Raw genomic sequence first — 144,179 nt, 5'->3', positions numbered from 1 at the left:
GAGGCACAGAGCAGTTTAGTAACTTGCCCTGGTCATATAGCTAGTGAGCCGCAGAGCTGGGTATTCAGCCACAGGCTGTGTGATGCCGAACGCCTGCTCTCAGTGCTCCACTATGTTACTCGCTCCCCACCACCAGCTGAATTTAGTATTGCAGGGACAGAAGAAAGACATGGATGATTTCTTTAATGTAGTACAATTACAGAGATGCAAACTGGATAATAGATGGAGCAGACTTCAACTGGAGATTGCAATAAACTCCCCTTGCTGAATTGCTGTGAGTTCAGGGGAAACTGAGATTTTAAAGATTTGAAATTCTGTCTGGTGGGGGGGGGGGATTACAATTTTAGAAGAGATTCAGAGATGACCTTTCATTGTACTTTGATTTTCCATATGCTTTGAAGTGTGTGTCTGAATCAAAGATATCTTATCAGTGTGGCTCAGTTCTCAGAGTGGCTGATTAAGATGCAGGCTAATAACTGAGCCCAGTGGGTATCCCTGACATTCTAGAGACCAAGACATGAATTGTAGAATTAGCTTATAATTCCTGGCCATGTAGCCAAAAGAGGCAATATTTGGGTTCAGTTGGTTTGTAAAAGTACTGTATATTTCCTTATAAAGCTGTTGAAAGAGAAGCCAGTGCTGGAGCCAAAACTCGCCGTATAAGCCTTTGCCTTTCATTAAGTAAGTAAGAGTCCATTTTTTAAGTAATAGTATTCTTGGTAGCATTATTTAAAAAAATAGATCATTGACTATTGTAACTCTGTATGTTACTCTTGCAAAAATAATGCTGATTAGATTATTTTGGGGCTGCTTTCATATCGATGCTTTAAAAATTCAATACGTTTGAAAAGGTAAGTTTCCCGTTATTATCCATGAAGATACTCTTCTGGTGAATATCCATATATACATATGGATTTCTGTTTTACTTGCCATTATTTAAACATGCTCTTGGAAGAGATAGCTTCTAATTTTTTTTTTTTATTCATTTTTAGAGAGGAGAGAGAGAGGGAGAGAGAGAGACAGAGAGAAAGAAGGGGGAGGAGCTGGAAGCATCAACTCCCATATGTGCCTTGACCAGGCAAGCCCAGGGTTTTGAACCGGCGACCTCAGCATTTCCAGGTCGACGCTTTATCCACTACGCCACTACAGGTCAGGCTTAATTTTTTTTAGTGCTAAAATTCTTTGATTCTATCTTGTCCTTGTTACTGAATTGAAGTCAGCATAAGGCTAAGAGAAAAGATTAATTTAAGTGGGTTTTCAGCAGATGCTAAGTTTTTTCTAACACACACACACACACACACACACACACGTACTATTATGAACCTGTACACAGAAGATAATGTGTATTTTTTAAATTGATTTCTGAAATACCCCCAAACATTAACCCATGTGTCTGGTGGCCTGTGCCTTACAAGAGGGTTCATTGAAATACATGGGAGTTGGATTGCAGCTTTGGCCTCAAAGCATATTGGCAAATTTGCATTTATGTGACATTAATTTGCCTCAAGTATGTCATTGGTGAGTTCTTTGTTTTAGTGAGTGCCAGATGTATTCTTCTTCTGAATATATTTGGTGACACTCTGTTCTCGAATGCCAAATAGACATGAGAAAACTTTCAGTCATCTGGAGCTTGTAAATTGTTCTGAAATTTTTGGAATTTTATTGAAGGCTGATTTCATCATAGAACAGAGAATACCTTGGATGAATAAAAAGCAAATCAATCAGAAATGATTGGAACCAGTAATTAGAGTTTCCTTGGAGAGATAAAATGTATGATGTAAATCTATTGTCTTGCAAAAAGGATTGCTTTCTAATAAGTTATCAGATCTTACAGAGCAACTTCAGATGCAGACACAGATGTGAAGGTTTATTTTGTTTTTAGCTACAAGTTCCTCTCTCCTTTCACATTTAGCTTTTCTGGACCTTTATTTGGCTAAACAAGGCTGAGGCTGATGGGTTTTAAAATGATTATCTTTATTGAGCATAAGATTAGAAGTAATACTCTGAAAATAGTAATTTTATTTCAATATGTAATTTAAAGAAATGGATTATCACTCTCCCACTTTTGCTAGTTTGGAATCTTTTTATTTTTTGTTGATCTTTAGAATTTTTGGTGTTCTAATTTCCAACTTTATTTCACCTTACTTAAATTATTTTTCCCTTCACTTTGTGGATTATTATTAAAATAGAGAATCCTCCTCATTTTTTGTGAATACTTAATCTTGTACCTTGGTACTGATTACAGAGACCAAAACTAATTTTTAAATGTCTTCAAAAATATTTAAATTAATTTTTAAGGAGCAATGGTTCAAACAAAATCAAAGACTTTATGAATGTTGAAATCTAGAATTTTAAAAAGTATGTAATAGCAATAGTAATACTGAATAATTTTTTTTCTTAGTATGTCATATCCTATAGCAATAGAATTAACTGCCTTAGACCAAAGCCTAAAACAGAATGGAAGCTATTTTCTTTCTGCTTTTAGAGGAATTTTAAGGCATAAAATTAGCATTAACTTCCTTCTCACTGTAGAAGATAAAAAGGCAAAACAACAACAACAAAACCCTTTCTACTTAGAATTATAGTATACTGTTAATGGAAAAAATACAAGAAATGACATATCTGACTTTTTTTGTTGATTAAATAGGGCAAATGTGGAAACTCTATTCAAGATAAGAGGTTAAAAGTTTACACATACAAAGGGAGATATTGCAAGGATATTTAGATTTAAATGTTTTGTATTTTCAAACAACTCAGTTCAAGCAGATACTTCAATTGTAGTTAATTTTTAAAAGGGTCAAGAGTTATAAAACACTTGAATTTGTTCAGTTTAGTTGAAAAAAATGGCAGGATCAGAAAGCACTTTTCAATCTGACTTAAGATAAACAAATTCATTTTATGGTAAAAAGGAGAAATAAGAAAAAGGGCAACCATCTGCTCCCACTCCCCATTGTGAAACTTGGAGCTTCGATGACTTGTCCAAGTTAACCCTAGTTTGGTAGAGCCAAGGACTAGAACCAGGTTTCTTGACATCGCATCTTTGAAGCATTCCACTTCCCTGCCTTATCTCTTTATCTACAGTTTCTTTTGTGTATTTGACGTAATCTTCATTATCATCATTCATTCACATAACATGAATTGAGCATTTGACCGGGGCCTGTTTCCAGGCTTTGGGAGCTGTTGCTGGAACTGACATGTACATGTGAAGAATTAAATGGGTGGCATCTCTCTTTTCTACTAAGCTGTGGTCTTATTGAAGTCCCTTATTAAGAGACTGTGTTTGTCCACCTCTCTTCCAGCCCACATTGCAGAATGTCCTCTATGAATCTTTATGCAGAATGCACTCTGCCTCAGAAAATTTCTCCACCTGTCCTTTCCTGAGAATCCTTTTGTCTGTTTTGATTTTTGTCCTGTTGCATCTTTCCAGGAGTCTTCCTCCCAGCCTACACCATCTTTGGACTGACAATTCACCTGATCAGCCTGACTTTGATTTTGGTATCTTTTGTAGAAGTTACCTTTCATATTATTTCTGCTTACCACTATGCTATGCAAACCTTGGGCAAGCGACCCTTATATTTGCCCTTGCTTTAAGCTTCCAGATCACTGCCCTGAGACTATACTAATGCCCAGGTTTCACCTGTCTGGCAGATGAAATTGATCATGATAATTTTATCTTTGTGTTGCTGAGGAGACAATGATAGTCTGGCACTTTAGATACTCACCAGTTTTGTGATGAGCACCAAAAATACTTCGACTGCCATCTTTGTTCTAACACTTTTCATCTTTTTTTGGAGAGATGATGTTAAGCTCCATGTATAATATAAAATGACTCATGGTTCAATTGATCCCACTTTGATACATAAATAAAACTTACTTTTAGTCTTTTTTTTTTAATTTTTGGTTTATTGTATTAACATAGTTTAACTTACTCTTAGTCTTGACCCTCTGGATAGCTGCTTTAAATATCTTGCAAATTCTGTGAATAACTGGTGACTTTTCTCACTCTCTGTGTAATATAAAAACTTAGCTCAAATATAAGTTTTTGCTTTATTAATGGTAATTTTCTCTTCTACAGAACTATCTATTCATTGAAGAAAATTGGATTGTGGTGTATACACATGCTAAATTTTTATCACGTAGTCTTCTTTGAAATTCTCTCAGATATTCTGGGCTGAACCTAACTAATAATATCAACTTAAAAATAATGAATGAATCAGCTATATTTTAGACAAAATGGTACTTATTAGAAGTATAATAAAAGAACATAACAATATTTTAAAAGTGACACTTGATTAGCAGCTTTTTTCCAGTGATCTAGTATCATTTAAAAATGAGTTTACTATTTTTCTAAACATTCTGTAGTTTCCTTTTTCCTAATAACTCTTTTGAACAATAGTATTTGTATTTTTCTAATTAAAAATAATGTATGCTTAATGTAGACATTTAACAATATATAGGAAAAAACAAAGATGTAAATTAGAGTCATCCATTATGAAAATGACTTAAGTAATATCACCCTAAGAGACAACCACTGTAAACATTTGGTTGTACTTCTTTCTAGATTTGTCTATATGTTCATTCATTCTCTCTTGATTTTTCTGTTTCTACTCATATTTATTTTAAATATAACATATATGCAAATATCAACAATGTTATTTTGGAGCATATACATTTATACATATGTACAAGATTTTTCATAATATTTTTTGTTTTTTGACATTATATTTTAAACATTTCCTCATTTGTGTAATGTTTTATAAAGCTTATCTTTGATTTTCTTTATGAGTAAACTTTAGACCTATGTTCTGGTCATTACTGAATTGGATGGACAACCATAATTTCCTGGGTAATAATCATGCTCCATTTTAGTTGATTAAAAATCTGGTTGTTTTTTTTTTAAATAATTTTATTTTTTTAATGGGGCGACATCAATAAATCAGGATACATATATTCAAAGATAACAAGTCCAGGTTATCTTGTCGTTCAATTATGTTGCATACCCATCACCCAAAATCAGATTGTCCTCTGTCACCTTCTATCTAGTTTTCTTTGTGCCCCTCCCCCTCCCCCTTTCCCTCTCCCTTCCCCCCTCCCCCCCCCGTAACTACCACACTCTTATTAATGTCTCTTAGTTTCACTTTTATGTCCCACCTACGTATGGAATAATGCAGTTCCTGGTTTTTTCTGATTTACTTATTTCGCTTCGAATCATGTTATCAAGATCCCACCATTTTGCTGTAAATGATCTGATGTCATCATTTCTTATGGCCGAGTAGTATTCCATAGTGTATATGTGCCACATCTTCTTTATCCAGTCATCTATTGACGGGCTTTTTGGTTGTTTCCATGTCCTGGCCACTGTGAACAATGCTGCAACAAACATGGGGCTGCATGTGTCTTTACGTATCAATGTTTCTGAGTTTTTGGGGTATATACCCAGTAGAGGGATTGCTGGGACATAAGGTAGTTCTAGTTTCAGTTTTTTGAGGAACCACCATACTTTCTTCCATAATGATTGTACTACTTTACATTCCCACCAACAGTGTATGAGGGTTCCTTTTTCTCCATAGCCTCTCCAACATTTGCTATTACCTGTCTTGCTAATAATAGCTAATCGAACAGGTGTGAGGTGGTATCTCATTGCAGTTTTGATTTGCATAAAAATCTGGTTTTAATAGGAAAATTATCACTTCCATTTTATGACACTTAGAGACTGGGTTAAATTCTTGTCTACATTATGACAACAACACTGGTATTCCTGTTTACATTACATTAACCTACGGTCTCTGATCCTCGTGTGTATGTGCGTCTGTATGTCTCTCTCCCTCATAGGATCAAAAGCTCCTTGAGAGCCAGGTCATATTAACCTCAATATCCTCAATTCTCAGCTGAGTGGCTCTAGTTCGTGCTTCATATGTGTTTATTTTTAAAAATGAAGAAGTGGAGGCCCACAGACATTAAGTTGTTCCAGAGAGTAGGATTTGTCTCGGTCTCTTCCCTGGAGGGCAGGGCTGATCTTCTGGTTTCTCTGTTATTAAAGTTACTCCAGGCCACAGCACACCTACAGTGATGATAATAACAACAACAACAATAATAATCTGTTCTCTGGTTTTTGTCTATTGTTGTACTGTAGGACCTTAAGTCCCAGATTTTCTCCTTCGAGGCAGAGCAGGCTGAGATGGAGTAAGGGGTGGTCAGGTGTTATGTGGGCTCATGAACGCATCCTTCTCACTACTACTGACAGCTGAGATACTGAACCTGCAAAATGGTATAGCTCTTTTGGAGGTGAAGTCTGAAGTATTTCATTGGGCAATGTAGCTCCCACAGTTGGGCCACAGCCCTCAAGCTCCCAAAATGAACTGTTTTTTGGACTCTCTGATGCTCTGAATCTGCCCTGGACCCATGCAGAAGTGAGGAAAATGTCTCTTGCTCCCACTTGAGCTATATTTTGTCACATGAGCATCAAAGTGGCATTGCATTGGACATCAATATTTACATAGTCAATAGCAGAAACAATTTTTTCTCATCGGCACTTTTCTGTAGCGATCAGTGTGTGAGGCTTTGGTCAACAGGATAAATCTGAGTCGCTACCCTATCTCAGGACATGCTGCTACCCTCCAATCTTCCTCCCCAACTACTGTGTCTTTGTTATTAAGTCAAGCTTGGGTTATTTCTAGGAGGCTTCTCATTTTCTCAATTCAAATTACCTTCCAACCCTGTTCATCCAACAAAGTTATATGTCTGAATTTCAATAGAAAACATGGTATATGTATCTCTATGTCAAATTATATGTTAGTCAGCAAGGAAGACCTGTTGGTTGGTAATGAAGATAGAAAAGATTTGAGCTTTCACCACAGAGTCAAGAGTCTTTGAACAATTGCTATTTTTGCCACGTACTGGCTTTTATTGGCATGCTAATCACTATCACTTTTCTTCTCTTCCCCATAGTATCTACTATGTGTCTTTTCTTCCTATCATCATTTAGCCTCTCATTCATTTTTCTTCTAGCTGCTGAGGAAAGCCAGATTTCTTAAACCAACATCATTGATTTACACAGGATAGGTAACAACAGAAAATAAGGGTACTCTTGTCCCTTTCATTCTTACTCATTTTTTTTCTATAAAGAACCTTGAAACTAGAGTTGAACAAGTTAAGAATTAGTTCAAATGAAGTAAAACATTTTAGAGTCATATAAAAAGGACTGGATTCCTGTGTACTATATTTTAACCTGAGGATCATTTTTCAGACTTGTTTCATCTCCATATTCTCATATATATCAAAGGTCCCAAAACATTAAACAGGCCCTAGATCTTTAATTCTTTGACCTTCTGTGCCATTCATGTTCTTTTCATGATTATTCTTTAGAGCTAGAGTTTTAATCCCACTCCTTTTTATACAGATGAAGAAATTTACTTGAAAACAGATACATATATATTTAATAGCAGAACTGGGTCTGGAATCTTCTCTTCTTGATAATATACAGTATTTATTCTTATATAATTTTATATATAATATTTATCTCTTAGTTTCTTTTTGAGTGGCTGCTATGCTCCAGTCCCTGGGTCAGGTGTTGAGGATACAAAGAAGAAAGCCCAGTCTCTTGCCCAATCTAATTTTGAGTGGGCGACAGATAATACTTACACCTTTCTGAAGGAATTATAGCTATTTTTTGAGACACGTGCTGCACATATTTGAAAGATGGCTATTCAAGTCTTAGAAGTGGTTTATAAGAACAGAATAAAGTTGTAAAATCATATTATTTGTATAAGTGTTTAGAGATGCAGACTTCTTTTTCCCACTAATAAGCTGCTGTCAAACATTCATTACATCTGCATTAAGCTCCACCTTGGCAGGGGTTGCGTTCTGCCTTTCCACTTAGTGACCATGCTTGCCATGGAATAGGTTCTTAAAAGCATGTGTTGGATGAATTATTGAATAAATAGTGTTTTCTTGGAAGCTATAGTTTAGTTGAAGAATCTCACAGAACACCCTGATTATAGTGTGAAGAATATGGCTCCTTTCCTTCCATCCTCTGGTCAAGAGTGATTGTCTTCAACAAATGCTTATCAGCTACCTTTTGTGATTCTGTTTTGCTACTGTTTTCTTTGGAATATTGAAAACCTGAAGAAACTTCTTGCTTCATGGACCTTGGAAATATAATAAAATTAATTTGTGTATGTTTTCATCTTTCCAACTAGGATGCCATTGGAAATGTGGTTCTTGTACAATGATGCTGTTTTGTGTTCAGCGTGGTGATGAATGAAGTGAGCAATGTGGTTTTTTGAGAGAAAAGAATTTTCAAAGATCTGCATTTGGAGAAGCTTAAGCTTTTGTAGTAAGATTTATTTGGGGTTGAAATGGAAGGTTGTTCACAGGCATTCAATGTGTCATTTCTGTGTCTCACCAAGGATAAAGTCCAGTTTTGTCTTCACTAAGCTTAGTATAAAGACCAAAGTCCAGATAGTCTATGTCAGGGGTCCCCAAACTTTTTACATAGGGGGCCAGTTCACTATCCCTCAGACTGTTGGAGGGCCGGACTATAAAAAAAACTATGGGCCCTGGCCGGTTAGCTCAGTGGTGGAGCATCGGCCTGGCATGTAGGAGTTCTGGGTTCGATTCCCGGCCAGGGCATGCAGGGGAAGCACCCATCTGCTTCTCCACCCCTCCCCCTCTCCTTCCTCTCTGTCTCTCTCTTCCCCTCCTGCAGCCAAGGCTCCATTGTAACAAAGTTTGCCCGGGCGCTGAGGATGGCTCTGTGGCATCTGCCTCAGGCGCTAGAATGGCTCTGGTTGCAGTGGAGCATCACCTCCTGGTGGGCATGCCGGGTGGATCCCGGTCGGGCGCATGCAGGAGTCTGTCTGACTGCCTCCCCGTTTCCAACTTAAGAAAAATACAAAAAAAAAAACCCCCACAAAAAACAAACAACAACAACAACAAAAAAAAACTATGAACAAATCCCTATGCACAGTGCACATATCTTATTTTAAAGTAAAAAAACAAAACGGGAACAAATACAATATTTAAAATAAAGAACAAGTAAATTTAAATCAACAAACTGACCAGTATTTCAATGGAAACTATGGGCCTGCTTTTGGCTAATGAGATGGTCAATGTCCGGTTCCATATTTGTCACTGCTAGCCATAACAAGTGATATGACGCGCTTCCGGAGCCATGATGCGTGCGTCCTGCCTCACTGGAAATAGTACTGTACATGAGCGACGCTGTGCTTTGTGGCCACATACAGTGCTCCTCTTACTGACCACCAATGAAAGAGATGCCCCCTTCCGGAAGTGTGGCAGGGGCCAGATAAATGGCCTCAGGGGGCCGCATGTGGCCCGTGGGCTGTAATTTGGGGACCCCTGGTCTATGTCATGGTTCAGCCCATATAAAAATTTAGTTCAGTCCATATGCAGCTCAAATCTTGTACTTGGGAGAGTGTCTGGCCTCCTATCCATGCAGCATGTGAGCAAATAGGGCTAGTGTGTGTCTCCAAGGAGGAAGGCAGAGAAAAAGGAAAAACTGCTGGCACTCTGTTAAGCCTATGTTTTTATTTGGGGGCTGGCTTGTGTTGGTTTTTTCCATTAACCAATCAGATTCTTTTTCTAAGCTAGACTGACAGATCTTTATGGCTGCCATTCATACTTCCATTGTGCATGCCTTAAAATGGAAAAATTTCCCTCTTGTTCCCCACCCACCACCCACGCTGGACCAGCAAGGTCTTGGGGAAGCTCCTCTCAAAACGGAATCCGGAGGGCTAAAGGCACAATGGACTCTGAGGCCCAATGGGTTTCTGGAATGTGCAAATGAGTCCATGAATGCTATAACCTTCTAGCAAATTAAGTAAATGGTATGCTGAAACTTCTTATTGAATCAAGCTTTCCAGTTTTATAAAATATAATGCCTGCCTGACCAGGCAGTTGCACAGTGGATAGAGTGTTGGACTGGGATGCGGAGGACCCAGGTTCGAGACCCCAAGGACGCCAGCTGGAGCGCAGGCTCATCTGATTTGAGCAAAAGCTCACCAGCTTGGACCCAAGGTCACTGGCTTGAGCAAGGGTTACTCGATCTGCTGTAGCCCATGATCAAGGCACATATGAGAAAGCAATGAATGAACAACTAAGGTGTCGCAACGAAAAACTAATGATTGATGCTTCTCATCTCTCTCTGTTCTTGTCTGTCTGTCTCTATCTTTCTCTCTCTGACTCTCTCTCTGTCTCTGTAAAAAAATAAAAAAAATATAATGCCCAACTCCTTTTGCTCTCTTTCCTTATCAATATCTAGCTACTTACTATGTTAATAACTAGAGTTCCTAAGTGCAAATTTATAAAAACAAGGGTTTGTGTCTTATTTTTTTGATTCACTCTTTCATTTGGACAATGGTGAAATTTAAAACACAATGTTTCTTCCTGATCGATGGTTGCACAGTGGATAGAGTGTTGACCTGGGATGCTGAAGTTCTTGGTTTGAGACCCTGTGGTCACTGGCTTGAGCATGGGCTCATCTAGCTAGAGTGCAAGCTTGCCAGTTTGAGCACTGGATTATTAACATAATCCCAAGGTTGCTGGCTTGAACGCAAAGGTTGCTGGCTTGGGCAAGGGGTCACTGGTTCTGCTGGAGCCTCCCACCCTTAGCAAGGCATGTATAAAAGCAATCAATGAACAACAAAAGTGATGTAACTGCCAACTGATGCTCTCATCTCTCTCTCTTCCCTCTCTCTTTTCCTTCCTGTCTGTCTCTAAAAACAAAAACAAAAAACCACTCAATGTTCCCCTTTTTCTGAGGAATCACCATGGTGGCTGGGACCCTCTGTACATATCCTGAAAACTGGAGGATGTTCAAGGCCCTCATTGCCAACCAGTACCATGGGGCTCAGGTCCCTACACTACTCCACTTTCACTTTGGCAAACCAAGCACACCCTGAATTTCTTCACAACTTTTCTGCTGGCAAGGTCCCTGCATTTGAAGGTGATGATGGATTCTGTATGTTCGAGAGTAGTGCCATTGCCTACTATGTGAGCAGTGAGGAGCTGCAGGGAGGTAGTCCAGACGCTGGGCCTAGGTGGTACAGTGGGTGTACTTCGTGCTGATAGTGACATAGTGTTCCTGGCCAGTACTTGGGTGTTCCCCACCTTGGGCACCACAATAGGCAGGCCACAGAGAATGCAAAGGAGGAGGTGAGGCAAATTCTGGGGCTGCTTGATGCTCACTTGAAGACAAGGACTTTTCCGGTGGGAAAACGTGTGACACTGGCTGACATCACAGTTTTCTGCACCCTGTTGTAGCTCTATAAACAGCTCCTGGTGCCTTCCATCTGCCAGGCCATCCCCAATACCAACCACTGGCTCCTTACTTGCATTACCCAGCCCCAGTCTGCACTGTCTTGGGGGAGGTGAAAGACTGGGAGAAGATGGCCCAGTTTGGTGCTAAAAAGTTTGCAGAAAGCCAGTCTAAAAAGGAAACCCCAAAGAAGAAGAAAGAGTCTTGGGAAAAAAAGCAGAAACCTCAGACTGAGTGGAAGGAGGAGAAAAAAGCAGCTGTTCCTGATGAGGAGTTGGACAAATGTAAGCATGAGCAAGCTCTGGCTGTTGAGCCTAAGGTCAAGAGTACATTTTTTTTTTTAACTGAGAGAGAGAGAGAGAGAGAGAGAGAGAGAGAGAGAGAGAGAGAGAGAGAGAGATGGACAGATAGACATGAAGGGAGAGAGACAAGAAGCATCAACTCATAGTTGCGGCACCTTAGTTGTTCACTGATTGCTTTCTCACATGTGCTTTGACTAGGAGGCTCCAGCCAAGCTACTGACCCTTTGCTTAAGCCAGTAACATTGAGCTCAAGCCAGCAACCTTGGGTTTCAAGCCAGTGACCATGAGGTCATGTCTATATGATCCCACGCTCAAGCTGGCGACCCTGCACTCCAGCTGCTGACCTTGGGGTTTCAAACCTGGGTCCTCAGTGTCCCAGGTTGATGTTCTATCCACTGCACCCTGCCTAGTCAGGGAAGTATACCTCTGTGTTGATGACTTTAAGCACAAGTACTCCTATGAGGACACACTCTCAATGGCACTGTTGTGTTTTGGGGAGCACTTTGATAATGATGGCTGGTCTCTGTGCTACTCAGAGTACCACTTGCCCAACGAGCTCCCTCAGATCTTCATGACTTGCAAACTCATCACTGGAATGTTCCAGTAATTGGACAAGCCTTTATCAATGTCATCCTCTTTGGAACGAACAATAGCAGCTTCACTTCAGGAGACTGGGTTTTCCAAGGTCAGCCTTTCTGCTGAGCCCAGATTAGATGGTGGACCATGAGGCATATACATGGTGGAAATTGGATCCTGGCAGTGAGGAGACCAAGATGCTGGTTCAGGAGTACTTTTCGCTGGGAGGGGGCCTTCCAGCATGTAGGCAAAGTCTTTAATCAGGGCAAAATTTTTACGTGTACATCTCCTGTCATTGCCTAGCTGCCTGCATCAGTTTCTACTATTTTTCTATAGTAGAAAAATAAAACACAAAATGTTTAAGTTACAACCAAACTCAAAAGTCCTCAGCAACTGAAATGAACATGTCTTTCTACTATTTGTAAGTGGTAATGCATTAAGTCTAACTATTGTGGAAATGACATTTATATGAAGAAGCTCTTTTTCATATATTTGAAAGTGATATATAGACTGTTCTTAAACTATAAAGTCACTGTAAAACCAGTGACTATGTGCTCTTCAAGTAGCCTGCTAAGTCAGTAAATTCTATGAAAAATAAACCAAATAGCCAAGCCATTTATAAGCAGTAATGTAGGCTAAATTGTTGGTTTTATTGCCATGCAGAGATAAAAGTGTTTCATTTGGTGATTAGTTTTAATTAGGTGATTATCTGCTGATTAACTGGTAATACATTTTATTTGAAATTATTAAATACATTTTGTTGCTATAATTGAATTTTATGAATAGAAAGCAAAACTTAGCCAACTGTCTGTGTAAAATCATCTGCATGGTTTGTGTGTGTGTGGATGTGAGCTATTTACTTATTTAAAAAATTGTTCGTTTTTAAAATATATTGGTTCCTGAGTTTTTCTACAAATGTTTTAGAACATAATCATATGCTATGTACTCAGCATTGGGTTTACTGCCACGCCTTTATGGACAATACAGTCTGGAAGGGTGTCAAACATGTAAACAGGAAATTATAACACCATGGATAGAGCAGCACAGAGAGCACAAGGAAGAGGCAATTAACCCCACCTTGGGAGTCAAGGAAGGCGTGCTTCCCAAAATGAAGGATGTCTAAGACAAGTTCTTAGATGTCAAGTTAGCCTGTCAAGGGAGGAATTGACCTTTCATAAAAGGCTCCAAGAGCTTCCAGGGGAGCTGTAAGCAGTTCAGTGTGAATGGAGTAGAGAGGGCAAGGGCAGTGGGGAAAAGGGAGTTGAGGCTGGAGAGATAAGCTGGGGTTGGGTCATGAAGCTCTTGTTTGCCCTAGTAGGCAATCAGGGCTGCCTGGTGCTAGATAAATGGGTTTCAAGTATATTTGCCTCAAATTGAACATGTTTACTGAATTTAGAAACAGAGGTCATATTTAACCTTGAAGAGAGCAGTTTAATGGGAGGAGTGAGAGTGGATACCAGGCTGTAGAAGATTGAAGAGTGAATGAAAATGATGGAACAGAGATAGTGGTTGTTGTCAAGAAGTGATTCAATTTATGAAACATTTAAAGTTTGTATGTCATTAAACATATAAGATAAGTTTAGAATTAAAGGTTGGCTACAATAACAGATGGTAGGCTTACCATAATATACATCTCTTGATGTATGTTAATTTTATTTTCCAAGAGTATTGTGAAGAAAATAATGTTAGGTGATAATCATGTTTCCTCCAAAAAGAAGTGTCTTTTTGTGATCAAGGCGAGCTTAAAAATTATGGTGTATTTGACTGAGATCTGATAAGTTCCTACAAAGTTTTGTCTCAAAATGACTAATGAGAAAACTTAATAGTTATCATTACTGCTATAAAGAAAGCAAGTCACCAGAATCTAATTTTTGACAATACCTTTATTCATTTTATTTTTTTATTTATTTATTCATTTTTAGAGAGGACAGAGAGAGGGAGAGAGAGAGACAGAGAGAGAGAGAGAAGGGGGGAAGAGCTGGAAGCATCAACTCCCATATGTGCCTTGACCAGGCAAGCCCAGGGTTTCGAACCGGCGACCTCAGCATTTCCAGGTCGACGTTTTATGGGGTGGCCCACAGGTCAGGCCCTTTATTCATTTTATATAAGAATTCATGACATAAAATACACTAGCTCTTTTCTTTGGCTCTTTTATACATGTAAAATTATTTGATTATCAAAAATTCTGCTTTTATAATATACTAAGCATCCCACCTATACTGTAAGTACCATGATGCCTACCTTTCAGTGAAAATTAGTTTTTTTTTCAGGCTGTAAGTATTAAAAATAAAAAATGATCCCTGGCTGTGTATCTCAGTTGGTTATAGCATCATTAGGATACACCAAGGTTGTGGGTTCAATCCCTGGTCATGGCACATACAAGAATCAACCATGTGCCATGGTTATGTGTATACACATAATAAGTGGGACAACAAATAGATGTTTCTCCCCCCCTTGCTTTCTATCTAGAAAATCAGTTTAAAAAATAAAAATAATAGATGATACTTCTGATGTTAAAGCTGCTCTAACGGGTGGATTTACCATGAAGTTTATAAAAATTTGGAGCCCCCTCACTTCTACAGCATTCTACTTAATTTTATATTTCTAATTTTCAAGGCTTTGTACCTAATTTTGTATTTATAATGTCATATTCTTTTTCTTGAAGAGGGCCTTCAAAGTGTATGTTTCAAACCAACAGAAATCTGAGTCTGCCCTGATTTCTCTGTAATAGATACTCCCTAGATTAAGATTCTCATGGTAAGGAGTTAAGCTTCTACTTGGAACTCTATCAAGAGAATTGGGGAAGTAAACTACCAGAGGGAAAAGCACATACACTTAAATTTTAAACAGGCAGTAATGAATAAAGACTATTCCTGAAAACCAACACAATGAAATAATTTTATTTTATCTGTGTGTGGCTTCGTGCTCTATAAGAAGCCTAAATTTTTGAGGCTTGCTGTGAGCTGCACTTAAGTTAATCTTCACAACACTGCCAGGAGGTATTATAGTCTGCACTGTACAGAGGAGGAAACGAAGGCCTCAACTGCGGGGACTGATCTGGGCCTACTGGCTAAGGATGTGTATATCTTTGCAGTGTATAGTTTTGAGGGTCAATACACATTGTTCAAGCAGTCAGGCTTGATACCTAAACAAAATTAACTCCTCTTAGAGAAATATATCTAAAGGCAAAGGCCCTTGGTCATAAGGGGACCATTAGGAACCATGGCTGGCTCAGTGCACATCCATGACCACACAAGAAAAGGGACCCCCAAGCACTTCAAGTGTAAGTCTGCTAGTGCATAATTAGCACATATATGAATGATGGTTTTTATTTTATCATATTTTAGATAGCTGTCTAAGGCAGGGGTCAGGAACCAATGGCTCACGAGCCAGATGTGGCTCTTTAGATGGCTGCATCTGGCTCGCAGACAAATCTTTAATAAAAACAATAATAATGTTAAAAATATAAAACATTCTTATGTATTACAATCCATTCATTTCCTACAGCTCATGTTCATGGTTGCGGGTGGCTGGAGCCAATCACAGCTGTCCTCTGAGACAACACCAAATTTTTATTGGATAATGCCTAATGTACACAGGGTTGTTGTGAGGTAAGGAAGTAAACTTCTCTCCTTTTAATCAAGTAGTCAGCTAGCTAACTGTAGAAACCCTTTCAATGAAGAAGATGGCTAAAAGAAAAAAAGATGAGGAGTATCGTACTTTTCAGCAGGAATGGACAGAGGAATTTGCCTTTGTGGAGAGCAGGTCCTGCAGTGTGTCTGATATGCAATGATAAAATTGCATCGATGAAACGGTCAAATATAAAGCGGAACTTTGACACATGCCATACTACATTTGCATCGAAATATACAGCAGGGGACAGCAGGAAGAAAGCATGTCAAGAGCTACTATGCAGAGTGCAAGCTAGTCAGCAGCAACTCTGTGTTTGGACCCACCAAGGTAACTGGAATTCGGTTAGTTTTGCTGGTGCTTTAGCAATTGTGAGAAATGGAAAGCCATTCACAGATGGGGAGTATGCCAAAACATTCATGCTTGATGTTGCCAATGAACTTTTTGACGACTTTTCGGATAAAGACAAGATAATCAAATGAATAAAAGACATGCCTCTGTTGGCAAGAACTGTTCACGATCGTACAATCATGATGGCAAACTGAGGCAACACAAGTGAAGGACATAAATGCAGCACCATTCTTTTCTCTCACTTTAGATGAGTCAACAGACATAAGCCATTTATCCCAGTTCAGCGTGATTGCAAGGTATGCTGTCGGTGACACACTACGTGAGTAAAGTCTTGCTGTTTTGCCTATGAATGAGACAATAAGAGGGGAGGATTTATTCAAGTCTTTCACTGAGTTCTCTAAAGAAAAAAATCTACCAGTGGATAAACTTATTTTGGTGTGTACTGATGGTGCTCCATGCATGGTGGGGAAAAACAGAGGATTCGTAGCACTTCTTCGTGAACATGAAAAGAGACCCATCCTAAGTTTTCACTGCATCCTACATCAGGAGGTGCTTTGTGCTCAGATGTGTGGCGAGCAGCTTGGTGAGGTGATGTCACTGGTCATTCAGGTGGTCAACTTTATTGTTGCCCAAGCTTCAAATGATCACCAGTTTAAAACACTGCTGGATGAAGTTGGGAATAATTATCCTGGTCTGCTTCTGCACAGCAATGTGCGTTGATTGTCAAGAGGGAAAGTGCTCAGCCGTTTCGCGCCTTGTCTGAGTGAAATCCGAACTTTTCTTAAAATGAAAAACTTCGAGCATCCTGAGTTAGCTAACACTGAGTGGCTTCTGAAGTTCTACTATCTCGTGGACATGACTGAACATCTGAACCAACTCAATGTGAAAATGCAAGGCGTTGGAAATACAGTCTTATCCCTTCAACAAGCAGTGTTTGCATTTGAAAACAAGCTGGAACTCTTCATCGCAGACATTGAAACAGGTCGTTTACTACACTTTGAAAAACTGGGAGAGTTTAAAGATGAATGCACAGCAAGTGACCCTGCTCAACATTTTGATCTCCAGCAGCTAGCGGGCTTCATATCTAATCTCCTGCAATCATTCAAAGCGCGCTTTGGAGAATTTCATGAGTGCACTCATCTTTTTAAGTTATCACCCATCCACATGAGTTTGCAGTGAACAGCGCCAACCTGAGTTACATCCCCAGTGTCTCTGTCAGAGATTTTGAGCTACAGGCTGCTCACCTGAAGGCCTCAGACATGTTGGTGAATAAGTTCAAGTCACTGAATGAAGATTTGGAAAGACTTACACGACAGCAGCAGAGTTGGTGAGCAAACACAAGTGGGGAGAAATGAAAAAACTTCAACCTGCGGACCAGCTGATTGTCAAAACTTGGAACGCGCTTCCCATCACATACCACACACTGCAGCGTGTGAGTATTGCTGTACTAACAATGTTTGGCTCTACCTATGCATGCGAGCAGTCTTTCTCACATCTAAAGAACGTTAAGACCAACCTATGATCATGTTTAACGGATGGAAGTCTCAACACATGCATGACGCTTAACCTCACCACGTATCAACCAGACTACAAAGCCATCAGCAAAACCATGCAGCACCAGAAGTTGCATTAATGGTAAGAAGTACTTTACTCATCATTGGTTAGCAACAGCATAACAACGTTATTACAAAAAATTCAGAGACTTATTGTACTTTAAAAGTGTTGGTCTTATGTAAAATGCACACATTTACTTGTATTTAGTGTTAAACATATTGTATGGCTCTCACAGAATTACATTTTAAAATATGTGGTGTTCATGGCTCTCTCAGCCAGAAAGGTTCCTGACCCCTGAGCTAAGGCATTTTACTGATTTTCTACCCCAGGAGAACATTAAATCCCTCAGAAATCCACTGATTGTTCATAATCAGTATCTTGTTAGAACATTTGAATGGCTAATCAGGAAAATGGTTTTTTAAGAAAAGAGAGGTAATTCTATAAAACCTTCTGACAAAATAAAAGAGATGGATTAAATTAATTATGGCTATGGGAAAAAGAAAACATTCAATAAAAATTGCCTTGAATAGTTTCTTTTATGACCCAGATACCTGTTGTTATTCAAACAGCCTAAGATTTATTTTGTTACCCAGATACCTAGTGTGTGCAGGGCTTATGGTAGATGTTACCAGAGTCAGGATCTCATCTATTCTAAAGTTCATGAGTAGCTAAAGAACAGATCATCCCATTTTTTAAACTAGCTGTCAAAACATTTGTTACCCAAATGGAGTCATGCTATTCCATAGAATCAAGAGTATGTTTAATTGAATCATCCTGTGGTGATTGTGTTTTCAGACTGGTCCCTGGTTTTAAGAATTCTTTCGCCCTGGCCGGTTGGCTCAGTGGTAGAGCGTCGGCCTGGCGTGCAAGGGGTCCCGGGTTCGATTCCCGGCCAGGGCACACAGGAGAAGCGCCCATCTGCTTCTCCACCCCTCCCCCTCTCCTTCCTCTCTGTCTCTCTCTTCCCCTCCCGCAGCCGAGGCTCCATTGGAGCAAAGATGGCCCGGGCGGTGGGGATGGCTCCATGGCCTCTGCCCCAGGTGCTAGAGTGGCTCTGGTCGCAACAGAGCGACCCCCCGGAAGGGCAGAGCGTCGCCCCCTAGTGGGCATGCCGGGTGGGTCCCGGTCTGGCGCATGCGGGAGTCTGACTGTCTCTCCCCATTTCCAGCTTCGGAAAAATACAAAAAAAAAAAAAAGAATTCTTTCTAGAAGCCTAGAAAAGGTTTAGTTGTTTGGTTCAGGCTTTTCCCAGACTCTTAAGGCCTCCTCTACTTTCCTACTACTTTAGCAATATATTGATATGTATTTTAAAGAGTGCCTAGTATGCAAAACATAGTTTATTTTCATGTTTCAAATCTGAAATCTGACTTTTCAAAAAAATAAAAAGCCAACATCTGGGATAAGGCAGAATCTACTTAGTAAACTTTCCTTTTAAGTGGCTTTAGTTGATTTTGACTTTTTTCTTATTGTTTTTCTGATTATAAAATTTTCTTCAGAAGTTTGATAGGAAAGGGGGTTGAAATAAGTGAATTTTTGAAAGCTCTTATAACTCTCTCATGTTACTGTATAATGCTTTTTAATGTTTCTGCATTTGGTAAATTGCAAAAAAAAAATCTGTTAGAAATTTACCAAATCATTATATAGTTGAACGAGTTGCTTCTGAATGTTATGTTTAACCTAAATAGCTGATTTATTCTTCCAATAACCACCCACCCCTACCCCTCTAACCCCCTACCTACTAATTTTGTCTTATTTAGTCATAAATAAATAACATTTATGATTATAGTTTGTGATGGCCCTTGGGAACTGTGAGATGCTCTCAACTGGAATTTAAATTTCTACAAGCACTAATCCAATTTGTCAGATTTTGGGATCTTAGCCATGTGTACTTAGCATTATTCAATCACCAGAGTCATATCTCTAGGAAAGAACAGGTCTCGCCACATAAATTCATTCTCTGAATTAAAGCCAGCATGAGTCAAACAGACACAACTAATTGGGTCTACGCTGTAAAGAACTGTAAAGAACATTTGTTAGCAAGTTGTGGCACAATTGATCACTATCTGATTTCTATCTCTTAACTCTATTGGAAAAATGTTTTACTATGAAGCTATAAAACATATGAGTTGGGGGTACTTATTGGGAGGATTGAATTATGCTTTAAATGTAATAGAAATTTTGGACTTTTGATACTAGGGCATCAAATGTGAAGTGAAATTTAAAACATTTTGGACTGATCAAGTTTGTCTTCTGATTACAGAAAGATTAATGTGTTTAATGCTAACTACTAGCACTTGTGTGAAAGTTAGAGCCAGATGATTTTTACTTGGAATTTAAGCCACCAGTATCCGTGAAATTTTCACTCTCTCATATCCTCTTTTTTTATACATGCATACTTATTTAGAGAAAGGATAAAAATCAGGATTGATCTTTAATTTCTACAGCATTTGAAGGATCCTAGTAGAAGTGCCACCTTGGTAGGTGGCTCTTTGGATTGAATTCTTTTTCTCCAGCCAAGGGGGACCGTGTAACCACTGGGAATGAAGTATAGGCTATAATTCTTAGTCATTTGTTGATATAGGCTAAGTTCCAAATAATGATCTAGTGGTGAAAGTCCCTACGTCCTATTACTAATCCCCATGGTCTCTTAGGTTCCTTTTGTTTTTCTTATTATTACATTATTAACTGTATAATGTCAAGGGATGTATCAAACTCCCATAATGGAAGCACAATGTATAAACAATTTATAACTTAAAGATTTCTCATCCTATATGTAGGGTTCTCATATTTAGTATATACCATTATTGAACTCTAGATAACTTTTTAAAAATATAGATTTCTGCAGATTTTCTTCTTTGTTCTCTGACATCGGATTTTAATCTTTATGTCTTCCTTACTCTGTTATTTAAATTGTGGCCACAATAAGGCATTTAAAAATTATTTCACTTGTGACTTCCATTTTGTTCTGTCATGGGTAGTTTTGCATTGGATTCCACAGTCCTTCTTCTTGAGCCTCAGCATCTTCCCTTTGGAAAATGCCAGATACACCATAAAGAGAAATGTGAAGTTTAAAAAATTCCTAATGATGATATCTCTGGTGCTATTTACATACAATATTATTTTTCTAAGTACTACATTTAAAATGTTTTTTTTTTTTTTAATTATTCATTAGCCCTGGCACCTGTTGTCTCAGTCGTAGAGCATTGGCCTGGTGTGTGGAGGGTTCGATTCCCAGTCAGGTCACACAGGCTGCTTCTCCCTGCCCTTCTCCTCCTGCAACCATGGCTCAGTTGATTCAAGCAAGTCAGCCCTGGGAGCTGAAGGTGGCTCTTTGGAGCCTTGTCTCAGTTGCTAAAAATAGTTTGGTTGTGAGCATCAGCCCCAGATGGGCAGAGCACTGGTCCCAGACAGGGATTGCTGGGTTGGCCTGATTTGGACACATGCAGGAGTCTGTCTATCTTCCCTCCTCTCACTTAAAAAAATATTATTCATTATAGATGATTATTATAGAAAATAAAATTATGACAAAAAAAGGCAGATTCAAATCACCTCAAATCTTACCATACACATTTTCATTTTGATGTCTGTCATTTAAATCTTACCATACACATTTTCATTTTGATGTCTGTCATTTAAAATCTGTTTATACACACACATATTAGTGTATATATAATGATATCATACTATGTCCACTTATATGGCAACTGTTTTCCTCATTTAATATTATTATTAACACATTTTCTTGTTCACAATTTAGACATCTTTCCTATCATCTAATGGTTGCCAATGTGATGTTGTATAGATTGCTATAATTTTTTGTTTCTAAGTGAAAGTAAGGGAGCGAGACAGTGGGACAGACTCCTTCATGAGCCCCAACCAGGATCCACCCAGCAACCCCCATCTGGGGTCGATCCTGGAATCAATTAGCCACTGGCTGCTAGAGGGGAAGAGAGAGAAAGAGGAATGGAAGGGGAAGAGAAACAGATGGTAGCTTCTGTTGTGTGCCTTGACAGGGGATCAAATCTGGGATGTTCATAGCAGGGCCAGCGCTCTATTCACTTAGTGAACTGGCCAGGGCCTATAATTTATTTAGTCAATTCTTAATCATTGGATATTCACATTGTTTCCAAGTTTGTATTGTTATAAAAGTTTTCAAATCAGTGTCTTTATACATAAATCTTTCCATTTAATTATTTATTTCCATTGGATGAATTTCTAGAAGCATAATTCCTAGGTGAAATAGTAAGCACACATTAAGGCTTATATATTTGTTCCCAAATTGTTCATCAGTATCATATATCAATACAGAGTTCCTACTATTGAATGAGTAATTTTTTTTTATCACATACTATCCTTTTCTTTTAATCTTTTGCATTCTAACAGTTGAAAATGGCATTGCTTGTTTTCTTTAATTTTTGTTTCATCATTAGAAATGTTTAATGCTTTTTTATGTATTGACTTGCAAATCTTTAATTTTTAAAATGGATTGTCTGTCTCAGTGTTTAACCTATCTTTGATTAGATATATTTGTAGGATTTAGGCCATGGCTGGTTAACTCAGTTGGTTAGAGCATCTTCCCAAAACACCAAGGTTGCAGGTTTGATCCCCGGTCAGGGCACATACGGGAAGTGACCAGTGAATGCACTACTAAGTGAAACAACAAATAAATGCTTCTCTCTCTCTCTCTCCCTCTCTCTGTTTCTCTAAAATCAATCAGTAAAAAAAATTTTAAGTGGTAACTCTTTGTCTAATCAATTTTCTAAATGATTTATTTTTACTTTGTCACTTGCCTTTTAATGTTTGTGATATTTTTGATATATAGTTTAAACCTTTAGCTTTTATTAAAAAATTAAATATATCATTTGTATAATTGAACATATAAATGCCATATATATACTGTTTGAATAATAATAATCGTTGAGCAAATAACCCTGTATTCACATCTCAGTTGAAGAATAGTACATTTCTGAAATTTTTGAAGCTTATATGAGCTCTTATCAAATCACATTTCCTCTTCTTTCTAGAGGTAACCAGTTGCCTTAATTTTGTTCTTATTATTTTTTATGTTTTTTTGTCACATACAGTACAGATAATTCTTTTTTTTTTTTTTTTTTTTTACAGAGACAGAGAGAGAGACAGACAGACAGGAAGGGAGAGAGATGAAAAGCATCAATTCTTCATTATGGCTCCTTAGTTGTTCATTGATTCCTTTCTCATATGTGCCTTGACTGGGGTGGGGGCTCCAGCAAAGTGAGTGACCCCTTGCTCAAGCCAGCGACCTTGGGCTCAAGCCAGCAACCATGTGGTCATGTCTATGACCCCATGCTCAAGCCAGTGACCCCGCGCTCAAGCTGGTGAGTCCTAGTTCAAGCTGGACGAGCCCACGCTCAAGCCGGCAATCTCAGGGTTTCGAACCTGGGTCCTCTGCATCCCAGTCCAACGCTCTATCCAGTGTGCCACCACCTGGTTAGGCCATACAGACAATTCTTAAGCAACATATTATTTAATTTTGTATATTGTTGAACTATATATAATTAGAATTATACTAAATGAATTCTTTTAATTCTTTTATTTTTTTAAACTAAACATCATCCATTGAGAATCATCAATGTTAACTAAACTAATACTTTTTAATACATGTATAATCTATTATATGGACATATCACAATTAATTTGTTCATTCTTCTGTTGTTTCCAGTCTTTTGCTATTACAAAAAGAAATGTTACCTTCAACCTTCTTGTACATATCTCCTGGTGCTTATGTGTAAAAAGATTCTTAGTATTGCAATTGCTGGATGATATGTAGGGTAGGCATATTTTCTATTAAAAAAAAAAGCCAAATTGTTTTTCAAACTCCTACCAGCAGTGTTTCAGAGATTCTATTCTACATTATTGTAATATTGTAACATTTAATATTATAAGACTTTAAAATCACTGGTGTCTATAAAATGGTATCTCATTGTGGTTTTATTTTGCAGATCACTGATTACTGATGAGGTGAGAATCTTTTTCATAAGTTTATTGGTCATTTGTGAATGCTTCTCTGAGGAATGCCTTTTCATGTCTTTTGTGTGTTTTCCTATTGGGTTGTCTTTCTTTCATTCTTTTTCCTTCCTTCCTTCCTTCCTTCCTTCCTTCCTTCCTTCCTTCCTTCCTTCCTTCCTTCCTTCCTTCCCTCCCTCCCTCCCTCCCTCCCTCCTTCCCTCCCTCCCTCCTTTCCTTCCTTCCTTCCTTCCTTCCTTCCTTCCTTCCTTCCTTCCTTCCTTCCTTCCTTCCTTCCTTCCTTCCTTCCCTCCCTCCCTCCTTCCCTCCCTCCCTCCTTTCCTTCCTTCCTTCCTTCCTTCCTTCCTTCCTTCCTTCCTTCCTTCCTTCCTTCCTTCCTTCCTTCCTTCTTTCCTTCCTTCCTTCCCTCCCTCCCCTCCCTCCCTCCCCTCCCTCCCTCCCTCCCTCCCTCCTTCCCTCCCTCCCTCCTTTCCTTCCTTCCTTCCTTCCTTCCTTCCTTCCTTCCTTCCTTCCTTCCTTCCTTCCTTCCTTCCTTCCTTCCTTCCTTCCTTCCCTCCCTCCCCTCCCTCCCTTCCCTCCCTCCCCTCCCTCCCTTCCCTCCCTTCTCTCCCTCCCTTCCCTCCCTCCCTTCCTTCCTTCCTTCCTTCCTTCCTTCCTTCCTTCCTTCCTTCCTTCCTTCCTTCTTTCCTTCCTTCCTCCTTCCTTCCCTCCCAGCCTTTCTCATTGAAGTTTCCAAACTGCCAAAAATCAGCAATATTAGCAAATGCCCATCTTTTAAGTCATTTTTGCTGTTGAAAAATTCCTTTATTTTCTTGTCATCTAAACTATGTTTCTAAACATTTTTTAAAAAATATTTTATTCAGAATTTTTTTATTATTCTGTATAGAAACTTTACTTGCTATACACCATATTTATAGAATTTTAAATCTATAAATTTAAATTTTTATATAGTCAAATCTATCAATATTCCTTTGTGTGGGCTTTGCTTTTGGTGTTAAAGTTAGGCAGTTCTGCTTCACTTGAAGAGTATGCAAATATTCATATATATTTTTTATTTTGTGATATTTAAATATATAATATATTTAGAATTTGTCTTGATGAAACAGGGACAGTAGAAATTTAATTTTTTTCTTAGTTAATTTGTAATCTCTGTTGGTTTTCATAATAGAAAACCAATTATAAAAATAAAAAATAATTTTGAGTTTTTTAAAGTATCATTACTTTCTAGGTACCCTTGAAATGAGAAAGGACTTTTAATTCCTTGGTTTTATTTGCCACTGTCTACTTTGGAGGATATCCCTTTTCTTGAAAATTCTCAGGATACTCTAAAATAGGGCAATAAAACAGGAAACCCTGGGGAGCTACAAAAATTTGCTGACCTATGTATATTCTTTCTGTTTTTCTATATTCAAAATTCCCCACTGTGACACAATTATTGGTGGTCTAGTAGAGAATTAGAAGCAGATACATGTTAATTTGGTAGGAAAAAACAAACCTTTATTTCCCTAGGGATGTGGACTGTGAGGGTGGAGAGAGGGGTGTATGTATAATCTCAATAGAATAGTATTAAGCTCTTCTTTATAGGTTAAACTGTGGTTTCAAATCAAGATTCCCTATATCTGTACAATCATTTCCATGCAAACAAGAAATTCACTAAGAAGTAAATTTACAACTCATAGTTCACATGTCCACAGACCTGTGTGAGAATAACAAGGGGTTTGCATTATGGACACAATCTCAATCATTAAGCAATTATTTGTTGACCCTTCAAGATCCCATACTGAGTCTTGCATAGGATAAAATGAAATTTCAACTCTCATTTATTTATAATGTGGAATAATAAGTTATTTTTATTAATAAGACATATAAATTATTAGTTACTTTAAAAATGTCAAATAATATAATACATTCTCAAAACAAAGTATTTGGAAGAGAATTGACTCTCTTTGGAACTTCCATATTTTATAGTGTTTTACTTTTACTGTTAGAGTATTTACTGAGGTATAGGTGAACAAGGCAGTAAGATTTGAATCACAATTATCTTCTTGATATGTTGGAAGTTGCTTTATAGACTAAATTTCTGAAAGCTTGGTACTTGTTATTCTTTCCTCATAAAAAAAAGTCACACAATTCTAAAACAGTTTTGATATCTTTCATATGCCTATGGCAAATGAAACACAGTGTTAGGAACATAATAGACATTCAATGAACACCTTTAAATTAACTGAAAAGAGAGCATAGGAAAATATTGTTCTGTTTATTTTAAATTTTAGGTTGGTTGCATTCTAGATAAATGACAGTTTATTGTAGGGAGAAAAACAGGACCTGATGGAATCTAGGAAATATGTGAAAAAGGAAGGCTGTTCAGCAGGTTTGGAAATTTGAACCTGTTGTCAAGAGTTCTAAATGTTTTTCCTGTTCAACAGTATGAAGTGCTTACCCATCGTTAATTTCAGTTAGTTTTTATGTGAACTTAAACTTTGGGTGATTTCTTGACTAGTGCTTTTTTAATTTAACATCAGGTTTTTGTTATTTTAAAAAATGATTTGCATTTTGTTTCACAAGAGTTGCCCAAAATATCCTTGAAAAAAGAGGGCTGTGTTCACCTTTAATACTTAAAAATCACTTGGAGGAAGTTCAATTGAACATGAGTATGTGTTTGCAAGAAAGTAAAACATAACCAGAATGAGTAACCTCTGTTCTCTGAGGCTTATTAAGCATATCATTTATGCTTGAAAAAACAAAGTGAATTTATTTGTTTTAATGTCCCAAAACTTTGACCTCAGAGTTAAAAGGAGCTAGCTGACCAGTACAGTAAAAATAGCAGCAAACTTACCTTTTAACTGGGATGATATTTAACCTTCCATCTCTTCACCACTGAACATGTTGAAAACAATTTGAAATAATTTTCTAGTGTTAGAAGCACATTTAAAATGTCTACTCTGAAAACATGAGGTGGTGTAGGCCTGCCAAATTATTGAATAACCAAGTCCCAAAACTCAATCTGGAGATAAAGGAGAGTTATTTTTTTAAATTTAAATTATCCGAATAGTTTATCTTTATAATCCCATGACACTCAGTAATTGTTCAACCTTCATTGGATCCCTGCTGCCTCATAGGCATAATTATATTCATAAAATGAAAGGACTTAAGGAAATAGTTTCAGGAGTCAGCAGGAAAAGGTTATTTTACTTTAAAAATGTTGTTTTAAAATTAGAGGTGATACAGGATGATTTAGTTTAACCTGAAGAAATTCTGATTAATCTTCTCCAATATTTATATTTTGTTGATAAATTCTGGGAGATTTTGCTCTGTTGTTTTCTATTATCTCCAATAGAATGCTTCAGTCTTAGCTTAATTTGATGCCCCACCCCCAACCCCTAGGCCACTAATAAAGGCTGGCCTCTTTTCCAAATGACTTTTTATATTATCTTTCTAGAAATGCGCTGATGACAATACCTTTTTGATTACCCGTTATACTAAACCTCTTAATGCTTTCTCAGTGGAATATGGTAGTAGTCAATTATTTAATATTTAATAAATAATTTGGGGTGAAACAAGGGCTTTTTCCCTCCTGCCAGGCATTTTGAAGCTGTAAGTGTATCCTCAAAAGTACAACAGAGAATGTGAAACTCACATACTTTGTTATTTCTTTTAGACTCTGAATTTGATTATAGAGAAAGTGATATAGATAAAATAGCTTTTTAATAATTAAATCCTTTTGTTCTATCCTTGGTACTGTGCCATATACATTGTGGGGCATAAAAACTTAAGATGTGATGACTGTGACCAACTTACTTTTGGTCTGGATGAGGTAATCATACTTATATCTGAACATTCGGCAATTAAATAGCAATGTAAGACAGGTATTTATATATGACTAAATGTCAAAACAAGCAGTATAAATAGCAAGTAGTATGAGAGCTTCTAATAGGGGTTAAGTATCAGTAGGAGGTATTTGATTTAACCAGTGGAGTCACCTCTTACTTGAGGGCTAGATGCTTAAAGTTAATTATTACATAATATAAAAACTATTTAAATCCATATCTTGAAAATGCCTTAAATTGCCCATAAATTTCAGTAAAAATATGTGCCACATTGGATACTGACACATACACTTTCTTTCTGAGCAAATTCTGTACAGGTAGTGTTTTCTGTGTACAAACAGATCACTGAAGAGTCTGGCTTGAGATTATTATTCAGATGCAAAAATCAGCCTCAGCATCATGAGCTGCTTATACTATGAGAGGTACATGGGAGTGGGTCTGACATAGTATCCTTTGCTCCTTTAATAAAATAGTTGGCAGAATTGTCCACGCTTTACAGTACCCTTTCTCTCACCCTCTGCTTTCTAATAAGCCTGTAGAGGTGACTTTATATAAGTTAAATGTGTATATGATGTGTTCCACTATATATATTTTTTGATTTTTAAAAAATATTTATTCTTTTGTTATCTCATAAATGTCTTTGAAGCACTATAATATCCATTCTATTTACAGGGTATAAAAATATATAAAGAAAAAAAATTTTTCATTATTTACTTATTTATTTTTTATTTTTTTCAATTACAGTTTACATTCAATATTTTTTTTATTAATTTCAGGGGTACAGCATAGTGGTTAGACAATTATATACTTTACAAAATGTTCCCCTGATATTTCCAGGGAAACCCACTTGGCACCATTCATAGTTATTGCAATGTTATTGAAATGTTTCCTATGCTGTACTTTATATACCACTGAAGAAAGAAATTGAAGAAGATACAAATAAATGGAAGCAGGTACTATGCTCATGAATAGGAAGGATTAACATTGTTAAAATGTCCATACTACCCAAAGCAATCTACAAATTCGATCCAATTCCTATCAAAATATCAATGGCATATTTTACAGAACTAGAACAAATAATGAAAACATTTATATGGAACCACAAAGTAACTTGAATACAGCAATTTTGGCAAAGATGAGCAAAGTTGAAGGAATCATACTACTTGATATCAAACTATATAACAAAGCCATAGTAACCAAAACAGCATGGTATTGACATAAAGACAGACATATAGATCAATGGAACAGAATAGAAATCCCAGAAATAAACTCAGATGTACATGGTTAATTAATATTTGCTAAAGAAGGCAAGGTTATACAATGGGTTAACATCAGTCTATTCAATAAATGGTGTTGGGGTAATTGGACAGTTACATACGATAAAAGAGAAAGAAACTAGACCAACTTCTTACATCATTTGAACTTTACTTTGAGGGCAGGTAGGGACTTGTCAAGCCATAGAAGTGAGAAAGGCACATTAGATGATAGAAGGCACTCCTCCGAGCCATGGATCTGCAAAGAGCAAGAAGTGACTGAGGACTGGGGCTGAGAGGGTATTGGCACATGGGGAGGCAGATTATGAAATGCCTTTTATGACTAGGGGAGTACTTGCTTTTTACCTTGTAGGAAAAAGGAAGTCAAAAGAGAGTTAGTTGTAAGCCACAGCATAACAGTGTCAAATTTGGTTTCTAATAAGAAAATTCATTAACCCAGGTGGCAGAGAAACTGCAGCTGAAACTGAAAACTACATAAGGGCAAGGTTGTGTTTAATCTTTTTCAATATGCCCAGCACCATCACATGGTAGATGCTCTATAATATTTAACTGAATTGAACCTTTCTGTTGCCTGAGTAGTCTAAGGAAAGGTTGAGAGCTCAGACTAGCCTTAGCAGTAGAGGTGGAAAGAAGAGGTCAAACTTGAGTGAGGTTTGTGAGATGGAACCCATAGGTCTATTGCAGGGGTTCCCAAACTTTTTACACAGGGGGCCAGTTCACTGCCCCTCAGACCGTTGGAGGGCCGGACTATAAAAAAAACACACATGAACAAATCCCTATGCACACTGCACATATCTTATTTTAAAGTAAAAAAAAACCAAAATGAGAACAAATACAATATTTAAAATAAAGAACAAGTAAATTTAAATCAACAAACTGACCAGTATATCAATGGGAACTATGCTCCTCTCACTGACCACCAATGAAAGACGTGCCCCTTCTGGAAGTGCGGCGGGGGCCGCATGTGGCCCGTGGGCCATAGTTTGGGGACCCCTGGTCTATTGTCTGATCAAATGTGAGGGAACATGATTAGGAAGAAAAGAAAGTTGAGGATAATGCCAAGGTATTTCACTTGGGAGACAAGATAGATTTACCGTGAACTAAAATAGAAACACCAGCAAGCAGTATGGCTTCTCTTTTTGAGGTGGACATGTTTTGCTTAACGGGCCTGTGGATTTCTTGTTCAACTATGTCCAGCAGAGAACAGGAAATAAGGGTTTGTAGAATGGAGTTAAGACTGAGTCCAGGGATATGGATTCCAGAGTTATAAGCAGAGAGTAAATGGATTGAGAGGTAGATGGCACCATCCTAGAATGGCTACTCTCCAAAGAAAGGATGAGGATTGTACTGGTTTGAATAATCTTCCCCCCTACCCCAAAATTCATGTCAACCTGGAACCTCAGAATGTAACCTTATTCATAAATAGGGTCTTTGCAGAAATAATTAGTTAACTTAAGATGAATTCACACTGGATTAGGGTGGGCCCAGGTGTCCTTTTAAAGAGAGAATACAGAAACACAGACAGTAGAGAAGGCCATGTGAAGACAGAGGCAGAGACTGGAATGCCAAAGATTGGCAGGAACTACCAGAAGCTAGGAAAACGTAAGGACAAACTTCCTCTAGAGCCTTCGTAGTTAGCATGACCCTGACATCATGATTTCAAACTTCTAGTTTACGGAATTTTAAAAGAATATACTTATGTTGTTTTGGATTAGCCAATTTGTGTCACTTTGTTTTTACAGTCCTAGGAGACTAATACAAGGACCATGGATGGACCCTGGCTTAACTGTAGCAGAGGAGGACCCATGAGAGAAGTGGAGAAAGAACAGCCCCAGAGTGAGGGAAGAGCCATGTGGGCACATGTGAGTGAGTAGTGCAGGCATGGTTTGATTAGAAGACAATTTGTGTAGACAGATGGTTTAGAGATAGGGTCCCAAAGGTACTTCAGAATGGTTTGAGGTGCTGATATGTGGTTAGCCTCTGTGGTGGGGAGTAGGCAGGGGGCAGGATGGTTCCGGGCTATTTCTATATCCTGAATCTTTTACCTATCAAGGTTGGCCTTTCTCCCTCTTGCCTCCAACCTCACATTGGTCTTCCCTATATTGTAAAGGACAAGACAAGTGACCCCAGGTTTAACCTGCTGCCCGTGTCACCTCCCTTTGTTCCCACAGCCTCCATTACCTACACTCACCCTCTGGGATTTGATTTTTCTCCTTAGTTTCCCAATTAGCCTTTAACTTGTTAAATCCAGGGCCTTTTCCTTCTCTTTGTTTAACGTGACCTCACTTCATCACTGCAGCATTAACATTTCTGATCCTCTCTCCCTTGTTGAAAGTTTCTCTTCCTGTGAATTCTCTGCTGCTATATTATTCCAGTTCTTAAATTACATCTGTCTCTCCAGGGTTCATTCTTCCTGTGACTGCATAATGTAGTCACATTCTCTTGGTTCAACTCTGACTTGCATGATTCCCTTTCTTTCTCTCACAGTCCATTTTTATAACTATTCATCAAATGAATTAACTATGAATTAATTCAATACATATTAATGACACCAAAATCCCTTCCTCACATCTGACATCCTTCAGGCCTAATCTAATTTTAGTCAGAGATATTGAGCATCAATTCTAATCTATGATCTTAGAATTTCTTCTGTTTTATTTAAAATATTTCCTACTAAAGTGGAACAACAAATGAGTACTTCCCCCACCCCATCCTTCCTCTTTCAGTCTCTCTAAAATCAATCAACCAGTCAATCACATGTTTCCTATGGAGCTCTTTGGAGTAAATTTGGAATATAGAAAATGTGAAAAGAATTACCCAATATTTCCTTTTATATTTTTACATGTAGAGATTTATTGTTTATTTTTATAAGCATCATTAAAAGCAAATGTTATATATGTGTATATCTATAATATACATGTTTGTCTTCTGTTTTTTAACTTAACATTATAATATAAGCATTTTCATGTTATTACCAAAGTTCATAAATATTTCTCATGCCTGCATAGTATTCTGTTGAGAGTGATATTTTTTCTTAACTATTTTTCTGTGTTCAATATGTCTTTTGTTTTAAAAAATAATGCTGCAATTAATATCTTTGTGCACAAGGCTTTATGTTAGTCTAGATTTTTAAAAATAAACTCTCCAAGTGGACCTTTTTTGGTTCCAGGGTATAAACATTTAGAACTTTAATATATATTGTCAACTTGCTTGTAACAGAATCCTACCAATGTGCATATTAGCAATCTATAAGCGTATCTATTTACTTAAATTTTCCACTCTTTAAATATTTGACTTTTTTTCCTCTAAAAACACTGATGGTGTGTCTTAGTGAATAGACCTACAATTCAGATATTTTTCTGATACATGCATTAAAGGAATGGTAGTAGAAAGTAAGTTGATGACAAAGGGTTTGATTTTCACTAGCAAAAGCATGTTTTCTTGGAAGGCAGACTCTCAGTAAAGGAAAGACCTGAAAAGAAAATTTGATATGGTTTTAAAGGCAGTCTCTTTGAATCTGTGGGTCAGTTTTGGCTTGAATTTTTCTGTAATTCCTCTGCAGAAAGGAAAGTATTCTTAATTTCTTAATTTTAAGCAGAAAAACAATTCCAGCAGAGAGGGAATAACTTTCTCTCTGCAGATATAAGAGTCACATGCCCTTACAGAGAATGTCTTCCTAGACGCATGTACAGATGAACATATTCTCATATGCTTGTTATATGCTCTCCAAATGAAGCGGTTTGTATATTTAGCAAAGCTTATCATGAGAGAAGCATGCATTACCCTAATGTAGGTATGTGCAGCTTATGGTGTGTAGGGTCTGCTCAAAACATTGATTAAATTCTTCCTGCTAGTTTACACAGAATTCACTGTCAACTTATAAAAGAGATATCTTTGTGTTCATAGAATCTGAGATCTATGTCGTTTCAAAGAATCTGAGATCTGATAATTACAGAAAATAATCCATGTCTTACCAAGTTTGATTTCTGACATCCCTTTCTTATAACTTCCTGGGTTTCCAGTTAGAGACCCTTGAATAAAAGAGAAAAATGTAGGTGCTTGATAACACATAACTGGTTTGCTTTGTATTCCCAACTTTTGGAAAAATCGGACCACTATTAATATGCTGAAAGCTAAATTTTGTAGAATGTTAAACGCTCATGAAAGGAACGATGAAAGAAAGGGCAGCTTCCCTGCCAGCACTGCGGTCAGCAGCAGTCCTCTGGCCTGATTACTTAAGCCAATGTTTTCCCTAAATCAGTCATGAATCAGTAATCATCAAGTTTTGCAATACTAGGAGATTCTCTTGAGACTAGCAAATGATTTGTAATGTTTAGTTGATAGCTTTTTTTTAAAAAAAAGAAATAAATTGACTCCCCTTGATGGGTTTCCCTGGGCAGTAGACAGAAATATTGATTTAATGCGGCTTTGTCTCGTGGAGCTTTGTAGCTTGAGTTTTCTTACATGATCAAATAGAGCACATCTTTGCCTTCTTTTCCCACAAAAACAAGAAAGCTGCTGGTGTGTGGTATATTGGTTTCACTTTCATTCATTTGACTTGACTATTTAAGTCACAATTTAGTTTGAAAAAAAGATAAAAGGAAAGAAAAGTCAAGATGAAAATGCAGGAATCAAGGCTTTTGCTTTATTTAGTTTCTTCTAGCATGTTTTGGGATGACCTGTCTGATAACTGTTTTCTCCTACTTGAAGATGTTTTCCTTTGTGCGTTGGAATTATGGATATCAGAATGGGAAGGGACTTGATAAACATTTTCTAATTCTGTCTGCTACTCTCTGAAGCTCATAGGAATAAACCGTTTCAGTTGTAGAGCCCAGAATTGGTTAAATAGACATCCAACTGTGGGCTCTTTCTCTTACTTGGCAGTCTGTTAGCCAACACTTCTGCATCAATGCAGCAACTTTGTTTCTAATACCAGAAGCCTGGAGCTCAATGAATTACATCCTCTGCACTCTGTTCTGATGGACTGTGTGATGCCAGGATTTTGAACAGCTTGTTCCTTAGTTGTCCAGGACCTTTATACTGTTGCCTCTCTTTGACAGTCACCATCCTGTGACTACATATTTTAGTTAGGATTCCTAGATAACTAACTCTGCTTTGTCTACACCTTGTTTGTTTCACTTTGGAGATGCTGTCTTATTGGGCACATTTTTGAAAACAATTTTGCTTGGATGTTCTCAAGAATTTTAATGTTATAATGTCCAGGAAGGCTCCTCAGAGTGAAGACCCTGAGAGTCAGCATCAGATGGGTCTTTCAAAATACTCTAGAATCCTAATATCTCTTCTTCAAGGGGCTACAGTTTTAGTTTTTTAGTCTTTGTCTTGGGGAACTGTTTGTCTAATAGCTACTATCCCCTTCGAGTACTAATGAATTTTGGCATTATGGGGCTTTCCAGGACACTCTGACCCAAGGAGTTTGGTCAAGTTCTTGGTAGAAGTTATATCTTCCTGTTCTCTCTGTTTACTCACCACCATTCAGATTGGGCTCTGGTATGCTGAATGAGCCTAACTCATGGCTAATCTTCACCATATGAGACAGTTCTGCAATGTGGATTCCCAGATTCATCTATTGTGCTATCAAGGGGGAACTGCAGAAGTTCACACAATCACAGGCTTGGAAAGGAGCCTACTGGTCATTGAATGCTTGAGTCACCCCTACAAAATCACTGCCAAATAATTATCTAGCCTGACGGGAAGCTTATTACCTCCCAAGGCGGTTCTTTCTAATTTGGACAGCTCTGACTGGTGGGAAATACTCTCTCATACCTATTCTGTGTTCATGTGTTTCCCGTATTGAGTAAAACAAAATTCCTATTAATTAGGCTCCCCAGAGTGTGTCTAGAGTTGACTTACCTAATACTTTTTGAGAGAAAAATTTATTTGTATTTACAGAACATGGTGAATGTTGTCCTATGAAATTCAGAATGCAGCGTTATATCATTAACAGACCTGTAGTTGGCATTTCATATAAAACACTTGTGGAACTAAATTGAATTATTCTCTGAAGAAAGCAGCAATAGAGGAGTGTAGTACTTACAGCATGTGTCATTCTTTTGGAAGCTACTGCCTTAGGCTGTTAGTTCTATATATGCATGAGTCTTGTCTATACACCTAGTTGTTAAGCTCCTCGGGTGTGGACCTGTCTAGTGTGTATGGTCCTTAACAAGCCTTATTCATGACCTTGCACTCACAGGATCAGCTAGTGTTTTGCAAGAAATCAAAAGTGCAAGAATTGCTCCTTCTGTCACTGCACTGCTTTTCTTCTTTGCCCCAAATCATGAATGACGGTAGTGGTGGTGCATTAATGTTGGGGCAAATTCTGTTTTTTTGAAGGTTTTAGAAGTAATCTCCTAACAGAAACAAGTTTTCCCAGGTTAGCCTACAGAAACCCACTCCCTTTCTGTCTCTGACAGTATTGCAGCATTGGCAGAGCTACTCTGCAGGGGTTAAATTGACGCTTGGGTGTTGGTTTGGCAGCTTGACAATCACATACCAGGAACACCCTTCTCCACTCATCTGCCTAGTGTACACTTCCTCATTCTTCAGGCCTCAGCAGGAATGTCTCCTTGTGAAACCTTCCTGACCTTCCCAGGCGAGGAATCATTTCTTCTTTCTTGTCATTTCTGTACTGTGGACAGTCCTCTATTTTTATACATGCCGCCTTGCATACATATTATTTACTTCCACCACTGTCTCCTTTGTTATCCTGTAAATGTCTAGAGGACAGAGACTGAGTCTCATTTCTCTTTGTTTCCCCTGTGCCAAGATCAGTGACTAGTATAAAGTAAGGGTGATAACTCGATGGATATTTTTGAAGGAATGACTATTGAAATAGATAAGTTGTGTGTGATGGCTCGGGAAATGCATTCCCAAGTGCTAGAGAACCTACTTACAAATGAACTTTTGGAACATATCACTTTTTGAAGTTGGGGATCACTGATGTTGTTTTGTATGCTCTCAAGGCTCTGCCCATGATAGGCATGACTGCGAAGCATCCTTTCAATTAACTGCAGTAGGGTCGTGTGGTCTGGGATAAGCCATGAGCTACAATGGCAACAAAGTGAAGCAGATCCTGAGGATACAGACCTGCTGCAGATGTCCTAGGGCAGTTCAGAGTAGCAAGTAGGACATGGTCACCACTGGGTATGGCAACCAAGAACAGATCAGGAAGCAGTTGGCTTTACACAGTCTAATGGAATAAGTGAAAAGTCCTAAAAGTGACTGAATATAATGGTAGGAACTGAGGAAGAGGTGGTCCTCAGAAGTGTAGACTGCTAATTGGTCAGCCTGCATTCAGGAATCTGTCAGGAGGTGAGAGGTTTGATGTGAAGGGAGTACTAGCAGAGCTCCAATCCTAGGGGGACTCTGGCATAATGCTTTTATCATTCATTTGTTCAGCAAATATTCATTGAATAGTGCTATAGACTGAATATTTTTGTCGCTCCACTTAACATTTGGTTGAAAAATATTAGGTTGAAATCTAATCCCCAGTGTGGCAGTACTTGGAGGTGGAGCCTTTGGGAGGTGCTTAGGTCGTGAGGTTTCATAAATGGGATTAGTGTCCTTATAAAAGAGACCCCATGTTGAAGACACAGAGAAAAGACAGCCAGCTATGAACCCGGAATTGGCCTCTTACTGGATACTGAATTTGCCACACTTTTATCTTGGACTTTATAGCCTCCAGAACTATGAAAATAAATTTTCCTTTTTTCTAAGCCACCCAGTCTAAATGAGTGGCTTAGAAATAGCCTGAACAGACTAACACAAATACCTATTGTGAAAATGCTTTCAAGAGGAGGTGAATTCTTAGTCTGCTTTTTAGTAGGAAAAGAGAGAAGATGCCTAGTTATTAGCATTGATGCATATGATCAGGGCTAGACTAACTACTGTGACATGATGTAAACTCCTTGTTATGAGGCTAGAGCTCTCATAAATGCCTCCTGTTTTCAACTAGATTTGTCCTGGAGACAGGATGGGGCAGACGGTTCAGAGTCAGACAAACCCAGCTGTGATGAGAAGGCCTGGCGGCTTGGTTTTAAGAAGGGACTTCACTGATAGTACAGTATGCAGCCTATAACTGTCTATTAAGCCATTAAATATAGTTGACTGACCATACGAAATGGTGGCATGACATAGCACAGAACAAGAAACATTGATTTTTAATAACATCTTGCACTTGAAAAATACTCCATACTTACCAAAATACTTTCATATTTTACTATTTCACGGACTTGAAAATTTTTTTAACAATTGTTTTTATTTTCTCATCCTTTAAAAAAATTTTTAAATTGATTTTTGAGAGAGAGAAGGAGAGAGAAACACTGATTTGTTAATCCACTAATTTACACATTCATTGGTTGATTCTTATATGTGCCCTGACTGGGGATTGAATCAGCAACCTTGGCATATTAGGACAGTGTTCTAACCAACTGAGCTACCTGGTAAGGGCCTAAAATTTTTTTAAATTAAACTTATTGGGGTGACATTGGTCCATAAGATCATATGGGTTTCAAGTGTACATTTCTATGATGCATGATCTCATATTACATTGTATGGCCACCACCCAAAGTCAAATCATCATTTGTCACTATATATTTGGCCCTCTTGACTGCCCCCACCCATATCCCTCTGGTAACCACCATACTGTTTCTATGTCTATGAGTTTCAGTTTTATATCCTACATATGAGAGAAATTATATGGTTCTTAGCTTTTTCTGAGTTATTTCACTTAGCAAAATAGTCTCAAAGCCCATTCATTTTGTTGTAAATGGCAATATTTTGTCTTTTCTTATGGCTGAGTAGTATATCATAGTGTGTGTGTGTGTGTGTGTGTGTGTGTGTGTGTGTGTGTGTGTATATACATACACACACATCACATTTTATTTAACCAGTCCTCCATCAAAGGATGCTTTGGCTGTCTCCATGTCTTGGCCACCATGAATATTGTTGTAGTGTACATAGGCATGCATATATCTTTGCAAATAAAAGTTTTTTAATTTTTTGTGTAGATACCCAGAATAAGGATTACTGGATCATAAGTTAACTCTATTCTTAACTTTTTGAGGGACTTCCATACTGTTTTTATAGTGATTGTAACAGTTTACATTCCCACCAGCAGTGAATAAGGGTTTTTTTTTGTTCACAACTTCTCCAACACTTATTATTACCTATCTTGTTGGTAATAGCCACTCTCACAGGTGTAAAGTGGCATTTCATTGTAGATTTGATTTACATTTCCCTATTAGCTAGTGAAGTTGAACATCTTTTGGTGTATCTGTTGGCCATATATGTCTTCTTGGGAGAGGTATCTGTTTAAGTCCTCTGCCCATTTTTTTTTTTTTTTTTTGTATTTTTTCTGAAACTGGAAACGGGGAGAGACAGTCAGACTCCCGCTTGCGCCCGACCGGGATCCACCCGGCACGCCCACCAGGGGCGAGGCTCTGCCCACCAGGGGGCAATGCTCTGCCCCTCTGGGGCATCGCTCTGTCGCGACCAGAGCCACTCTAGCGCCTGGGGCAGAGGCCAAGGAGCCATCCCCAGCACCCGGGCCATCCTTGCTCCAATGGAGCTTCGGCTGCGGGAGGGGAAGAGAGAGACAGAGAGGAAGGGGGGGGTGGAGAAGCAAATGGGCGCCTCTCCTATGTGCCCTGGCCGGGAATCGAACCCGGGTCCCCTGCACGCCAGGCCGACGCTCTACCGCTGAGCCAACCGGCCAGGGCCCTCTGCCCATTTTTTAATTGGATTGTTTGTTTGGTGTTGAGTTGTATGAGTTCTTTATATATTTTTTATATTAACCCCTTGTTGGAGCTGTTGTTTGCAAATATCATCTCCCATTTGGTTGGTTGACATTTTGTTTTGTTGTCAGTTTCTATTGCTGTGCAGAAGCTTTTTAGTTTGATATAATTGAATAATAAGTAAAGGCATTTATTTTTGCCTTTACTTCCCTTGCCTTTGCGGGTCAAATTTATAACATGTTCTCTAAAACCAAGGTCCATAAGTTAAGTCCCTACGTTTTCTTCTATGTAATTTATTGTTTCAGATTTTATATTTAGGTCTTTGATCCATTTTAAATTAATTTTTGTACAGGGAGACAATCTCATTTCATTCTTTTGCATGTGGCTTTACAATTTTCCCAGCACCATTTATTAAAGTAGAATTCTTTGATATAGGCAGGGGTGGTGTTACACCCATTTTGTTTTATGAGTACATCAGGCACTAACAGTTTAAGTGAATTGTCTAACTCCTGGTTAATTAGTGGCAGAGGCAGAACTAGAACTTTGATCTTATTGCTAAGTCTCTGTTTTTTCCCATATGCCACTGCTTTGCTTTTAGAAGACCATGTTCACTGAGAATTTAGTTCAGGTTTGACTGACTTCTGAAAAACACAACTGGCTGCATCTGACCACCCAAAAGGATACTCTCAGCAACAATCATGACCCAAGACTTGTTTCTGATACTTGCTTTAAGAAATATGCTTCAATTCTGATTAAGTCGGTTATTTTCTATTGTAAGGAGGTTTCTATAAATGTACTAAAATAAATTAGCAATACTATAGATTTTAAAATATTAGTTTCCAGTAAAAATTATCCAATTTTTGTGATTTCACTATGTTTATTTGAGTTCCTACAATGTGCTAAGTACTATTCTAAGCTCTGAGAACATTGCAATAAGTAAAACAGACAAAATTCTCTTTGTCATAGGGCTTTTGTTCTGGTTGGGAGGGGTATTTGTGGATGAAACTAACAGGAACTAAATAAAATATAAAGTGTGTCAGATGCTGATAAATGCTACAGAGGAAAATGCAGCAGGCAGTTGGGACAGGATATATGGGGGTGAAGAGGGGTTGCAATTTTAAATAGGATACTTAGGGGAAAGCCCATGAAAAACTTGAAGAAAATATGTACATCTATAAACCAACAAGAAAATTAGAAAACATTCAAACTAGCTATCAATTATTAGTAGTGAGTACACACACACACACACACACACACACACACACACACGACCTCACGTTTACTTTTAAAATTAACTCCCAACTCTACTTTCTGAAAAAAAAAAGAAATAAATTTGATTTTATGTTTTTGAAGAGCTGTAAGGATATGGAATTTAACTATCATTAATCTCTGCTTTTCTTTTCTTCTTCTTATTTTTTTTGCTTTCAGACCTCCCACAGTTTATATCAGTGATAAAGCAGTACAATAAATTTTAACTTGAAAAATTTCAGGATATCACAAAAATGAGAAAGATGAATGAAGGCTATGAAATGAGGCAAATATTTGGCAAATTCTATAAAGCACTTAGAGCAAGCTTTATTAAGTGTGGCAGAATTAGATGATCATTACTGTATTTATTTTTATCTGGGGTCAAACATAATTAAAAGAAAACATTTTCTGTGGGTTTCCAAATTAACCTAACAATATATTGGCCTCAAAATACCTTTGTTCATGGTAATCTTGGCTAGATTTCTAAAAGATTTGGAAAGATGTTAGAAAAGAATTTGTTTAGTAACTAAGCAAAAAAAGTAACAAGAAACACCACGAGAGAATGTTTTGTGATATATTGAAGATTTAGTTGAAAGGTGCTAATAGTGATTTTTATGGCAGGCTGAGTCCTGAAATGCAGTTTGTCATGAGTTACAACTGCAAAATCAAGGAGGAAATGTAGCTGCCCTCTTGTGGCCAAATTAGGGTTTTTTCCCCTCATTCTCTGAATACTTGCAGGAAAAATGTTATTTTTCCCCACCTGGAGCTATTCATCCAATAATGTAAGAGTAATAAAACATTTCATGTTTTCAGATGAGCTAAAAGACCTTCCCCCAAAGCAAGGACCTTGTAGGTTTGTCAATACATACTTTTCAGGTGAGCAAAACTCCTGGCTATTGGATTATATTAAAATTGTGGCTCCTTCCACCATAGCCCAAGAGAAGTCACCAGAGATTTCTGGGAAGATTTTAAGAATAAAATCCTCAAGTCCCCAAATAATTTTGGGGATAAGAGGAGGTAATTCACTGCAGGAACATATATAGAAAATAAAGAGGAAGGACTTATGTAAATCTCCTTCAACAATCAAAGCTAAATCACCTCACCTGTGAGGTTAGACTTCGTATTCCTCATATTTAAGATGAGAGAGTTCAAAGGCAACTTTCAGGATCCCTTTAGCTCTAAAACTATAAAAATGTGAGTTGATGGACAGGAAAAACTGCTTTCTTGTCTCTGGGATACCTTCTCTTTCTGGTTATGGGGCTTTATGACTATTGAACTAAAAGAGCCAGTAGGGGAATTGTGTGATGAATGAAACCTTTGAAAATTGCAGGGCCATGGGAAGATTTATAGACTTGCCCCATTGGTCATGTGAGATTTTTAAAATTTATTTATACAAACACTGACTTTATTAAGTATCTGCTATGTCCTCTGCATTATTCGTGGTACAAGTAATACAACAGTGATGGGGGAAAAGAATCCTTGTCTTCATAATATTATAGTTTTAAAAAAATTAAATTCAGTCATTTTTATGTGTCTAGCTTTACACAGTTTACTTTTATGTTCATATGATTCTGAAAATAATAAGGGGAACTTACCTTAAATTTTAAATGTCTCTGAAGATTTTCTAGATGAAATTGGCTTGAAGCTTAGCAAAACTCTCAATAAATTTGGGCAAGAACTGGGTCTGGAATCAAAATTTTGACTTCAGGGGAAATGTGCCCTTTGGTAAAGCTTCTTGGAGGAGATGCCTGGCTATGCTTTGGTCATTCTGAAAACTGTTCTTTCATAGGCTATTTTTCTTTTTTTTTTTTAGATTGTGGAAGAAACTTTAATGACATGGAAACATATAAACAATATATTGTTAAGTGAGGCTAATTATGAGACAGCATGAACAACCTGATTATATTTTGTAAATAAATATGCACATTTCTCTGTGACATACACATATAGAAAAAAGACTGGAAGAATAGAAATTAAAATGTTAATAACAATATTTCCAGGTTGGGATAGGTAGTAAGTGATTTTCTTTTTTTTTTCTCAAATTTTCTGCAATGAACATGTTTGAATTTTGTTACATCGTTGCTATTTTATAATCAAATAAAACATGTATAGGTTTCAAACAATAAAGAAGTATGTATTAAGTAGAACATGCTCATGGTATAAGGTTCAAACAATAGAGAAATATATATATAGTCTAAAGTAAAATTTTTCTTAATTCTTCCCAAAAGTTAATATACAAAATACAAATCTTCATTTTTAGAGTTATTTTAGACTGTTTATGTAATAGAATTACATACAGTTTGCTTTTTTTCACTTAAAGTATCTGGAATATCTTCCCTGTATGCTTTCTGGGGGCTTTCTTTAAATTTAGAAATTAAATTTAATGGAGTAACATTGATCATTAAGAGTACACTGGTTCCAGGTGACCCTTTCAATAGCATCTGAATTGTTGATTGCATTCCGTGCCCATCACCCAAAGTCCTACCCAAAGTATAATATTTTCCGTCACCGTATATTTATCCCTCTTTATTTCCCTCACCCCCACTCCCTTACTCTGGTAACCATTTCACTTTAATCTGTGTTCATGGGTCTCAGTTTTATATCCTAATTATGCATGTAATCATATAGTTCTTAGCTTTTTTTGATTTACTTATTTCATGTAGTATAGTGTTCTCAAGGTCCATCCATATTGTTGTAGTTGGTAACATGTCATCATTTCTTAGTAGTCCATTGTACATCTGTACCACATCTTTTTTATTCAATCCTCTATTGAGGGACACTTTGGTTGTTTCCATGTCTTGGCCACTGTCAATAATGCTTTGATGAACATGTGTCTTTATGTATCAATGTTTTCAAGTTTTTTCTGTAGATACTCAGTAAATGGATTACTGGCTCTTATGGTAATTCTTTTCTTAATTTCTTGTAGTTAATATAAAAGGAAATCCTTGTAGGTTCCATGTAATTTTGGAAAAAGACCTTTTCTGTGTTCTGTATTTGCATTCATACCATGATGTAAAATGATTAATTCAAAAAGCAAGATTTCATTTTAAATGATTTATACTTTTATTTATTTATCATGCATGTTAAAATTATTTTTCTTGTTTGATTTTCTTCTCAAGTCCTTGTACATACTCCATCCAATGTGTAAAATAGAGAAACAATCATAAATTTTGAAACATTATTTTGGATATGAGAAATCTTAAGCTGTATATTTTAAAATGAAAATTGACTTATGTTATTACTTATATGGATATACACATGTGTGCTATGATCAGGTTATAGTATGTTGATAAAAATAATTACTCCAGATTACAAGAAGTTCTGGGAGGACCTCTTGATGACACAGATTTTTTTTTCTTGTTGCCTTGGTATTTTTGGAATATCTTGCACATCATCTACTATATGTGTCTTTGTTGTAAGTTAGAGTTTGGTTAGATAGAACAATTGAACTCTGTTCAACTTGGCAGTGTAAAGAGCCTGGAGTCCAATGATTTGTCTTTAGGGCAGTGTTTGGGGAATAACAAAATATTTTAGAATTGTTAAGGGTATTACAAGAGGGAATTTGGGAGTGGTTGAAATTCTTTGTGTACTTCTAAGAAGTAAGGATGGGAGAGATTAGAGGAGGAAAATGATTTTTAAAATTTCACTTAGAGATTTGTAAATATAACAAGTACCACTGCAGGTTCATAATAAAATGATCATAAACTGGTAAAAAGATGAGGCTTTTTCAAATATCAATGTAATAAAACTGAGAAGGTAAAATAAAAAATTCACATTTACAAAGGTAGGGTCATTGATAAGTAACGTTAGAGCACTCCCTTGACCAAAGATACATCTGGTAGGAGGACTTTCAAATGCAGAATGTAATGTTATTTGTGTACAAATGATGAGGTCATAGATTACTTCTTTAAATTTGATTATCAGGTAGATAGGCTCTGAAGAAAGTAGTCTGAAGTCTTGGGAAGAATACAGAGCAGGTTCAGAAAATGCTGGGTCACCTGGCTGTGTGGTTTTGGATAACTTTTAGCCCATCTCTTTATTTGTAAACCTAGATGAATCCTCTTCTCTTATAGGCTTGTCCAGAGAAGGCTCCATGCTTTCTCCTCCCCTCATTTCCTCGGTTTCTAGGAGAGTTTTGCTATATCAATGTTCGTCAACTTACAACAGGGTTAGGTTCTGACAAACCTATCACTAAACTGAAAATATCATTAAGTCGAAAATGTAGTTAATACACCTAACCTACCAAACATCATAGCTTAGCTTCCCCTATCTTACATGTGCTCAGAACACAATATCCAAAGAATGCTGGCACCACAGGACACTGCAGAGTACCGGCTGTTTACCCTCGTGATCCGTGCTGAGTGGGAGTGGCAGGTCACCGCCACAGCCGAGCATCGGGAGACAGTATCTTAACGCATATTGCTAGTCCAGGAAAAGATCAAAATTCAAAACTGTAAATATGGTTTTTACTGAATGCTTACTGCTTTTGCACCATCACAAAGTAAAAAGATTGTAAGTTAAACCATGGTATGACAGGGACCTTCTGTATATCTGTTTGCTCTCCAAGCTCATGCCAGGCAGTCAGTCCTAAAGATCTAAAAGAAGAAAAATATTGTTTAGATGTTGTCATTTGGGTTAAGCAGTATGTGAAAATTTAAACTACCTTTTCTAGATATGCCAAACAAAGAAGGATTTTTTAAAAACATTGAAAGCAAATAGGCCTTACCCATCACCTATGAGGAAATCTGCGTTTTTGGCTGTTTGTTTAGGGGTGAAGATGTGGAGAGCAGGGATTTACAAGTCCTGCACATATGGCTCAAAAGCTTATCCAAGCATAAAAATAAGTGGTTATAATTTGAACCTGGTTGTTGATTGCTCTTTACTGAGACCTCTTTCATCCATTCATTTGTTCTTTCATGTCATTCAAACATTTCAACCATTGGGTGTACATTATTGAACATAGTTCTTATATATTTATGGGCAAGGCTACATTTAGAGTATTGCCTAGTTCTGGATCCCAAACTCAAATGCGTTTGCAGGTCAGAAGTGAAGCAGATCTTAATTAATGGCCAACTGTAGTGAGTTAGAGAACACATGCTCAGTCTAGAGAAGAGTCACTTGTCAGCGGCTTATTTGCCACACCAGCATTTTCCAAATTTTGTTGGGTAGAAGTCAGAAATATAGGCTTTAATGTGAACTCTCTTGATTTTTAAACATCATATATACCAGACAAAGCTCATTATCTGAGGACTACTAGTTTGTATACTTTGATTCCAGCTGTGGTACCTCCTCTCTCTTGATCTGTCTCCTAATAGCATGATAGTTAGGAGCTAGACAACATAGGTACAGATCTCAGTGCCAGCACAACACTAGCTGTGTGACCCTGGCAAGTTCCTTGGCATCTCTGTGCCTTAGTTTCCTCATCTGTGAAATGAAGATGTTAATAGCACTAAACTCACAGCATTTTGGGAAGACTCAAATGAGTTAAATATGTACAGTGCTTAAAATAGTGCCTGGAACATCGTAGTGAAATGGAAGTGTTTGATATTATTAGAGTCTCCTTTGTGTCCTTTCACTAAGAAGCCTGTGAGGCCTGGGAGGAGAAGAGGGGGAAATAAAGGGAAACAAACTTTTACTGAGCACTTCCTCTGTACCAGGAACTATGCCAGGTACTTTGTACAACACTTTTGTATTTAATCCTTGCATAGACTCTTGAGGTAGACGTCATTTCTATTTTACAGTAGAGAGAGCTGAGACTCGATGAAATTTATCAACTAGTCCGAGGCAGAGTTGTGATTTGGACTTCAGTGGAGCTGATTCTAAAACCCATTGTTTTACCAGAAAGCTTACCAACCTTGACCCATGGAGATTTGTTGTGAATTTGATGCCTAGCAGGACATCTTTCACAAGAGAATTTAAGCACAGTTGCCTTAAATGTATTAACTTGAGTCCAGATTAATTCAAGAGAGCATTTTTACCCATAAACCTACCATATGACCCCTTCTCCCCCCCCCCCCCCCCCAGCAAGCTTGAGCTCCTTGAGGGCAGGGACTGAATCTCTTTGGTCTATTTGAAGCTTCAAACATATTCAATGAGCTCTAATGCTTACAAAGGAAAAGAATGACTCAAAATTAGAGGCTCTCAATCTACACCACTTGGAGAGTCTGGACATGACATACGATGATGACAAGTCTAGCCAGGCCAGGTATAGGCCCTTAATTATGGCACTAAAAGTCCCAAATGTTATAAAAAGAAACAACCTTTGCCTCCTTTCCTAACAGTGTTCCTTATGGTGTCAGTGAATAGAATCAGAGAGGATAGGAGCAGTGGAGGCATGTGTGAAGGGAAGGAAGAGGTTGGGATCAAAGAATGACAGTGGGAAATATGTTTGTTCCAGATAAAGAGAGTGAGGGGTGTGAAAGGTAAAAGCCATTGAGCAAATTTTCTGTCAACTGCACATAATGATCTTGGGCTCAGGTGAACTTCCCAAATCAGGACAGAATAAAAAAAATTTTGCACACAATAGTTTCTTTGAAAAAAACTCTTTTCACCTCAACATTTTCTGCTTTTCAGATATGTTTTCAACAGCTTTGTTTCTGGTGGATGGAATAAAAGAGTATGAGAAGTTTACTTAAGAGGGTATCTGCTATTATAAATCACAGAAAGCCTTTCCCAATCAGGGCTAATGTCACATCTATCTACAACTCTGAGACAGAAAAATATAAAAATCTTTCTGGTGGCTTGTGCTGTTTTCAAAGGATTTTAAATTCCTCTTCCATATGAGAAATTTGAACATCCAGAGGTCCTGCTAATCCTTGCCTCATTGAGTTAAATGTGTTAGGAGTCAGTGAAATTAACAAAATGACAAAATAAATAATTAAAAGGTCTGTATTCAAGAATCAAGTGGGAAACAAAACAGCACAGTTCCTACGCTGTCCCTTCATCACTGTGATCTGTGTCTCCCACTCTGGGTCCTGTCAGGTCCGCTGCGCCATCATTTTACCGCTCTTCTTCGTTCTATCCAGGTGGAATGCCACAGCTATGAGGGCTGCACTGCCCCATCCGAGGGTCAGGCAGGCTCACAGATGGATCTTTGGAACTAATCCAGATACAGAGCAACATCAAGCTCATCCATCCAGAGCCAAGTGTTGTGTCGGAATGAGAGTTCAGCTAGTGCTCTTTCATAGGCTTAGTCTTGGAGTCCTATACTTCTTGGCTGCGGAGCTGTGGCAGGTTTCTTAACCTGAGTCTCAGGTGTTTCATCTGTGAAATGGAAATAATCACAGAACTTGCCTCATATATTTGTGATGATTAAAGGAGTTTTACCATATATAAAAGGTTTAGCACAGTGACTAGCATATGTTCATAGTAGTTAATATTAATAAAATGTTTTAGAGGTGATATTTTTACAAGAGCAGGTGATCTGATTTGCATTGGAAAAGAAAACCTTTCAATGTGCTTTGATTTTGTAAACTAATTTTTAAAGTTCTTGGTGTGAGATCAGGAACCTTCATTCACCACTCTCTAATAATTAGCTATTTCTATGTAGGAAGACTTCTATCACTTTCTGTAAAATACCCAGACTTCCAAAATGGTATGTGTTATGGTCATTTTTTCTTCGAGGTATATATACAGTAACTATATGTGAATAAAGCAATGACTAAGTAGATTTACGTGTGTGTGTGTGTGTGTGTGTGTGTGTGTGTGACAGAGACAGTGAGAGAGACAGCAAAAGGGATAGACAGACAGGAAGGGAGAGAGATGAGAAGCATCAATTCTTTGTTGAGGCTTCTTATTCATTGATTGCTTTCTCATATGTGCTTGACTGGCGGGGGGGGGGGGGCTACAGCAGAGCAAAACACCCCTTGCTCAGGCCAGCAACCTTAGGCTCAAGCCAGAGACCTGGGCTTCAAGCCAGTGACTTTTGGGCTCAAGCCAGCGATCATGGGGTCATGTCTATGATCCCACACTCAAGCCAGTGACCCTGCAATCAAGCTGGTGAGCCCATAATCAAACCAGATGAGCCTGCACTTGGGGTTTTGAACCTGAGTCCTCTGCATCCCAGTCTGACACTCTATCTACTGCACCACTGCCTGGTCAAGCTAGATTTGTTTTTTTATTTTTATTTTTATTTTATTTATTTATTTTTTGTATTTTTTTTCTGAAGTTGGAAACAGGGAGGCAGTCAGACAGACTCCTGCATGCGCCCAACTGGGATCCACCCGGCATGCCCACCAGAGGGCAATGCTCTGCCCATCTGGGGCATTGCTCTGTTGCGACCAGAGCCATTCTAGTGCCTGAGGCAGAGGCCATGGAGCCATCCTCAGCGCCCGGGACAGCTTTGCTCCAATGGAGCCTTGACTGCGGGAGGAAAAGAGAGAGAGAGGAAGGAGACGGGGAGGGGTAGAGAAGTAGATGGGTGCTTCTCCTGTGTGCCCTGGCCGGGAATCGAATCCGGGACTCCTTTATGCCAGGCTGACGTTCTACCACTGAGTCAACCAGCCAGGGCTAGATTTGTTTTTTTAAAGGAATAACTTTGTTCCATACTTACTGTTTCCATATTCTAGGTTAGTGCTCATTTTTACTAAATGGAATACATAATTGTCAGGCCCAAGTAAAAGTTTCATAAAGCTTGGTTTTCTAGCTCACAGCACAAGATAGTTTTTGGTTCATAGACAGTATCAATTTTCAGGGACTGCCCTCCAGGTATTATCCCGTATCACATTATTGTAGATAGGAGAACTGTTAAGCATTATAGTGGCAAGTCAAATTCAGAATTGTGCTCTATAATCACACTTCATTCAAAATGTGTTCCATCCCCAAGATCTTCCCTTGGTAAAGTTGGGATAGGAAAGTATAGTATAGCAAAATGCCACAGGCTTTGGCACCAAATATTGGATTCTTGGATATACCACTTATTGCTGAGTTTTGAATGTATTAATTCTTCCAACAAATTTATGGAGCAAATGGGTCTCAAACATTAACATGGATCAGGATCACCTATAAGACATGTTTAAACACGGATTGTGGACACCACTGCCAGAATTTCTGATTCCGTAGTGCTGCTGTTTGGCCCAAGAATTTGCATTTCTAACAAATTTCTGAGTAATGATGGTGATGATGCTGGTCTGAAGACCATAGTTTTAGAACCACTAAGATACATTACATGCAATAAATTAGGTTCAGATGGTTCCAACGTTGGGCCAGAGTTTCCATAAAGAATATTGACTTGGAAGATTTTCTGTGAAGATTAGCGATACTGTGTAGATTTACCCAGACTGTTCTGGCCAATCAATAAATAGTAGATATTATCTTTAGAGTCAGATAGTCATGACTTCAAGATCAAAATCTGCTGATTGCTGATTAGATGATCCATTGTAAATTCTGTAACCTCTTAAAATATTTATTTGTAAAGTGGATGCTATGATTTGAATTGCATTTCTCCCAAAATCATATGTTGAAGCCCTAACCTCCAATGTGATGGTGTTTGGAAATGAGAGATGAGACATCTGTGGGCTAATTAGGTTTGATAAGATCTTGACGTTGATGGTCTCATGATGGGATTAGTCTTATAAGAAGAGACCAGAGAGCTTTCTCTCTTCTCTTTCTTTTTCTCTTCCTCTTTCTCTCACTTTTCCCTCTCTCCTCACCATGTGAGGACACAGCAAGAAGGTGGCCATCTTCAAGCCAGGAAGAGAACTCTGACGAAGAAGCTAATTGTCTGATACTTGATCTTGTTTTTCACTAGAACTGTGAGAATTAAATTCTTGTTTAAGTCACCAGTATATGTATTTTTGTTATGGCAACCTGGGCTAATACAGTGGAGATAATCCCTACCCTGTAAATTAGGCACATAATGAGATGCTGTCTATATAGCTCTTGGAACAGTGCTGGTTACCTCTAGTGGAGGCAGCTAATGGGTATTAGCATTATTATTTAATAATTACATTCATCACTATGCCCTTTCTTCCGATTCCTTTGCAGGATATTTACTCATGTAAACTTTGCTAAGAACTCCTCAAATCTCATGGAATACTAGTTGCAGGGCATGTGGCTGAGATGATAAGTAGCGAGTGCTAATTCACATCATTGTCTTTTGACTTCATTGCTACAGAGTAATTTCTGCTAAGTATCTCATCTTTGGACCAGCACATACTTGTATAAGAACAAAATTCTATCAACTTTCTTCCTGGGTTCAGCCTGTCCAAGAGAGTAAGCCATTTCATGTGGCTCATTTTCTGGTGATGTTCCTTTTTGCCGAGCACACTGGACAGTTGTCTCCTGGGTGGTATCTTCCACATGTGTTTCCCATTAAAGTAGCAACTAAAGAATGGCAACTGTGAATCTTTTTTGGCTGGTGCTCATGTTCTGATTTCTTCTGTAATTAGTCTTGGGTGGAAGTTTTTGGGAAGGGAGGGGGAGGCTTATTTATGAATTGAAAATTGGACTTGATGCATAGGCCACTGGGTTAAATTGCTCAAACTTAGTCATGATGGAAACTTTCCTCTGTTTCTCCCTCTGTTAAAATTTCCTCATAAATAGATTCATTGGGCTTTACATTTCTGTAATTGTCAAGCATCTATTTTTGTTTTAAAAATCATACTAAATTCTTGATTGAAGCTTTCAAAGTGAAAAGAACAAAAAAGGAAGTCAAATGTTTTATTTTAGGGACAATATTTTATTATGATGAATAACATTTTGGAATCACCTAAACACAAGTGAACAGCTATTGGGGGTTACTTTTAAGAGTTTATTATTTTACTTATTTAAAAAACATATATAGCCACTCTGGAAAAAAATCTGGCAGCTTCTTATAAATAAACATACATTTACCATGTGACCCAGTAATCCCACTTTTAGATAAATAAAACCTTATGTTCACAACAAACTTATATACAAATATTTACAGCAGCTCTATTCATAATTGACTCAAACTGGGAATAACTCAAGCATCCTTCAATGAGTAAGTGTATAAACAAACTGTGATACATTCATACAAAGGAATATTACTTGGTAGTGAAAAGGAACAAACTATTAAGAGAAGCAACAATTTGGATGAATCATAAAGGCATTTTGCTCAGTGAAAAGATACATGACAAAGGTTGTATGACATTCTTAAAGAGATTAAACCATAGTTACATAGTTACCATTGGTTTGACAATGGTTAATGTAATAGCACTGGAGTATTTAGAGATTGATAGAATTGTTCTGTATTTTGATTCAATGGTGGTTCCATGACACTATACATGTAGTAAAATCCTTAGAACTATACACAAAAATAGGTCAATTTTACTGCCTTAATTAAAATTAAAAGATTCATTAGGTGAAATAAGACATTATGTCTCTTCCAGGAATATAAATTATTGTCCCAGAGTGGTATGCCATGAGGTTTTATTAAAATTTAAGCCCTGGCCGGTTGGCTCAGCGGTAGAGCGTTGGCCTGGCGTGCGGGGGACCCGGGTTCGATTCCCGGCCAGGGCACATAGGAGAAGCGCCCATTTGCTTCTCCACCCCCCCCCACCCCCTCCTTCCTCTCTGTCTCTCTCTTCCCCTCCCGCAGCCAAGGCTCCATTGGAGCAAAAGACGGCCCGGGCGCTGGGGATGGCTCCTTGGCCTCTGCCCCAGGCGCTAGAGTGGCTCTGGTCGCAGCAGAGCGACGCCCCGGAGGGGCAGAGCATCGCCCCCTGGTGGGCAGAGCATCGCCCCCTGGTGGGCGTGCCGAGTGGATCTTGGTCGGGCGCATGCGGGAGTCTGTCTGACTGTCTCTCCCCGTTTCCAGCTTCAGAAAAATACAAAAAAAAAAAAAAAATTAAAAAAAAATTATTTATTGATTTTAGTGGGAGAGGAAGGGAGAGAGAAAGAAAGACAGAAACATTTATCTGTTCCTGTATGTGCCCTGGCCAGGGATTGAACCAGCAACTTCTGTGCTTTGGGACAACACTCTAACCAACTGAGCTACTAGCTGGGGCTTTAAAAAAATTTTTTTTATCCATGAGGTTTTAAAAATGTGTGTTGATTTGAATCTATTATGAAATTTCTATATAGATAGGAAATGTGAGGAAGAGATTTATTTTTTATTGTTTTGCAAAATGAAGGAAAAGAGAAAGGATGAGTTCAATTTTACCCATGGCTTCACATACAACAACAACTAAAAGTCATAGGACAAAATAATGAGTTAACAATACTTATGAACTGTTTTTTGAGATCTCTAATTTTCACCACTTACTAACTTTCTGATCTTCTTAGCATTTTCAAAAATGAATTGCATCTGGATTCTGACTCTGAGATGCTTGAGATGGGAAGTAGTTGGGTCAAAAGTGGGAGTTCATTTTCCTTTATACTGCACATCAGCTATTCATATCCTACCATCTGAAACTAATTTGTTGTGTGTAATTTCTTCCATAAAGTTGCTGGAATAAACAATGCATGCACAGCTCCTTAGATGTGGATTCAGCAGGGACTTGCTTTCCTGTGTGTGATTTTCAGCTCTCTCGGAGGTTTCAGAAGTACCATCCAGCACTTGGGTTGTCATGTGGGTTCCTGGAGGGCCTATTATTTATAAACTAGGGTGTGTGTGTGTGTGTGTGTGTGTGTGTGTGTGTTTATCTGTGACTGATGTGATATGGGCCATGTTCCCCATTCCAAATTGTTTCTAAGCACAGTTAAGTGAATCTAAGCACAGTTAAGTGAATTAGTAATGGGGAACAGACTGGCCTACTCAATGCCTCTAGTTCAAATAAACACAAGATTTGGATTGTTTAGTCAAATGGGTGAGAAGTTATAGCATTGTGGTTTGTCACTTGCCTTTTAAAAGTCACCTCAGATGGTGGCAGTTAGTTGCTGGGTGTGGCCTGACTTCACTTCTGTGATGTGGATCCTAAAGCATTTCACAAAGTTCCTCATACCCATCTACTTCCCATCCTCACTGCCAGGCGCTTTGTTGGGTAATGGCATGATATAGAGGAATAGGACACAGTCATTCTCACAGACCTTACAAATTTTTTCACAGTCCTTACATGCAAGCAAGCACTTTTCAAACTACACATTCCAAACTGCATTTTGCCTCTCTTAAAGAGGGACTACAATAGGGCCAATACGGGTCACTTCTAATGTGCTTTCTCTAAAAAATTCGCATTTTCATTTTGTCCCCATAATTAAATCAAAGTTCTAGGTTTAAAGATCTCCCTTCTGAATTTGTATACTATCACTATTACTTTAAGACAAAAGTGCAATCATTACAAAATATTTTAGAATGTTTGTGACAGTTCTAGAAATATACTTTTGAGTTCTTGTAACAAAAAGAATCCTTCTTCGGCCCTGGCCGGTTGGCTCAGCGGTAGAGCGTCGGCCTGGCGTGCGGGGGACCCGGGTTCGATTCCCGGCCAGGGCACATAGGAGAGGCGCCCATTTGCTTCTCCACCCCCCCCCTCCTTCCTCCCTGCCTCTCTCTTCCCCTCCCGCAGCCAAGTCTCCATTGGAGCAAAGATGGCCCCGGCGCTGGGGATGGCTCCTTGGCCTCTGCCCCAGGCGCTAGAGTGGCTCTGGTCGCGGCAGAGCGACGCCCCGGAGGGGCAGAGCATCGCCCCCGGTGGGCAGGGCGTCGCCCCTGGTGGGCAGAGCGTCACCTCTGGTGGGCGTGCCGGGTGGATCCCGGTCGGGTGCATGCGGGAGTCTGTCTGACTGTCTCTCCCCGTTTCCAGCTTCAGAAAAATACAAAAAAATAAAATAAAATAAAAAAAAAATCCTTCAGGAATCTTCTGGCTCACACTAGAACTTTGGCACGTGGTTCCCTCTTGCCTAATTTCCTTGGATGCCATCAGTTCTTGTGTTGTTCAAAAGTATTTTTGGAGCATCTATATACCAGACACTGTTCTTGGTACTGAAGAAATAAGACAAAGTAATGGGCTTTGTGGAGTGGGAGAAGAAATAGAATAAACAAGAAATAAAAAAATAATTTTAGAGCATGTGAAATGCTAGGAAGGAAATAGAACATGAATAAAATAGAGATTGATTGTAGTTGTGGAAATAATGTATTACTTTATGCAGGTGGTCATGGCAGACCTGAAGAGGTCACATTTGAGCTGAGTCCATAAATAAATAGCCATCCATGTAAAGATTGAGAAAAGAATACTGTAGATTAGGTTGTTTATCTATCAGGCACTAAACTCCTCATGTTTAAGGGGCCAAACTCTCCCTTCATAGTCAGGATCAATTACCCCAGCCAGCCCAGTAAATCTCTTCTTTGCCTATTGAGTTCGAGTCATGAGGAGTACAAAGTGGCTGGACAACAGTCTAAACTTCCCATTCAGTGGAATCATTGTTATATCTCTTGGAGGGAGTATCCCTCCCTTTGGAACAAATATCTCTAGGCCAGCAGAGCAGAAGTCATGGGATCAGGAAGCGGAAATTTTGCTAGTGAGTTACTAAGGATAACAGTGACTGGTACTACTCTCATTTCCACTCTTGATTTCTAGACCCATGAACCCTAGCTATTAGAGACATAGCACCATATAGTGCAAGCTAATTCAAAGCATACACAGCTTTCTGGAGAACCTTGCCCCAGCCTACAAGGTATTTCTATCTATCTGGTGCTATTACTGAGTCTTCAAAAGGTCATTCCAACTTTCTGTCAGGCCAGCTGCTTCAGGATGGTGGGGGAACATGGTAAGAATTCTGAGCATGGTCCTATTGCTTCATTTCTACTTCTGTGAGGTGAGTTCCTTGATCAGAAGGAATACTGTGTGAACACCATTAGGGTGGCTAAAGCATTCTATAAGTACACAGATGATAGTTTTGGCAGAAGAACCACAGGGAGGAAAGGCAAATCCATATCCAGAGTAAGTGTCTATTCCAATAAGAATAAGACACTGCTCCTTTAATTATGGAAACAGTCCAGTGTAATCAACCTGTCACTAAGTGGCTGGCTAGTAACCTTAGGGAATGGTGCCATATCAAGGACTCAGAGCACTCAGCAGTGACTGTAACCAGGTCAGCCTTGGTGAGTGGAAATCCATATGGCTGAACACATGCAAACCCTTCATCCTGGCTACTTTGTTTATGAGCCCATTGAGTACTAACAAGAGTGGCTGGGAAAAGAGGCTGACTGGTACTCCAGAATGAATCATCAGCTCCCTTGGTTATTAAAATCCTCTCTTGTTGAAGTCACCTTTCTGTGAACATTTATACACAGGACACATATATCTTAATTTTTTTCCCCCCTATTCAGAGAGGTTATTTCACATACCTCTTCCCTACATATCCTTGTCACTAGTTTTCTAATCATGTTCCTTCCAAATCCCTGATCATCCAGCCAAATCATTGGCCATAGCCCACGGATCAGGATATAATTTCATTTCTGGTCATTCCTTTCTTAGACCAAAGTGAAAAACTGGGTAGACTGCTTAAAATTCTGCCTCCTGGGAATATTTCCCTTCACTACTTTCCTTCAAAATGTCCCAGAAAGGGGCTGTAGCACTGTAGCTGTCTACTTCTGGGTAATGCTTTCATATTCTATAGAACCATCTATAAACCAGGTCTGAGTCTTCTCTTCCTCTGTCAACTGATTATAGGGAGTTCTCCATTAAGCCATAGGTGTAGGCTAGGAAGAGAAGGCAGTGTAGCAGGAGAAAGGACCATGGATATTTGAGCTGCTTCTTCATGTAACTAACTTATACCTTTAAGCCATATCATATATCATATCAGATATATATATCACTTCCACTTGATAATAAAGTGCTTCTGTGCATGCCCAAATTTATGGCTTGGTGGATCAGATAACTCTCAGTTCTTGATGAGAAGCTCATGTCAAATCTTAACTTGGTGGCCCATGGTTAAGCATTAAGGCTCAGTAGCAAGCCAAGAGTTGTTCCTCAAAGGAGAGTAGTTATTTGTGGTGGATGGCAAGGCTTTGCTCCAAAAGTCTAAGGCCTTGCACTGTGTTTTCCCTATACGGGCTTGCCAAAGGCTCTGCACAGCATTCCTATCTGCCACTGCCACTTCAAGCACCATTGGATCTACTGGATCATGTGACCCAAGTGGGTCCTGTTGCACAGCCTTCTCTTGTTCTGGTTCCCACTCAAAACTAGCAGTTTAGGTCATTTAGTAAATGGGCTGGTAACACACCCAAATGAGGGCTAGGTTGCCTCCAAAATCCAAAAAGGCCCATAGGTATTGTGCCTTTTTTCATTGTTGTTACAGAGAGGGCCAGAGTCAACAACATATCTTTTACTTTACAAGTGCTTTCTTGACATGCTCCATACCACTAAGCCCTCTAGATATTTCACTGAGATAAAAGGCCCCCAAATTTTTACCAATTTAGTAATTGCTCCTTCTTGCTTTCTAGATTCTATCAGTCTAATGTCATCAGTGTAATAAACCAGTGTGATATCTTGAGGAAGGGAAAGGTGAATCAATATCTCCAAACCTATGTTATGACATAGGGTTAGAGAGTCAATATACCTCCCAGGTAGGACAGTGAAGATGTATTGCTGGCTTGACTAGCTGAAAGTAAATTTCTTCTGGTGGCTCCCCACTGACAGATATGGAGATAAAAAGCATTTGCCTGGTCAGTAGCTGTATACCAGGTGCTAGGGAATGTGTTAATTTGCTCGAGCAATGAAACCACATCTGATACAGCAGCTGCAATTAGAGTCACTACCTGGTTGAGCTTACGATAGCCCACTGTTATTCTTCAAAACCCATCTGTGTTCTGCAAATACCAAATAGGTGAGTTGAATGGGGATGTGATGGGAACCACCAATACTGCTTGCTTCAAGTCTTTCATGAAGGCACTCATCTCTGTAATATCTCCAGGAATTAGACATAGCTTTTAGTTTACTATTTTTCTAGGTAGAGGCAGTTTTAGTGGCTTCCATTTAGCCTTTCCAACTATAATACCCAATTATGGTCAGGGAACCAATGTGGGAATTCTGCCAGCTGCTGAGGATATCTATTTCAATTGTGCATTCTGAAACTGAAGAAATAACCACAGGACAGACAGGTCCATGGCTCACTGTGAGACTGATCTGAGCTAAAATTCCATTGATCATCCCTGTTCTGATTGGTGGACCACAGTGACATTTTGGAATTAGGGTTAATTCAGAGCCAGTGTGCAGTAGTCCCCTGAAAGTCTCATTATTTCCTTTTCCCAATACACCGTTACCCTAGTCAAAGGCCATATAGATGGCTTTGGGGGTGGCTGGGAGAAAAATTAACAGTATATATTTTTGGCAATATACTGGGGTCCTTCTCCAAGGGGATCCAAACTCCCCCTTCCTTTTAAAGGGTTCTGGGTTTATAAAATGTCTCAAGTCTGGGTATAGACTAAAGGTCATGACTCTTTCTCTATTTGTGATCAGGTTAGGCATTTGCTCACTTGTCTCAGAACTTTTCTGTTTATATAGATAAGTAAAAATTTAATAGGTTTCCTATCCATTTCATGTCTAAGAACACCATGATCCATTAGCCAACACCATAGGTCCGCAGGAGTCAGACTATCTGAATACCACTTTAATTCTGCTATCCACAATAGTAACCACACCCAACTTGCTTTTGGTGGTTGAATGGTATCACTTGGCCCACCACCTGGGGATCAGATTATCTCCTCACATTTAGGTTTCCTAATTCAGTGACTGCAGTTCTCACTGTTAAAGTCTAGTCTACAGAGAAAAGTGATCACCAAGCTCTTGAAGGATCTTAGGTTCCCTCATGAATTTATTTCTATAGTCACAGTGAAAGGTATGTCTCTGAACTCTCCCAGGGTGGGTGAGTAAGTCTAAAATGACAAATGCATTCTGGTAGTCCAGTCTCTCTAAGTCTTCGAATTTCTTCCTCTACATTAAACCAAAGCAAGCTTGGCACTTCTAACTCACTCACTGTGGACTACCTTTGGTCCACGTTTTAGCCAACTAACCAAACACACTGCTAACCCTTTCTCACTCACCAAGCTGTAATGGTAAATGCAGAATCTCTATTTAGTGAACCCATATTGAGAAATTTGGCCTGATTCAGCTTTATGTTCCTTTCACCATTATCCTTCACTCTTACTATCCATTCCCAAATATATTCCAATATATTCCCTGGATTTCTGTCTGTATAAGTTAGAAAACTGAAGTAGTTCTTTTGGAGTGTCATGCACCTCTTCATGGATCACACTCTGTGCCTCACTTTCAGGGGCCTGCTGGGGCTTGTGTCTGGTTACAGATCTAGAAACAAAGAGCAGTGGTAGGAGCGGGTCTCGAGGAGACAGCGTTGTCTTGCATGGAAACTGCCACGGTGGAGGCCATGAGAGTTTCTTCAGTCAGTGCGGGGTTAATTACCTCCAATAAGGGTGAAGGGATGTTGGAGAGGCCACTCCCAAGGGCAAGGAAGGCTCCTCAGAAATTAGGGGCTCAAGCCCCGCCCCCACTTTATTAGGGTCTTCCCACACATCCCCTTTCCAACTGTCAGGATCCTACTCCAATCAATCCAGCCCAAGAGTTGAATATTGGTTTAGAGCTCAGGGAATAATTAAGGCTAAAGATATGAATTTGTGATTTATTATCACATAGATATAGTATTTAAAGATATAGGACTCAATACCAAACCCCCTACGCCCTCAGGAGAGACTAGATAAAAAAAAAAAAAAAGCCTGAGAACCTAATTAGGAAAGTTTCTAAACATTCATATTCAGGTATGCACTGCTGCCCCTGAAAGAAGACTTGAAATGATGACTGCCAGTACCAACAACTCATTTTTTAAACAATTACTAAGAGCCTACTGTGTGCCAGGAAGTCTTCTAGGTGCTAGGGATACAACAGTGAGCACTACACAGTCCCAGGCCTCCAGGTATTTACGTTACTGGTGAGGAAGACAGATAATAAACCAAACAAGTATACAACCAAATGTCAAGTAGTGATAGGTACCATGAAAAAAAATAAAGCTGGGTGAGGAGATAGAAAGTGGTAAATTGAAGGGATTATTTTAAGTAAAGTAGACGGGACTGGTGTTTCTGAAAAAGAGTAGGAAGTTGGAGTGAGAGAACTAACTGTGAACGTCTGGAGAATGGAGCAGAGTGTGAAAGCAAGGAAGAGTGTGTAGGGTCTTCAGAGAGAGAAGGAAGGAGAGAGAGGCTTAGTCTTTTTTCCCTTGGGGGAATATATTCAGCTGAGGCTATGAAAAAAATATGTATGATATGTATAGAATATAGTAATGGTAACTTACTGTTTATTAAATTTACTTTAAAAGAATACACAAAAGTTGTATCACCACTTGTATATAATAATGTTCAATATATGTCAAAGAATATCTATTTTAGGATTGTTATTCCTCTAAAAACTCTTGATTTTACACAAAATATTATAAATTGGTTTGTAGTCTGCTCCCTTAACTGGTATGTAGTAGGCTCCCTTAATTAGCTCCATTAGGGGAGTAATTTTGCTCACTGCTGTACCACAAGTGCTTAGAAGAATAGCTGGTACATAATAGGTGTTCAATAAATATTTGATAAATGGGTTAGTAAGCAAAGAAAAATGAGCATGCTCATCAATACACCTTGACCCTTCAACTAGAAAATGCTGAAAATACTGATGAATTTATGTTAGTAGAAAGTAGAGTTTAACTAACTTGTTATCTTTTATACTAAGTGTATATTGTAGAACTTTTCTCTTGTAACATTATATTTAGTGGTAATAATGGGAAATAATCTCTATTTAAATAGGAATACCTGTTCAAACTCCATAAACTCTTAAGTAAAAAAAGAAAAAAAGGTAAGCAATGAAAAATATCTATTCATTTTCCTTCCAAATTATAAAAATGACCAGCAGCTTTTAGGTTGTTTTATTCAGAAATAAATTTAGCAAGGAAAGTACAAGTGTGTTATAGGCATGAACACGGAACCATATTAACTTCTCTGGTTTCAGTGATAAACTTATGAGTGGCAGGCTAATGATAGGTATTTTAGTAGATTGGGACCACCTTTCTTAGAAAATTTCTCTTCAGGGTTAAATTAAGAGTGCTTCTTTCATTTTATAACCATAAACACATCACAACAAATCTAACTTGAGGTGCTTACTGATGCTAGTTTAGATGCTGAAGGTAATGCATTAGGAACTGATGGTGACCGACTCTTATCCAATCAGTTCCTGATGCAGTATCTGCGACATCAAAAACTCTGTAATCATTATATTAAGTCTTATTTATTTCCAAATGTGGCAACTTTGTTCCATGTTGTTTCTACCTGGGAAATTTTCAATTAGGTAACTCTTTTAAACATGTCCCTTGATAAATCAATTTGAAGTCACATTAATAGATCATTTCCCAAATTTACCAAGAAAAACATTGTAAATCTAATGTGTGTAACAGTCACTTAGCATAATCATTAATTTCATGGCAAACTAGTGTAGAAAAGTATTCTTTTTTAGGTTTCCTTAAGCTACTCATTCCTATTTTTTTAATGATAATTTAAAAAATATTAAAATCCTAAGGTATATATGAATGAGACAATCTGATCATTTGATTTAAGATTCATTAATTAAGATAAACTGCATGTACATTTCAAGATATGTTTATCATGTCTCTTTAACTATACTAGAATTCGAGCTCACTGAAACGAGAAGTAGAATTAGAATTAGCAGATATAGGAGAAACATGACACCAAGGAGAATGTAATGGCTATACATGTAACCTCAAGAATGTTACTGGTTTCCTACCTTATCAATCATTTTGTAGGTCAGCTTTTGATGATCTTAGTAGATAATTCTAATTAATCCTCTAGAATCCCCCCAAATATAGAATGAATGAAGGCCTCCAGTATTACTTAGCAAATTCATCCTTCTGCCCAATGGATGGGGCATTCTGGACAGAAAAAATAGGAAGTGGGTAGGGGATTTGCAAGTAGAGTAGAGGTGGAGCTGAATGGTGGAGATCACAAAATGGTGGGGACTGGAGAGTCCACTCCTTGACTGCTTTCTGTCTGTCTTTATTTATCTGGATTCCAAATAGGACTGGTTATTGAGGTTTCTTCATATTTTGGTGAAATTTTGGACTACATTAAAGAACATCAGGGATATAATTTTTAGGTTATTCTCTCTCTTTTTTAAATAAAGTTCTTATCTATGATAAAGTAGATTATCAGGGCTGTTGAACAGATATTTCTTAAGGTTTATATGCTTTTTATTCAGAATATTTAGGTAAGCCAAAGGATTTGTAATCAGAATGGTATTGGGGACCCTAAAGACCTCTCTGTTGGAGAAAGAACACTAGGAGAAGAACCCAAAAAGTCAGCCTGTCTTGATATTCCCCTATAGCTCTCTTGGTCTCTCTGTAGCTGTAAGTTTTAGTTTTTACACTAGATTTAACAGATTAGGGGAGTGAGTTAACAACCCTAACAATGTCTGGGAAATTACTTGGTATCCTGTCATTCTGTGGGTAGGAGGAATGTAATAACGAAATAAAAGCAGGTGAAGGATGGGGTCCTTCCAGATTTGATTGTTGCAAGTATGCTTTGTGTGATCTTCTCTAAGTGGTATCATTTATCAAAAGTAATGGGACAAGAGTCTGACTGCCCACATGTCAAGATTCTAGACTTCCATTGACTTTTTGGAGTGCCTAGTATAAGACTGCTACAAGTTTTGAAAGTCCAGAGCACTGCAGTAGGGTGGCTGGGATGGTTAGATAAGGGAATATCATCTTTCATTACAAACTTATGCAGAGAAGACAGATTCCTGGAGATGAGTAAAAGGTTCTACACAAGCCAGTGGTTATCAAACTTGTGTATGCAGCAGAAATATCCAGAGGGCTTGTTAAAATATAGATTGCTGAGACATACACGCAGAGTTTCTGATTTAGTAAATCTGGGATGGGGCCCAAGAATTTGCATTTTTAACAAGTTCTTTGGTGATGTAGTCCAGAAACTATAATTTGAGAACTACTGCTCTAGTCTGTTCTGAAGCTATGTGGGCTATTGGAAACTAGTGATCTTAAATGGGACTATGATAAGTGAGTGTCATGATCTAGAAAGAAAAAGGCCAGAACCAAGCACTCACAGAAGTTCAAGTCCTACTACTTACGGGAGTGCAGGAATGTTGCTTGTTAGACATGATTAATTTACTACAGAACTTTTAGGAGTACATTTGCAACGTCCGCTTTTCAATTGTTTTCACCCTAGAAAAATCATAAAATAGAAACTCTGCCGTTCTCTGGATTACTTGGGTTTGGAAATATAGCTAGGATGCCTGTTCATAGTGCAAAAGGGCACAAGGGAAGACAGCTCAGAGATAGGCCTCATAAAACCTGGGAATTCTAAACCCCAGGGCACGCTTTTGAGCAATTTTGGGAACACAGGCATCCTCCAGTAACTGAGGTGTCCATAACAGCATTAAAAAGTGGAGGATCATGCTTTTCAGAGTATCTCCCTGAGGTTTCTCTGGAGCGATCCTTCTGGTATAGTCCATTCCAGGTAACAAGACTGTCAGACAATGAGGGGGCAGCCTTATGTGATCCTAGAGTTGATTGAACTCTCTTCTCCCAAGATTTTCACCATAACTTCTATCATTCTTCAAATCTCTATCTTACCTTCAGCCTAGGTAAGGTCTCCCCATTCTTTGCTCATAGAAGTTAACCACCCCTAATTACAATGGAGATATTTACATGATTGGCTTAACAACCAACTAACCCCTCCACTAGACTGAGGGCAGGATGGTTTGTTCACAGCTACGTACCCAATATGGAGACTGGTACCTCATTGGCATTACATTCTTACTGAGTGAGAAATGAAAAGCATCTATATTTTTGAAGGAGCAGAACCTCAAAAAGCTAGAGTTTCTTTTTGGTCAAGTATAGCACCTTCCCCGTCCTTACCCACTTTCGACCGCCATGTTCACTGCTAGTAGAGTGTGTGGCACAAGTGCAGTAAGTTTTAAGAATATGAGTTTAATAATGCCATGAAATGAGAAGTTTGGCCTTAGAGTATTACCCAGAAAAGTGGGTATCTGATAGGGTTAACAAACTTGAGGGGTTCGACTGAGTCTATAACTAGGAAATTTTTATTTAACTCTGCTTTACCTTAATGGGAGACAGTTTTGGCTTGGATGGGATAGACGGTTTTAGAGTTCATGGAGACTTTGTAATGATTCCTGAAAGCATAACCCATTTTTGTTTTATTGTATTTTGTTGCTATTTTGATTTTTTTTTTTTAATTGGGGCCAGAGAAAGGGAATTTGCCAAAGGAAGACAATGATGGTCCTTTCTGAGCATTCAAGAACTGTTCATTCTCCAGTGGTGGAGTATGGGGAGGATCACAGAAAGTCCTCATGTGGATGTCCACAGAAAACTGATGTTGTGAGCCTGAGGCTATTTTATAGCTTTTATGTGGGTGCTGCTAGAATGTCTCCAGCTGCTTTGACCCTCAGTGACTTCATAGGCTTTCTTGGTGGCAAATGGAACTTTGGCCTGATTTGAACCTGCCTACGTTCCTTCTCACATCCCTTCAGATGTTGAAGATGATAAAGTCCTGTGGTGGTACAGAATGACCACCTACCTGCTCTCAAGTTGGGGCTTCCTCACAGCGCAAGGCTCCCTGCAGCAGCTGAAGGGCTGAGTCAGCCTCCTGAGCTAGCAGACCCCCCACCCCAGCACTAGCTGTCTAATAGGGTGGGAAATCTTTTTTAATGTTTTAGGCCAGGCCTGAAATATTGTTTTCCAGCACTAAGGAGGCTCATTCAAGAATTGTTGGGAGAAATAAGCTCAAGTGGAGACCTTTGTTCAATTGGGGAACTGATAAGTGATATGCAAAACCAGGAAATCAGCAGAGAAACCATTTGAGCTCTGGACCTCTGCCACCCTAGTAGGCGCCAGAGCTGTGTGGTGGTGGGACATTTTGGACCTAGAAGTCTATAGCAGGGGAGGAAACCAGGGATGCCTAGAAGATACTCAGTATAAGCTCTGAGCCCCACAGGCTGATGTGAAATACATTCTAGGACACCAGGTGAGGACAGAATTAGGGATCATCTAAAGAAGCAGTTTTGGATTGCCCTTTGCATGAGACCTCAAAGAGCCAAAAGCTGTGGGGGGTACATGATCACTGTGGCTCCTAAGGGCAAATCCAAGTCCTAGCCTAGAGGTGAGGTTGATATGAACAATGCTCAGAGCCTTAGTGCATTGGGATCTATGCTCAGACAGGAACATACAGGCTCGAGGATGAGGAGAACATGGCTACTGGAACTGAGCAGAAATAGAATTCAGGTTTACAGCAATAGCTTAGGATCACAGATTCAGCACATATCCAAGATGCAGACCTGCAGACTGATAATAGGTTCTGCCTGGTTGCTCTGGGAGAGAGACCTGCTGCTTCCACTGCGACTGATGGCGTACTATGGTGTATGTGGAGAAGGAGTAACAAGTGCCACACTGCTGGTGACTGAGGCAAGGACTTAGTTCCCCAGCACCCAAATAAGGTCTCAGATAGTGAGCAAGACTGAGACTCACTGCTGAAAGGCTGGGGACTCCACCTTCAGTTAGGAGTGGCAGAAACTAACCCCATCTAACAACAGTAATTTGAATATCTCATTGGCAGAGATGTCAAATACTGCCCTTGCTTTGATGCTCATTACTACCAGGATGCAATTTTAGAATTTTAGATTCTACATGGCTGACAAGATAGGTGATTTTTCCCCCTTAATACAGCAACAAGGCCAATCAGTTGCCAAAAGTTGGGGCTCCTGATTCCTCAGCCAGTTTTCCTTTTGATCTTTCATACTGGTTTCCTTCTTGGGAGGAACCTGCCTGTCCTATGGTCTACACTCCAAAAGTTTAGTTGCAAAGAAGTTATTTGGAACCCATAATAACTATTTTTCTTTAGAGAACGTTTAGAAATAATTAAGTTATGAGTAAATTTTATTTGATCTATTTTACATATAAGCAAATCTTGCCACTTTTCTAATTAAAACTTTCTACTTGTTTCTCAAATATTCACATTAAAACCCCAAATCCTTACTATAGTCCACCCAACTACCCCTCCAACCTCATTTCCTCCCAGTTTTTTTCTCATTCTATTCCACCCACAGTCTTCTTCTTGGACTCAGATACAGTGATCCTCACTTCTGGCTGCACATTAGGATTCCCGGGGTATCTCTAAAATTGTGATGTTAGGCCCACCCCCAGGCATTCTCATTTCATTCATCTGTAGTAGCTATACCAGGGGTCCCCAAACTACGGCCTGCAGGCTGCATGCGGCCCCCTGAGGCCATTTATCCAGCCCCCGCTGCACTTCCGGAAGGGGCACCTCTTTTTTTTTTTTTTTTTTTTTTCCTTTTCTGCATTTTTCTGAAGCTGGAAATGGGGAGGCAGTCAGACAGACTCCCACATGTGCCCGACCTGGATCCACCCGGCATGCCCACTAGGGGACGATGCTCTGCCCATCTGGGGCGTCGCTCTGTCACGACCAGAGCCATTCTAGCGCCTGAGGCGGAGGCCACGGAGCCATCCTCAGCGCCCGGGCCATCTTTTGCTCCAATGGAGCCTTGGCTGTGGGAGGGAAAGAGAGAGACAGAGAGGAAGGAGAGGGGGAGGGGTGGAGAAGCAGATGGGTGCTTCTCCTGTGTGCCCTGGCCGGGAATCGAACCAGGGACTTCCACAAACCAGGCCGATGCTCTACCACTGAGCCAACCGGCCAGGGCCAAGGGGCACCTCTTTCATTGGTGGTCAGTGAGAGGAGCATAGTTCCCATTGAAATACTGGTCTGTTTATTGATTTAAATTTACTTGTTCTTTATTTTAAATATTGTATTTGTTCTCATTTTGTTTTTTACTTTAAAATAAGATATGTACAGTGTGCATAGGGATTTGTTCATAGTTTTTTTTTATAGTCCGGCCCTCCAACAGTCTTAGGGACAGTGAACTGGCCCCCTGTATAAAAAGTTTGGGGACCCCTGAGCTATACTATAGTCCTTGACATTGGCATCTTTAGAAACTCTCCTGGGGCCTGTATGTGTACACAGTACTATAGATGTTTACAAACAGCAACCATGCACTTACTGCACAAACAAGCATGGTGACAAGCACAGTTCCTGATGCGTAGTGTGTACTCAACAATTTAAAAAATGTTTCTGACCCTCTTGAGTTGCATTCATTTCCTTACCTATTGGGAAAAAAATTTTTTTCTACCCTGTTTGAAAAATTGTCACCAAATATTTGAATTGGGAATTTTTAATGTTTGAGAAAACAATGGTTATTTCAACTAACAGAAAGATATAGATGACATTTAGAAAGTTTCAGTGGCTTTAAAGGATCTTAATAAACCCTGAGAATTAATATGAAGCCTTCTTCTTACCAGAGGTAAGTTATTTTTTGGCGTATACTTTAATATTTATCCAGTTAGTCTGTAAATAACTAGTCCTCAAACCGACCTCCTGCTACCCAACATCAATTTCTGGTAAGAAAACCTAATACATCATACTATATTAATATGCCTCAATGGCAGAAATGTAATTTAATCAGATAGAAACACAGGCTTGTCTTCCTAAAGACACCCAAGAAGCTATGTGCCATTCAAGACCTTTGAAATAGCATCTTTTAAAATTTTTGTTGTTAAATTTAATCTGACATTTAATTACAAATGTTCAGTATCTAATTTGTTTTGTGTTTCTGGGTGACTGAGGAAAAGAACAAGCCTTGATTTTTTTTACCCCAAGGAATTACATTTGTTCTCATTATTCTTGCAGAATACAGTTTTCTACTCCTGCTTCCAGAGTCACCAGAAGTTAGTGGTGACCTTAGCTTGAACCACAGTTGATTCTAAATTTTAGTATCATTGAGGACAGTTGAATACGAATCCCTCACAGAAGCAATGTGGAAATAATCATTATGATAATCTAAGCAGTTGAAGTTTGAGGAGGGCCTGGCGGATCATCCTCATTTGGATTCCTTGGGATTTAACCTAGTAGCCCCTAATAAAAGAGTTAAGAGAAGCTTTCAGAAGAAAAAGATTTTAAATTCAGCTTCTAACACCCAAACTTCCTTGGTTGCTATTTTAAAAAAACCAAAACCATGTAGCACTGAAGGAGTGCTTTAAATAGCATATGAATACATAATGGCAAATTACTTCCCGAGACCAGTTGCTTTTCTAGTACAACAGAGCTTCAGAACAAGACTTTACTAAGATTAAAAGAGGTTAAGCATGAAACAGTAACCATAGCAGCTTTTGTTCCCTTGGTCATGAAACAGAAATTTGGTACTCTGATTTTGGTGGCCAAGCAAGTCTTTTGATCCATTAGGGCAAGGAAATTGCTCTGTTTAGCATAATCCCAGAGACAACTGTGGAGGATTGTACGAACATCTCACAGTTGCCAGCTGAGATTAAGCCAACTCACAGCCATCCAGGTTAGACCTGCAAGAAGAAAGTCATGTGAGCAGAGGCACACAAGTGTCTTGGTCAGAAGCATGTTGTTCACTGAGTGTACCAGCTGAAGACTTGGCATTGAAGTATCGTGTCTCCCTGCTTTCTTAATGAGACATTATCAAGCTATGTCTCCAGCTGAATTATTTTCACACATTTCTGTTATATGCATCATTGCATGTAATGCTGTAAAAGTATCATCTTTGCATTTAGAAAGGATTTGTTCTATTTAAACCTGCATAATAGAAATCACAATCAAGTAGAAGTATAGGTAAATGTAAAACCAATCACTTGAAAACCATTTTAAAGCCAACTTTATGAAGAATTTCAGAATACTAAAGTCATGCACCCTAAAATATATGCTTCCTAATTGCAAAAAACTACCAATTATATAAACAAAAATAAATGATTATATACTCACCAAAGAGGCAAGTGTGACCATGGGGATTCAGGTCTCTACCTTTTATAGACAGCAGCGTCCATATCCTTCTCTTTGCCCATGATGCTTAATTACACCTAAGTAAATGAGCCATGAGTCTTATTCCCTTCAGTCCACTGGGTGTTGCTAGTCAATGGCAGGAATAAAGATTAAGAAAGGAGGGAAGAGGAAGTACATGCAGAGGTTCTCCATTATCTGTTGCAGGGAGTCAACTTTAGTGAGTAAAAGAAGCACCTGGGGAGGTTGTTACAAATGCAGATCCCCAGGACCTATGTTTAGATTTGGATTCAGTAGATTTGGTTTAGGGGCTTGAATTTGAATGTTGGTTGGGATTTCTCCTGCCTTCCTAGTTTCATTTTATACTAGACTATTTCCTCATCTACATTGCATATTCCAGCTATAACGGACCACTTGAAGTTGCAAGAATCCTGTGAGCTGTATTATGCTTTTGCTCAATCTTGGAATGGTTTCTGGTCCCTGTCTCCCTCCTCTAACACTCACACATGTACACAGGCACTCATATACACCTTGTGTGACTGACGCACATGATGAATCTAAGATGATATCAGATGCTGCTTTCTCTTCACTCTCCCTTCTCTGTGATCACATTCAACTTGTACTCTCTATTTTGGCACCTGTTATACACATGGTATTTTCTTGCTTACATGTTGTTTCCCTCATTAGACTGTGAACTTCTAAATGTAGGGACCATGCTTATTCATCTTTATAGTCTTAGCCATAAAATTCTCAGCATAGCATCTGGTATTGAATAAGTACTCAACAAAAATTTGTTGAACTAAATCAAATGTTTGTTGACACAGAGAATTATAGATTCCAGTTCATAACTTGTCCTTAAGTAACTGAGACTTGACCGAATTGGGATAGTGATAATTTGCTGAGTTAGAAAAATGGCTTTTCATGGAGGAAAAAAAACCCTCAGGCAGATATAAAGTTACAGAACAATTGAGAAGGAACAAGTGGATATAAACTTGTTTTTCATATGTGATCCTAAGTAAAAGACTGTATTTTGAAAAATAAAAATGTCTGCTCACTGGAATTTTATATTTAAACTATAGTTCTAAATTTATTTCTGGAGCCAAATTTCTTAGGATCAAAATTAAATAGACTTTATCCTAATGAGAAATAAGAGCCTGTCATTTCTCATGTCTTTTCTATCAAGGGGTGAGTATGAATCAAATGCCACTTCAAAGCAACATGCATGAAGGTTTATTTTTTCTTTCCTCTTAACCTTAGATTTGATTTTCCTTTCTCCCTAGAAAGTTTAATATTGAAAAGTGCTGTAATGAGATAGGAAGAATAAGGATGTAGTTCTTCTTTGCTCTACTGAAAAGCATTAGAAAAAGAAGATTATAAATGGAAATACTGTACATTGATGAAGAAGATGAGATAGCTGTGGGTGAACCCAAGACCTAGGATGTGTCGTGCCTACAAATGAAGTGAGGAGGGCTCTGACAGCAAAGCACAGACTCATACTTTGCTGACTTGCCCACCTCACTGGGTTGTTGTGATGGGCACTTATTTAGTTATTGAATATAGTTTATTATGCCTCCAATAATGATTAAGACATTAATAGAAAGGGAGATTGAGCTCCAACTAGATTTGTACCTTTTCTACGTCAAGCTCACTAATGGTATATAGATGCACAGAAGGTTGCCTAATTATTGATAGTGAAATCATCACTGGTTGATGAAAGCAAAAAGGCTTTAACTTTGATCATTATCATTTTACCAAGAAATTTGTTCAAATCAGGCATATTGTTACTTTTTTATGTCTTAGCTGTAGCTTTTCATAGGATTCATATTCATATTTTGTTTTCTTATAATTTTCTTTATTTTGTCTCCTACTTCATTTATTTTAAAAATGTTTTATTAAATTTATAGGTATAACACTGGTTAATAAAGTTATATAGCTTTCAGCACACATCATCTGTATATTGCATTGTGTGTTCACCAACCCAAGTTAAGTCTCATTCCATCATCATTTAGTTCCCATCTTCCCCTTTCTTACCTCCTTCACCCCCTTTCCCTCTTGCAATCCCCATATTGTTGTCTGTGCTTAGGAGGTTTTTTATTTGCTTAAAACTTCATCTTTCACCTGGACCTCCACCTCCTCTCCCTTCTGACAGCTGTCAATATGCTCTTTGTCTCTATGAGTCTGTTTCTATTTTGTTAGTTTATTTTGTTCATTAGATTTCACATGAAAGTGAAAATATATAGTACTTGTCTTACTCTGATTGGCTTATTTCACTTAGCATAATACTCTTCCAGTCCATCCATGGTATCACAAAAGGTAAGATTACCTCCTTTTTACGGCTGAGCAGTATTCCATTATGTAAATGTACACAACTTTTTTATCCACTCATCTATTGATGGGCACTCAGGCTGTTTTAAAATCTTGACTACTGTAAATGATGCTGCAATGAACACAGGGGTGCATGTATTCCTTCAAATTGGTGTTTTGGGTTTCTTTGGCTATTTTTCCAGATAGTGCTAGAAGTCCTAGCCATAGCAATCAGATACAAAAAGAAATACAAAGCATCCAAGTTAGAAAGGAAGAAGAAAAGCTGTCATTATTTGCAGATGAATTGATATTATATATAGAGAACCCTATAGATTCCACCAAAAAACTACTAGAACTGATAAATTAATTCAGTAAAGTAGCTGGATACAAAAGAAATATCTAGAAATCAGTTGCATTTTTTTTTAAGTGCCTATATTTTGTCCTTGCTTTTCTTTTCTTTTTTTTTTTTTTTAATGGGGTGACATCAATAAATCAGGATACATATATTCAAAGATAACAAGTCCAGGTTATCTTGTCGTTCAATTATGTTGCATACCCACCACCCAAAGTCAGATTGTCCTCTGTCACCTATCTTGTTTTCTTTGTGCCCCTCCCCACCCCCTCTCCCTCTCCCATTCCCCCCTCCCCCCCGTAACCACCACACTCTTATCAATGTCTCTTAGTTTCACTATTATGTCCCACCAATGTATGGAATAATACAGTTCCTGTTTTTTTCTGATTTACTTATTTCGCTTCGTATCATGTTATCAAGATCCCACCATTTTGCTGTAAATGTTCCGATGTCATCATTTCTTATGGCTGAGTAGTATTCCATAGTGTATATGTGCCACATCTTCTTTATCCAGTCATCTATTGATGGGCTTTTTGGTTGTTTCCATGTCCTGGACACTGTGAACAATGCTGCAATAAACATGGGGCTGCATGTGTCTTTACGTATCAATGTTTCTGAGTTTTTGGGATATATACCCAGTAGAGGGATTGCTGGGTCATAAGGTAGTTCTATTTTCAGTTTTTTGAGGAACCACCATACTTTCTTCCATAATGGTTGTACTACTTTACATTCCCACCAACAGTGTATGAGGGTTCCTTTTTCTCCACAGCCTCTCCAACATTTGCTATTACCTGACTTGCTAATAACAGCTAATCGAACAGGTGTGAGGTGGTATCTCATTGCCGTTTTGATTTGCATTTCTCTAATAGCTAAAGAAGATGAGCATCTTTTCATATATCTGTTGGCCATTTGTATTTCTTCCTGGGAGAAGTGTCTATTCATATCCTCTTCCCATTTTTTTATTGGATTGTTTGTTTGTTTGTTGTTGAGTTTTATGAGTTCTTTGTATATTTTGGATATTAGGCCCTTATCTGAGCTGTTGTTTGAAAAAATCATTTCCCATTTAGTTGGCTTTCTGTTTATTTTGTTATCAGTTTCTCTTGCTGAGCAAAAACTTCTTAGTCTGATGTAGTCCCATTCATTAATTTTTGCCTTCACTTCTCTTGCCATTGGAGTCAGATTCATAAAATGCTCTTTAAAACCCAGGTCCCTGAGTTGAGTACCTATGTCTTCTTCTATGTACTTAATTGTTTCAGGTCTTATGTTTAGATCTTTGATCCATTTTGAGTTAATTTTTGTACAGGGGGAGAGACTGTAGTCCAGTTTCATTCTTTTGCATGTGGCTTTCCAGTTTTCCCAGCACCATTTATTGAAGAGGCTTTCTTTTCTCCATTGTGTGTTGTTGGCCCCTTTATCAAAAATTATTTGACTATATATATGTGGTTTTATTTCTGGACTTTCTATTCTGTTCCATTGGTCTGAGTGTCTATTTTTCTGCCAATACCATGCTGTTTTGATTGTCGTGGCCCTATAATAGAGTTTGAAGTCAGGTATTGAAATGCCCCCAGCTTCATTCTTTTTCTTTAGGATTGCTTTGGCTATTCGGGGTTTTTTATAGTTCCATATAAATCTGATGATTTTTTGCTCTATTTCTTTAAAAAATGTCATTGGAAGTTTGATGGGAATTGCATTAAATTTGTATATTGCTTTGGGTAATATAGCCATCTTGATTATATTTATTCTTCCTAGCCAAGAACAAGGTATATTCTTCCATCTCATTATATCTTTTTCGATTTCCCTTAACAATGGTTTATAGTTTTCATTATATAAGTCCTTTACATTCTTTGTTATGTTTATTCCTAAGTATTTTATTTTTTTTGTTGCAATTGTGAAGGGGATTATTCTTTTGAGTTCCTTCTCAGTTGTTTCATTGTTGGCATATAGAAAGGCTATTGACTTCTGTATGTTAATTTTGTATCCTGCGACCTTACTGTATTGGCTTATTGTTTCTAGTAGTCTTTTTGTGGATTCTTTGGGGTTTTCGATGTATAGGATCATATCATCTGCAAAAAGTGATACCTTTACTTCTTCTTTTCTGATATGGATGCCTTTTATTTCTTTGTCTTGTCTGATTGCTCTGGCTAGAACCTCTAGTACCACATTAAATAAGAGTGGAGAGAGTGGACAACCCTGTCTTGTTCCTGATTTAAGGGGGAAAGCCTTCAGTTTAGTGCCATTTAATATGATGTTAGCTGATGGTTTATCATATATGGCCTTTATCATGTTGAGATATTTTCCTTCTATACCCATTTTGTTGAGAGTCTTAAACATAAAATTGTGTTGTATTTTATCGAAAGCCTTTTCTGCGTCTATTGATAAGATCATGTGGTTTTTGTTCTTTGTTTTGTTGATATGGTGTATTACATTAACCGTTTTACGTATGTTGAACCATCCTTGAGATTCTGGGATGAATCCCACTTGATCATGATGTATTATTTTTTTAATATGTTGTTGTATTCGATTTGCTAGTATTTTGTTTAGTATTTTAGCATCTGTATTCATTAGAGATATTGGTCTGTAGTTTTCTTTTTTTGTGCCATCCTTGCCTGGTTTTGGTATGAGGGTTATGTTGGCCTCATAAAATGTGTTTGGAAGTATTGCTTCTTCTTCAATTTTTTGGAAGACTTTGAGTAGAATAGGAACCAAGTCTTCTTTGAATGTTTGATAAAATTCACTGGTATAGCCGTCAGGGCCTGGACTTTTATTTTTGGGGAGGTTTTTAATGTTTTTTTCTATTTCTTCTCTACTGATAGGTCTGTTTAGGCTTTCTGCTTCTTCTTGACTCAGTCTAGGAAGGTTGTATTTTTCTAGGAATTTATCCATTTCTTCTAGGTTGTTGAATTTAGTGGCATAAAGTTTTTCATAGTATTCTACAATAATTCTTTGTATATCTACGGTGTCCGTGGTGATTTCTCCTCTTTCATTTTGGATTTTGTTTATATGAGTTCTTTCTCTTTTTTCCTTGGTAAGTCTTGCCAAGGGTTTGTCAATTTTGTTGATCTTTTCAAAGAACCAGCTCCTTGTTCTATTAATTTTTTCTATAGTTTTTTTGTTCTCTAATTCATTTATTTCTGCTCTGATTTTTATTATCTCCTTTCTTCGGCTGGTTTTGGGTTGTCTTTGTTCTTCTTTTTCTAGTTCCTTAAGGTGGGAAGTTAAGTGGTTCACTTGGGCTCTCTCTTGTTTGTTCATATATGCCTGAAGTGATATGAACTTCCCTCTTATCACTGCTTTTGCTGCATCCCATAGATTCTGATATGTCGTATTGTCATTTTCATTAGTCTGTGTATATCTTTTGATCTCTGCACTTATTTCTTCTTTGATCCATTCATTTTTTAAAAGTATGTTGTTTAGTTTCCACATTTTTGTGGGATTTTTTTCCTCTTTTTTGCAGTTGAATTCTAGTTTCAAGGCTTTATGATCAGAAAATATGCTTGGTACAACTTCAATTTTTCTGAATTTGCTGATGTTGTTTTTGTGGCCCAACATATGATCAATTCTTGAGAATGATCCATGTACACTGGAGAAAAATGTATACTCAGTCACTTTGGGATGAAATGTCCTGTAGATGTCTATCATATCCAGGTGCTCTAGTGTTTTGTTTAAGGCCACTATGTCTTTGTTGATTCTCTGTTTGGATGACCGATCTAGAGCCGTCAGCGGTGTATTGAGGTCTCCAAGTATGATTGTGTTTTTGTCAGTTTTTGTTTTAAGATCAATAAGTAGCTGTCTTATATATTTTGGTGCTCCTTGGTTTGGTGCATATATATTAAGAATTGTTATGTCTTCTTGATTCAGTGTCCCCTTAGCCATTATGAAATGGCCATTTTTGTCTCTGAGTACTTTTCCTGTCTTGTAGTCAGCATTATCCGATATGAGTATTGCTACACCTGCTTTTTTTTGGATGTTATTTGCTTGGAGTATTGTTTTCCAGCCTTTCACTTTGAATTTGTTTTTATCCTTGTTACTTAGATGAGTTTCCTGTAGGCAGCATACAGTTGGATTTTCTTTTTTAATCCATTCTGCTACTCTGTGCCTTTTTATTGGTGAGTTTAATCCGTTTACATTTAGTGTAATTATTGACACTTGTGAGTTCCCTATTGCCATTTTATAGATTGCTTTCTGTTAGTTTTGTGTCTTGTTTGATCCTTCTCTTTCGTTTTTCTATCTTTTGTTTTTATTTGGTTGTATTCCATACATCTTTCCTCTGTTGCTATCTTTTTTATCTCATGTGCTTCTGTGGTGGTTTTTTCAATGGTGGTTACCTTTGAGTAATGAAAAGGGTCCCTACCCTGTTCATTGTAGCGAACTATTTTGTGAGTACTTTTGCACTCCATCGTCCTTTGCTACTGTTAATCTCCATCTTCTCCCCCTCTTTCTTTTTGTTGTTGTCACAATTTAAATTTGGTTTTATTGTGTTCTTCTTGGAGCTTTTACTTGTGGACCTTTGGGTGTATTGCGAAGCATCTGGAAGCTCCAAGTATAGGTTTTTCTGTTTCTGGTTGAAGATCTTGTTGAGTTTTGGGGGAGATTTATTGGTATCGCTTCCTACCCCGCCATTACTCTGATGTCATCCTCAATCAGTTGCATTTTTTTATACACCGATAGTGAAGTATCAAAAAGGGAAAGAAAGAAAACAATCTGATTTACAATCACTTCAAAAAGAATAAAATACCTAGGAATAAATTTAACCAGGAATGTGAAAGACCTGTTCTTGGACAATTATAAGACAATGAAGAAAGAAATTGCAGAGGATACAAATAAGTGGAAGCATATATCATGTTCATGGTTAGGAGGAATTAACATCATTAAAATGTCCATACTACCCAAAGCAATCTGTAGAAACAATGCAATTCCTTTCAAGACACCAGTGGTCTGATGGGCATTTACATAGAAAAAGGAGGAAACTGATATAAAGTGGTTTTGGTAACAAAGTTATGCTAATGTGCTAGATAGTCTACAGACCAGATACAGTAGATTGAAAAAATAGTAGTAGAGTGAAGCATTGAGGAGTAAGCTATTTCTAATACTATCTATATATTCTGTATAAATATTTTTGAAATTTTACCAAAGGAAAGGAGCTTCTGTGGGCATCTTTGGGGGTATGGCAATGTATTCATTTGTGATCTTAGTTCTTTAGAGACTTTTTATAGATTTGTATTTGGATGTAACAAAAACAGGTCATTGGATCTGTTCAGATTGTGGCAATTTTAATATATCCCTGAAAACCAGTGTTATTTATTCAAAGCAGGAATTATCTAGGTGTCTTCTGAAAACTTGGAAGATTATCCTTCCTGCTGCACACTTGACTAAAGAACATAGCATAGGGTGTTGGGAAACACATGAGTTTTGGAATGAGGTAGACATGGTATAATTCCCAATTATACCACTTAACTAGCTGTGGACTTTATAGGAAATTATTTTTTCTTGGGGCCTCAGTTTCTGCATTGTTAATACTTATGCATGAGATTATTAAGAAATATAGTATGATATTTATTAGTATAGACACTCAATAAAATTAGTTTTATTACTTTTTAAATTTTGCTACCATCTGCTTTGGTTAACTCAATTATGTTTTCTTTTTCTCAAATTTCCAACCTCAAGATTTTAGAAAAGATACCCAAACTCTAATTCTTTTTTTTTTTTTTTAAATAAATTTTTATTAATGGTAATGGGATGACATTAATAAATCAGGGTACATATATTCAAAGAAAACATGTCTATGTTATTTTGTCATTAAATTATGTTGCATATCCCTCACCCAAAGTCAGATTGTCCTTCGCCACCCTCTATCTAGTTCTCTGTGCCCCTCCCCCTCCCCCTAACTCTCTCCCTCCCTCCCTCCCATGTCCTCCCTCCCCCCACCCCTGGTAACCACCACACTCTTGTCCATGTCTCTTAGTCTCGTTTTTATGTTCCACCAATGTATGGAATCATATAGTTCTTGTTTTTTTCTGATTTACTTATTTCACTCCGTATAATGTTATCAAGTTCCCACCATTTTGCTGTAAATGATCTGATGTCATCATTTCTTATGGCTGAGTAGTATTCCATAGTGTATATGTGCCACATCTTCTTTATCCAGTCTTCTATTGAAGGGCTTTTTGGTTGTTTCCATGTCTTGGCCACTGTGAACAGTGCTGCAATGAACATGGGGCTACATGTGTCTTCACGTATCAATGTTTCTGAGGTTTTGGGGTATATACCCAGTAGAGGGATTGCTGGGTCATAAGGTAGTTCTATTTGCAGTTTTTTGAGGAACCACCATACTTTCCTCCATAATGGTTGTACTACTTTACATTCCCACCAACAGTGAATGAGGGTTCCTTTTTCTCCACAGCCTCTCCAACATTTGCTATTACCCGTCTTGTTGATAATAGCTAATCTAACTGGGGTGAGGTGGTATCTCATTGTAGTTTTGATTTGCATTTCTCTAATAACTAATGAATCTGAGCATCTTTTCATATATTTGTTGGCCATTTGTATCTCTTCCTGGGAGAAGTGTCTGTTCATGTCCTCTTCCCATTTTTTTATTGGATTGCCAAACTCTAATTCTTATGCTATATCTTCTTTGTTATTTTTGTTCTTCTTAGAAGTTTTTCATATATATATACATCCATACTTTGTTTGAGTTACTGATTTTTTTTTAATTGATGTACCAGCGTATACTAGATGTTGATCAAGAGCTGTCTCTATTTATCCATTGAGGGGCTTCTGAGTTTAGATGATATTTATGGTTTCTCAGAACCACATGGTATCTTGAGTTGATATAAGCTATATTTATAATTCAGTTTTCTCTTCTTTATGGATATGAGCACTACCATTTAAGATATGTTTAGAAATCTTGTTCTCTCTTATCCTTTGAGTCTAAAATTCTGAAACAACTCAGGTCTTTGGGTATTCAAACTCACACAGGAACTTGAGTAATACTAATTTTGTTCCATTTAGATGTCTTTTGCAGCCCCTCTTTTGGAAATTTACTCAAAACAGAAGCAGATAATCTACAAAAACTATCTGAAGAGGTGCTAGTAGGTGAGACTTATAAGAATCTATTTAATGTGACTGTCTTCAGTTCCCTCCCAAAATGTTCTGTCTTTGATTTTAGAGAGGGAGTCACTCTCCAAGCAATAACGTTTCTCAGTTCTGCTTCCTTTTTTTTGTCTTGTTGTTCTTTTGGGACTCTGAATCTCCCAAAGTTTGAAAGATAGCCAAAGATTATTTATTATTTTTGTTGCCTTGTAGGCATTCAGAAAATGTTTGGGTTTGAATTGGTTTCAATAAAATAGTTGGCTGGAGTTACAAATGAGCAATTTGGCCATGATTTTGTTAAATACTCGTTTGAAGCTGAATTTTGGTAAAGCTTCCCTGGATACATCTATCTTTGTCAATGGATTTGTTTGTTTATTAAGTGCATATTTTCTGAATTTTTGTGGAAGAGAGGGTCAGATAGAGGAGCATGAGGATTACAAGTGATTACGAATAGAGAAAGGGATTCGTGGAGAATGGTGTCTAGAGATAAGGCGTTACAAGAAGGGAGTCTGAGTCATACTGCGCATAAGCGGTGTCCAGTCCAAGGCCAAAGCCAGAGCTGCCGTTGAGCTGAGCTTCCCAATGGCATGTTTTCCACATTCTGAATGGTGGAGACATTCCTGAATATGTAGTCACAACTCATGACAGAGCAGAAGTGTAATTGATATAAAGGATAGTTCCCATAAAAAAGGCATTATCTTTTTCTAGTTCAAGTTTTTACAAAGCTTTAAAAAGAAGCCAACTCTACTTCAGGTAACATTGTACATCTTTCATAACTGGAGCCAAGCTGAATAAAAAAGCTCTTCAAGAAAAGCCAGTAACAGGTTGGATACTGATACTGACGTGTGAGTAAGTGAAGAGAAATACATGAAATAGTTGCTATTAGAACAGCCATTCAAGGTTGCCTGTGTATAACTGGGTTGCAACCCGTAAGACTTGGCTTATGCCATACTCTCTTTCTTTAAATAAAACAGGACATTTTACAGGACACCAGAGACACAGCAGTAACTCTCTTCAGTGACATAAAGCATTGATCATGGTCAACAGGGTTGTAGCTGTTGTGGCTGAATGAACTTAAACTTACCTTCTTTTGTAGAGTACACCCGTAGTTAGAAAAGGACGGAAGTTTATCTTGGAAATTTTTAGGAGAGAGTGTCTAGAATCCCAGACCTCTGAAGATTCTTGCAACAGAGAATAAACTGCAGTCTGTAAATTTGTCACAGTTTTTTATGAGGATCCTTGGTTTGGAATGATGGAGGAAATGCTAAAGGCAACAAACATAAAAGAGTGAAGGATAGTTAGGCACTTGAAGCCTCCAAACCTTTAGGTCTCAATTAACAAAAAGTTGGGCAAGATTGCAGCAGGATTGACTTACCCAATGACAGGTCCTTGAAGGCAGGGCCCCGTTTGAGATTTCTTCTCTAACTCTTACAAGTGCCCAACTGGGGCCCAACACCTTCTTATTGAGGGATCAAGTCCCATGCCTCAATCTGGCTGGAAGCACATCCTGCAAGAAGGTGGTTATTTCAGAAGCAGATGCATCCCTGTGGTCAATTTAATTAGCCTATTATCCAGCAAAATGGCTTAACACTTACAAGTGCTCAGATTTCTCATTTTAAAATGGGATCCTAATTTCTATTTCTTTTTTTTTTTTTTTTCAAATTAATTTTATTTATTTATTCATTTTAGAGGTGGGGGGAGAGAGAGAGAGAGAGAGAGAAAGAGAAGGGGGGGAGGAGCAGGAAGCTTCAACTCCCATATGTGCCTTGACTGGGCAAGGCCTGGGTTTTGAACCGGCAACCTCAGCATTCCAGGTCGACACTTTATCCACTGCGCCACCACAGGTCAGGCCCTAATTTCTATTTCATAGGATTGCTAGGGGCTTAAATAAGACCATTCATGCAAAGTGCCTAATAATGCCTGATACAGAAAACTTAATAAATAATAGCTGTTATTTGATTATTCATTTGGCATTTTAATAATTTGCATGGGTTAAAAATTTTAGTTGACCCTATTGTCAAACAAACAAAACAACCTTAGATAATCATACTACTGCTAATAAAAATAAGAGCTGCTATTTAAAGAGTGTCACCTTGTGCCTAGCCTTGTACTAAGTATTTCATGTAAATTATTTCATTTGATCTCAACAACTACCCTATCAGGAGGTTTCTTATAGAAATCAAACTGAAAATGGGAGAATGTTCAATAGCAGTACATTTCCATGTACTTGCAAAGCAACTTGAGACTCATCCAAAAATACAAGTTCCAGAGATATAACGAGAAGAGACAGGGAGGGGGAGAAAGAGAGAGAAAGAGAGAAAGAGAGAAAGAAGGAGGCAGAGTCATTTTCTAATCATATGAGCCTTTCTTGAAGAGGAGCCTGAGAAAGCCACCTAGGAAGCACCTGTGAAAGGACACCTGGACCTATGTGGGCAGCAGCAAGGGTAGCTAGAGTTAACATTGTGAAGAAGAAAATGAAGGAAACATTTTTTGCATTGTTTTTTCAGATATTAAGAAAAGATTGGGACCTCTTAGGGAAGATAGGGGCCTGGTCTACAGAAGAACACCCATGGCGGAAAAGTCTAAAGGGAGAATATCTGTTTAGAGGCAGATCCCAAAACCAATCTCTTAGGATTGAGGTTGAAGAATTAAAGTCCCTAGGACAAGAAATGAAGGCTCTGGGAGAGGGAGAATAAATACTCCCTAGTGAAATCAATTATTCTGACTGCAGATTTGCAAGTGTTGGGGAGGGGATGCGAAGACTCTTCATAAATACAAATTTTTAAATTATATTATTGAGGTAAGTACACTTACATAAATATGCACAAATCATAAGTGGACGGCTTGATGAATTATACAAGATGAACACACCCATGTAACCACCACCCAGGTCAAGAAAGAGAACATTACCATCTTTATTAATATTTACTACTCATAGCTTTCACATTATTAGTTTCTTAAATGAATTTATGTCCTTATAGCATAGATATGTAAAGTTAAATATGACCAGTTAGGATGTTTCATATATAAAGTGAGAAAAGAGGGCTGCTTCTAAAAAATGAGTTGAAGAAAACACTTAAAATCCATAAAATTCCATAAAAGTGAGATATTAAAATCTGAATAAAATATAATTAAATCCTAAAGTAAGGGATAATTTTCTGCACCTTCCAAACCCATTATGACATTGGAAATTAAGGTTCAGAGGGAAATTCCCACTAAAAGAAAGAATTCCTTGTCTTATTGCCTAGTGCCTTAAAGAACATACAGCATTTGGCACTGTTCCCAGCCCATGGTGTACTGAGCAAATATTTGTCAATAATAATAATGGTGAGGTTATCTTTTTTCCATAGAATACACAGAGATCCCTGGTTTCGTTAAAGCAAAGATATATGACTTTTAGTTCTTCTGAAGCTCTTGGTTGGAACTGCAGAAAGAGAGAATAATCTGTGTGAATGAGTCATGTGTTTTATGCAACAGTTGAAATGATGTCACGTTTCACCTCCTCCCCTTTCCACTAGGAAATGCAGCTTTGAGGTTTTGCAGAGATGAGAGAGAGGGGGAAGGAGGGAAAGAAAATAAGAGGCAAGATGATGAGGAAGACAAATATGAGAAGGGAAAACAAATGCGAGTTATAGCCGCTCAGGAAAGGGACCTTCACACTTTCGTTAGCTTTAATTTATTAATATGACAATTTACCATAGCAAGTAACTGTACCTTTTATAGAATCAGATTTCATTATGTGCTACTTTTATTTTGGAAGATAATCATTTTGTAAGCTGAAGGAAGTTCTCCACGGTAGTCACCCTTGTGGGTGACCACTAAGATAGAAAATTGAAAGCTGTTTGTTAAATGGAAAGATTATCTATTTTTTACAGACTGTAATATCCTTAATGAGCCCTTCAGTTGAAACTTTATGGAAGAAGGAGTACACAAGTGATGTGTTAATCTGACCACCAGAAATGAGTTTGGTAACATTTGCCTGTTAGAAGTGCTAATTCACCTGAGCTGTGGTGGTGGAGTGGATAAAGCATCAACGTGGAACGCTGAGGTTACTGGTTTGAAATCCTGGGCTTGTCTGGTCAAGATGCATATGAGAGTTGATGCTTCCTGCTCCCCCTTCTTTCTCTCTCTCTCTCTCTAAAAATGAATTAAAAAATTAAGAAAAAAAAGTGCTAACTCAAGCCCGGTTTTATAAAAGCCCAAAATGATCCTCGCTGTACTCCAGGTATAATAATGATTTGTTTTGCCTTGATATTTAGGTTGCCAGCAGAAATTAAAAAAGGATGAGGCTCATAGTTTATAAGAACATGTGAATCTGATGGTTTGTCATTTTTTCAGCTACAGAAAAGCCTAGTTTAGCACTTGTTGGTGTTAAAGTATAAATAAATGCAGAATTCATATGAACCTTTCTTCCCTGGTGTCCACGCTAGCCAGTGGATTAACATTTAGCAGTTTGCTTTTTAGTCAGCCATATGGGTGATATGACAAACTGAATAATTCTTCAAGGCACTTTTACAACAATAAAGATCTTCCAAGTAAATTCTTTAGGATTAAGTGTCATAGGGTGTAAAGAAAACGGAGGTCTACTTTCAGGTTTATCATTAACCAGTTGTATGACCTGTGGCCACTTCACGTCTGGATCCTAAAACTGGATTGTGTTTAAGCAGATGTATTTTGGAATGAAACAGACCTGATTCAAAACCCTTACTAAACCTCTAGGAGTTTTCTCATATACAAAATGGGGCCATTTAATAGTCTCACTTCAAATAGGGGTAAGAGAAGTATTAAATGGGACAGTGCATGTAAAATGCCCAGCACACAGTCATTGCTCAATAAACAATCAAGTTTCTGTTAAGTAGTCACTCTTCCTTTCCAGATTGGAAATGTTAAGATTCTGTGAATAATGGAGCTTCTGAAGTGTCTGTCAGGATTGTATCCAGTTAGGAACTTCAGTTTCCTGAGGTGTGGCGTGTGTAGCCAAGCTTTGCTTCTGCATAGACCCTTGGGCATTGGTACATTTCAGTCACACATTTATTGAAAACCCTGACATCCCTTGAAAGAAAGAGGAGGAAATGTATTACCCTATCAAAGGAGGAAAGACCATGTGGCCATATCTAGCACAGTCCTTTAAGAGAAGCTGTTTACTTGCTTTAAGGAAGAATGGTGTTGGGATCACCAAGCTGGGCTAGACCTGGGAAAGAGCACGGACAAAGACAGAAGGCCAGGGTCCTTGGGTGGGGCTAATGATGGAGGTGGGAGAAAATTAATACCTGCATCAGCATCCCCTCTCTCTTGGTGTTTCCATAGCAATGAATGCAGTTTTGGGTGGGGGGAGTGTGTGGGGGGCGGTACAGCAGGAGACCAAAGCCATCTTCGATGTTTGCCCCTTCAGCCTGAGCATAATAACAACATCCTATATCTTTCCAGTTTCTTAACATTGGTGTTTTCCCAGCCATGAAAAGTAAATAAACAAAAAGGATACTTTGCTTGTTTGAAAGATGAGGAAATTGAGAGAAGGTTGGGTGGGGATGTTGAATATTAAAAACGCAGGTTTTCTGACATGCAGTTCCATGCTTGTTTCTCCATACCATTTTGTCCTGATCATATAGTTGTGCAGACTCAAATAATGTCTTTCCTTCCCATTTATGTTGTTCTGAGTTTCAGCCTCTTTGTTCGTAAAATGGGACTCACTACTTTTGTGGGAGGACTGAGTTAGATAGATCTGTAAAGAGTGTTTCATGAAGTAGTAGCTAATGTTGCTATCAGATAAGTATAGCTCACTTGCTACCTGGGAGGAGGCTAAATTGCTGGCATCCCTTTTTAGTGTTTCCTCCAATGAACTTCAAGAGTTGTGAGATTTTGTATCCAATTGTATATTATTGGTTAATAATTTTTTTTGTTATTATCAAAGGCATTTATGGCTGTCACTTAGAGCTTCTGATTAGCAATTGCATCAAAACTGACTGGATTTAATTGCAATAAAAGCCAAGAAACCTGATACTTCGAGAGTCCCTTCATCCTCATCTAAGTAAATATATTTCCTTCAGGTTGTTTGAAGTATCTAAAACATCTTGCTGATCTTTAGCACCGTCATTGAAGAATCTGGACATAGTTGAGCTCTTACTTTTCAATGAATAAGCCAAACCTTATTATTATCATCTGAGTGAGTTGACATTTTGTGTGTGATCTAATTCAATTTATGAATGTTACAATTTTTTTCCATCACATCATGGGAAATTGGTGTGGTCCAGAAATAATAAAAATGAATTCATTAATAATGAAACTGAAGATGAATTTTTAAGATACTACCAGAAGTTATTAAGTAACAGGCATACCAACATTTCAGATATTACATTCTGATATACTACAAGAACTTAATTATTTTTTATTTGTTGTCATTAAAGTCCAGTTAAATTATAACTTTTAATAGTTTTTATTATTTTTTAACCCTTCACCCATGTAATTTTTATACCAGAAAGGAAAAAAAATATTTTTAGTATTATGTAGAGAAATTAGATCTTTCATAGCCAAGTTTAGCTGTGACAAAGGAAAATTATAAAAGATATTGAAAAAGACAAGTTTGTATAAACTCATCTCTTATTTGAAAAGATATGTCACAGAGAGAACAAGTTGAGTCTTTTAAATATTATTGGGTCAGGCTAAAATAATTTCATTGTGAGAACATTTTCCTCCTCTGTGTGCAGTCTAAGTACATATTTTGTGCTCTTAGGAATAATTTTCCAAAGCTGTGTGAAGAATGTAGCAATAAAATCTAATAAGAATTATGGCTCATGAATTGAATGACATCAGCACCCTTTTAATCCTCCCAAACATGAAAACGTTTTCTCCTCCTAAATTAGATTTCTTAACTCTTTGTTTCTAAGGAAATAAGCTGAGCTCTGCTATTCCTTTGGCAAAGTAAGAGTTAAAGGAATATGTTTCATTTTATTGTTAATTCTTATGCTTATTAAGATAATCACTTCAGAAAAGAAATGTATACTAGACATTTTTTATGAATACATACTATTTTGTCCAATTTTTTCATCTATTATTGAGCATCAGAAGATCTTTTGAGTTCAATGTTCCAGCAATAATGTCTTGTTTTCTTTAAGCCAGTGGCTCTATAATTTGAGTGTGAAACAGCATCACATGGAAAGCTTGTTAAGACACAGATTTCGGGGGCTCATTCTTAGAGATTCTGATTCAGGAGGCCTGCAGTGGGTGTGAGAATTGGCATGTCTCATTGGTTCCCTTGTGATGCTGATAATGCTAAATGGAGATCATCCTTGGATAACAACTGCTTTTTGCCATTTTAACCTTCTTATTTTACAATTTAATTTTTGGGGATTCAATCATCATGAGGCATGTACATACCCTTGGTTTAGAAGAAGCTAAAGTGCAGTAAGTTAGCAATAGGTTGGTTATTTGGCCTCCAGATTTATGTCGAGTTCAACAACTGCATACAGAGAAGTATGACTGTGAAATGGTTTGTTGCTTGAAGATGTCAGACTGTAGAATCTCTACGGGTAAGTGTGTGAGTTCTTTAGTGACATCACATTTGCCTGCAGAGATTTTCCAGTCTGCCACTTTGAAGTTGTATTTAAGTTGGAAAAAAGTTGTCTTCTTTTTACAGTGATCTTTTCAGAACTGCTAAAATTTAAAACTGTATCTATCTAAGGTTAAAATTGAATGGGATAAAAGAGTACTAGTTGGGGTTTAGATAGACTAAATGAGAATGGATACTCTAATTCCGCCACACATCCCACGGAGAATAAAGGAAAATAAGAAAAGCAAAGCTTACCCACACCACCACCAATGTCGTTTGTAACAGTATTTTAGCTACTTGAAAGCCATATAGTCAATCCAAGTAAATATCCTTGAGTTTCAAGCATTTTTATCTAAAGGTCAGAATTTGCAATTGAGTTTCTCATTGTCTTTCTTAATTTACAGTTGTACCTAACGAATCACAAGAAAGATGAGTAGAATGAGAAGGTGTATTTCATACTTTATTTCCCCCTCTCTCTTCTACCTGGTTGCTGTTCTGGGATATATAACATCTGCTGCTAATTTTTAAAGTGCTGGAATTATGAAAAACTAGCAATAGTTATTTCAGAAGCTCAAGAATAACCTAATTTATGAGTACTGTGATATCGATATCTCTATACTATTTTTTTGTTCATTTGCCAGAATATATATATTTTTCCCTCAATGTTAACTATAAATTTATTTCAATATTTGACTGTAGCAGGGAGTTTGTGTATTTTCTTCTTTGTGTATCCCAGCACAGAGAACAGTTCTTGGCACATAATAGGTACAGTAAATAACATTTATTTACTGAGTGGACATTAATTTACTTAGGATTTATTTTTTGCAAATGCTTATTTACTATTAGAATGGCAATATATATACATCAAGCCTCATATTTTATTGATATCAGAGTGAATATATTTTATTTCAGACAGGATAAAAATAGAGGCATTTAAATATGGAAAATCTGTTTTTGGTAGTAAAGAATATTTCTATATTAAAGTAAGATGTAATAAAATTAAAAAATAATTTTAAATTAAAAATCATTTTCTTTACAGCCTTATAGTGTTATATTATGCCTTTCTTGCATGTAGTTTTATTTCAGATGATGAGTGTTTTAGTCTTGGATTATATCCAAATTTATGTAATAATGAAGAACAAAATTACTTTTGATTATGTTTATACTACACAATACAGTGTCTTGATTATCTGTTAATCTGCCATATACACATTCTTTGACCTCAAGATGACTTTAAAAGCATCCTTTTAATTGCATTCTGACTTTTGACCACAAATACAAATGTAACATTAAATCTCTCATAAGTGTGTGGAGGATATAACAGGTGGCCCTGATCTGTTGTGAGTGGAGCTAAAAAATGTGTTGAAATAATTGGAGCTTAGGAAGATAGAAAACATCTGGGCTACAAGGGAGACCATTTTCATGCTTTCTTAGTGCTTTTTAAATAGAAAGCTACAGCATTCTGGGTTATGTAGGGAAAAGTGGCTAGTGTTAGGAACTCTATGATCCTCATTTTGTTCATCTAAACTCAAGGGTGGGACTAATATACTTTGGTTATGGGGGAAAGAGAAGGCTTCTTATGCTTTTTCATTTTTCCTTTTCCAGTAATGCTTTCTGTTTTATGAATGCTTGCAGGGCTTAGTAAATAGTATTATTTGTTCTTTTGAAGGCAAATTGAACTTATGAGTGTTGGAATCATAGTTGTGATGCCCTTGATTGTTGATTTCTGGTTTCTTTGTTCCATGGTAAGGAATAATGGAACAGAGCTTTGGAATAGCATTATCATTTTAGCTCTACAACTAGGCTCTTTAAAGACATACTATCTATAGTTCAGGGCTCTCATTTCAATTGTTTTCTCTCATGGAACACATAAACTAATTACTAAAATTCTGCAGCATACCAAAAAAATATTTTCTGATCTGACAAAAAAATAGGTATAATTTTGATTCATTTACATCAGACGGTGATTGTTGTGTTGGTTGTTGTCATTTTTTTGTTTGTTTGTTTGACAATCAAAGTGAAAAGAGGTCAGTGCTCCTGACTAATTAGTCAAGCATTGGGTGTTTTAAAAATCCTTGCAGCAGACTCACTAAGGAAAAAAGAGAAAAGACTTGTATAAACAAAATCCAAAATGAAGAGGAGAAATCACCACAGATATCATAGATATACAAAGAATTATTGTAGAATACTATGTAAAACCATATGCCACCACAATGTAGAAGAAATGGATAAATTCTTAGAAAAAGTCAATCTTCCTAGACTGAGTCATGAAGAAGTAGATAGCCTAAACAGACCCATAGGCAGGGAGGAAATAGAAACAACTATCAAAAATCTACCAAAAAATAAAAGTCCAGGGCCAGACGGCTATACTAGTGATTCTATCAAACATTCAAAGAAGATTTGGTTCCTATTCTACTCAAAGTCTTCCAAAAAATTGAAGAAGCAATACTTCCAAACTCATTTTGTGAGGCCAACATAACCCTCATACCAAAACCTGGCAAGGACAACACAAAAAAAGAAAACTACAGACCAATATCTCTAATGAATACAGATGCTAAAATCCTAAACAAAATACTAGCAAATTGAATACAACAACACATTAAAAAAATAATTCATCATGATCAAGTGGGATTAATCTTGGAATCACAAGGATGGTTCAACGTACATAAAACAGTTAATGTAATACACCATGTCAACAAAACAAAGAACAAAAACCATATGAGCCTATCAATAGATGCAGAAAAGGCATTTGAAAAAAATACAACATCCATTTATGTTTAAAACACTCAACAAAATGGGTATAGAAAGAAAATATCTCAACATAATAAAGGCCATTTATGACAAACCATCAGCTAACATCATATTAAATGGCAAAAAGCTGAAAAACTTTTACTCTAAAATCAGAAACAAGACATGGTTGCCCACTTTCTCCACTCTTATTCAATGTAGTGCTGGAAGTTCTAGCCAGAGCAATCAGGCAAGAGAAAGAAATAAAAGGCATTTATATTGGGAAAGAAGAAGTAAAGGTTTCATTCTTTGTAGATGATATGATCCGATACATTAAAAACCCCAAAGACTCTACAAAAAGACTATTAGAAACAATAAACGAATACAGTAAGGTCACAGGATACAAAATTAATATGCCTTCTTATATACCAACAATGAAACTTCAGAAAATGAACTCAAAAAAACAATCCCTTTCATGGTTGCAACAATAAAAATAAAATACCTAGGAATAAACATAACAAAGAATGTAAAGAACCTATATAATGAAAACTACAAAACATTGTTAAGGAAAATTGAAAAAGATACAATGAAATGGAAAATTAATTTTTGTTCTTGGATAGAAAGAAAAAATATAGTTAAAATGACTATATTATCCAAAGCAATATACAAATTTAATGTAATTTCCATCAAAATTCCAATGTCATTTTTTAAAGAAATGGAACAAAAAATCATCAGGTTTATATGGAACTATTAGAAATCTCAAATAGCCAAAGTAATACTAAGGAAAAAGAACGAAGCTGGTGGCTTTACAATACCTGATTTCAAATTATATTATAGAGCCACAATAATAAAAACAGCATGGGTATTGGCAGAATAATAGACACTCAGACCAATGGAACAGAATAGAGAGCCCAGAAATAAAATCACATATATATGGTCAAATCATCTTTGATAAAAGAGCCAAAAACACACAATGGAGAAAAAAAGCCTCTTCAATAAATGGTGCTGGGAAAACTGGAGAACCATATACAAAACAATGAAACTCGACTACAGTTTGTCCCCTTGTACCAAAATTAATTCAAAATGGATCAAAAACCTAAAACAATAAATTACATAGAAGAAAACATAGGTACTAAACTCATGGACATTGGCCATAAAGAACATTTTATGAATTTGACTCCAAAGGCAAGGGAAATAAAGGCATAAATAAATGAATGGGACCACATCAGACTAAGAAGCTTTTGCAGAGCAAAAGAAACTGAAAACCAAACAGCCAACTAAATGGGAGATGATATTTTCAAACAACAGCTCAGATAAGGGCCTAATATCCAAAATATACAATAAACTCACAAAACTCAACAACAAACAAGCAAACAATCCAATAAAAAAATGAGAAGAGGACATGAACAGACACTTCTCCCAGGAAGAAATACAAATGGCCAATAAATATATGAAAAGATGCTCATCTTCACTAGCTATTAGAGAAATGCAAATCAAATTTACAATGAGATACCACTTCACACCTGTTAGATTAGCTATTATTAACAAGACAGGTAACAACAGTGTTGGAGAGGCTGTGGAGAAAAAGGAACCCTCATTCACTGTTGGTGGGAATGTAAAGTAGTACAACCACTATGGAAGAAAGTATGGTGGTTCCTCAAAAAATTAAGAATAGAATTACCATATGACCCAGTAATCCCTCTACTGGGTATATATGCCCAAAACTAAAAAAAACATTGATATGTAAAGACACATGCAGCCCCATGTTCATCTCAGCATTGTTCACAGTGGCCAAGACACGGAAACAGCTAAAATGCCCTTCAATAGATGATTGGATAAAGAAGATGTGGTACATATATACTATGGAATACTACTGAGCCATAAGAAATGATGACATAGTATCATTTACAACAACATGGATGGACCTTGATAACATTATACGAAGTGAAATAAGTAAATCAGAAAAAACTAAGAACTGTATGATTCCATACATAGGAGGGACACAAAATTGAGACTCATGAACATAGATTAGAGTGCAGTGGTTACCAGGGGGAGGGGTAGGGAAGAGAAGAGAGGGAGTGGGTTGGGGAGAGGAGGGGCATAAAGAAAACAAAATAAAAGGGGACAGAGGGCAATTTGACTTTGGGTCATGGGTAATCAAATGTTAAATAATCAAATGTTAAAATGATCTGGAGATGTTTTCTCTGAATCTATGTACTCTAACTGATCAATGTCACCCCATTAAAATTAATTGTCTAAATAAAATTTAAAAAAAATTAAATTAAAATTAAAAAGGGACTCCTATGAACCTTAAAAAAAATAATCCTTGCAGCATACTTGTTTACCATGGCACACCATCTGAAAATCACTGATGTAAAAAGAGATGCCTTTATAAATGAAAATATTTGATATATAAGCATTATTTGACATTAATTTATCAGTACAGATAAATGTATAAGACTGTGCACAGAATATATGAAAGGTGTAAAAAAACTGAACAACAGTACAGTTACATTTTGAAGACTCAGAAGGCTGAGAATTTGTAGTTCTCAACCCTAACTGCACATTAGAATCATCTTGGAATTTATAGAAAAGATGGGTTCCTATGTCCCGACCCAGACCTCCTGAATCTGAATCTCCAAGATGTAAATTTGAGAAGTCTCTACTTTTAAAAAACTAATTTATTTTTTTTTGGAGAAGTTTTAGGTTCACAGTAAAATTAAGTGAAAGCACAGAGAGTTCCCATGCACAGTAAGTCCATACGTAATGTTGTTGATATAAGTTTTGTGACTTTAAGTGAAATTTGTAAAGAAACCAATTTTACCATAGGCTAATAGATATTAACCATTACAGTATGATATGAAATAGTTTCACTATCCTAAAATTGTCTGTGCTCCTCATAGTCATCCTTCCCTCCCCAACCCCTGATCTTTTTACTGTCTTCATAATTTTGTCCTTTTCAGAAAGTCATAAGGTTGGAATCATACAGAAAGTAAAGTCTTTTCAGATTGGCTTCTTTCACTTAGTAATATGCATTTATATTTCTTCCATATCTTTTCATACCTTGATAACTCATTTCTTCTGGCACTGAATAATATCTTACTGTCTGGAGGTACCACAGTTTTTATCCATGTATCAACAGATAAAAGACTTTTGGTTGTTTCCAAACTTTGGCACTTATGCATAAGGCTACCATAACCAGACATGTAACAGGCTTTTGTGTGAACAAAAGTGTTCAATTTATTGTTGTAAATACCAAGGAACATGATTCTTCTTGCCCTAATACTTTGTCAGCATTTGGGGCTAGTGTTTTGGATTGTGGCTATTTTAACAGGTTTGTAATTGTCTCCCATTTTTTTAAATTTGCAATTCCCTAATGATGTTGAACTTTTTTTCATATGCTTACTTGCCATCTGTATTTCTTCTTTGTGAGATTAAAAAACAACACTGATTTTAAAATCTGATCATTTTTTATTGTTGAGCTTTAGAGTTTCTTTGCTTATTTTGGATATCAGTGCTGTATCAGCTGTGTCTTTTGCAAATATTTTCTCCCAGTCTGTGGGAAGAGCAGCAGTTTTCCATTTTAATCAAGTCCACCTCCTTATTTCATGGATTGTGCTTTTGATGTTGTATCTTAAAAGTCATACCCAAAGTCACCTAGGTTTTCTCCTATGTTACTTTCTAGGAGTTTTTATAGTCATATATTTTACATTTAGGTCTGTGATTCATTTTGAGTTAATTTTTTTGAAGGGTATAGGTCAGTATATAGATTAATTGTTTTTTGTATGTGGATGTCCAGTTGTTCCAGCACCAGTTGTGGAAAAGACTCTTTCTTTATTGTATTGCCTTTGCTCCTTCATCGAAGGTCAGTTGACTATATTTATGTGGATCTATTTATGGGCTCTCTGTTCTATTTCATTTTTCTATTTGTCTATTCTTTCAGCAATATCACACTGGCTTTATTACTATATACAGTGTGTCCATAAAGTCATGGTGCACTTTTGACCGGTCACAGGAAAGCAACAAAAGACGATAGAAATGTGAAACCTGCACCAAATAAAAGGAAAACCCTCCCAGTTTCTGTAGGATGATGTGGCCGCATGTGCGCATGTGCAGATGATGATGTAACACCATGTATACAGTGGAGCAGCCCACAGCCATGCCAGTTGAGATGTGGATGGTACAGAGGAAAGTTCAGTGTGTTCTGTGGCTCGCTAAATTTGAATCCATGACCAAAGTGCAACATGAATATTGGCGCGTTTATAACGAAGCACCACCACATAGGAATAACATTACTCAGTGGGATAAGCAATTGAAGGAAACCGGCAGTTTGGTGGAGAAATCCCGTTTTGGTAGGCCATCAGTCAGTGATGAATCTGTAGAGGCTATGCAGGGGTCCCCAAACTTTTTACACAGGGGGCCAGTTCACTGTCCCTCAGACCGTTGGAGGGCCACCACATACAGTACTCTTACTGACCACCAATGAAAGAAGTGCCCCTTCTGGAAGTGCGGCGTGGGCTGGATAAATGGCCTCAGGGGGCCGTAGTTTGGGGACCCCTGCATGCAATAGCTACCTAAGGAGCCCTAAAAAATCTGTGTGTGAGCCCACATCGAACTGCACTGAATAGCTATGAAACTGGGAGAGTTTCCCTTTTATTTGGTGCAGATTTCACATTTCTATCATCTTTTGTTGCTTTCCTGTGACTAGTCAAAGGTGCACCATGACTTTATGGACACATTGTATTTATAGAAAGTCTTGATGTTGGGTAGTGTCAGTCCTTTGATTTTGTTCTTCTCCTTCAATATTGACTTGGCTATTCTGGGTATTTTGACTTTCCATATAAACTTTATAATCTGTTTGTCAATATCCATAGAATAACTTCCTGGGGTTTTGATTGGGATTTTGTTGAATTTATAGGTCAAGTTGACAATATTTTTTTTTAAGTGAGAGGAAGGAAGATAAAGAGACAGACATGTGCCCTGACCACGATCCACCTGGCAACCCCCTTCTGGGGCTAATGCTTGAACCAACCAAGCTATTCTCAGCACCCGGGGCTGATACTTGAATTCATCGAGCCAATGGCTGTGGAGGGGAAGAGAAAGAGGAGGGAGAGAGAGAGAGGGAAACAGAAATCAATGGTTGCTTCTTCTGTGTGCCTTGACTGTGGATGGAACCCTGGATATCTGCATCCTGGGTTGACGCTCTATCCACTGAGCCAACCAGCCAGGGCCAACAATATTGAGTCTTTTTATTCTTGAACATGGAATATCTCTCCATTTATTTAGTTCTTTCTGGAAATCTTTCATAAGAGTTTTAGTTTTTCCCATATAGATCTTGTGCATCTTTTGTTGATTAATATTAAGTATTCACTTTTTTGGGGTGCTACTGTAAATGGCAATGTGTTTTTAAAATCAAATTCCACTTTCTCATTGCTGGTATATAGGAAAGTGAATGACTTTTGCATATTACCCTTATGTCTTTCAACCTTGCTATAATTGCTTTTTAGTTCCAATAATTATTTTGTTGGTTCTTTCAGATTTTTCTAGATAGACAATTATGTTATATGCAAACAAAGGCAGTTTCATTTCTTCCCTCCTACTCTGTATACTTTTATTTCCTTTTCTTGTCTTACTGTATTAGCTAGAACTTCTAGTCCAATATTCGAGAGTGTTGAGTGGGAACATCCTTGCTTTGTTTCTAAAGTTAGCAGAAAGCTTCAAGCTTTATATCATTATGTATGATATTAGCTGTAGACTTATAGAGCTGAGAAAGTTCCTCTCTATTCCTAGTTTCCTAAGTGTTTTTTATCATGAATAGGTGTAAAATTTTGTCAAATGATTTTCTGCATCAACTGATACAATCATGCAATTTTCTTTTTGCTTAGCCTGTTGATGTGATGAATGACATAAGTTGATTTTTTGAATGTTGAACCAGCCTTGGCTAAATCTCACTAGTCATGGTGTATAACTCTCTTTTACACTGGTTATTCAATTTGCTAATATTTGATGAGGATTTTTTCATCTATGTTCATGAGAGATATTGGTTTATTGTTTTATTTTCTTTTAAGTCTTAGTCTGGTTTTGGTATTAGGGTAATTCTGGCATCATGAAATAAGTTAGAAAATATTCCTTCTTCTATTTTCTAGTAGAGATTTAAAAAAATTGGTATAATTTCTTCCTTGGATGTTCTGTACAATTTACCAGTGAACCTATCAGTCTGGTGCTTTCTGTTTGGAAAGTTTTTAATTATTGATTTAACTGCTTTAGTAGCTATGGGTCATTCAGAATGTCTACTTAATTTTGTGTAAGGTTGGGAAGATCAGTCTATTTCATCTAAACTATCAAATATTTGGGCACAGAGTTATTCATAATATTCCTTTATTATCCTTTTAATATTCATGGAACCTGTAATGATGTCCTCCTTTTCATTTGTAATATTAGAAATTCGTGTATTTTTTCTTCATTAGTCTCACTAGAGGCTTATCGATTTTATTGATCTTTTCAAAGTACCAGCTTTTGGTTTTGTTGATTTTCTCCATTGATTTCCTGTTTTCAATTTCATTGATTTCTGCTCTAATTTTTCTTCCTCTTCTTTTGTTTACTTTAGATTTAATTTATTTTTCTTTATCTAGTTTCCTATGGTAGAAGGTTAGATGATTCATTTAGAGTTCCATTCTTTTCTAATACAGTTGCACAACATGGGTTTGAACTGTCCCACACAGTTAAAACTTGTGTTATTCAAGAGTGAACTGTATTTTCTATTTGAGGTAGGGAATTCCTATATGTGAAAGGCCAACTGAAGTCATACTTGGATTTTCAATTGTGTGGGGTAACTCCCCCCTCCACTTCTCCGTTGTTCAAGTGTCAACTGAATATACACTTAATGTTATAAATTTCTAAGTACTTTCACGGCATCCCAAAATTTTGAAAAGTATTTTCATTTTGATTAAGTTCAAAATATTTTTAGATTTCTCTTGAGATTTCTTCTTTAATTCATGTATTATTAGGAAGTATGTTGTTTTATCACCATGTATTTTGTGATTTTCCAGTTATCTTTCTGTTGTTCATTTCTGGTTTAATTCCATTGTGGTCTGAGAGCACATTTCTATTATTTTAAATTTGATAAGGTATGTTTTATATCCCATGTGAGCTTGAAAAGATTACTGTTTTTGGATGAAGTAGTATACAGATGTCAATTATTTTCAGTTGATTAATGGTGATATTATGTTCAACTATATCCTTACTGATGTTCTGGCTGCTGAATCTGTCCATTTTGTTTATTTTTGTTTGTTTGTTTACTTATTTATTTATTTTTAAATATTTCCAAAGTGAGAAGCAGGGAGGCAGACAGATGTACTCCACATGTGACTAACCAGGATCCACCCAGCATGCCCACTAGGGGGCAATGTTCTGCCCATCTGGGGCATTGCTCTGTTGCAACCAGAGCCATTCTAGTGCCTGAGGCAGAGGCCATGGAACCATCCTCAGCGCCTGGGGCCAACTCACTCCAATTGAGCCATGGCTGCGGGAGGGGAAGAGCGAGAGAGAGAGAGAGAGAGAGAGAGAGAGAGAGAGAGAGAGAAGCGAGAGGGGAAGGGGTGGAGAAGCAGATGGACACTTCCCCTGTGTGCCTTGGCCAGGAATCGAACCTGGAACTACCACATGCCAGGCTGACACTCTACCACTGAGCCAACCCGCCAGGGCCTGAATCTCTCCATTTCTGATAGAGTTTTAGTGTCTCTAACTAAAAAAAGCATATCATCTATTTCTCCTTGCATTTCTATTAGATTTTACCTCACATGTTTTAGTGCTCTGGTGTTAGATGCATATACATTAAGGATTATTATGTCTTCTTGGAGAATTAACCCCTTTATCCTTATGTAATATCCCTCTTTACCCGTGATAACTTTCTTTGCTCTGAAGTCTGTTCTGTCTAAAGTTAATATAGCTATATTTATCTTCTTTTGATTAGTGTTAGCATGATATATATCTTTTTCTATCCTTTTACTTTTAATCTATATGTATATCTATATTTAAAGTGGGTTTCTCTTGTAGACAATATATTTTGGGGTCTTATTTTTTTATATACTCGTAATAGTTTTTCTCTTTTAATTGGTGTATTTAGACTATATTTAAAGTGGTTGTTGGTGTAGTTGGATTAATATCTACCAAATTTTCTATTTTTTTTATTTCTTGCCTTTGTTTTTTGTTCCTATTTTTGTTTTTCACTTTTTCTGCCTTTTGTAGTTTTAATTGAGCATTTTATATGTTTCCATTGTCAACCATTTATTAGTATATCAATTATAATCTTTTTTTTAAGCTTTTATTTTTATGGTTCCCCTAGAGTTTGTAATATACATTTACACCTAATCCAAGTCTATTTTAAATAGCATTATGCCACCTCATAGGTAGTGTAAATAGTTTATAATAACAAAATATTCCTAATTCCTCCATGCTAGCCCTTGATTCATTGTTATAATTCATTTCACTTAAATATAAACATACATAATAATATACAGGTATACATAGAGCTATCTATATAGGTCTAGATATATCACACATAAGCATATGTAATTTAATTCATTGTTACTATTATTTAGAATAACTTATGTTAGGTCAATTAAGAATAAAAACATTTTTATTTTACTTTCACTATTTTCCATTCATTTTCTGATGCTCTTTATTTTAGATCCAAGTTTCTGGCTTATATTAATTTCCTTCTTGCTGAAGAACTTTTAACATCTCCTAGAAAGAAAAGCTCTTTGTTTTGCAGTAAATTTTCTCAATTTTGATATTTCTGAGAAAGTCTTATTTCTTCTTAACTTTTGAAGAAAGTATAATTTCACAGCTTTGGAATTCTAGGTTGATGTTTTTTTCACTCAACATTTTAAATATTTTATTCCACTCTCTTCTTGCTTGCAGGGTTTCTGAGGATAAGCCTAATGTAATTATTATCCTTGCTTCTTTGTATGTAAGGTAATTTATTTGTGTGTGGAGATTTTCTTGTAATTGATTTTCTAAATTTTGAACATGATATGCCTAAGTATAGTTTAATTTTGTTTTTCTTTCTTTTATCCTGCTGATATTCTCAGAGCTTCCTAGATTTGTGGTTAAATGTCTGATATTAATTTTGGGGAAGTATTCCATCATTATTGCTTCAAATATTGCTTTTATTCTTTTCTTTCCTCTACATCTGGTATTCCCATTACACATACTTTTTGAAGTTCTTGGATATTCTGTTCTGCTTTTACTTTTTCTTTTTTTTTAGGTTATTTTCCTCTTTACTTTTCATTTTTAGAAGTTTCTATTGTTATGTCCTCAAGCTCAGAGATCCTTTCTCTGCTGTGTTCAGTCACTAATTAACCTGTCAAAGGCCTTCTTCATTTCTGCTGCAGTGTTTTTTGAACTCTAGTATTTCTTCTTGATTTTTTCCCCTTAAATTGTGCATCTCTCTGCTTACAGTAGCCATATGTTCTTGCATGTTGTCTACTTTTTCCAGTAAAGCCTTATCATAGATTGTTTGGTGATGATAAGGTATGAGGGAGAGGAAGTGTTCTATAGTTATAAATTATATGGTGTCAATCTTTTGGTGAGCCTATCCCTCTGAACTGTGAACTTCACCAGTGCTTTTCAGCCTTCTCCCTTCTCTACTTAGGTGGTACAGGTTGGGGCTCTGATATAACCCTAGTCGCTTAGATCTCTGGTGAAATAGTTTTACCTGAGGGTGGGCCTTATAAAGAACACAATGCTCTGAGTATTTAAAAGTGATTCCCTTTTCCCTTGTCCCTGCTGGAAGCATGAGGACATTTTTCTCTGACATACACTGTGAGGATCTGCTTGAGTTCCCAGATGTAAGACTCACAGTGTGGAGATCTCTCTATGACTGAAGTTTTTAACTCTTGGACTTGTCCACCCTTAGCCTCCAGCAATTCATCAATTGCAGTTCAGGTTTTCTTTCCCTGAAATTGGTTTCCATGGAAGTTTATGCTCATGGGTTTCTACTTGAATAAGTTGTCATTCTCTGTATTCACTGTTTGTCCAAGTTTTGGGGTAGTGTTTTACCTTATGAACTCCTCCGATGAAATCTAAGATGAGTTTGATTTTTCAGTTTATTCACCTTGCTACTTATGGTTAAGATGGAATGATGACTCCTAAGCTCCTTATGTGCCACATGGGGAACTGAAAGTCTAGAAGTCTCTTTATTGAGATGAGTGTGATGATTGGATGAATTTGGAGCTCATTGCCTTTTAAACTTTTAAAAAGCAATGCCATCTTGTTTCAAAGAAAATCTATGAATTTATAAATTATAAAATAAGATTGGTAAAAGTGGGGTTGAAGTATGTGTTGGTGAGGAAGAAACCCAGAATTTTATCCTCTCAGATCCTTCCCCGATGGCAGCTCCAAATTGCCTCTATAGAGTCCTTCATTAACAAGAGTAAGCCAATGGTCTCTGAAAACTCTTAGTGTGCGGTGGGTTTATTTAAGCAGCCAATCAACACAAGGGGCACTGACTTCAGATATTTTCTCTGTAATTCCAGTGGAAAGTGAAGGGAGCAGGAATGTGATGCAATTGGAGTCAAAGTTAGAGTCTTGTTTGCTGTACAAAAAGACCATTTTGCAACTTGCCTCCTTTAAATGATCCTGCTGGTATAGGTTGTTATTTAGTTAACCCAGCCTAAGGGGATCTATTAAAGATGGGGGATTGCCCTGGTGATGAACAAATATGAGAAATAAATTTCCAGTGGGGCTGGGTTGCCTGCTGACTCTGATTTCCTGATGATCTATAACAATGGCTATTCACTAACAGCTGGTGCATGTCTCCCTCGGACAAAGCCACTGGAAGTGCAGGCGCTCAGATTGGTGAACCAGAACTGTTTCCTTGGCAACAGTTAACTAGCACGTGTTTTATTGTTTCCAACTGCTTTTCCTGGGGTATTTGCAGGTGGTGGGAGATGCTTTCTTAAAGAGGGGTCATAACCTCATGAACTTTCAGATGTTGCAACAAATTGGGGAACAAAACATTTTTTTTCCTTTCAAATATATTAAGTAAATCTTATTACATAGCATTTTTCAAGACAGATGCAGCCCAACAGCTTTTCAATTTTGCCATTATTTCCAGATGTTATCAATTTTAAAGTGAGAGTTCCATTCATGATCAGGAGGTAGGAAGTATTAATGATATGCATGGCAGCAGAATATTATTTTGGCTTTTTGAGGGTGTGTTTTGGTTCTATATTTTGCTATAAAATGTGAGGTCAAATGATAAAATATGAGTGTATTTTTTCAATGAGTGCCTTTCAATTGGCCTTTTAATGTTTTGTCTCTTTATTAATTAATTTAGTTCAGTGTTTTTCCCTCTGCCGGTAGTTTTCTTCTTCTTTTTTATGTGCTAGAAAATTTATAGTGTTGCTATAAAATACAAGACCAAAGATGATAAGACTTGATCATATTAAATTTTCTTCTATAGCTATTTGGCATACATTTGAAAGAATCAGCTAATTTCCAGATGGATAGCTCCCTCTTCTGTCTGGTTTAAAGAATTTGCACCTTCAGAAATCACAGATGGAAGATGTGTGGATTACAGAATTCTGTAGCTCGTCTGAAGGATGAATGTAGTTCTGTCTGTCAAATAGCAATTTATAAATTAAAATATGGAGGATGCTTCCACTGTAATAATTTCATTTAAAACAAAATCATCAACCTTGAGGTAAATGCTGGATGAAAATAAATGAAAGTTTTTTTAAAGTTAATATTGTACTTTATCTACAGATATCACTTAAAAGATACAGACTTGATCAGTCACTTGTCTGAATTCTGTTTGTAATACACTGACTTTGGTTAAATTGGCATCTGTCACTTGATGTACACAGAATTCTAACAACTCAAGGCTTCTCTTGAGCCTGATTTGCCAGGCCTTTCCTGGTGAGTGTTCTTCTTGAGTTTCCAAACATGCACCTACTATAAATTAGATCATTGGCATTCAAATGTTCTTCTTTGGGACCTTAGAATTTTTTTAAAGGCTTTAAGATTTTTACTTTGAGAAATACCTTTCCTTTGTTTCCTTGTGTCCAATTTAATCACTACAACAAGAATTGGGAATGTGCTCTGAAAATGAACACAGATAGATCTGTAACCTAAACTGATAACCATAGAACCAAAAGAGCTAATTAAACTATTTATGATGGTGAGGTTACTATATAAAGTCTTTGTTTTTAGAGACATGATGAGGTGATAAATTTTGACCATGAAGAGGAAAACATGGATTCATTCAGATTCATCCCTCTCACTTCCCTCCGTGGCAGTGTGTTGGGGATTATACAACCCTAACTATGTGACTATATATGAAATGAGCACTGTTCACAATTCTCTACTTTGCTTTTGTTGTGATAGACACACCTAGGGAACCTCTGAAAGAGGAACCCCATTTTACCTCTTCCATCCCTGTTGGTAACATGTCACCATAGTCTACCTTTTTAGTTTCATCAGAGGAATACAAGGAAAGTGTTGGATATAGTGGAATGAGAAATCAGAAAGCTATTCATTATCTTCACTTAGAGACATAAGCACACATTATATCCGTATCTCCAAGTAGGTGAAATAATACTCCAAGTAATAAAGTATAAGATAGTAAATCTCATTTGGAATGAAAGATCGTTGGAAACCACAGACCATGCGACACCCAATTCAACCTCCCTTTACCAGCACTGAGCCCAGAGCAAATAATGTAGTTGTCCTATTAGGGGTCCTACAGTTAAGTGGTGCTAGAAATGTTTTTTTTCTGGCTCCTATTTGCATGCTATTTTTCCCAGGCCTCACCCTTTGCAGTGGTCAAGGAGCTCTTCACTACTTGGCCGTGGCTGTGATTTCTTTCCTCTGCTAAGGGGGTAGACTCTTGCCTCCCATTTCTCAGATTTGCATCCCAGTGACTTACTAGCTGAGTGACTTTGCACTAGTTAACTAACTGCTCTGTGCTTCATTTTTCACTTCTATGAAATAAGGATAATAATAGTACATCTCTCAAAAAGTTAATACCAGTGATGCGTGTGGCCCAGTGCCTGGCACAGAGTAAGCACTTAAACATTGGCTATTGTTTTTATTATTGTAATTTTATGTTATTTTTTTAATCCAGTGTATGCTGTGGTCTTCATTTACTCTGCAGCATGCAATAATCACATTCTAAGACAACTGAAGGTTGTGTCCCTAAGTTCATAGCAGCATTATTTACAATTTTGCCAAAAGGTGGATGCAACCTAAGTGTCCATCTGTGGGTATCTCAATAAATAAAAGATAATATGTAAATACAATGGAATACTATTTGCCTTAAAAAGGAAGAAAATTTTGACACAAACAACACCATGGATGAACCTTGAGGACATTATGTTAAGTGAAATAAGCCAGTTACAATAAAGCAAATATTGCATAATTCCACTTGTGTGAGATGGCTAGAGTAGTCAAATTCAAAGAGTCAGAAGTAGAATGGTGGTTGACAGGGGTTGGAGAAGGGGACACTGGGGAATTTTTTAATGAGTACAGAGTTTTCAGTTTTGCAAGATGAACAGAGTTCTGGAGATTATTGTACCACAATATGAATGGACTTAACACAACTGACCTGTATATTTAAAAAGAGTTTAGATGGTAAATTTTATGTTATGTGTATTTTACTACAATTAAAAACTTTTAAAAATTAAATAGAAATAACTGAAGGGTTCAGTGTAATTAGAGCATATTAGTTAGATTAATTAACCCTGGACATTTTGACTTCTTGGCCCCAGACTTCTAGGCCAGTGCTATGAGTCTGAACCAAAATGATTTGGTGGATGGTTAGTGTATGATAACAGTTCTCAAACATCATCTCTGTTTTAGTTTTTTTTTTTTTTTCCCTAAGATTGCTGACTTTCTGGTAAGAATGGACTCAATTTCTAAAGCCTTATATATAGTTTATGAACTACAATGAAATTACATAAACATACTTTCCCCAGAGACACATGAAGAAACCCCACAGAGACTTTAAAAAATGCAAACACTTGAAAAGCAAATACGATTCAGCAAGTTTTTCATGAACAAAAACTCCTTTGGGAAGATGATATAGGCTGTTAGAAAGAAGGCTAGGAACTGCCTAGTGAACAAAGCAAGCAAAGAGATAGAGAAAGGAAAAGAGAGAAGAAAATTTCATCATGTTTTAGGATGTTTTCCCCCAAATTTCTGTTTATCATTATTACTGTCTATAGAGATGATTAAAAGCATTATACATTTCCAGGATAAAAAGCACAGCTGGAATACAGTTTATACTAAATTTGCATTTGATAGTTTCTTAAGATAATCAGATGTAAAAGTTGTACCCTTTTATTTTAATTCAAGAATTTCCCTTTTCAATATTTAATATTCTATTTATTTCAATTCAGTAACCTTTGCTGAGTATCTCCTATGTAATATCTCTTGAGAGACCACTGGGTTGAAAATTTTTTAAAAATGTTTTAAAAGAAAGTACATACTTCAAAACTTTTTTCTAATGTTCAAAGTAACTAAATATACTGGGGAAATAACAAATAGTCATCCTTCCAAATAACATTTCCATTAAGATCGGGGACTTATATAAACTAAGTATTGCAGGGGAAAATTCTTCAGCTATCGTAAGAGTATAGCTGAAGAAAGAGCATAGCAAGGATGTCGTCTCTCAGTCATACTCTAGGGAACAATCACCACATGAGGGGATGTGTCTGCTCAAGCCAGCATAAAAAAAAAAGAGACTAAATATTTACTTATATCAGCTTGTCAAAAATAACAATGGATATGCTTATTAACAGGACAAGATTAAAGTGTGTCCAACTCTGTTACTTTCAAAATGCCACATTTTAATTTTATTTTGTCCTTTTGACCTAACAATCAGAAGTTTTGCTTTAAACGTCACATTATAAGTTAAACATTGACATGCCATTAGTAACTGCCATAATCCTAATTTTAGCATCATCTTAATAAAAAGCCTAGGTTTCAACCATCAATAGGCCTTTTATTAGAATCTTTGGAGGTCAATAACAATATTGAAATCACAAAATACACATAAAGAAAAACAGACTTACCAAGAAAATTAGCCATAACAGTGCAAGACAAAAAGCAAATTTTGATGACATTATTCGGTTTTCTGTCTTTCAGCATCAGGTACTTTCTCTGGTCATCTGAAGACTTTAGACACAGGCGAGAGAAAAAGAGGGGGTGGTGTTAGTATTAAGCGCTATGAAAGGTGAAAGCACGAACCTTGACAAACACACATAAATGAATCAACGGATTTCAAAATACACCCATGACCTGCTTTTCATTGTCAATATTTCTAGTTGAATAACAACCTCAAGGATTCTTAATAAAAACATTTTACTCTTTGGAGAAAGAGTCATTTTTAAGTTCATTTTGAAAGTTTCACATTTAGCTTTTAGCCAAAACTGAACTTTTTGGTGGCTTTTGAATCCTTTTCAAGTGATGAAACCTTAGAGAGGCACTAAAGAGAAAGAAGTGAGATGTGAGCCTACCTTGTCCAGCCCTTGAGAATTCCCTTTCCGAGGAGTTTCTTAAATAGTGAGCCTGCATCAGAATCCTCAGTCCTTCTCTTTGGAAGTTAGTAAATCAGCAGAAAGACTGACAATGATGGCACATGAAATCTAAGTTTTGTATAGGAAACAGACAGGCAGTCTACACTTTGTTATTCACTTGATAGACAGAGCCATTTTGACAGCCCTAACCTTGGAAACCACAGGTCCTGCTGAGCTCAGCAGGAGTCAAATGCTGAGTACCATCTGTCAAAGCTGAATTTTCCCCTCCTTCTTATCCACGCCTTTACTATAAGATGCTAAAAAGAGAACTGAATGAAAGTCGCTAACTACGGTTAAACTTCTGTGCATTGTAACACTAATGTTGAGGTAAGAAATTCACTCTGCAATCTATCAAATTTGAGTAAACTGAATGAGCTATTCAAGGTCCTTTCTTAATGATTATTAACAGAAGAAAGTGTGGATTGAGGAACTCCATAATCACACTCCAAACAACTAACACTACAAAATAAGGAAATTGCATTTCATTTGGTATAGTTTGTCAACTTTGTAGCTAAAATGATGAATGTTTTGGAAAGTTCTCAACTATCAGCATTTTTTTATTAATGTAGTTTAATTAAACATGTATAATAACAACAAATTTACTTCTTTTAAAACAGTTTTTAATGAGTTAGATTCTTGCTTAATAAAAAGAAATCTCATTCAGAACACACTCTCTTCCCTCTTTCTAATATAATCAATTCTAAAAAACTGAACAAGTCTAATCATAATAAAATCAATTAAGTTAAGTGTGGTATGGCCAGCTCATGCTGCATTTGTATAGAGGATAGTATATCAATTGATAATATAAAGGGGCTGGAAATTGCATTGCTTTTTATTAAGTGCTCTCAAAATGCTACATATTTTTAGAAGTACAAATTTATTTTGTGTTACATTTAAACTTTTTGTACATTTAATGAAAACTTATAGTATCTATATAAGATCTTTATATTTAGATTACCATTTCTAGTACACACAGTTCGTTCTGAAATGTAGAAGTTCTGTAAATACAAAATCATCAAATAATAATAGTTTAGAATTTAAAAGCTGAAAAAGTGAGGTATATTATAGCAGAATTATTCCAAATTTTAATTTTCAGTTAAATTTTGTGCTTTATTATGACTTATTCTTTGTTTTATCAAATCTTTCTTCCAGTTTTCCCAAATGCTGAAGATAGCTATGTGTCATAATCATAATGCAATAGATACTGTATGTACTGGCTATCCTATAGCATGTGATTATTCATTGTGTAATGAATAGTATCATTGTCAGGAAGATGTTGTGAAGAAGTTTGTAAGGTAGTTGATGATTATATTTACACAACTGTGTACTTTTTACATGTATACTTTGCAGAGATTTGAGAGCTCTACAAAGAAATGTTGAAAATACTTTATATAAAAAGATTTTTAATCAATTGCATACCCAGAAGGTGATTTTGTTGTTTAAAGTGACCAAGAAATGATTTATTTTGTAATGTAAACATGAGTTCATGAGTAACAAATAGTTTCTAATGTTACAAAATTGGATTTTTGTGCTTTAGTTTTGCAAGGGACTTCAATCATAAAGATTTTCATGAGCATATGCATGAATGCATTTGAACAAAGTCTGAAGAGGTAATATCTTAGTTGGGGGGCTTTGCCCCTTCGCTAAGCCTCCCTCACCTGCCCTTTGTCCTAAGAGGTGCTGAACTCATTTAGAAACTGAGGAAGGAAACAGCCATTGCTGACTGACAAAGTCCCAGTTCTGTAAACTCTTCTTCTACCAGTGTGTTGATGCCTGAAATCTTTTCTCCTAGGGCCAGGAAACAACTTTCATCACATTGAGAGAGAAGATTCAAAGGCAGATGCACCGAGGGAAAAGGAGCACAGGGTCTTAAATTAATCTTGCTGCCAGTTACTCTGAGAGCAAAGAAGAGCAGAGGCAAGCAGGAGGGAAGTACCTCCAGATGAAGGAGAGTGCAGGTCAGGGAGACAAACCTGGCCTTCCTCAAGGTTCTGCCTGAGCAGGGCTGGTCAGTGTCCATAGTAGACTTGCTTTGCGTCATGCATGTGTAGACTTTCTTGATTTTCATTGTTAGACTGTTAGTTGTCATAGTCTCAGAGTCTCAGAATTTGGGGAGGTTAAGGATTGTTTTGTGGACCCCTTCATTAGAGATGGAGAGACTTAACCCCATATGTCTACTTTATGGTTGTCCAAACTTTCTTTTTTTTTTTTTTAAAAGCCATCTTTCAATGGGATTTGACTATTTCAATTTTCTGGGGAATTTATTAATTTTCACTATAGTCTGCCAGTAACAATTATACCCTGTATTTTGTATTTTATGTATATGTTTGTATTTTAGTTATTTCTAAAAAGGGTGGAGGTGGGTCTTTATGTTTGCACTGTAATTTAGAATTTACAAAATACAAATATTGATCGACTTACGACCTATGCAACTTACAACCATTCAACTTTATGACCACAATTGCTAGCCACAACTGCTCCACATCTGGCAGCGCAAGCATTGCCCAGCTGGGCATACGACAGTGCGGACCAGCTTCCGGCAGCACTACCATCTCCGCATGCACCATTTCAACTGTTATCCCAGACTTGGTACAACAATTTGTGTTTTGTGTTTGGATATTTTTCATCAAACCCCTCCCAAGATGTCTACCAAGAGGCAATTGTCTTTGCAAATAATAAACCAGTTGTACTGGTAATGCAGTGTTTTACTTAAATCTGATGAATGTAAAAATAAGAAACAAAATGGTGTAGAGATGATACAAGTGGCATAAAATGAACAAAGAAAATTATAATATATAATAATGAAAGAAAATTATGATAAAATATGACTTAAAGATTTTTTTAACATCATTTCACAGTACTGTACATGTAGCCTACTCAACTTATGACCAAATCGTGTTACGACCGGTCTGTCGGAACCAATCATGGTCATAAGTCGAGCACTAGCTGTACTCTTTTGCATTGACTCTCTTACTTTCTTAGTTATCTGGCATAATACCTTCTCATTTTGGTGGAGAAGAATCTAAATGTCATATTTATTGTTGTGTTTGTAGTCAATTCAAGTCTAATGGATTCACTGAGTATCTTCTAGTTACACAGCTCTGTGGCAATCTGAGGGGGAGGGTACAATAATATTCATTCAGTTAGTTAACAGAGATTTCTCAAGGCCCTGTCATATTCTAATAATTGGGAGACTAAAAAAAGCCCTTGAATTCATGGAGGCTACATGGGGAAAGATGACAGGACACACAGAGACATTAGTTATGGAATCACAAAAATATGATAAAATTGCAACCTCTGTAAGTAGTGTGAGAAAGAGAGACATGAAGCTATGAACTGTGAACTTTTCTGTCAGACAAGTCTACTGGGTACCCTGGGGAAGCTATGACTGCATTGAGGCTCACCGGGAAAGGGCAGAGAGGAGAGCTATATATCCAGGCAGAGGAAACAGCATGTGTGAGGATCTGAAACAAAACTGGTGTGAGGGCAGCGTGGAATGTGAAGTGGAGGGGGGGGGGCATGGGGAGCAGACCCTGCAGGGCAGTGAGGATGTGCTAAGGATTATTGAACTTTAGCCTAAGGGCAACTGGAAGCACACGGATTGTTTGAAGCAGCATAGTAATGTGGCGATCACTTTGGCAGGAATACTATATGAGAGAAGGGTTGACTGGGGAAGAGCGGATCCTTGGCTGAGAAAAGCTGACCTGCTCATTGGGTGAGCAATACCAACACATGTCCCTATTGTACAGATGGGGTAGTTGAGGGTGAAAAATGACACAATCAGGTTCCAATTCTCCTGATTGTTAGGCCAGGTATTGCTAGAAGAACCATCCCACCTTAAATGTAACACAGATTTCTGCTGCTTAGCATATGTACCCTGAAAATAATATTGCTTCAGGGGTGTTGGAATTACTACGTGAATTTTCACCTTTTTCTAAGGCAGGCAGCTTTGTGTGGTGACAATGTTTAAGGGCCACCACAATCAGGGAGTTGTTTCTGTCCTCATCCCCACTCTCCCAGTTTAGCTTCATTCTCTCTTTGTGACCTTAACATGGAACCATACAGATTAACAAGCCAATATTTTGTTTAATTTTCATAAGAAAACTGCAAGGTAGATACTATTATTATCATTGCCTCTATTTCACAAAAGAAGATACTGAGGCTCAAAGAGGATGAGTGCTGAATATTCTGGTTTCCTCCTCTGGAAAATTGGGATCCTAACCCTACTGACCTCAGAGGATGTAATGAGCAATACTGATGAATCAGTAATTTAATTTTGTTATTTTTTTGAGAGAGAGAGTGAGAGAGAGAGTGTGTGAAGTGTCAACCCATATTTGCTATTTTTGCTCTCAGTGTAGTCATTCACTGATTGCTCCCAGAGAGAGGAAAGCACCAACTTGTAGTTGCTTTCACTTTAGTTGTACAATGAGCTTCTCATATGTGTCTTGACCAGGATCATGCCAGTGTCCCCTTGCTCAAGCCAGAGACCTTGGGCTTTTCATGCCAGCAACCTTTGGGCTCAAGATGGTGAGCTTTGGGATTGTGCAGCTGATCTGCTGCCCAAGCCAGCGAACCTGCACTGATGAGCCCGCGCTCAGAGCCTGCGACCTTGGGGCTTCAAACCAGCGACAACGATCTCAGTGTTCTGGGTTGACACTGTATCCAGTGTACCACCACCAGTTAGGAAGTTCATTTTTGTTATTATTATTGATGAAATTCAAAGCCAAATTTAATGATAATTTATAGTTACTATATCAGGTCTCATGGCTATTACATTTGTTTTTAATTCTTTTTTCATAATATAAATATTTACTTTTTAAAAAGAAATAATAAAAACAAATTAATAACTAATGAACGTTTAGACCTATATCCTATTTATTTTGACAGAATATGATTAGGTTTTACAAATATTTTCCATTTTTTTCTGGAAGTGTACCTTACATAGTTGGAATTATAATGTAACATAATTTTATAACCTGCCCTTCCTTTTAACATTATACTAGAATTTTTCATGTTGCTGCCAAGTCTTGGTGAGTATCAATTTAAATGACTAAATAGTTCATAATTTAATTAGCCATATCCTAAGCATAGAGTATTTTTGTGGCTTTTAGTTTTTCTCTATTATAGATAATACTCTAAATGGTCATTTTTATGCATACAACATTTTCTTCCTTTCTTCTGATAAATTTTCAGAAATTAGATTATAGATTAGATTAGAACATGAATATTTTTGTACTATTGTTACTTATTAGTAAACTATGGCCCTACTTTTCTATTTTTAATTTATTCATTTTATTTAATAAATATCTCTTGTTATATTTGGCATCCAACCCAGTTTTGATATGTTCAAGGTCAGGGGGTGAGTAATGCAGAACCTAGACTTAAAGTCTTCTTTCTTCTATCTTACTGATGCCAATGGGAAAGAAAGATCTCATGGTCCACATGTAACAGAGCCAGCCATTCCTTAGTGACTAGCTGAGCCAGCAGGAAGGTCTGAGTGTAGGATTTGGGAGCTCTGAGTTTGAGTTCTACTACCACCACTCATCTATTGCTTGACTTCGGTCTTCTCAACTATAACATTGGTTCATTGATTCTCGTGCCTATTTTGTGGGAAGTTTGAGACTTAGATAATGCACCTGAGAGCTCTTTGAGCAGTGTGAATCACTGCATTGGTGCAGGGCAACATCTTGGTCGCTGAGTCCTGAGCATGGAGCTGCTGTGAACTATAGGGTAGTGCTCTCAGATTTGAATCTGCGTATGAATCACCTGGGCTTCTCCTTAAATTCTCTGCAATGGGTCTGGGGTAGGCCTGGAATTTTACATTTCTAACAAGCTCCCAGATAGTGCCTGATGTTGCTGCCCCTACTGGTCCATGGACCACACTTTGAGAAGAAGGCCATAGCAAACATCCGTGTGGTTGTTCACTTGCATCAATGACTGTCTCCATGGTGCAAAGTGCCCTGACCACAAATCAATTTTAATAAATAAAAAGATTAAGGATTAATAGTAGTTGGCAAGATGCTCCTGAAACAGGAGTCCAATATGCTAGAGTGTGAATATTCCTGCCCTATTTGTGGAGGAAGTGTTATTTGGTATGTTTCCTGTTCAATGCTGGAGATCCCCTGAACCTAGGAATGTCTCCTTTGCTGAGAGGTGGTAGAAAGTGGAAAGCAGAAACCTGTAATAATGGATTACCAGGAAAGGTCCTAGGCTTACATTATTATCATTTTCTTTATCTGAACACAAACCGACAAATGACCTTTTCATCCTTGTTTTATATATATTGTCGGAGATTCCACCAAAGTCCCGTTAAAAACGGACCAAGAAAACTCACCAGCAACAACTTAGAAGCCATGCTGCATTATCACAAATCTTTCCAAACATCTGCTGCATGAAAAGAAGCATTATCCTGCAATGGCTGAGGGCAAGAGGGCATCTTCGGAGTGGGATGTCCCAGGGCTGCTCTGAGGAGGCCCTTTCTCTGCATGCAGGCTGCCCCGGGAGGCTCCAGCACCTGTTCTTACAAGTTCCTGCTGGCTTCTGTTGTTTGCAATTGCTGTCAAAGGCTTCCCAGGAGAGAGGGCTGGGACGAGTCTTGTCAGGGAACAAGAAAAGCAGGAGTGTGGCAGTTGGCCTCACAAATGTGATGATGTTCACAGTCCCAGTAGGGACTCTTATTTCCCTTTCACATCACCACAAGCCTCATGTCAAAAGGAAATCTTTGCATTTAGGTACCGTGGCAGAGAATGGTCCTTTGAAACTCAGGTGACATTGATAGCCTAGTTTCATTTTGCTGAAACTGAAACATTATGATCAGTACTTGGAGGAACACAGCCATTGATTGGGTGTGATAGATTTGCAACAAGAAAGAAAGATTCTTAGCTTGGGAGTAGAGAAAAAGTAGTCTGTCCATTAGACCTGAGCTTTAAAAAATTTGCATAGCTTTTGAGGAGACATTTAAAGAGAGAATATGATAAATGTACTTTTGTTGTTTATTTTTGTTCTGAAGATATCCTTGGTAGAATTCTGTATTACTTCAACTTGATAGTTCAAGTGTCTCTGTCTTTAAATGTCATTATAAACCTGCATTTTTGGATGTGTGAATAGTTTTTAAATTTATTGTAAGCACTAGGGATGTAGGACTTTTTTTGGTCTCAGATTAAAAGTTTTTCTTGTTCATTGATCATCAAAGACTTGGTTTAAAATTTAAAGTGAAGGAAATAGTTTTTGAAATACAGAGAACTACTTTTTAGGGCATGCTTAGCCAGCAGATCTTTGTGATTAAAAGTTTACCCAGTAAAAGATATATTTTGATGTGCCAAAACTAGTTTTTACAGTTAAAAGCTGTGCTGTTCTTTAGCATTCTAATAGATTAGAACAAAATGAAGTCATGTCCTGAATTTTAGGATATAACTTATTTATGAAAAATGAAAATCCCAATTTTTTTTCCTCAAAATATCAGTATGATTGACTTAATTTAGTTTTGATTATGATAAAAGATGTTAGAGCTACTTAGGTTTTTGGAGCCTTTTAAAATCTAAATAGCAAGAAAAAACAATGTAAGCTTATTTATTTTAATGGAATACAATGTACATTTAGGAACTTTATTCACAGTGCATCTGCTTTAAGCAGGAAGCAAAAGGTTTGTCTTTGAAATGCTCTTTCTTTTTCAACCAAGTATAATAATTAGATTTTGGTTAAGCTGATATTTATTAATTCCTTTGGTTCAATTAAGGTTTTAGGTATATTTTAAAATAGAATAATCTCTTTTATAGATAATTATTTATTAGGAAACTACAAAGTAATGTCTTTAACATTAAAATCAGGTCATTTGGCTTCCATATAAATCATCAATATTTTCCATTGGTGTTTTGATTCTGCTGTATTATTAGAATTATGATATTTTAATATAAATCATAAATATGTGATTTAACAGTGGTTATTAATTGCTAATGAATTTAATATGAGTTTAAAAATGTTTTTAAAACTGGTGTGATTCATGTAAGAAAATCTGGTTTTAAAAATAGCTGGTTTTAATTGTTGTAGAATCTGGGATGGATCAGTGTGAAAGAGTCACATAATGTAAAATTCAGAAAAAGGAAACTTGGTCTCTTTACTCAAAGGGAACATTTGAATATTAGGGTTAAAACTGTCAGCCTAAAGGTAGGTATATTTTCTTGCTTCCACAGATAGAGCGATTTTTCTGCTTGAGGAAATACTAGTAAGTTTTTTTTGCAAGGCCTCTTACAGATGTCATTGTCCTGCTTCCCCTCACCCCCCCCCCCCCCATTCAGTGGGAGACATTTCTAAAAGCTTGATTCTTACTCTGACAGTGATCCTTAGCAGCCAATGAGGGGACTCTCTAAGCTTAGGATAATTGAAGCCTTTGTCAAAGGAGAGGTGGAATACTTCCTTCCACTCTTGCCTGTTCTCTTAACGGGGACATAAATTGCAAGTCTTTCTTTCAACCTCTCAAAGTCCTTCTTGCCTTTTTTAAGAGTCAGCAAGGGGCTATTGACTGTACAAAGGGACCTATCCTTTCAGGAAAGGAATTGGGGCTGTGGGATTGTGGACTGTCTCCTCCTCTCCAGTGTGTCCAGATGTGGCAGCACCAGCGAGCATGCTAGATGGAAGCCCATCTCTGGAGGAGAGGTGACTCTGGGTGTGAGAGTGCCAGCAAAGGAAGGCACAGCTTGCCTGCATTAGTCCACACAGCCTTTGAATTTTAAAATTTTGTTTTAGAGGCGCTCTGAAAAGGAGTAAAATTTCTGTTGTAGAAAAAATTGCCTAAACTCTAGTGTGACCTGGTCAAACCAAATTTCAGTTTTTAGACAAAAATAAAAATAATTATGATATTGTACTTTCTAAACTTGTGTATTTTTGAAACATCCTAAAAGCATATGTTTTCATTTGCAAGTTAATATACTAATTGACTTACAAAAAATTAAATATGATCTGTCAAATAAAATACTCTTTCAGGATATTTATTTAGCCTGTAGACTAGATTTACCCACATAATATCCTTTCTGGCATTGTGTATATTGTTGTTTATTTGTATAAGCTTTATGCACTTAAGCACTTACATACAGTATATTTTTCATTCCAGACAACCTAAGAGAGGTATGACATGATTAAGTTTATAGGTCATGAGCTAAATTTACATGGAGAGTCAAGTTTCCAGCTTCAAGCAAATGACTTAACTGTAATTTGATGCAAGCAGAATGACTGACCTTTCAAATGTTTGTTGGGCTTCAAGTGTCCGGAATAATCAATATGTACATTATTGTTTATATTTTATGCTCCTGATTCCATTAATGTATGCCGACAGAGTGCCGGGACACCATTAGTTTCTGATACTTCTGAAGCTATTGGGTAGCATTTATCAAACAGAAAAAGCAGCACATATTGACTTGTGACAGTTTTCGCATTTCTTGAGCTCAATGTTTCATGAGCTGCTTATCTAGTTTTGGTGAGCAAGGTTTTTATTGCTCCAAAGCCTCTTCAATTAAATAATAATGAACCAATTTGTTTAAAACAAATCTTTAACTTGCAGACTCATTAATTTCTCCATTGTGAATGTCAGAAGGTTTGTTCTTGGGCAGAGGCGATGAGGGAAGTGTGGTGGAATGGGCTGATTGCTGGGTGTGGGAGTCTGGAGAATGGCTGACAGTGTCTCTACCTGGCTGTCTGACCTTGGACAGGTCTCTTAATGTCCCTGAGCCTCTGGTTCCACAGCTGTGAAGGAGTGAGGTAGCCCAGAGAATCACTAAGGTTCCTTCCCGTGAAGACATTCAATGGATAATGGAATAATAGTATGCACATATGTGAGCTGGGAGATAGCCTTACCAATAAGTGTAAAACTGAGACATGGGAAAATCTTTTAACCATTCTACCTTCTCTCTGAAAAAATAAGTAAGGGAAAACTGTATTACTTTTGATTTTCCCAGAATATATTGGACTTCTTGTGGGTATCTTGAAAAGAGGTATCTATGAAGTGTACATACGTATAACAAAATATAATTATGTAAATAAATAAATTTATAAAATAAATGCCATATATATGTATGTATAAATAACTCACAGATATAATTATATATCTTTATATATTGGCCCCTCTTTTTTTTTTCTACTTCACTTTCTCCCACTCCACACAACTTATCCCAAACTTTCCCAAAATGTGCTCAAGATGAAAAGTGTCACTTGTTACTAAGGCAGAATAGGAACTCTTTGAGTTTTCATTGTGGAATTAGGGGATAGCTACCCAATTCTGTATTAATTAACTCTCTCTTTCTAGGGTTTTATTATTGGAGAGTCTAACGACTTAAAATTAACCATCCATGGTCCAATTAAAAAATCATGAATTGATGAACTGGTTTCTAAATTCTCTGTGTTATCGACAAGTTGCTGCATCACTGAAGCTATAAGACTTGTCATCCATTATTAAATTTGATGGCATTAAAAAAGATAAATTAGCACTTTTAGGCAGAAATGAGTTCTCACAAAGGTTGTCCTTCCAAAGTGGATATGGTCTCAATTTTCTTTGGATTTCAGCCCTCTTATTTGTTTGAGTTTATTCTGGTTTCATTTAAATTTTATTGATTGTTTAGTAAACATTAAGTGACAATAGAGACTTCTTAATATGAGTGGACAATAGATAATCAATGTGTAATGCAATTTAAGTGATAAAATACTTTGCCAGGAATATAAAACTTTCCCTAAGAACTGGAACTGAAAGCCTTCATTAAAAAAATTAAAATTACAATGAAAAATTTAAAAAGGAAACGTACCTCTTCAATGTGTAAAAAGTCAAATTTACTCTTAAGACAACAGCAGTCGATAGGAACATATAAATAGAACATGCTATTTTGTAGGCACACTTAAAATATATATACATTTTAGGATTATATTAGTTCCTTTGAACTCTTGTGGTTTGTGCCAGGATAAGGGTAAAAGTCAAAAAATACAATTGAAAGTAACATTCAGAATTTGAGCTCAATAGTTGATTTATTACAGAGGGAAAAGGTTCTTACCTTGAGTTTGCAATAAGTCCTTATTCTTAACATTATTTTCTTCTTCAACCCAAAACAATCCTTTGTTTCATAATCAGAATCTTATTTTCCTAACAGTGTGAGTATAAATTTACCATTAACGGCTTCAGTATCTGCTGCAACACAAGATGTGTTGGGGAAAAAAATTACTTAGGCAAGTTTTTAATACCTCAAATTGGACCCGCCTTTTATCCCACAATCCCTTTTGTGAATCTCATTATTGATCAGATTTATGCTGTTCTTAAGCCCAGGAATTAACAGGGCAATGTTTTATTTGACTATTTATCTCTTTAGCAAATAGATGTCATGTCTGACCTTTCAAAAATGTTTATGAAAAGGTGTTTGCTGTTAATTGCATATAGAAAGGAGTGAAAAGTCTTGCAGTCAGATCTTGTATGTACCAGAAGACAAAATTTTCTTACAATATCAGAATCTTATAGAAGGCAGATTTTGGCTGTTGTTTTACCTTTTACATAGCAATATAACTTGAAAAGATTATTGTTTTTTAATTAACAGACCCATTAATAGGCTAAATAGAAAAAAAGAGGATGTAGTGTTATATAAAATATACAGTAGCTATACTGACCTAGATCTGTTTTCATATCTAGCAGAAATGCAACAATAAGGATATAAAATCACAGATTGGAAAGAGCCTCTAGCTCAATCCATTTTATTTTGCAGATTGAGAAAAAAATGTAGGGAAATTAAATCACTTGTCTTCTGTCACCTAACCAGTAAGGGCCACATCAGCGTCCCTTCACCACCTATCTAGTGTTTTACGATTGTCAGTAAGAAGCAAAGCTATATACATATTAGCGATTATGTTGTTACTTGGGTTGCCTTCGTGGGAACAACAGCCTGCTAAACCCATGTGAATGGAGAGACTTTTCAGTTACTTACAAAACAGAGAGCCATTCTATATTTTTATAAGCCCCCACTTTATTTGGCCCTGCTCATTTCTCACCACACTCCCCATCATCCATAACCCTGTCACGCTGTGCTTTCTTCTACTCCTAGGAACCTTTCAAGCTCTTTTCCACCTTGGCTTCTTCAGCCTGGACCAATCTTCCCCCATATCTTTTCTCCATGGCTTTCTAATGATCATTTAGGTTTCAGTTCAAATGCCACCTCCTTAGGCAGGTCTCTTTCCACCACCAATGTAAGTAATAATGAAAATACTAATAAAAGTAGTCAACCAGAAGCTAATATTTACTAAGCTCTTAGTGCCAGGCACTGTTCTATGCACTTTAGAAAGCACTTATTAATTTATTTAATTCTTATAACCACCTTGCGGGGCATGTATTATTATTTTTTCCATTTTATTTTTTTAAGTGAGAGGAGGTGAGATAGTGAAACAGACTCCTGCATGCACCCTGACTGGGATCCACCCTGCAACCCCTGTCTGGGTTCGATGTTTGAAGCAAGCTATTTTTAGTGCCTGAGGCTGATGCTCAGACCAGCCGAGCTATCCTCAGCACCTGGGGCTGATGCTGGAACCATTCAAGCCACTGGCTGAGGGAGGGGAAGAGAAAGAGAAAAGGGGGGGGGAGAAAAACAGATAGTCACTTTTCCTGCACGCCCTGACTGGGAATCGAACCCAGGATGACTATATGCCAGGCTGATGCTCTATTTACTGAGCCAACTGGCCAGGGCCTATTTTTTCCATTTTAGGGTCAAAGAATTTGAGGCACAAGGAAGTGACACACTCCCCTAAGGTCACACAACTAATTAGTGGCACAACCAGGGTATGAACACAGGTCGTGCAACAGTTCTCAAAAGGTCCTTTCTCTTTCGTAGCCCCCTCCCTTGTCACTGTCTAGCTTAGTACCCTATTTAATTTTCCTTTTACAGTTTTTGCTAGTTAATAAACTCCTGGGTGGGTTTTTTTTTTTTTTTTTTTGTGGTTCTTGTTGTTTTGCTCACTTATTATCTATCTCACCTCCACCCTGTGAGACTATAAATTCCACGAGAGCTGGGCCTTGCCTCTCTTGTTGACTTCTGTTTTTATCTGAGTCTAGAATAATGCCTGCATCTAGTGGTATCTCAATATATACTGCATGAATAATGAATTTGAGAAAAGGCAGCAGGACAGTGAACATGGAGGAGGTTGTTGGGCTGGGGGTTGATTTCCTATTGAATGAATGAGAATCCTCCCAGCAGCAGAGGCCCAACTGATGAGAATGGGAATAATAAAATGGGGGCATCAAGAGTGGGCTCAGTTTTAAAGAAGATTGGCAGTAAGGGGTGTTTGGATGATACGTAACAATCGTAGTTTTATACTTCCACCAGAAAACTTAAGAACTGAAGAATGCCCCCTTGTAGCTCTTAAACGATAACGGATATGTGAAGACCCATCTCTGTCTCATTTTCCCAATTATTTTACCTGATGAAAAACTGAAATAATGGTTTGACCACAGAATTATTGTCAATCTTCATGCATGTCACCAAAGTTGTACTCCTGGGCAGTCATTTCCCAAGATTATCCTTGGGGACCTTTGTGTATCATTCTCTGTGGAGTTATGAAGTCTATCTAAAAGTACCAGTAACTTGCATTTGAATCCCAGGAAACACATTATTTGTCCTTTTCTGCACATTCTTTGAAGCTTCCAAGAGTATTACAATTATAATTTCTTTCCTTGGATTTCACACCAAGAGAGAGATCAAAGAAATAGTGATTAATGCGAGTGAGTTTGAACCATCCTAATTTTGGCCCATGCTCTGAGTGGTCAACCAGAAACATTCCCATTACATCATTGTGGTTCCTGATGGGTGCAAGAAGTAGCCCCTTATCAGCACAACAGCATTTACTACCATCGAAGTGAGGGAGATGCCAGAAATTTCACACGAAACAGGTAACCACTTTAAAGGTGGGTTTGGATATGGTATGAAATCATAATGGGAAGGAAAATCTTGTTATAAAGACTCTTTATTATGAAGCCAGATACTGCTTCTCTTTTAGGGAAGAAAATATTGCCCTCATTTCAGATGCAGTAAAATGTGTTGTCTCTTTCTTAGCCTCAATTACAAATAAAGCACTGTGGAATTATTTTCTTTGTGTGTGTGTTCTCTTGTTGTTAGCAAAATAGAAAGGTTAATAATTCATGTAGAGCCAGTATTATAAACCAGACAGTAAATATTAACGTTAAAGTACAGATGTTGTAGCATGACCTGATTTGGCCAAGAGTGTCTACAGGAGGCACTGTGGGTATTTTGGGATAGGAAAGACTTCCTTGGGAATAACTTCCCCAGGCTTTGCAGGTTGTGGAGCCTCCCTGGTCCTGAGTCACAACTTTCAGTGGCAGCTGACTTGTTGTGGCAACCAAAAATACCCTCACATGTTTGCAATTGACCTATCAGGGTAGGTAATATGCCTTTTGGTTATGACCTAGCTCAAGAATCATACACACAAACATTGGTGGTGCCAGATGCTAATCAAGGAACATAAATGTGTTAATCTGGCCCAGTGTGCTTACTAAGGAAATGTGCATGATTTACTTAGAGATGTTCTGAAATTAAAATTTAATGGACTTTTAACTCCTTGCAGCTTTCTCGGTGTTACAAGATCACCTGTTCCGTCTTCTAGCCTTTGTTTTTCCATCTTCTCCCTCTTTATTTCCATTATCCTGACCTTTCCTTTAACCATAGTGTGCCCATTACACTGCGTTGTGGTGAGTTAATGCTCTGGTCTTTTCCCTCTGCTCAGCTGTGAGTTCTTTGATGGTGAGGATCCTTGTTTTATTTCATTCCTGTGTTTCTAAGCACCTAATACATAGATCTCTCTCCCTCCCTTCTTTTTCTCCTTCCTTCCTTTCTTTTCTTCTTCCCTCCCTCCCTCCCTCCCTCCCTCTCCCAACCCCTGTTAATTTTAACCTGCTTCTTTGGCTTAGAATTATTTATAAAATATCAATCTTACTAATTCTACACCCTCTCCTGCCATCTTATTTGGTTATAGAGCCCCTAAACAAGGCAGGAAATGTAGAATTCAAAAGTAAGAGAGTTAACATCTCTGTCTCCAGGAACTTAAACTACTGGACCACCAAATTTTTATGTAGAAAATCTTTTTACTAGTGGGTTGAAAACTTCCAAATGCTAACAATATACTTCTTCTTTTTCCATTCGTATTACTGTTTCTTGAGAAAGTGTTTAAACACAAAGAGATATTGTTAATTCATACATTGTTTTTCTCCTTTCCTCGCTCATGGTCTGCATTTCTTGGTTTGGTTGGTTTTTATAGAGAGCACACATTTAACCAGCTGCTTGGTTTCCCATAGCCAACATGCACATGCCCAGGGTGTTCCCCTGTGATTTTCAAGGCCTGGCTTTCTTCTGATAAGGTCAGCAGAACACACAGTTTATACACATCTGCTGTGTTCCTCGAGGTCAATCAAAGTATTCTTCCTTCTGGGACTAATGGGAGTCTCCCAGAGAGAAACAATTATTGCACTTGAAAAATCTATTGATCTACATTGTATGGTTCACCTAGTATTTGGGGTTCAGGGATACTTTTTGAAACTGGGAGGACAATTCTGGGGATTCAGAATGAGAAAACACTAGTGAGTACATTCATACTATACATTTCTGAGTATTTGCTGCTATTACTATTTCAATAACAGAACACTGAATTTAGTTGCTGCAAAATGTCAACAGCGTGGGTCATCTAGCATTACTGACTTCATGGCTGAATTATAAATTCATGATAATAGTATCGGGCACAGTCACAGATTAAAAAGCTATCTATGGAATTGTTAGTGTTCCTGCTGTTGTGATTTCTCATTTCCTCCTTTTCTTTGCTTAAAATTGAGTCTCCTTTTAAAAATGTCTCCTAATGCTGATCTGAATAGAAATATGAGGAGCAGATGACTCCATGTTGACAAAAGCAAGAGCATTAGACTGCCAACTTTTAGAATTTACTTCTCATGTGATCAATGTTGAAATTTTCAAAGGAAACTTGGGATCATGACAACATTCTATGTCTTGCCATCCAGGTCCAGAAATTGAGTAAATAATTTAAAAAACCTTCAGTAAGCCATCCACCCTTTGGCACTTTGTTTCAATATATTTTTGTTGAAAATATTTTCCCCCCACATTTGCAAGCCAATTAATTGCTCTCCTAGTCTCTTACCCTCCTCTTGGAATTAGGAAACAGATCTAACTCTCAGTCACAACCACTTTCAGCTGTTTGTATCTTTGCTGTGGGTTTTACTTGCAGAATCTGAAAGATTCTTTCTAATAGTTATATTGTGAAAATTAAATAAACCAGCATAATATCGGGGATACAGTTGACCCTTAAGATATCAGTCTAATTTGCATCTTTGCATTCTTGAGAGTCTAATGAACAATGAAATGACCTCACTGCTGAAGGAGATAATGAATAAATCCCAGGGTAATAGAATTGAAATTTCAAAGGACAACGCTTGGATATGAACTTTTGTTCCTTATGAAGATATTTTCTGAGGCTTTAAGAGGTTTAAACTTGAAATTGTTATTCCATTGAGAGTTATGACCAAAACAATTTTCTGAAGATTTTGTGTTGGGGCATCCTTTGCTGTTATACTCTCATATCTATAGAAGCAGTCTTTTCACCTATAAAATAGGGTTAGTGATTGTGACAATTTCATAGGATTTGGTGAGGACTGAATGAGAAAAAGTATATAAAGAGCTTTGCATACCACCTGGTACACAGTACCTGCTCAATAAAGATTTGACTAATATTATTATCAGTATTAATAAAGATCCTATTGTAGCCTGACCTGTGGTGGTGCAGTGGATGAAGCGTTGACCTGGAAATGCTGAGGTCGCCGGTTCGAAACCCTGGGCTTGCCTGGTCAAGGCACATATGGGAGTTGATGCTTCCAGCTCCTCCCTCCTTCTCTTTCTCTGTCTCTCTCTCACCCTTTCTCTCTCCTCTCTAAAATGAATAAATAAAATAAAAAAATAAAAAATAAAAAATAAAAAAAAAAGATCCTATTGTAAAAGTTGCGGCATTTCTATAGGGATGTTGAAAAGGATGGGACAGATTATCTGTAAGCACAGTGTAGCTAGAAAATAAATACTTTCGTAATTTTTATAAATCTAAGTAAGTATCAGAATGGTGTTAATGCTTTAGTTAGGACTTAGGTAATTTTAAATGAATCTCTCATATATGGAAATTCACATTTTAAAATCTCAAAGTGTTGAAAAGCCTCAAGACAAACACTAAGTTGCATCTAGCCATTTCTTCCCTTCAGATGGGTGCAATTTAGTGATAATTCATCTGTTCTACTTAAAGAGATCTTCCGATCTGTTTTAAAAGTTATTCTGTTTTTCCCCTAGAAATATAGTAAAACACAAGTGGAAATAAATCAGTCTATGTGAATTTTTTTGTTCTGATTAGAGAATATGGCTTTAGCTGTTTGCAATGAAAAAGTGCTGATGCAGGAAGGCCTAATTGATAGAACAATATATGGGCTGGTTTTATGCTTTAGGTCAAATCCTGGGGAAATTTACATTGCTTATGCAAAATTAAATGTGTTGCAAGCATCTTTCCTGTTAAATGCCATTTTTTTCCTTTAGCACATTTGGTTCCAAGTTTGACTTGTGGGGATGAATCATGGGTAGCATTGACACATAGATTCAGATGTTGTTTGTAGATGACAATTAAGTTCTGACTGTTGTTATTCTCCTTACTATTTTTATATTTTGTTAATGTCTCCTTTTGCCATTAGAATGGCTCAGCAGTTTTTCATTCTTCTGTTTTGTAGTCTGCAGGTTGTGATTTGGTCCTATTATGAAATAGGTTTTGTTTTTTATTTCTAAGTGATTCACGCTTTCACCACTTGCCATGTGATACATATTTTTAACATGAGCTCCCTGGTATATTGGGTGGGGGGTGATGTCCAACCTGCTCTTATGGTATGCGGGCCCTAAGAAAGGTTAGGGGTACCTTCCCTCAAAGTGGCAGGCTTGTCCTCACTACTGCTCTTCCCTTCCCTGTGAGGACATGCCTTTGCATCTGACTACACTGGATTGGGCTCTTTAGACATGACTGGGTGAGTAGCAGAGCCTCTGTTTTCTCCTTTAGTTCTGTGACTCTCAGAGTCTAGGCTATTTCCTTGTTGATGGATCCTTTCTGATCTAGAATTGACTAGATATGACAAGTAGGTGGGGAGAGGGAGAAATTAAAAATAACTCTTAGGTATGTAGATCGGGCTATGGAGTGGCTTGGGTTTGCAATACTAAGATAAGGAATGAGGAAGTAGGTTTGTTTGGAAAATTGTAAGTCCAGCTTTGGCCATGAGTTTGCTCGCCCTTCAGGTCATCCTTCAAGTGGAGATGCACACAGAGGCCACTGGGAAGATCTGTAGCTCAGATACATAGCAGAGTGGATGCTCAAAAGGAAAATCTGTGCCTAAGTCATTGTTTTAAAAAAATGAACACATTTTTTATTTGTGGAAAATCAGCCACTGGTTACATAAAGTGTGTGGACTCCCCTTTTCATAAGGATTTCCTGACTCTCAAACATCTCTTCTAACTGACAAAGACTGTATTTTTTTTCCTTTTTATTATGGAATTTTTTCCTTTTTATTATGAAAAATATTAAATATATACAAAAGAGAAAGAGTGGTGTAAAGAACCTCCACTTAAAATCACTTTACTTGACCAATTTTCAACTCATACCCAACCTTGTGATGCCTAGACCACTCCCACACATTTCTCCTCAGCCCCAAGATTATTTTGAAGCAAACTCAAATGTTATAGTATTGAATCCATAAAGTTTAACATGTATCTCTAAAGAATTAAAACATTAAAAAAATAAACACAATGTCATTATCCCATCTAAAAATTAACAGTAATTCCTTAATACCATTAAACATCCAGACAACACTTAAATTTCCTTGCCTAATAATTTTTTAAAATTATAATTAATTGAAATTGGTACAGATAAGGTGCATGCATTGCAATCTGTTGGTATGTTTCTCAAAGTTTCTTTCAATATATAGGTTTTCCTTCCTCTCTCTTTTTCCCCCCCAATATATATATATTTGTTGAAAAAACTATAATAAAGTCAGTTTTTAAATCTCAACACTGAATACATTCAGCTCTCAAAAATTGCTGATGCTGTTGCAAAAGGTAGTGTCTCAAAATTTCAAAGAGTGGGAGCCAAGGAAATATATTCCTAAACTCAGCAGCACGATTGTATATTACAATCATGTGCTAGCAGAATTGGAGGGCTAGCATGGGTTATTTCCCTAACACCGTTCACTCAAATCAAAATTAAATACAGCACATATCTTAATATTAGTTGAATTTCAGCACTGTTGTCTTCATCATCATCCACATACATTTATTAAGCTTCCACTTTTGGATACTCGGGTATGTCACCACCCTAGGTTACCACTGGGGTCTCTAGTTGTGGAGGTTTAAGAACAATTTTTTTTTTTTTCTCAGAAAATCTCATTTCTCTACCTCAAGAAAGAGTAGCTAAGTGGATATTTTGCTGTGGGTTGGTATGTTAACAAAATTTTTTAAAAGAACTTTTAAAAATCTATTTTATATCTGTGTTTTGATCACTTGCCCTTATCTTTAGGTCAGGGGTCATAGGCCTTATGATTTTATAGTCTCTGTAAAACTTTTTACCATTCCTCTAGTTAAAAGCATGCAAAGCTAAAATTCACAGATTCAGAAGTGACTACTGACGGGGTTACAGTCTCTAGGATCTGTAGGGAGCCTGAGAATTGGCACAGTGCAGTGAACTCCTTGGGGCGTTCAAGAGAAACAGAAAGGATGCTGAAGGAATTGGGCAATGCTGCCGTTCACTTTCTTTTTTCTTTTTTTTTTGGAAAATATGCTGGGATGGACTTTGAGAAATTCTCTTGGGGTCCTCTTTCTTCAGCAACTAATGTAGTATTGTTCTCATTGTACAGATGAGAAACTGAATCCTAGGAATGGCACAGGGCACTCTGTGAACTGGCCGGTGTCTCACACAGCACAGAAATGGCAATGGGCAGCCCATAGAATGCCGGCGTGTTGTTGGTACATGGCTCTCACCTCCATAAGAGCAAATACCAATGTCAGGAAAAGGAGAGCATGCATCCTTAGCTCTCTCTAGACTTTTAAGCTCCTGGAGGGTTGAGCACCAGCAACATGTCAGAAGGGCTGTATTCTTCCATCTTCTTGCCCCATTTCAAGCCCAGCAAGAGCTGGGACTTGTTAAGTGCTTAAGAACTCAAACACAGAAGTCAGGCAATCCTGGGCTCAGTGCTTTCTCTGCCATTTAACAGCTTTATGATCTTGGGCAAGATACTTAATGTCTCTAACCCTTAGTCTCCTTATCACTAAAATGAGGAGAATAATATCTACTTGATTTTTTTGTCAGAATTAAATGTGTGACAATCCCATAAACCACACAGAACTGGGCTAGACACAGTGATGCCCCAGAATGTTGAATGCTGGGGTTGGAACCGGCTCCCCATTCAGGTGAAATGGAAGTGCTTCATCTCACCTGTCCAGCTCATTCCTCACAATACTGAATGTGCCCACAGACCTCTCTAGTCTCTTCCATCTACTCTTTTCTTTCCACCTCTCCAACTGTCACTAGGAATATGCATAGTGAAGAAGGCAATCCTTCTTTCTTTTGTCGTTTTGCCTTCTATTTCTTCTGCCTTCTCTGCCCCTTTTTAGAGATGCTCAGAGATGGGGGAGTGCTCACCCTCACTCCTGGGTTTCTGGCACCAACCACTTTGCCTGCCCCTTTCTCCCTTTTTAGCCAATCAAAATTTATTCTTAGGTACCTTTCAACTAGAGGATGTAGGTTCCTGGTCTACAGGATGGATCTAGCCTCAGCATCCCAAGTCGACGCTCTATCCACTGTGTCACCACCTGGTCAGGCTAGTTACTGAGTTTTAACAACTAGGAAATTTCACACAAAATCCAGAAAATGATAATGTGTTTTTTTACCTACTCTTTCTAATGGCAGTCACCATTTGTCCTCTTCAGAGAGCTAGGTTGCCCAAGGTCACTAGTCTCTACCTGTCCCTAAAGCCTTACACTTGATATGCCTCATTATTGCCTGGAATCAATAGTCATTTGCTTTTGTAACCTAACAAATTTAAATCCTAGAAGCAGTAATTGGTAGAGTGGCTTAAAGAAATATATGACTTTCCCATGTTCACCATGTATTAAACATCAGTATACATGAACTGCATTTGTTAAGTTGGAGTAAGATGATAAACAAACATTTCTAGCTGCTGCACTGCCACTTTAGACTTGGGAAGTATCACTATCTTTGTCTATATCAATATTTTGAGTGATATATTATTAATATTTGTCTAATTTTTAATTCTATTTAAAAAGTTATGAAAATAATAGAAGTGTTATTATTGATGTTGTAAATTTTGAAATCATCCAGGGCAATACTTGTTAGGCTTATTCAGCCATTCATTGGGATATAAGCTGGAAACTTAAAGAGAATGTGTCAAATGCAGAAAAGACATCATCAAAGACCAGGTCTACTTGAAGAAGTATATTTTGTAATATTTTCATTTTCTGAAAATGGAAATGCTCTTAGAGCATATAAGTCTATTGTTCCACTTCTCCTTTTTCAACTATGGTAGGAGTTTTCAGAAATATTGTATGCTCATAATATATACTGCCTATATTTTCTCTGCTTTTCAGAGTACTGTTAGACACACAAAATCTTACCCAATGGGAACAAATTTCATTAGCAGATTTCTTTAGGGTCTGACATACACCAGTGGAGGAGATTTTGGGGGGGGGACATTTCTTGAGCATCTAGTAGATGTCAGGCCCTGAATTGTCACAGGAGTTCTGGAGGTGGGTGTTCCTGTTCAGTAAGGCAGCAGAGTGCCTCAGTTGACCTAGATCTATTTCCTGGCTCTCCACTGACTTGCTCCATACCTTTAGCAAGGACCATAATTTTTTTAAAGCCTCAGTTTTATCATTTGTATAATGGTTTGTTGTATTACACTAGATAAGATGTGTAACAGTTAGTGTAATTCCTGGCATAAAACAAGCTCTCAACCCATGTTGGCTATTGTTATTTAGAATAGGGTCTTGAAATCACACCATTCTGAATAGCTGCCTAATTTTCCTCCAGGTAGGACCGCTCTTAATCACCCAAAGGCAGAGGTGATACTTCCTGTATCAGGTGGCTCCCTTCAGCCTTCAAAGACCATCTGAGAAAATTGGTTGGAAATGGAGATGGGCATTTTGCCATTCTGGCTCCCTTTATCACCCTAACCTTCTGCACAGCTTGACTTTCAGTCTGCTGACTCTTCCTCGCCTAAAATGAAATGAATCCCCCCTCTGGCACCCTTCCCCTCATCCGCCTACCTGCTATTTCCACATGAAATTCAAATGATTTCAGTGAACTTCTTAAGGTAAAGAATGTGGAACTGATTGTCAGCCTGACCAGCAGCTTTAATTAGAGTGACTCTATAGTCTTCTAGTAATTAAATGAGGAGTTATTTTTAGAAGTGTATGTTCATTAGTCTTCCTGAGCACCTCTGTCTTTAGGTTTGTAAAAAGGGGGGGGGTTAATTATGGCCTGGTTAGAAGTCCTTAACTCTATCTTCACCTTCTTCAGCAAAATCACTCATGGGGTTTCTTTGTTGCTAGAAAATCTGAGTGAAGGCAGGTAGACATTGCACTGGGGTTCCTGTAGTGCATCCTATCCAAATGAAAACTCCCAGAGACAGCACTCCAGGCTCTGAGATTTGCTCCAAATTCCCTGATAGTAGGTGCTTTTGAGCTTCATTATAGAATCCAGTTCTCAGAGCTTTTGAGCCATTTTTAAAGCACAGAGCTCTGCTGTCTGTCAGGAAATGATCACCCTCCAGTCCACACTGGAGATTGTATCCCCAGGGCTGTCTCTCATGTCTTGTTGTACATTGAATCAAATTTAACTTTAAAATGCTTTTTATAAATTTTGAGGCAAGATTATGCCAAGAAAAAATATATATGAGATTACATATATATGTCATATATGTACCTTAAAAAATAGTTGAGTCAGATATTGAATGGAATCATATTTCCATGTATGATTCCACTTATATAACTCTCTTGAAATGGCAACAATATAGAGATGGAGACCAGGTCAGAGGTTGCCAAGTGTTTAGGGTCAGGGTGTTACTATGAAAGGGCAGACAGGAACACTTTGTGGTTCTTGATTGTGGTGGTAGTTACATAAATCTTGACATGTGACAAAATGTCATAGAACTAAACATGTGGACCAAAGAAAGTAAAAGAGAAAAGAAATCTCAGCAAGATAATTATATGTTATAACATATATTAAGTCAAATATGCATAAATACAACAAATAAAGTAGAAAGCAAATAAGACATGTATTGCTAAGATTTGAAGGGGACATTTTAGCTTTAGCTGAATCAAGTTATTTAATCAAGTCATATTTACAATTACACTCAATGTCAGCTGAAATAGGTTCACTAAAGTCTTCTACTTTATTATAGTGTTTAATTAACAATAAGGTATCTGAATTATCTACAACTATGTTTTGATTTCACTTCTTTGCATTCTGCTTTGGGCTTAGTCAGCAATTTTCATGTGAGTTTTTCTATGTAGGCTTAAACATTTTAAGTTAACAAAGGGTTATTTTTGCATTAGAGCAGAACAGAGAGCTTTAATGGATGAATTTATAAATGCTTATTCCTGTTGTGAACATTAGCCTCTGTGTGGTCAGTCATCAATAAAGTAGAATTTATGGGAAATTTCTCTTTTTTCTCTATGCCTTTATCACCATCATCCCACTTCGATAAGACTATTGACTCTGATTGATTTTTAGGAGTGTGGGGGTAACTAAGAAGATCACCTTTCTCTCTGCTTCTGCCTCTTGATTTTCTTGGAAACATTAACTCCTTATACACACCAGTCTTGAAAGATTGTAAGGAGTTCAAGTTTCTATTGTGGGACCTCCCCCCCCCAACTTGGTGCATATTGGTTCCCTTTCATAATCCTTCACATGACATTCCCAGTGACTTCATGGAGCTGGAGTCCTATTTCTTATAGTGGAAAGTGATATGATAAATAAATAACATGATAACATGTTAAATCATCTATAGTCAATTCCATTTTAGGTGAGATTACCAGAAAAATTAAAGCTATCTATTGCAGTAATTATTTAAGTGACTTTTTTATTTAAAATGCCAACACTTAAATATGCCTAGGAAAATCTAAATAAATAACCCATTGATATTGGAAGGTAATTGGGGCAAAGTTTAAAATAAAGGAAAAAATTTCTAAAATATAGTAGAATTTTAGTCACTGTGGCACCTGGGAAGGAAAGAATTTTTTTTTTAGAGGTGCATGCATGCAGTTGGCTTTATTTATACTGTTAAAGTTACAATAATCAAGTAATTGCTTAACTCAAACATAAAGCCTTTCTTATCTCTGTTTAATGTGCTAAAATTTTTAAAAATAGAATTTAGGAAATATATTTGCAAATCTTAGCATTTCCTTTGAGAGCAGGGAGTTGTCTGTTATAGCTTTGTATCTAAATACTATTTAGTAAATATTTAACATACTTAACATATTTAATAGTAGAGTATTTAATGAAGATTAGCAGGTAAAATTTATATATTGATTGCATCAAAAATTTAGATTCAAATATTCTATTGTACAGGTGAGAGTGATCACTGATTGCGATATTTATGTTCTCAGATCTTTGATTCTCCTTAACTAAAATCATACAGCAATATAACATTAATTGCACTATATTTTTGCCTTGATATTCTTTAAGATAATATTTGGGATATTAATGTTAAATTTATATACAGGTATAAAAGAATTCTACTTTATGTTCAATTCTCAAACATGCTTTCTTGCTTAAAAAGAGAACATCTCTGCTTGGGCGAATGCCAGTCTGTTCTATAATGAGTTTATACAGTTATTGTTCAAAGAGAAAACTTAATATTGCTTTTCAATAAAAATAGCAGATGGCTGATATACAACCTATATCATTATCAATAATGTTTTTACTACATTTCTGGGTTTACATTTTCAAATTTCATTCCCAGGAGTAGAAAAACAATCATATATTAATTAGGTCTAAAAAAAATCCTGAAATCTGAATTCTAAAACTATAGAAGCAGAAGGTTTTAATCCCCCCCCCCCCCATTTTTATTTTTTTAAAATCTATGTTACAAAACAAAGTTCAACAAACTCTTTCTGTAAAGGGCCAGACCAGGATTATTTTTGGCTTTGCCAGTCAAACAGTTTCGGTTTTAACTACTCAGCACTGCTCTGTGCGAGAACAGCCATAGATAATGGGAAAGCAAATGCAGGTGACTGGATTTAGCCCATAGGCCTTAGTTTGCTTATCTCTGTTATACACACTATTAGGGAAGTGTCCCCCACCAAAAAACAACAAAACATTTTTGGGGGTTTTATTTTGTGGAGAAAGCTAGTGCTGTAGAGGAGAGTCACCTGGAAGCACTATTGAGATCTCAAAATGTTTGCAGTAAGGAATGTTTAGGAGGAGTTGAATAATAAGCCAGCGGAATCTGCAGGGACTGGTACCTAGAGTTGGCATGAGCTTCAAACAGGAAAATCAGGGTCTCTGGTGCACAGGTGAAAGAGAGCAACTCTGTTTTAGAGATATCAGTTGGTAAATGTCCATTGGCTCTCTCCCAAGGTGATGTTTGTAGAACAGGTGGTTAACCACTAGCTCAAAGCCACAGGCTGAGAAGTTTTTGAGTAGTTACTCACTGCTACTTCTTTAATATCAAAACAAGTATCAAATGAGTATCAAAATGTGTACATGGGAGCTCAATTGTTAGTATTAAATACAGGAAAAAATAGCAATCCATTGTTCTTCCATTTAGACCAATCTAAATTGATTATCCTCATCTCCTGTTTATCCTGCCATGTGTCTCTCTTAAGCCATAATTTCAGGAGTAAACATATTTATACATTTTTGCTGAGTTCAAGGATTTAATGTGCTGAACTATATATCATTCAAGGAGCTGACCAGCAATTTTCTGATTGATAATGGAAATGTTAATGTATTGTTGGCCTTCTCATTTTTGGCTTCAAGTGAGCTAATAGCTGGGATCATTATGTTGTGCCTACAAAGTGTTCAGGCAGATGGGAAGGTGCAGAAGTTGAGGTCTATTTTTCAAGTTAATTATAATATTGGAAAAATGAATTAGAAGAAAAAAACCAATTTTATACCCTTTTGCTGATAAAAGGGACAAGGGAATAGCCAGTTTCTGAAACCTGTTATGCTATTCTTTGGATAAATTCATTGCAGAAAGTTTACCTATTAGTCCATGTCTTGTGTTTGTTAATGCAACACTTGTTACAATGGAATCTAAGATTTTATTGAAACATTTCATATCTCCGCACTTGCTGTCAACTCTTTGTCCTGATGCCCTCACATTGCCATGGCATTCCATAAACCAGTTGCCCACTCACCTTGAGACTTCTAGCTCTGGGCCTGCAAGGCTCATATGGTCTCAGGGAGAGTGAGAGAAAAAGGAAGCCCAGAGGTAGTTCCCAGGAAGTGTCCTGTTGCTATTCAACCCACAGGGCAGGGCTGTGACATACATTTCTAAGGAAGGTTATCAACCCCCGCCCCCGGGCAATGGGGTGGGATCAGTTTTTGAGGAACACAATATTCTGAGGCATTGCAATGGCTTGTGGCATATGAGGAGTCACAGAACAGAGATATACAGTATATCTGGCATTAAATTGCCATGAAGGAACAATCAGAAAAAATATTTTAAAAAATTTCTTAGACCCTGGCCAGGTAGCTAAGCTGGTTAGAGCATCATTCTGACATACTATGGTTGTGGGTTTCATCCCTGGTTAAGGCACATACAAGAAATAATGACAGCATGAATAAGTGGAACAACAAATCAATGTGTCTCTCCTCTGTCTGTCCCTGTCTCTCCCTTCCTCTTTCTCTAAAAATCAATACTAAAAAAAAAAAAAAAGACTTCTTATGGAAGTGATAATGAACAAAGGGTTGAGAAACACTGCTCTCAACAGTGTTTCTCAACAGTGAGGAAGGAGGGCTTCTTTTGCCTTTTTCTTAACTTTTTCAAAGCTCCTGATTTGATCAAGAATATGATAGACACCCATCCATTTGTTGGTCGATAGTGTCTAAAGCCCAAGGGTGCTCTGGGATGTGGAAGTTTGCCTTGATGTGGACAGGTAGACAGGCCTGGGTGACTCCCTTTTCCAACAAACCCAATCCCCAAAGCAGTGGCTCCTATATAGTGTCTGGTTCCTGTTCTCCGGTTCCACATGTGCTGGTGAGCTGAAAACCCAGTCACACGCTAGTCGTGTTTTGAGTAAGAATAGCTTACATAGAGTTACTTATAAAAAGAAACTCTTGAGAAAAGCCAGTTTTACTGTCTTTAGGAGAAAGGAACGTTTTTTTTTTCCTCTTTTTCCCCACTAGAATAATTTAAACTTAAACTCTTTGCAAATATCAAAATTCTAAATAAGAGCCCCTCTTCTCTAATATGTTATGACTATACTGTGTGGGAGGGAAAAAGGAGAATGAAATACAAGCTTATCTTCCCTTGGCCCCACCTTCTCCCACTGTAAAGATGAGGAGTTTAAGAGAAAACGGAGTGCCCTGAAAGAGGGAGGACACTGTTTCCTTGGCTCACATTGTCCCCAGCTCTCCTAACCTCGGGTAAAACAGCAGCTGTGCCATGTGGACCTTGAGCAGCTGAAGGTCCAATTAACAGTCTCAGACTGACATGTTCACACTCAGAAACCTCTTTGGAGACAGGCTACATGGCAGTTACAGAAAGGATGTTCTCACTTCTGAGTCTGAGCTCTGTCAGTCAGGTATTGATAAAAAAAAAAAATTAATTGGTGAAGTTTGGGAAAGATGTTAGAGTCTAATGACCCCTTTTCTTTGCCATATATTTTTGCAGAGTAAATCCATCTGTGGAATGAGAGAAAATTAATTTAACGTCAAGCAGATACTTACCAGTGCCAGGCACTGGTCCTGGCATTCCGAGGAGTAAAAAGCAGCATGAGTGTGCAGGAGATAAGAAAGCATAAGCCCAAACACAACAGGAAAAGCAGAAATTGAGTGTGTCACAGGAAAGGCACATAAAGTTCCGTACGTGATCAAAGGAAAATGGATCACGACTGATTGGAAGGACAGGGAGAGGCTTTCTGGAAGAGGCGACACATGATTAAGTCTGCAAACATGGGCAGGATCTGAGAGCAGGATAGTGGGGCGCATATTCCAGGGCGAGGGGAAGATGTGATCAGAAGCTCAGTGCTGGGAAAGCACCAGGTGTGCTAGGGGAACAAGCAGCTGCTTTTTAAACCAGGAAGTTACAGGTGATGTTTGAGAGTGTAGTTTCCTCTCGGTGAGGGCAGAAGCTGCCTTGTAAACATGGAGGAAAGAGGAGCAGAGCTTGTAGAGTCTGTGAGGTTCGACAGCCCTTTAAAAGGCCTGGAATAGGGTTCAAGGCCAGAACAGCTCATTCTGCAGTGATCCCCAATATGCATCTGAAATTTGAAGGGTTGTGTGAGCTGACCCCCTTGATTGCAGGACCAGATATCTTGGTGTCCCTTTGAGAGTCCCAGCATTGGAGGAACACAGAGCAGGGCCTCAGAGGGAAGGGCTCCTTCTCCTGTCATTACTCAGCATAGTGGACCTCTCTGAATCCGAGATGAAATCAGTGACTCAGGTTGGATGGGCCACCAGCCTGGAGGCCTCCAGTGTTGCTTGAGAAGTAACCCTCAATCCTTAGCTTTACTGGGTGCCAGAGTTAAGTGCTGACCTCTCCGGGCTTCCTTTTTCTGATCTGGTGGATGCTGCTTTTACCTTCCCTGGTATGCAAGATCCAGTTAGGACCTAAACTGATCATATCCATGAAAGCACTTGGAACATTTTAATTTCTAACATAGTAGGAGCTGGTAGTTTTAATTCATAAATTGTAAATTGTTTTTTTATAAGCTCTTTGCTCCACTCATTTAAAATATAGAATCTGAGCCTTTAGGGGGCCATCTTAAACTCATAGATCAACAGAATGTAAACATTAAAAGGGACTTTAGTACCACTAGTTCTCCTCACCTGCTGAAAGGCAGCTCATCATAGAGGTCAAGAGTGCAGGTACTAGAAATACATTGTCTCTAAATCCTATCCCTGCTACTCACTAGTCATGACTTTGAGCAAGACTGTTTTAAATCTCTGTGCCTCTGTTTCCTCATCTATAAAGCAGGGATGAAAAAATTTCTTGTCTCCTCTTTCTCATAGAGTTGTTGTGAGGATTAAGTGAATTAATATGTACAGAGCCCTGAGAATCTGCACATAGTAAGTTTCATAATCACTGTTATGGCTTCTTCAACCGACTCATTTTTCAGATGAGGAAACTGAGATCTGGAGAGGTACAGTGACTTGCACAAGACAAGTTGTTTGTTGGGTAGCAGGGCCAGGACTAGGACATGTTTACCTGACCCCAGATCAGCGTCTTTCTACTTCCTCCCTCTGCCCTGTTTTTTTAGTATTTTAATGAAAATACTAAAATGAAGAAACATCTGCCAAAATTCCTTTAGGTATATTTAAGGGCAAAATAGTCACTATCTTCAGGGAGAAGAAAAAATCATTCAGAAAGAGCTGTATAGTCTTTCCTTACACATGGGTTAACACCAGGTAAATTTCCTGAGAGCCTTTCACACTGAATTTACTCCCAGTGGTTGCCTCTTCTGGCCCACCTGAGCCAAATACCTGCTGGTTCGACTTTTTGACATATATATATATATATATATATATATATATATATATATATATAGTATTTTTTTTCTGTATTTTTCTCTGCCTTTCTGGAGGCAGAGAGACAGATTCCCACATGTGCCTGACCGGGGTCCACCTGGCAAGCCCACTAGGAAGAGATGCTCTGCCCAGCTGGGGCGTTGTTCCATTCCAACAGGAGCCATCCTAGTGCCTGAGACGGAGGCCATGGAGCCATCCTCAGTGCCCGGGCCAAGACATTGGAGTCTTGGCTGCAGGAGGGGAAGAGAGAGACAGAGAGAAAGGAGAGGGAGAAGGATGGAGAAGCAGATGGATGCTTCTATGTGCCATGACTGGGAATCGAACCAAGGACTTCCTCATGCCAGGCCAATTCTCTACCACTGAGTCAGCCAGCCAGCCAGGGCATGGGGTTTTTGACATATTGACTGGAAATTACACAAGGTTCTCCCTGGACTATTGGAAGAAATAAATTGTAGACTGTTGCATTGAGAGTAGAGTCTATATTTCTTCATACTTGTGTGCTAGATACCTAGCACAGCATCTAATAAGGATCCAGTAAATGTCCATAAAATTAACATGGAACAAAATAGTGTTTTGCTTGTGAAACTGAGCAAAAATTCTACTCATGCAGCCTCATTGTTTCCCAGTAGGGACACTCATTTCTTATTCTATTTACCCTCTCCTGGGACTCAAGTAGGATATAGTGAGGAACTCAGTTCTGGGATCCTGGGGAGAGCCTCTTGACCTCTTGGGACCTCAATTCATGTATCCACAAAAGCGGAGTAATAATATGCACAATGTTCTGCATATAAATGAGCATCTCTCTGCAAAATGCTTAACCAGCAGCGGTGAGACATGAGAGGAGGCGTGGGAGAAGTTGGGAAAAAAATAACAGAGTGGGGAAATACCACCTCACAGCATGCACCTGGTTGGACAGGAAGCCAGCCTCAGAGAGGGTGACGACACTGCACAACCGCAGAGAAGAGGGCCTCAACCCTTCCACTCCTAGAGGCTCAGGAAGGACAGGTGGCCACGGGTTGAGGACACAGAAGAAGCGCATATCCCTGTACTGCTTCCCCATGCCAAGGAACAGTAGAAAAACCTAGAGCGCAAGTGAGGCCAGCTCCAAGATAATGTAAGTCAGGGGGTCCCACTCACATAGTTGGGCTACTTGGCATTCCATGGTAACATGGGTGTTCCATATTTAGGGTAAGATAAGAAGATACAGTGTGTGTGTGTTTGTGGTTGACTTTTTTCCTCTTGATTTGTGTTTCTACTTCTTAATAACAAAATATCTTTTCTCTCATGAAGTGACAGTATTGATAAATGGTAGTTAAAACAGAAATGAAAACCTCTTTACTGGGAAAAATTGTGATGCCCCATTTTAAGTCCCATGATAAAAAAATACATATGGCAATTTACGGGTGTGTGAAATCTCAAACTCTGGAACAACCTGTGGCAATGACTTGGCTTCCTTGAATGCAGGAGCAGTGTTACTTTACTTGAAGGCTGAAAGCTGTAGGAAGCTATTTAAGGAGCTGTTTAGAGCCAGGAGTTCAAAGCTAAAGGCAGGACTTAAGTTTTGACCATAACTGGATACAGGAAAATATGTTAAATAATACTAGTATTTGTAAGTAGTCATTGGTTATCTTCTGGAACATGGCTATGAAGTTTAAAGGTCTTCTTTTTATAAGCCCCATAACAATTCTGGAGGGTAGATGATTCAAGACAGCTACTAAGCTGGAATGTTACAACTGGTGCCACCTATTCATAATATGGGCTTTACACAGATAACAGCTACCATTTTATTCAGGTCTGACTGTGTTCCAGACACTGTGCCTAAACTCTTTGTATACATTATATTATTCAAATATTGTCATAACCTCATGAAGTATATTATTATTATTATTATTATTATTATTATTATTATTATTCCCACTTTGTATAAAAGAAAATAAAGGGTAAAAAAGGTTAAATTATTTGTCTGGCCTAAATATAAGACCTGAAACAATAAAGTACATAGAAGAAGACATAGGTACTAAACTCATGGACCTGGGTTTTAAAGAGCATTTTATGAATTTGACTCCAAAGGCAAGAGAAGTGAAGGCAAAGATAAATGAATTGGACTACATCAGACTAAAAAGTTTTTGCTCAGCAAGAGAAACTGACAACAAAATAAACAGACAGCCAACTAAATGGGAAATGATATTTTCAAACAACAGCTCAGATAAGGGCCTAATATCCAAAATTTACAAAGAACTTATAAAACTCAACAACAAACAAACAATCCAATAAAAAAATGGGAAGAGGACATGAACAGACACTTCTCCCAGGAAGAAATACAAATGGCCAACAGATATATGAAGAGATGCTCATCTTCATTAGTTATTAGAGAAATGCAAATCAAAACTACAATGCGATACCACCTCACACCTGTTAGATTAGCTATTATCAACAAGACAGGTAATATTGCAAATGCTGGAGAGGCTGTGGAGAAAAAGGAACCCTCATTCACTGTTGGTGGGACTGTAAAGTAGTGCAACCATTATGGAAGAAAGTATGGTGGTTCCTCAAAAAACTGAAAATAGAACTACCTTATGACCCAGCAATCCCTCTACTAGGTATATACCCCCAAAACTCAGAAACATTGATACGTAAAGACTCATGTAGCCCCATGTTCATTGCAGCATTGTTCACAGTGGCCAAGACATGGAAACAACCAAAAAGCCCTTCAATAGAAGACTGGATAAAGAAGATTTGGCACATATACACTATGGACTACTACTCAGCCATAAGAAATGATGACATCGGATCATTTACAACAAAATGGTGGGATCTTGATAATATTACACGGAGTGAAATTAGTAAATCAGAAAAAACCAAGAACTACATGTTTCCATACATTGGTGGGACATAAAAACGAAACTAAGAGACATGAACAAGAGTGTGGTGGTTACCGGGGATGGGGGGAAGGAGAGGCACGGGAGGGAAGGAGGAGAGAGGGAGGGGGAGGGGCACAAAGAAAACTAGATAAAAGGTGACGGAGGACAATCTGACTTTGGGTGATGGGTATGCAACATAAGTGAATGACAAGATAATCTGGACATGTTTTCTTTGAATATATGTACCTTGATGAGCCAACAGAAATAAAGAATGTGTACTTTACAATATTTACGTGTTGTGAGAGATTCAAGTCAATTCAGATGGCAAAAGTAGAATTCAATCATTAATGAAATGTTTAAAAATATATATTAAACAGAAAAATGTCTTTACAAGATAAAAAATAATCTTCCACAATGCATAATTTGTAGATCACTGAAATTTTAACTCTTTAGATGATTTCAGTTCAGTTTTTGGTTTCAAAATCTACAGACAAAGAGAAAAAGTGTTGGCAGAATGTCTATCTGTTTTTATGTTTCTCTTTCATGCTATTCTTAAGGGCCTGAATAATTCATACAAGTTAAGGGCTATGTCAGAATGAAGTGAAAACCAGAACAGAGAGGTAGAAATTTGAAGGAATGGTGTCTAGAAGTCAGAAGCACTCCTGAACAGGTGAGAACCCTTTGACCAATGTAAAGGTAGTGGTACATTTTAGAGGTGTGATGAGTGAAATCCAGACAAAAGAAATCTACCACAGTACATATTACTCCACCTGGAGTCCACAGCTGGGAAGCAGCATCATCGCCTGAGGCAGACCTGGGGGCCTACTGAATCAGCTTCTCAGGAAGCTAGATCTGGAAATTTGTTTCTCGTGTATGCTGAAATTCGAGCAACACTGTAATATAGCCTTCCCAGGTCCCAGTTATGTCTGCCCTGGACATGCTCCAAGCTTTAGGATACCACGTCACCCTGAGATGCTGGGGGTCAACGCTAGAACCCTGAGCAGTCATCACTTATTTGGAACTGAGACCTGATGTTCTGGACTGTGGCACTTCCCTTTCATTCTGTACCTACTCATCAACTGCTGGAGGAGTTTCTGCTGCAGGTTCCTTATGGGACAGCCTTACACCCTACACCTGAAGACACCAATTAGAAGAGGTGACAAGTTGCATCTATTTCTGGCACATGAGGAAGAATCAATTGTGATTGTGAAAATTCCTCTTAAGTTGAACCTTAGTAACACTTTCTCTACAAAATAGGAAAGAGAGATGTCTACTATAGGACAGAGAACCCAATGGGTCTGTATTTCACAGGAGGATAACAGAATTTGAAGAAATAGTAAGAAGCTAAGGGCAAATGCTTGAATTTCTTGCTGCAAGAGGAAGGATGTTTACATCCATTTGGGAATGAATGAGTGTGTGATCTGCTGTGTTGCCTGAAGCTTCTACCTAACACAGCGCAGGCACTTTGCTTTTGTCATTGGCCCAGAGAGCACTCAAAGGGTAATCTGGCAGGATCCAGGAAGGTGATAATTATAAATATCTCCCTCACCCAAATCCAAAATGCCTGAAATGCCTTTACTACAAATGCATTGCTTATGGCTATTTCATCCAGGTACCTTTCTTAACAATTCTGGGGAAAATACGGCCTACTGATGTTAAAACCCCTCTGTGAGATAAGACTCTGGAGAGCTAGGGGTTGATGGAGAGGGAATCAGTACAGGGAGAAACTACACAGAAAGGAAAAGAGTACCTTTCCTAAGGTTTACCTTGTATGAACCCATCCCTCTCCCTAATACTTCCTTAAGTCCCAGCTAACCAGCCTAAAGCCAGCCATCGGAGCTGACAGCTTTACCTTCAATAATTCATCTGGCCAAGGAACCCTCATCAGAGAATGCAGCTGGTCCCTTTTCCTATAGTCTGTAGTTGACAAAGGGCAATTTTTAAAAAAATTTTATTTATTTTTTTTGCCACTGAGGGGTATTGCTGTCAACCAGCTTGGGCAGTGCTAAGATCTTTCCTTCCTTTCTGTCACCTGGTCATATGCAGCCAGGTCCCATGCCAGACCCTAACACATACCTCCTTAGGTTTCTTACCTCCTTTTCCATATATTGTCTCTACTACTGACCATCCTACATCCACAACTGTGCTCTCTGGGTCTTGAAGACTTCAGGAAACCCTTCTAAAATACAATAAATATCTCTGGGTGTGGTTATAATTTGTTTTATTTTCTGTTTATTTCATTAATTATCAATTAGTGCATTTTAGTTCACAGTCATTGAGAACAGGAAGAAAATTATTTTGGGAGATTGTGAGATGATACCAAAATGTTTCTCTCTCAAAAATGACAAGCAAGAGAACTTTGTAAAGATGTAAAAAGGGCAATAGAAAATAAAGTGAAAAAATAGAACTTGTCATGAAAAATACTGATGACAACTATGTAATAAAATGTCCTATATGAAATAGTAATGCTGTAAGAGTCCCTAGAATTTGTAAATGGGGGTAATTTAAGGTTTTGGTTTTTTTTTTAAAGTTGCTATTTAATAAGATTCAATATTTAGATGTATTTTCTATACTTCACTATATATAATTATGTATGTGATATATTGTATATAATAGATATATAATATAGAATAGTACATTAAATGTATTTATTTAATTTATTTAAATGTAGCAAAAGATAAAATATGAGGTGATTCCTGAAGGAACTAAATTTTAAACCTTTCAAAGAAGCAGAAATTGGAAAAGAGGATTTATATTTGGAGAGGATGGCGTAAACCCAAGGGAGGTGCGGTCACACATATCAGGCTGTGGACTGTTTGATTAAGTCAAGTCTGAGTAGCCTATCAGGGAAGAATGAGACATTAAATTCAAGCCAAATGGAGGGACCAGTTGATGAAATAACTTGGAGTGGTAGCCTTTGGAGAGTTCTCAGTGAGCTCATGAGCGGGATGATTCAAAATGAACAGTGTGAGGGAAGGGCTGGAGAGGCAGTGAGGTCAGTGCTATCGAGGGAGACAGAGCTGGAGGAAAATAAAGCGTGGCTGAATCTGAGAAATGGGCAGAAGCAATGTCTCTCCCTCTTGGGGTGGGGATGAGGGGTTTGCTCTCAGTTCCCCTTGTGCTCTTCTCACCAAGACAACCTCTTAGACAAAGATGATGACCGACTCCCTCTGCCTAAGGCTGCAGCATAGGTCATGTGGCTCTTTCAGATCATCTCAGTCCCTCCTGCAAGAAGGGGCTCATACTCCCGTAAGTGCATCTGTTGAGATGAACCATCATCAAAACCATTATGTCCAGGAAGCTGAAAATCTCCTTGCCTGTGGTAGAACAATAGCAAATGTTCCATCGAGCTGGTGACTGGCTCAGTTTTGGAGCCTATAACAATTTTTTTTTTTAAATTCCAGATTGAAATAAAAAGCTGAAATCTCAAAATGGCTCTTCAAATGAGTGGGCAAAGCGTTTTAAGTATTCATTTCAAAAGACCCCTCACCTCTAAACTATTGTCTTTCTTTGAGAACAGAAAAGCAAAGAGAGGAAACTAATTTTAATCTGATTTAACTCTTTATTGGTTCAGAAGGACAAGGCCACCACTGGTGTTTGAAGGGGAAACAAATTAGAGCCCCAGATGCTTCATGGAGCCAGAAAAGCCTCCATTTTCCTCTCAGTCTTAAATAACAAACTCTCAGGAAAATGACTGAAGCCTGGAAAATTACTAATATCACATGAACTGAATAAGAAAGCCACTAAATAGCTACAGTTTTCTACCATGTTATATTTTCCCTGTTTAAGGAAAAATACATCCCCTATTTATACATTGGGTTTTCCAATTGAGTCCAAGAGTATATTATGCTAATAAATAGTAGCTTTACAAAATAAAAAGACATTTGGTTTTCTGTTCTCAATTTCAGGCACGGGGATGCATCACCCCTGTTATATCATACTTATTCACTCTGATGAAAGAAAGGAAGATTGAACATTAAAAGCTGAAGGTCATCCATACAGTTGTCCCAATAGCAATCTGTGTACCTTTAACCCTGTGGAGGAAAAGTAATTACCCTTTGGCTTCTGGTGACCTCAACTAACCTTTGTTGAAGGGCCAGAGAAAATAAAGGCTGACCATCAGCCTGCCCTGGCTGCCCTGGGCTTAACCTGCTGTGTGAATGAAGAACAACCCAACAATAGGATGAGAGGATGTTGCCATGGAAATAGCCCAGGATGAAGGAGCAAAACTCAGAAATTTATCACAATTAATTGTTTTATTAAGAACCTCCTATCTTTTGGATTATTCCCTGGGGAGGGGGCGGGGGAAGATGTGCTCTCATTTAGATCTTATGAGAGAGAAATTCTACTCGAATAAATGAAGCAGCCCATATTGTAAAACCATGTAAGTTGTGGCTTGAACTAGACAGCTTTTTGAGAGATGAAAAGATCTCTATCTCCATGTAATCTATAAAATGCAAATGCAAACAGCCAGGACTAAGGCCTAGAAACCTCATGTACCAGACGAATCAGTTGAGGTGCGGGTTCAGGCATCCATCTTTTAATATTTTGAGTAACTGTTGCCTGTGCTTCTATGCCTTGATAAGGTCTAGAAAGTATAGGAAATCATATTAAATAGTGTATCAGTGAACAGAAAAGCAATGTCACATTTTGTTGTCGATATTTAACTTCTCTGTAAAATAGAATCTTAAATTCTATGTGTTTTTAAGGTGAGTTTGTTTAGATTAGAGAATAGAAATTTGCTATCCAATTCTGTTCAGATTAAACTACACTCATCCAAGATGCTCAGTGGCTATAGACTAATTGAAGGAAAAAGAAATATGAGTGGGAAACAGTTCTTTTATGGAGAGACTACAAGCTATCTCTTAAATATAAGCAGACATATTTAGAAGTAATAATATTTATTTTTAATGGTAGAATGTTTCATTTATATTCATTTAATTTTTCATTTTTATTTTATATTAATACAAGGATGAAATTAGACCTTTTGAGGTAAAATGTGTGTTTTTATTAGTTCTTTATTTTTATTAAGTGGATGAATGAATTGTTAAGTAAATAAGAATCTTATATTTTCTTTTTCCTTTTTTAGCAAATAGTAGAATAGCAATGTGAAACACTCACTTGTATTTTCTAAATAGTGAGTTATTTATGTTAATCAGTTTTTAAGATAATTTGAGGTACTAAAACAAAGCAGGCGGTTAAGCTGAGATATTGATTTTCTCTTTAATGGGTATTCATCAGTGATATTGTAACCACTAATGAAAAAGAATAAACCATAGCAGGTGTTCACTGAAGACTCTGTTCACAATGATGAGATTTGCTTTTTTGTCACAGCATAAGATGCCAACATGAGTTTCATTTATATATTTTAACTTCAGATGTTTATAGGAAATTTATCTCATATTGAGGAAAGGATTATTTGGCTTTCATTAGAACTTGGAAAGTTATGTTTCATAGACATAAACTTTTCAAACAAAAAGATGCTGTTGGTACTCTGTTAACTAATAATGAAATCCAGTTCTTGGTCTTTTTGTTTACCCATTTCCTGCCTGCAGTTCGTTTATCACTCTTTTTGTGTATTTCTCCTATTGTTAGGGCCAGGATTCTCTGTTTGCTAACACACCACATACCTGAAGTCAGAAAACCTATCTTGAATAATATAACGGATGTAGCTAGACTCATTCAACACTATCTGTGGCCTTTGGCAGGCTTTTAATCTTTTTCTCTGCTACAGATAACTGTTTTTCACAACTGGCAGCAACACATCTCTAAAAATAAACCTGCAAGAAGGTCCTGCTTGAGCTTACCTTATAGTTCGGGAGCACTTTGCTTGTGATCATACTTCTTCATTTGTATGCGCTTCAGTTTTGTTTTGTTTTTGGTGAGCCCACACCTGCTGGAAGGATGCTAAGAACATTACTACTGCCTGCGGAACCTGCAGGGCTGAGCTTGGTCTTTATGGTCCTCAGTCTGTTTAGACCACTTCCAGGTTTTCTGTGTTTACTAACCCTCAGCTGGACAGCTTGTCGGAGGCAGCAGAACCAAAAGTGAAGATAGTAACGGGTTTCTGTTGTTTTACCTGTTTGGGCCAAAAGAAGAGTGAGAGGGAGAATGACAATCAAGATCAAAATGTAAAAAACAAGGCTCACCGATCTGTAAGTGGAGGCAGCTGATACCTACCTGGTCTCCCCTATTCAAAATGATTACGCATACTTTCTACTGGTTTTGGTAATCAGTTCTTTATTACAATTACTGAAAGATATTTCACTACATATAGTTTATTTGTGGAGAGCATTTTTATTACTCTAATTTGGTTTAGAGGAAAGACATTGTATGCATTTATTTAGTTTACATAAAATTTTCCCAAAACAATTTTGCAAGGAACAAATTTCTCAATGACTAGATATTTAAATGAAGACATGAGAATAATTTACTCATTTATAACTTATAGTGCTTCAATTTAACTGCCTTCAGTGTCACCCATAAAAATATATTAAAGTATAAGTCATTTAAAAAACAAAGACTACTGAGAATAGCTCTTTATATTTTTCTAGTTATATACTCTTTACTTCTAATCCTTAATGCTATATATGTACACTTAAACTACTGAATAAATGTATAAACTATGCAATGTAAATAAGGAGTTAAATACAATATGCCAGAAATAAAAGATGTACTAAATGAAAGAAATATTAAAAATAAAATATATATGTAGAAAAATGCTAAAAATTGCCACCCAGTACACTTTAAATATACGTACTTAAAAACTAACATGAAATTTTGTTGAGAGTTTAAGATAATTTTTATAGGGTTGCGTACATATTTAAAAGCAACATGGTATTTTGTCAAGAGTTTAACATACTTTGCATAAGGTAAACATACATATTTTTTAAATAACATGGCATCTTGTAAGGCAAGTTTACAATAATTTTGAGTTGAAGGGATACTCTCACATGAAGGGAGGAAAATCTATTATAGTTTAATAGTTTACGGGTGTGAACACTCCCAGTTCCAAATAAAGCAATTGTTAATGGCATGGCATTATTTTGCCACGCTCAGTATTTAAAATATCTTTCCTATGTATTATGTTCAGTGTAATGAATCATATATAGAGGACAGGATATTTCAGGGGAATACCTAATGGTGACACTAAGACTGTAGCTGGCTTAAAGGATGCAAAATCATTATAAAAAATTACATGGCATCAGTGTTCCTCATAAAAGGACACAATTCAGTCTTCTTCAACAGACCGATGGCAATATAATGCTGTGAAACTTCCTGTAGAAAGAAGTCAACTTACAAAAATAAATTTAGATCTACTTAAGCACATCTCAAAAAGCAAAGATATTAACAAGAAATGGTCAGATTTGCCTTTCACGAAGTCTTACACAATTCACCTGAATTTGAAGCAGGGAGTAGGAATTTTGATCATTTAAAGATACATTATGTCATTCTAAAGGAAACAATTAGCCTAATTTAAAATCAAACCACCAGAATGCAATATACAATAGTAGCACCTATCCAGCCGCGAAGTAGTTGGGTTTGGTGCTTTTTGCACCTTCACACCACAAGCACATAACTACAGTTAATATCTAAGCTTTGAGCTAGAGTCTCAGCTCCCCTAAAAGTTACCTTCAGGATTAAATACCTTTAAATGCTGCAGCGCCCTGGATTTCCAGTTAACCAAACTATATTTCCAGCAGGAACTCCTGAGGAAGAGAGTAGTTCTTGGCTGTAAGCCCTTCCCGTGGGTCTTCTTATGAAGTGGTGCTGGAATATTTTTTTTTAATCCTGTTGATAATTTGACTCTCTGTCAACTAGTGCTTGTCGACCCATCACTAGCTCTCCTTGGGGTGGCGATGACTGGGAGGTTGCAGAACTGCAGGCCATACATCATTTTCTCCTTCTCAGTGTGCCTTGATATGAATATGGCATCATGACTCTGAGGAAAGGGAGGAGAGCTGAGCCATCATACAGTGTACAGATGCAGGCTTTCCCTCTGTCCTGCACTGCTGGAGAAGGGGATTATTACTGCAGAAAAAAAATCTGGCCACACTGTAGAAATAATCTCCGCAGTTTGGCTTGCCCCCACCTCTCCCTGTTCTCTCTCTCTCTCTCTCTCTCTTTCTCTGTCTCTCCCTCTCTCTCTTTCTTGCTCTCTGTGCGAGGCCCCAGCTGATTCAGGCTGCGTCCATCCATATATAAATCATTCCCCTTATTCTATTGGTTACATGGTACATGGCAAGTATTGATTTTTTCCGTTGCCTCATTGCTGGAGAATACTTGGTTTTTGTGAGACAGGAAAAGA

The 144,179-nt window shown here is 37.5% G+C and overlaps 1 long non-coding RNA gene and 2 pseudogenes across 4 annotated transcripts; 1 reads left to right on the top strand and 2 right to left on the bottom strand.

The window, feature by feature from the left end:
- Window positions 1-10,790: 10,790 nt before the first annotated feature.
- Window positions 10,791-12,459, top strand: LOC136397421 (elongation factor 1-gamma-like; annotated as a pseudogene).
- Window positions 12,460-42,862: 30,403 nt separating this feature from the next.
- On the bottom strand, window positions 42,863-114,364 carry LOC136397910 (uncharacterized). 4 transcript variants are annotated; one of them, XR_010749939.1, is made up of 6 exons: window positions 114,230-114,364; window positions 102,696-102,798; window positions 78,721-78,852; window positions 78,430-78,609; window positions 66,609-66,715; window positions 42,863-44,390 (listed from the first exon to the last, which is right to left on the bottom strand). It is a non-coding gene; the product is annotated as an uncharacterized lncRNA (long non-coding RNA). The 4 variants fall into 4 exon arrangements; XR_010749937.1 differs by lacking the exon at window positions 66,609-66,715; XR_010749938.1 differs by lacking the exons at window positions 42,863-44,390; window positions 66,609-66,715 and adding an exon at window positions 45,855-47,058.
- Window positions 53,871-62,648, bottom strand: LOC136397420 (uncharacterized; annotated as a pseudogene).
- Window positions 114,365-144,179: the final 29,815 nt, after the last annotated feature.

This window comes from Saccopteryx leptura, chromosome 3, assembly GCF_036850995.1.
Source record: "Saccopteryx leptura isolate mSacLep1 chromosome 3, mSacLep1_pri_phased_curated, whole genome shotgun sequence".
Classification (NCBI taxonomy): domain Eukaryota; kingdom Metazoa; phylum Chordata; class Mammalia; order Chiroptera; family Emballonuridae; genus Saccopteryx; species Saccopteryx leptura.
This window is presented reverse-complemented; position numbering and strand designations above follow the sequence as displayed.